The following is a 143743-nucleotide window of genomic DNA, read 5'->3' as shown; positions in this document are numbered from 1 at the left end:
ACAAGGGGGGCACCCAAAAAGAGCCATTTTACAAGACACCCGTTATCTTGGAATAAAATAAGGTCCTGGGATTTGGCTGGGCGTGACACAAAATAAAAACCCAAACCATCAACAATCGAGTTGTATTGGATTTACCAGTCATCTTTATGATCTGACAGCAAATCACCATGGTTTTTAGCAAAGCTTTGTTTAAGCTAAAGGTATGTTTAGACAGCCGACAAAGCAAAATCCAAGAATGGAGAAAAGTTCAAGGATTAAGATAAAACCTGATGATTAAGGAGCTGGAGGCTAAAACATAGAAAGAATGGTTGCTGGAAATGGGCATGTCTAGTTGAATGAAAAGAAGGACTAGCAGTGGCATAACAGTGATTCAATATCTAAGGGGCTGCCACAAAAGAAGAGGGAGTCGAGCTGTTCTCCAAAGCACCTGAAGGCAGGTAAAGAAGCGACGGATGGAAAACCAAACAAGGAGAGAAGCAACCTAGAAATAAGGAGAAATGTCTTGACAGTTGGAACAATTAATCAGTGGAACAACTTGCCTTCAGAAATTGTGAATGCTCCAACACTGGAAGTTTTTAAGAAGAGATTGGATAACCATTTGTCCGAAATGGGATAGGTAAAGGTTTCCCTCACACTTGCGTGCTGGTCATTTCTGGCTCTAGGGGGCGGTGCTTATCTCCGTTACAAAGCCAAAGAGCCAGCGCTGTCCAAAGACATCTCGGTGGTCATGTGGCCGGCAGGACTAAATGCTGATAAGGCACGCAGAATGCTGTTGCCTTCCCACCAAAGTGGTCCCTATTTTTCTACTTGCTTTTTTACATGCTTTAGAACTGCTAGGTTGGCAGAAGCTGGGACAAGGAACGGGAGCTCATTCCATGACGCGGCACTAGGGATTCGAACCGCCGAACTGCCGACCTTTCCGATCAACAAGCTCAGTGTCTTAGCCACTGAGCCACCGTGTCCCTTAAGCAGGGGATTGCACTTGAAGAACTCCAAGGTCCCTTCCAACTCTGTTATTCTATTCTAAACCTAAAAGAGAACGAAAGGAGCTTTAACAGCTGAACTGTGCAGTCCTGCCTGTGCCCACATGCACACACATAACTCTGGTTTAGTGGGTTTATTAATATTCCCACGCAACTCGCCTCACCCAAAACTGGGAATTGTCCCAATTAAATCCAGCTACAAGCAGACCAGTTCTAGTCCACAGAGCAATGGCCAGTGAGTCCACGAGGCACTTGAAAGTTTCCCGATCAAAATAAATCCACCGGGCAAAATTCAATCCACAATACAAGAAGGTTCATAAAGCAAGAAAAACCCAGAGTTCACAAGACACGACCCAAGTCAAGATGCAGTGTCAATCTAATGCAAGGCAAGAATCACTACGAACAGAAAACACAGCTAGGAAAGGAACGTGTTATTCCTAGCATCACTTCCATCAGCCTGCTGTGCTAAACAGCCAGTTTCAATGCAGCCCATCAAGAAAGGCAGGTAATCTGGCTGATCTTCTCTGCCCCTGTGTCAGTCTGTGCTCCATTCAAAATCCAAGAAAGAAATACTTAGATTGCAATGTCCTACCTGTCAATGAATACTTCAGCTTCAACCATAACAACACAAGAGCACACAATAGATACAAACTCAAAGTAAACCGCACCAAACTTGATTGCAGGAAATACGACTTCAGCAATAGAGTGGTCAATGTCTGGAATACTCTACCCGACTCTGTAGTTTCTTCCCAAACCCCAAAAACTTTAACCTTAGACTGTCTACTATTGACCTCACCCCTTTCCTAAGAGGTCTGTAGGGGCGTGCATAAGCGCACCAACGTGCCTACCGTCCCTGTCCTATTGTTTCTCTTTTATTTTTCTTATATGTACCCATTTCATGTATTCACAACTATGTATACACTTATACTTATTATCTTGTAAACAATTGGCAAATAAAATAAATAAATAAATAAATAAATAGATTAGAGAAAAGAATTCTTTTACTGAAAATGAAATGGTAGCTTCAGGTAAAATTCTGAATCTGAGAAATTAGGCGCGCAGATCACATATACAAAGTGATGGAATTGTTCCCACCCCCCCAAAGTTCAAATGATTCTTCCAATTAAAAGTTCTGGATATGATCATGTGGACATCTTCAGGTGGTGATGAGGCCTCTGTCTGTTGACCTTGGCATATTTTGATAAAGATTTGCAGCTGCACAGAGAAAAGAAAGCTAAAGGAGAAATAGAAACCTAAAACAGGAATTTACACTCGCCCCCCACTCCTCATTTACACAACATAAGAATGTAACACCTCCAGCTCTCTTTCCAGACAATTCCCCCCTCCTCCCCCCATTACTTATGGCAGCCAAAAGATGCAAAGCAGTAGCAGAAGATCTTGAAGGCTGACACCCTGCCTTTTCTTTGCCCTACGTGTTCTTGGATCGGGGCAGAAGGCAGTTCTTCTTCCTCATCGCTGGCTGCCTCCAGCTGCATGCTTGTCCCACCTGGAGCCTTTGGGCTGTCCTGCTGCAGCTGTGTTTGAGCCAAATCCCTCTCGGATGGCTGCTTGGATCCATTGGCCAACTCCCCTCCCAGATGTGCCTGGAACTGGTTCATCCTCCTCAGAGCTGATATCTGGAGAGGCATCTGGAGAAGTTCCCGAAATTGAAAAAGCGACTTGGCTATTTTAATGGATGTTTGTAGGCTGCCAATCTGGGGGAGTCCTGAACATCCTACTGAAGTATTTCTCCCCCCACCCCACAGTAAAGATAGTCCTCGATTTACAATGATTTGTTTAGTGACCATTCAAAGTTAGAACGGCACTGAAAATAAAATGATGGTCCTCCAACTTGCTACCATTACAGCGTTCCCAAAATAATGGGGTCAGAATTTGGGGGTTTGACAACTGGCAGGAACCTATGGCAGTTGCAGCATCCTGGAGACATGTGAACGCCACGTGTGACCTTCCCAGCTGGCTTCTGACAACCATGACAAAACAGAAGTCATAAACCCAGGCACAACTCGCTTAACAATTGCCTTGTTTAGCCATGGAAATTCAGGTCCCAACTGGCCGTAAGTCGAGGACTGGCTCTGTCCATGAGCAAAACCAGGAGGAATGGAGACTTTTTGAGAAGATGGGCCTTGGCATGGCAAGGCAACCCTCATCACCCATCACCTCCACCATGGCACTGTGTTCTGACCCAAGCCTTGTTCAAATTAAACAAACACAAACGCAAAACTTTTTTTAATGCGATGCTAGGAATTCAGTGCATTCCCAGCCAAGAGACATTTAAATCTAATTGTCTGATATCAAAAGCAAGCCCTTTCAAGGTTGCAAAAGGCTGCCAAGAACAGAAGACTAATTACTGATTAAATATCCACTGATAGAAATTTCAAAGACAAACCGGAGTAAGCAGGGCTTCAATGAGGACCATAAGTGTAAAGAACTTCATTGCTTCCTGCAAAGAACACATTCCCGAGGGCTGATTTTTATCCCTTATGGGAGGAGCCATCGCCTTCCAGCCTCACTCCCGAGTTGCCCTTGCTGCTTCAGCTGCTCTTTCCTTCGAACAACCCTGCATGCACGCGCACTGGGCACAGGCTCCCCAGGGTCCTCTGCATCACTGCTGCCAGCCCCCACACGCTCCGAAGGCAGCACCCTACTCTCCAATAGTTCTGGCCCATCCCTGCATCACATGCAGGCCCCTCATCTGAGTCCTCGCTCTCTGAGACCTCAGCCATCCACACCTGCTGCTGGCGAACCACAACACACCTTTGGTTCTAAATTGTGCCATCCTGCCCAGCACCAAAGACAGAATCCCTTTCTGAAACCAAACCAAGCAATTCTGTTCCTCCATCATCGTTGCTCTTTGGTTTCTCATCCAAACGGTTGGATGCCAGATGCTTGTTAAATGTCTGCAATGGATCCTGTGGGACCATGTCCCTTTTTTTTTTTTAATGTACCGCTTCTTAGTTAGGATGGGTCAAACTACACAACGATCCGTACGAAGAACAAACAGGAGGTAACAGATTTTTCCATGTTTTACTGCGTGGAAATTACAGCGGAACGGCCAAGAAAATCATTTGTGGAGGGACACAGACGAGAGGTTGGGGAAAAGAAGACACCAAAGCGATGTCATCTCCATTCTTTTCGATCACATCTCTGCTCGGAGAGAGGAGAAGGCATTCACCTGAGTTGCCAGAAAGCCACAAAGGAGACCCTGAAGAAAACATAATAATGAGGAGCACCACTCAGGATTAAAGGGGATATTTTGTTCCATGTTGGGTGGAGTGTTCGCCCTGTAGGGCCCAGTGATGTTCTCCTCTGTCATCTGGATGATGGTCACTCAAGAGGATGGGCTTATTCTTCATCACCCCAGACCCCAAAAAGCCGATTAAAATGATCAGAAGAAGGTTCTGAATGGACATCGGGGAGGAAATTTTCAACTGGCTGCCACATGAAATGAGGATCTGTTCTCTCTTGAGGTCTACAAGCTGGTTGGCCATCCATGCTTGGTTTGCATGTTTTGTTTGGATGTTTTTAAGTTTTCCATGTTCCAAGACTAACACAGGAAGAACCCGCAAAGTATATGTGTGTGTTTTGTGTATGTGTGTGTGTAATTAGTCCAAATCAATCAACGCACTGAAAGTTGTAGACTGATTTATCCTTGCTGATAATCCAAGGATCACGAAACAAGGATGATTGTCACCAAAAGGAGGAAGAGGAGGAGAAGGAGGAAGAAGAGGAAGGGGGAGGAGGAGGAAGGGAGGAAGAGGATGAGGAAGAAGAAGAAGAAGAGGAAGGGAAAAGAGGAGCTTAAAAATAAAATGAGCGTACCATATATATAATCTGTTTTCTTCTTTAAATGATTTGCCGAAATCTGATCAGATTTTTTTTACAATTTTCCCTATATGTTTGGTGTAAGCATACTAAAGCAGAGTAGTGTGGTGGCCTAGAGGTGGAGCTCGCGCCTCGCAATCAGGAGGCTGTGAGTTCGATCCTAGGTAGAGGTAGATATTTCTCTCTTTGGGCACGCCGAGATTATATCTGCTGAATATGACTCCTCATTGGCAACAGGAAGGGCATCTGGTCAGTAAAACGCTCAGCGCCATTCAGTTGCCCAGACTCCATCCTGCAATGGCATCGTTAAAAGCCGATGAAACACACTAAAGCAAATTCAGACCTTTGCAATGATATTACTTGGTTCAAGGTTAGTTTGCTGCAACTGGAAATGTTCAAGATGAAAAAGAAGATATGTAATTCTCAAAGAAATGTAAGCTTTCAGTTCTATTCAATTCTATGCAAGAAGTCCTTGATTACAACAATTTCTTTATGGACAATTTGAAGTTACAAGTGACTTACGACTGTTTTTCACCATTGCAACATCTCCGTGGTCACGCGATCAAAATTTAGATGCTTGGCAACTGACTCGTATTTATGATGGCTGCCATGTCTTTTTTGACCTTCTTGACAAGCAAAATCAATGGGGAAACCCGGTTCACTTAATAACCGTGTTACTAATTTAACAACATCCCTGTTACTAACTTAATAACTGCAGGGATTCACTTATTTTGAGGCAAGAAAGTTTGCAGAATTCACTTAATTGTCTCCCTTAGCAACAGAAATGTTGGGCTCAACTGTGGTCGTAAGTCGAGGACTATCTGCATCATCCATCCAAGGAAGTATCTCATGAATATAATGGAGATTTTTCTTTGCCAAAATTGATCTTGCATTTCCAGCAAGTGAAATTTCTAAAAAAAACTCGCTATCTTAATTTTTGAGTAACGGTAAAGATTCGAGGCCGTGATGGAATTCTCTGTGAAATGAGACAAAATGTTTTCTGATCTATTCCTTTACCTTTTAATTTCTCCCAATGTTTGTGGAGCTGTTGCTTCTTCATTATCACTTAATGAAGCCCGTAAATATAGTTCTATCAAAATCAGGGAAAGGTCAAACTCTTATCCTTCAATGATTAAAATATCTCTCTGAATAATATTGATCCAAAGTGACAACCTGAGGGGTCAAGCGAGTTTTCTATGTTTTGGCCTCTTATTCTCTCCAATATCTTATTTTTTTCTCCCTCCACCTGAAATCTTATTTAACATGTTTTGTCATGCTGAAAATCAACTTGGCGTCAAAGGTTAAGTAGGAAAGCGCATTTACACATTGTTATAAGAACAATATTTCTTTCTTGAGGAATGAGAGCTGGGGAAAAATAAACTAGTTTCTTCTCTCCCTTTTAGAATTTTCCTTATTTATATATATATATGGATGCCTCTTTTTAATCAGGCAAACAAGAATTTCACCCGAAAACAGCGAGCAATAAATCTTTACAGACTACCAGTCTCTGGGTTTGCAGTTGTGAAGTCAAGCAAGCCATGCGATGCCAATCAATGGAGAAAATTGAGTCAAATCAGAGTCAATTGAGGTTAGGTTCTTGACTTGGGGAAAGTTGGATGGGTTGACTTGCTTTGCTTTGCTGAATGGGGAAATTTTAAAAAAAAGTTGCATCCGGTCCATTTGGCTTGATTTTTCTGAATAGTTGAATCAATTCTAACCTAGCCGAGTCTATTAGGTTTGATTTCCCAAGCATTTAAAGCCAGTTCAATTCAGGCATTCAATCAAATGAGCTTCGGGCATTTTGAAACTATAGGCAGACCTCGAGTTACGACCAAAATGGAGCCCCAGAATTTGGGTTGCTAAGGGAGACATTTCGTTGAGATGAATTTTACAACCTTTCTTGCAAGAGTTGTTAAGTGAATCACTGCAGTTGTTAAGTTGGTAACATAGTTGTTAAGTGTTGTGGTTCGCCGGCAGCCTGTGCAGACGGCAGCAGAATCGGACAGTGGGGAAGAACGGGGACCAGTCAGGGAGTCTGGAGAGGACTTGGATGAGGGTCTGTGTCCGATGCAGAGATGGGGCCAGGACCATCTGGGTGCTAACTCTGGAGCCTCTGGAGTCTGGCAACAGCGAGGCAGAGGAACAAGGGGAGCCTGTTTCCAGTGCGCGTGTGCACAGAGCTGCTAGAAGGCGAGAGCAGCTGAAGCAGAAGGGGTGACTCAGGAGTAAGGCTGGGAGGTGATTGGCCCTCCCCTAAGGTATAAAGGAGGTGCAAAGGTAGAGAAAACTTTGCAGGAAGCAAAGTTGTTCATTCTGTTCAGATTCAACCTTGAAGCTCTGTGTGGACTTTGTACTTCGGTTGGTTTTTTTATAGTTAATTTGGCACTTTAGTAGTTGGCAGCACTTCAAAGGAGAGAAAGGTGGGTGCTTATCTCGAGGGACTGTTTGGGACTCATTACAGGCTGGGAATGAATTCCTAGCGCTGAAATAAAACAAGGTTTGTTTTAACTAAGCGTGTGCTTAATTATGGTCTCGGGAAGCCTTGGTCAGAACATTCAGTGAATCTGGCTTTCCCCAGTGACTTGCTTGTCCGAAGGTTGCAAAAGGAGATCACATGGCCAACCGTCATAAATACGAGACAGTTGCCAAGCCTCTGAATTTTGATCACGTGAGCTCAGGGATGGTGCAACGGTCATAAATGTGAAAAAATTGTCATAAGTCACTTTTTTCAGCCCAGTTGTAACGGTCACTAAATGAATTGGCATAAGTCGAGGACTACCTGTACACAACCTTAGAGGGAGTTTGGAAAGATAGTTGGGTTTTAACTTATTTAATCCCTGTTTGTTTTAATATTTAACGTTTCAGTGCTTTGCTACATTTAGCGCTTATTACGTTGCAAGCTGTCTAGAGTTTCTTGTGGCTGCCCAATGATGCCAAACTGATGAGGCATTTAACCCCATCCTCTGCTCATCTCCTACAACCATGACTTCATGGCCCTGCTGTGGTCCAGGAGGCTGCAAGACCTGGCCTTTGACTGGCTGGCGCATGACTTGTAATAGGAATTGAAAATCTGAGACTTTTCACAACAGGAAAAAGCTTTTGGAGCCGTGTGACTTATTTCGCCCCCTCTTCTCTCTTACTCAGCAAGCGGGGGTGGAAAAACAAGCAGGTTAGTTCAGAATCAGCTGTATAAAGAGAGGCATAGAATCAGGATAATGTGAAGTACTAGTACCACTTTATGAAACCCTGGTAAGGCCACACCTGGAATAACTGCAGCCAGTTTGGGTCACCATACTATAAGAAAGACGTTGGGGGGGGGGGAATCAGAGAACAGCAACTAAGGCCTGGAGACTAAAACATGAAGAACAGCTACAGGATTTGGGGTCTGGCCAGTCTAAAGAAAAGAAGAATTAGGGGTGACATGATAGCAGGATTCCAGTATTGGAGGGGCTGCCACAAAGAGGAGGGGGTCAAATTATTCTCCAAAGCACCTGAAGGCAGGACAAGAAACAATGGTTGGAAATTAACAAAGAAAGAAGCAACCTGGAATTAAGGAGAAACTCCCTAACAGTGAGGACAATTAACCAGTGGAACAGAACTTGGCTTCAGAAATCGTGGGCGCTCCAACACTGGATGTTTTTAAGAAGAGTCTAAACAGTCACTTATCTGAAATGGGACAGGTTCTCCTGTTTGAGCAGGGGGCTGGACTAGAAGACCTCCAGGGTTCCTTCCAGATTCTATTCTATCTCTAAGCTTCCAAACTTTTCTTAATGGGATAGGATAGGACAGGATAGGAGATTGTGTGTGTGTGTGTATGTGTGTGTGTGTATAAATATATATATATATACACACATCTATACATATATATACATATGCACTCTCTCTCCCTCTGTATATATGTATGTATGTATATGTATACGTGTATACACACACACACATATGTAGATATATACACAGATATATACACACAGATGTGTATATGTGTCTGTGTATCTATTAATCACAGTCCATTTTGAATGCAAGAAAAGAAGTCTTGAGAAGAAGAATAAAAAGAAATCAACTCGTGTCTCTAAACTCGAAACCGGAATGGTCTTCCACCTTGCCCCTACACCAAGTTCTTTCTTGCCCCCTCCTCACCACCTGTGTCCAGAAAGAAGAAGTTGGCCACCTGGGCTTCCTTCCATCTGAGATACTTCCTTCAAAGCATCTCCGTCAGGATCTGACTCAGATAGGGGTTGACAGCCGATGGAGGATTTGCATCATTTATTTAATCACTGTCTTTCCTTACCATTGTGAAAGGTTATTGTGTTTAAATTATAGGGTAAGTTTCCAGATTTACACACGATGTGGTGGGAAGAGAGAATGAGTAAATACGCAATGGCAGAACCACCCCTTTTTATTATCAATTAAGCCTAAATAGGAACGAAATCAGATTTGGGTTTTGTCATAACCCCATCTGCTGTTTTGGCACGGGCTTCTCTCCAAGTCACCACTCAAAAGCTCAAAACGCAGCCCAAAGGAAAGGTTGGGTGCCGGATACAAGCATCGTGAGAGGCCTTTCATGACAAGTTGATCATTACGATATATCATTGCAAGAGCTAGAGTGGGATTCAATGCATATGAGGCACTGAAAATGACTTTCCTAAATTTCCATGTAAACAAAGAGTTGGCTCCCACCCCCTCCTTAAAATACACTGACTGTATTAGAACAGCACTTTTTAAAAAAATGAAACAGCATATGGGATAGTCCCACAATTTGGACTATCCTAAGGAGAAGAGGGCACTGACTTATTCTCCAAAGCATCTGAAGGCAGGACAAGAAGTAATGGGTGGAAGGTCATTAAAGAGAGATCCAGCCTAGAACCCACAAGACGTTTCCTGACAGTAAGAACAATTAATCAATGGAATGACTTCCCTCCAGAAGTTGTGGGTGCTCCATCTCTGATGGTTTTTAAGAAGAGATTGGACAACCATTTGTCTGAAATGGGATGAGGTCTCCTGCTTGAGCAAGGAATTGGACAAGAAGACCTTCAGTAGTTGTGGGTGCTCCATCAATGGAGGTTTCTAAGAAGAGAGTGGACCGCTATTTGTCTGGAATGGTATAGCGTATCTCTGCTTGGCCAGGGGCTTGGTCTAGAACAGGGGTCCCCAACCACTGGGCCCCAGACTGGTACCGGTCCGTGGATCATTTTGTACCAGGCCGCAAAGAATGAATAATCGTGAAACTGGGCGCCGCCATCTTGTTTCGACGGCGCTTGAGAAAGTGCTTCCGGGTGAGCTTGTCGGTCGTCGGTTGGAAAGCGGCATTTGGGTGCTGAAGGAATCCTCGCGCCTTAGTTTCATTGAAGGGGGGGCGGCTTCGAATGAAGAGCCGTCCCGATGGCGGTGGAGTCTCGTGTTACTCAGGAGGAAATTAAGAAAGAGCCCGAAAAGTCTTTCCGGTTTGTCGGCTTCGCGAGCGGCAGGATTTGCGAAGCTGCGCGATCCCTGCCGCGCTAGCCGTTTTGGGGCTCCCACCCACACGGGTACGGAGCTAGGCCACTGCAGGGGCAGCTGAAGGTAGGGGGATCCGGAGAAGGGACTGGGGTGTTGCAGACCCCTCCCTGGCCGGCAGAACCCCTTTTCCCAGGACGGTGCAGCGGCGAACCGTAATGGTCGCCACAAAGAAGCTGGCAGCCGGGTAAGAATGCGCAGGAGGAAGTGGAGAAAGTGATTGAGAGGAGAAAGTTTTTCTTGGCTCCTAGGACTCTAAGACATATTTAATAAAATTCCTGAAAAGTATGACTTTCTGAATAATACCTGCCAGAAGAGGAAAAAAGCGGCTGTTTGAAGGTGCTGAAAGGATAGCTTTCCCTCTTTTCCTACGGAATAAATAACTGGATATTAAGAAACCTATTTTTTAGGTGGAAATTGGTTTTAAGCGATGAGTGGGAAGAGAGAGGATTAAAAGAAAATATTTGTATGCTAAGACTTTGTTGGAGCAGATGCCTTAAGGATTTGAAGACTAGAATATATTGTAATAAGATTTTAAACAGATTTGGACTTTCTTTCTCTTTGATTGATATTACCCCAGAAGGAGAAAGTGAGAACTCTGCCTTGGTTTGGACTGATTGATAACTTTGGGATTGTTTTATCTTTTTTATTTTCTTTTGAATATTCTGGTTGTTGTAAGAAGAAAGAAGGAGAAAAGAAAAGAAAAGATTTATAATGGCTCTTTCTGTTGAGGAACTAAGAAAAGAATATGAACAAGCAAAAAAAATGGTAAAGATGGTGTGGAAGAAGCTTTCCTTTTCTTAGAAATGGCGCTTATTAATTATCAACAAACATTACAACAGATGAAGACAGCAGAGGAACAAGAAAGAAAGGAAGGAGCCATCTTTAATGAATCTCAGAATTTGATCCAGAAAGAAGGAAGAGAGAAAGAAAAGAAAAGAAGAGAAAAGAAGAAAACTAAAGGATTTAAGGACTTAAGATCTAAAAAACATTTAAGAAAGGGAAAAATAAAGTGCAAAACCAATATGATGATAGTAAACAAAGGGGAAAAGGAATACGACAGAGAAGGGAAGCCGGTAAGGCAGAGGCTAGAAGAAGGGGGTAGAAAGGTTTGTTGGGAGAAGAAAGAAAGGAAAAGGTGGAGAAAAGCTACAATGTTTTGAAATTAAATGGAAAAAAGGAATTTTTATGGATAATGGATAAAGTATAATTTAAAAAAAAAAAAAGATTTTGCAAGGTACATAAGATGAGATGGTAGTATTGTAATGGTTTAAGAGTTGATAAGAGATTAAAATGTTAAAATGTTTAAAAATGATTGGCTTTAAAACTTAATAATAGGAGAGGTTTAGAATATTGTTTTAATTAAAGAGTTTAATAAAATTATGGTATTGATGTTATTATAAAATTTTTATTATAGTATTTTTTTAATATTTGGATTTATTGTTTAATTATGCACTTAATTGTGTTGGATGTATTAGTTAGATAGAATGTACCAAGCAAAATCTGATTGGGTGTTAGATATTATTTTAAAGATTAATTTGATTAACTTAGGGGGAGATAGAAAGGCATCATACTCTGATTAATGATTTCAGGAGAAACTGATTTTCTTTTTTTTCATAAAGAATGAGACAAAGGGATGATAAAAATGGACAAAGATACAAATATAATGATTCAAACTAAGATGATTAATTAAGGTAGAATTAAGAAGTGTGAAATATGTGGAGAAGTTAATATAGAAGGTTTAGAATGGTAAATAAAATAAGTAATGATATGTAAGATGAGCATGAATATAATTGAAGTCCATGAAGAGAGAGACACCTGGGTCCAAGTTACTTTCCAAAAAGATTTTTTTTATGTTTTGTGTGTTGTGTGTATATGTCTTTTTGGGGAGAGAATTAGTAAAAACTTGTAGAAATATAGAATGAGAATAATGGTAACTAAGTCAGAAAGAAACAGATGAAATAATAATAATGATATTGAATAAGAGTAAAGAGAAGTAAAGAGAAATTGAATAAGAGGTTTTGGTATGTTATATGGAAATGGTTTAAAACAGAATCATAATTTATCTGACTTGTTAAATTTACAATGGAAAAGGTTTAAACATGTAATGAATAATGATAATTTGTGTGTTTTAAAAATTAATAAAACTTGTTTTAAAAAAAAAAAAGAAAGAGCCCGAAAAGACCATCGACCGCGAGAAGGTACAAAGGAGGAGTTGAAGGTGGCAGGGAGAAGCGGGGGATGACTGGCTGGCCGGTCGCTCGGCTCGCCTTGCCTTGGTCGTGCGTGCTGATGCTGGTACCGGTCCGTGGATCATTTTGTACCGGGCCGTGGTACAAAAAAGGTTGGGGACCACTGGTCTAGAAGACCTTCAAGGTCATTTCCAAGTCTGTTAGGGTAAAGCAGATAGCAATCACAATTAGATGGGCTGCTTCTCTTTTATTAAAAGCTATATTAGCAGACTCTTGCCCCTCTGAAAGTACAATTCTCCCCTAGTCCCTTTTACATTCCAGGACACTGGAGAGAGTCCCTTCTGAGTCTTTTCTCCACCCATAATGCAGCTGTGGGCTAGGCTGACTCTTATCTGACTTCCCACCCCTTTGGCAGCGGCTCTTCCACCGTCTCCCAAGGTCTTTTCCACATACCATTACAAGGACGAACGGTGGAACATTCCAACTACTGGGAACTGCTCCTAATTTAATTCTGGCAGGGCTGGCAAAGCAACTCAAAGACATTTGGTGGAGTTAAAATAAATCAGTGTTCCCAGCATCTTTCTGATGTCACTCATGTAGTCAATTACGCCAACCGGAAGAGCACTTAAATTGATGCTTTCGAAGAGAAAAAAAAAGAAAATGGCTCCTGAAGCACCCCTGGTGTGACACGTTTGGCCCCCAGAGGGTTCTCTTAGCTGAACTCCCTCCAGGTGACCAAGGGCACCTGTCAATTAAATTGGTCAGCAGCTTGTCACCCTGCTGTGCATGGTTTTTGTCCTTCATATATATTTTTTTCTCCCTCATCAAGAACAAAAAAATGGCGAAAAGCTCATTCAAGACCCATAATGAGAAAGGCAGCAGTTCAGCAATTGCTTTTTCTTTTCTTTCTTTTTTCTTTTGCAAAGGGCAACATTTCACAGGCCTAGGAAGGAGGGGACTCTACTTTCCAAGGCTGTGTATGGTAATTTCTTCCAAATGAGTGATTGAGAGCAAAGAGATCTAGCTTTCCTCTGGCTTTAGGTGTCCTTTCCAGGTGCTTCTAGCTGCCATTTTTGCAAAGGAAAATGAGAACCATCTTCTTATGCGGAGAACTCTTGGCGAAGCCACGCTTTTGTTAACACTTCTTCTCTCTAAGGACTGGAGCACCTCTAAATCTCTAGCTGCTGCTGAACTGATGCTTCCAACATAACTAGACGTCCTGGCCAATAACAAAGATTATTGGGACTTGTAGGCCTCGTAGGAAGAGACTATTTGTAGCTCAGGGGTCCGTGGTGCTCTTTGAGCCTGGTGCTTTTCTTGAAGATGTTTCATGATCTGACTAGGTAACATCATCAGTGCTAGAAGGGAGTGGTGTTTGTGTGGAGGGGGAGGAGGAGAAGGACTGTAGGGACCTTGGTGCTTCAGTACTAGAAGAGCTTGGCGATTTTCTTGAAGACATTTCATGAACCAACTAGGTAAATCATTAGTGTTAGAAGGGAGTGGGGTTTTTAGGGAGCAGGAGGAGAGCGGGAGCAGGATAGGGGTGTGTGCGATCTGTTATCAAGATGGGAGGAAGGAATGAAGGAAGAGGAAGAGGAGGAGGAGGAGGAGAATGAAAGAAAAAGATAGATTAGATAGATAGATAGATAGATAGATAGATAGATAGATAGATAGATAGATAGATAGATAGATGATATAGATGATTGATAGATTAGATAGATGGAAGGATGGATGGACGGATAGATGATTGGATGGATGGATGTTGGGTTACACAGATCAGTTCCTCATGCAACATTTGGGAAACAAGTATGTTTATTGCAGGAAATGGAATTATGGGGGTTGAAGATTTAGAGGAAGACGATGTGCAAATTTTAATTGTCTATATGGACCCCTTCTAGGGACAGCAGCTTCCTTGGAGATGCCCCCTCTTGGCTACCTAATGCTATCTCATCTAGCATTAGCCTTGGAAAAATTATAATAACATTCTTTAGCTTCTTTGTAGGTTGTCATGCAAGGAAAAACCATGACATTCTTTTTTTCATGGTAGAATAATGGTTCCGCTAGAAGAGGATATATAGACAACCCAGAGCTGAATTGTGATGTCCTTGGTGCTCCCTGAGCATGGCTCTGTTCAGCCAAGCTCAGAGAGCACCAAGGATGCCACAGAATAACAGCTGCAAGCTCCAAAGAACTAAACATCGTATGAACGTTAAGAAAGACTTCCTTTATTAAAAATCAAGTCCTGAGAGAGTGGGTGGACTTCTTTTCAGCAGTTGTATTTGAGCAAAAGGGTGGGTAACCATCTCCCAGAGCGGCTTTCCTTTGAGTTCCTCCAAAGACCTGGGGGGTTGGACTCGATGGCTTCAGGGTCACGTTCCAAATCTTGGTATAGCTCCCTTGTGTGGTCTTTTTAGAAAGTGGACTCTATTCTAGAAGAGAATATTTGTAGTTCAGGGTTGAACTGTGAGGTCCTTGGTGCTCTCTGAGCTTGGTGGTTTTCTTGCGGATGTTTCATGACCCAACTAGGGTAACATCATCTGTACTAGAAGATAGTGGAGTTTGCAGGGAGAAGGAGGTGGAGGAGGACTGGGGGGAGGGGTCCTTGGTGCTCTTTGAACTTGGCTGTTTCTTGCAAACGTTTCATGACAAAACTAGATAACATCTTCAGTGATAGAAGGGAGAGGAGGAGGAGGAGGAGGAGGAGGAGGAGGAGGAGGAGGAGGAGGAGGAGGAGGAGGAGGAGGAGGAGGAGGAGGAGTATTGTGTGGTCCTTGGTGTTCTCTGAGCTTGATTGTTTTCTTGAAGACATTTCAGGACCCAGCTAGTCAACATCATCAGGTGTAGAAGGGATGCAATTTCCTCTCTGTTTATGTACAAGTGGTTTGCCCTGTCAAACTCCACTGCCTTCTAGCACTGACAATGTTATCTAGTTGGGTCATGAAACATCTGCAAGAAAACAACCAAGCTCAGAGAGCATGAAGGACCACACAAAATATTACTTTCCTGTGAGGTCTTCTGCTTTTCTCCAACCAACCCAACATACCTCTGGTGTCCTAGGAAAAAAAAATGAGATCAAATCAAATCAAACCTTTATTGTCAATGCACAACATGTGTATAATGAAATTGAATATACCAGTAGATACGCCAATCTACTGGAGAAGACAAAGTTTCTGTTTCCCAAACCAGCTTGTTCAATTAAATGCATAAAGGGTCCGTTCACATGTTTCTTGGAGACAGGAATAGCTATCATGGCTTGGGAAAAGAGCTGGTTATATCCAGCTGAAAGCTTAACAGTGGGAATGAATGATCAGAAGGCAGCCAGCTGAAAAGGAGCAGCATGGATTTAATGCAACAGATATATATCCAGTATATTGGTAAAAATTGGAAAGTGGAATTGTCCAATGGTTGCGTTGTGTGTTAAGCCTACCAGCAATCTTGGAAAAGAAGTTTTCGAGGGTAGCCTGAGCTTTTCGTGCCCACCTCCAAATGAGATGTCATTTTAAAAATGGCATCGAATTGAAACCAGTGTATAAAGCAAACAGATTTGCAAATGTTGGATGATGCTGAGATTCTTTCTCCATGGCCGGGAAAGCAAAAACAGGTGTTTTTTTCCCCCTTCTTTTTTAATTTGGGGAAGGGACCAAATGGCTTAAAAAAAAAAAAAACCAATTCTACAATATAGATCTGCATCTCATCCCAGTAACAGTCTTGGAGGATTTATGTCTGATAACATAAATACAGTTTTCTGTTCCTCTGTGGAGTTTTGATTTAATCCAGATATTTATCGATTAAATCCATTTCAGTTTTGGAATAAAATGCCAGGGCTTGAGCGAGAGAAAAATATCCCAATTCATCCTTTTAATTATGAAAATACTCAGCTGTTATCAGGTATTATACTGATATTCTTCTCCTTTTTCCCCCCCTCTAGCTAAATGGCTGCTCTAAAACCATCAGGGATTCTAATGGGTGTCCCAAACCATCAGAGATATTTGTCCGGTTGGGATATCATTACCCTATGTCCCCAAATCCAATAGACTGTGGTTTGCTGATTGTCTCTTCTGAGAAAGCTAATTGTCTTCTCCATTTTCTTTTCCCATCTTCCGCACTTCTCTGTGAAGCCGAGAAGAACTGGTATCGAGTGCGAAGGAAACCTGGAAATCTAGGCCATTCGAATGAATATGAAGATTGATTGCATGCAGGGGTGGGCTTCAAAAAATTTCAGCACAGCGTTCTCTGCCCCGTTGCTGGGCGGGCATGGCACAGTGGGCGTGGCCTAGTCGGCCTCCTGCACCACAGCAGGGTTGGGGTGTTTTTGCCCTCCCTGGGCTCCAGAGGTTTTCATCCAGCCTCCAGGAGGGTGAAAATGGCCTCCGCGGACTCTGGAGGCTCTCTGGAACCCAGAAATGGGCCCATTTCCAGCCTTCCCAAACTTCCGGGAGGCCCATTTTTCACCCTCCCTGAGCCTCTGCACACGCCCTGCACTCACCTGCATCCAAAACGGGCCGTGTGGAGACTCCGGGGAGGGGAGGGGAGGGCGGGGCCAGCCAGGAGTGGGATTTGGGGGTTCTCCGAACTGCACAGAATCTTAACCCTGCGAACCCCCAGCATTTCACCCCTGGTTGTATGTTAACATTTTCTACAAGAATCTGGACTCAACAGTTAAAGCAAATAGGCACTAGATAAGTCAAGAGAATTCAAGGCGGGCTGGACTTAGCTTTCGTGTGGTTGTGCAGGGACTCGAGACCGATGACATATTTCACCCCTCCCTCTAGCTCATTCTGGTCATCTTCTACGACTGATTGGTAGAAGTAGAACTGTGTTTGTGTGCATATGTTGAGAGAGTATTTGGCTGATTGGAGGTCAGAAGGTCTTCCGAATGAAGGCGAATGTACATCCTGGGATAATGTTGCAGGATCCAATCTGGGTCGGTCACCGAGACCAGAGGTTTTGTCTTCCGAGCTTTCGGACTTGTGCTGAAGCCCATCCTCAAGGAACATTCTCTCTAGCAGAGTGTGTGCTCTTCTGTCAGGTCTCCTTCTGATAACACCTATGTCTAATTTTACCTTGGGTAGGAAGCAGGTTCTCGTGATCAGATAACTTTTATGCCTCCAGATAGAAATAGCAAATTCCACGTTCGGAGCTATTTGGTTAGCTAGAGTTGGGATAAGATTTTTAGAAGAAAATAGTTGATCGTATCTACTCTGTTTGACAGGGAGTGTGTGGGGGAATGCGGTCTGGATTCCCAGGAGAGAGGGACTGCATTCCAGAGAGCAAAGAGATGGCAAAGTTTAGACAATTTTCCTGGGAGGAAGAGAGTTAAAAACGGCTGCTCCTTAGTAATTCTCAAAGTGTATCTTTAATTATTGCACATGGCACTGGCCATCCACACCATTTCAGCTTGGGATAAAATTGTAGGCATTTACTTTCAAGATAAAAATGAAAATTGGCAAGGATCTCCTATTATTATTATTATTATTATTATTATTATTATTATTATTATTATTATTATTTATTTATTTATTTATTTATTTACACATTAAAATATTGGACACAGTGTGACCATCCTGGCATCATCTTTGCCATACGTACTAAAGTATATGATACATATCTTATATACATTTATACAATTATCCAGTATGTACATTAATATTATCTTCTGTGCTATTAATTTTATATCCATTGTATTGTCCATCATATTAAATTATAATTACCTACATAACCTCAATTATCCATTTTACAAATCCTGATTAGATTTTATTCTGGGTCCCTCCTTTCTGTACCCATCATTGATAGAATTTATTCCATATCTCATGATATTCTGTCTCTCCTTTATTTTTCAATTCCAAAGTCAGTCTATCAATTTCTGCACAAATCAGTATTTTTTTTTTTAATCACGTCACCTTCTATGGGGATTTCTCTATATTTTCATTGTTGAGCAAAAACCATTCTTGCTGCCATAATAATATGTAATATTTGATAGGTCATCTCTTTACTGCTGTATATCTCTCTTTCATAATTCCTAGTAAGAATAGTTCTGGTTTATATTCTTTTTTTTTTTTTTTTGTCCAGTCATCTTTTCCAACCACATCTGAATCTTTCGCCAAAACTTTTGGTTTTTTTTCCTTTCTTACAAGACCACCACATATGATAATATCTGCCTGGTTGATCTCTTTTTCATCCTCCAACAAATACACCAACCTGAGAAATCGAAGTGGATTCCACCTGCTTTCCCTTGGCTTTGTGCTGCACTGCAGGAAAACAGCGGATCAGCCTGGGGGTCGTATCAATTGCCAAGTGATATAATTCCTCGTATGAGAAGGATTATGAACTTAGTTGAAAAAAAAACCACTCTAACACGATGTTGCTAAGCAATGGGTAACTTGTCATGAAATACTCCAAGATAATATTTCTTACAAATGAAATGTGACAGGCAGCATTTCTCAAAACAGGCCTGGAGCGATTTTAAACAAGCACCAACTTTTTATAATTGTGATGATTTTGGCAAGGATCAGATTGGGTGGCAAGGCAAAGCTTTCCACAAATGAGAGAAGAGGATTTGGGACTGGACAAATGAGATGGAACACACCAGGAGGTTTCTGAATGAAGCTCGGAGGGGAATGAGAAGACAAAGCCTGCAGCTTGGGAGCAAAGATACGGTTTGTTTGAAAAGTAGCCAAGATCAGAAGTTACGATCAACGAGCCGAAACTGATGGAAGAGAAGGTTTTTTTTTCCTCTCATCCTCTGGGCGTTGAAAATATTTCAAAAAATGTGGCAATCCCTCCTGAGCTGTGTGAGACACGCATTGAAAGCTGTTGGGGACATGGATAGGTTCCCTCCACAGAAAGAAAGCATGCCTCATTCTGGAGCAATTCACATCTTCATAGCCTTCTTCTTCAATCCCACCCTCCCTTTTTGAATTGAATTGAATCCTTTATTGGCCAAGTGTGATTGGACACACAAGGAATTTGTCTTTGGTGCATATGCTCTCAGTGTACATCAAAAGAAAAGATACATTCGTCAAGAATCATGAGGTACAACACTTAATAGTCATAGGGTACAATAAGCAATCAAATCATACTAGGAAACGGTCAATAAAAATCGTTTGGATACAAGCGACAAAGTCACAGTCATGCAGTCACGAGTGGGAGGGGATGGGTGATAAGGAGTGATGAGAAGATTAATAGTAATAGTAGTGCAGTCTTAGTAAATAGTTAGACAGCGTTGAGGGAATTATTTGTTTAGCAGAGTGATGGCGTTCGGGGGGAAAAACTGTCCTTGTGTCTAGTTGTTCTGGTGTGCAGTGCTCTATAATGTCGTTTTGAGGGTAGGAGTTGAAACAGTTTATGTCCAGGATGTAGATATTTTCACAGCCCTCTTTTTGACTTGTGCAGCATACAGATCAGGTCCTCCATGGAAAGCAGGTTGGTAACAATTGTTTGGGCAATTGGGGGTGTTCTGGCTTGATAAGAGACTTCCCGGGGAAGGAAGAAATAGAAATGGCAAACTTTTGCGAACTTTCCCAATGCTCATTCTGGCACTCCAAACATGATATCCATGGATTTCGTCTTTAATAAGGGTTAGACTCCCTGATTTACCTCGTTTTTGGTTTTTTTTTTAGGTTTCATTTCTTAAAATTGACTGAAATGTGGATTCCTTGGTGCTCTCTTGAGTTTGGCTGTTTTCTTGCGGTGGTTTCATGACCTAACTAGGCAGTGTCCTCATTGTTGAAAGCTGTGGGGTTTGCTCTCTGTTTATATACGGTAGATTCCCTTGGTGTAAGTTGGTGGAGTGTGGGGCCTTTTCCTTGGCAGTTCTTTGATTGGAGCATTGTTTCCTGCTTGTTTGTCTGGTCTCTGCTTATCTGGGCTGCTGGACAGGATGTGTTCTGATTTATATGTGTCAATAAATCAATAGACACATAGAGATAAACCACATTTACACACCGTTCAAAAGAGATAATAAAAAACTCCTCTTTCTCCTCATTATATGATATTCTTCTCTGCTTCTGCTTTTCTCCTTCTCTTCCTCCTCCTTCTATTCTATTCTATTCTATTCTATTCTATTCTATTCTATTCTATTCTATTCTATTCTATTCTTCTTTGCTTCTGCTTCTACTTTTCTCCTTCTCTTCCTTCTCTTCCTTCTCCTCCTCTATTCTATTCTTTTCTGGTTCTGCTTTTCTCCTTCTCCTCCTTCTATTCTTCCTCCTCCTCCTATTCTATTCTATTCTTCTTTGCTTCTGCTTCTCCTTTTCTCCTTCTCTTCCTTCTCCTCCTTCTCCTCCTTCTATTCTTCCTCCTCCTCCTATTCTATTCCTCTGCTTCTGCTTCTCCCTTTCTCCTTCTCTTCCTTCTCCTCCTCCTCCTCCTCCTCCTTCTCTTCCTCCTCCTTCTATTCTATTCTATTCTATTCTATTCTATTCTATTCTATTCTATTCTATTCTATTCTATTCTATTCTATTCTTCTCTCTTTCTCCTCCCTTTTTTTCCTTTCTCCTCTCCTTCTCATTAATATATTAGTCCCTGCTCTTGTTCCTCTTACTCCTTGTCTTCATCTGACAAGTGACAATACCAGCAACTTTGCACATGCGTGCACACACACACACACACACACACACACAGAGAGAGAGACCATAGGCAGCTTTGTTCCTGGCTGTACCTTCAACATGTTTTATTCTAACCATTTTCCCCCTGTCTTCTTATTTAGAGCTGCTCAGATTATATTTTATTTTGCTGTTTGTGGAATATGTTTTATGGTGCTATTCAATGGCTGTGATGTGTCTCCTCTTTTATTGGCAGAGTTGTATTTTAATTTTGCTTTTCTTTAAAACGTGTGAGGCTGCCTTATGCATCGTCATGGCAAGGTGAGAGATAAATACCAAAGTGAATCAATAAAAATAATGTCCTGTTGACTGAGGAATCACACAGGTTTCAGTTAGGGCAATGAAAACGCAAAAGGCAGGGATGGAGAACTCAAGAGCTCAATTTAGCAGGAGGCGGAGCTTTAAGGGAGGAGCAACTTTGCTTCCATATTAAGCTCCACCCCTACCACTACTTTTGCCTAGTGGTAAAGGCACTAGCTAGATGTCAGGAAACAGTGAATTATAGTCCCGCCTTAGGCATGGAAGCCAATTGGGTGACTTTGAGCCAATCACCAGGAGACTGGGAGTTCTAGTCACTCCTTAGGCATGAGAGCCAATTGGGTGACTTTGAGCCAATCACCAGGAGACTGGGAGTTCTAGTTACTCCTTAGGCATGACAGCCAATTGGGTGACTTTGAGCCAATCACCAGGTGACTGGGAGTTCTAGTCACTCCTTAGGCATGGAAGCCAATTGGGTGACTTTGAGCCAATCACCAGGAGACTGGGAGTTCTAGTCACTCCTTAGGCATGAGAGCCAATTGGGTGACTTTGAGCCAATCACCAGGAGACTGGGAGTTCTAGTCACTCCTTAGGCATGAGAGCCAATTGGGTGACTTTGAGCCAATCACCAGGAGACTGGGAGTTCTAGTCACTCCTTAGGCATGAGAGCCAATTGGGTGACTTTGGGCCAATCACCAGGAGACTGGGAGTTCTAGTCACTCCTTAGGCATGAGAGCCAATTGGGTGACTTTGGGCCAATCACCAGGAGACTGGGAGTTCTAGTCACTCCTTAGGCATGAAAGCCAATTGGGTGACTTTGGGCCAATCACCAGGAGACTGGGAGTTCTAGTCACTCCTTAGGCATGGAAGCCAATTGGGTGACTTTGAGCCAATCACCAGGAGACTGGGAGTTCTAGTCACTCCTTAGGCATGAGAGCCAATTGGGTGACTTTGGGCCAATCACCAGGAGACTGGGAGTTCTAGTCACTCCTTAGGCATGAGAGCCAATTGGGTGACTTTGGGCCAATTACCAGGAGAGATAATCCTGCCTTAGGCATAAAGGCCAACTGGGTGCCCTTGGACCAGTCCCTCAGCTCAACCCACCTCACAGGGTTATTGTTGTGAGGGAAAATAGGAGGAGAAAGGTGTGTTGGATAAGTTTCACTCCCTTGAGTTATTTGTGAAAATAATAAAAGGCATGGTATGAATAATAAATAAAAAGATGATCAATCAATTATTAACTGAATCTGTCTGCAGATCCAAGCTTCCCCGTCCTTCATCAAAAGACTCAGAAAGAAATGTTGTTTCTGATTTTGAAATCAAGAAACCCAAAAATAAGACTATTTTTTAATGATTGGCTTGCTCCATTCACTGTCGTATCTCGCTAATGGGATTCAACATCCTCTATCTCCAATCTCCAATACATCCTTCTATAACACAGTTGTCAACTCATAAAACATTCCTATGCCTGTTTTAATAGTTGCCATAAAAAGGGGAGGAAGGAAATCTGGAAGAGCAGTGCAGCAGTTTGAAACCGAGAGTACATTCCAACACTTATCTTTAAAAGATTGTAACTAAACTACCATAGCTTTTGCCCACGGATATATTTAATTGCAGAATGTGAATGATGACACCCAGCCTGTGAAGGTGCTCCGTTGGAGAATCTGATTTATGACACACCCGGGGGGTGGGGGGACAAGGTCACAGGGAACCGTAAATGACGTAGGCCAGAGTTGGCTTCATACAGGGAAGTGCCAATATGTCACCTCTAAGTTGGTTGTCACCTCTTTGAAGTTGGTTGAAGTTTGGCTCAAGAATCATGATTTAATTGGGGCGATTGCTGGAATCCTGACAACAGTCCTTTCAACTGTCTTCCAAGAAGGCTTCACACCCATTTGCACCACTCAGGCGACCATGAGGACACAGATTAACCTCCAAGTGGGCTCAATGACCCTCTAAAAAGGATGCAAATGACCAGCTTATCTGCAAGGAGTATAAATCCTTCCATTCCCCACCATCCAGTCAGAGCTGAAGAAGCTTCTGGGATGAGAAGTGAAATGTCTTCAAAGGAGAAACAAGAAAGACTTGGGGAGGCGGAAACACCTTTGGGACAAACCTGACCTGGATGATGGAGAATCTCTAACGAGAAGGAGAGCGCCCAAAGTCGAGACAGGACCAGGCCCCCTCCGCTGAAGGCAGCCAGACAAGGACTTGCGCTCCTTGGATGCTCGGAGCATCTCCTTGGCCCTCTCCTTGACCCAGCCTAGATCTCGCAGAGTCCCCCTCTCTCCCAACGCTTGTCCTCTGCGGCCCCATCCCACCCCAAGAAACCTCTCCGGGGCACAACCCGCGCCCCGGGCACGCGGAATCCTCCATTCCCCCCGCTCGCTGCTGCGCTGCGTCTTAACGCGCGGGAGGGAGCCCCGCGCCCGAGCCGGGAGCGCGCGTCCCCGCTCGCCAGCGCCCCTCCGGCCCACCCGGCCCGCCACGGAGACGCCTCTTCCTCCTCTCCCCCCGCCGCCGCCCCCGCTCCGCCCTCCTCCTTCGCCGGCTCAGCTGCGCTCCCTTCGCTGACCGGCGGCTGCGACTCGGTGTTGCTGGGTGGCGACTGCGCGCCTCTTTTCTTTCTTTTCTTTCTTTTTCCGGGCAGCTGTCGGGGCGCGACGCTCAGCCCCAGCTGGGTAGGGTGGGCTGGGGGTGGGGGCTTGGGATCGCTCCCCGCCGGGCGCGATCCAGAGCCGGCGACGGATTCCTCGCAACGCCCAAGAAGTCCGCCTCTAGAGACGCTCCAAGGAGCGTCTTTGCTGGTGCTGCTTGCTTGCCTGCCTGCCTGCCTGCCTGCCTGCCTGCCTGACGGGCGCACCGGTTGCGCCAGAAAAGTTGGAACCGACGCCGTTGCCCCCCTCCTCCTCCTCCTCCTCCGGGCACAGCTGAGCCCCCTCCCGCAGGCCTCCCAACCCCTCCCCGTCCTCGTCTTCTGACGGCCCCCGGCTTGAGGTGAGGGGGCTGCTGCTGCTTTCTTCTGCTCTGCTGCTTCTGCTGCGAGGAGAGCGGCTCCCCCGCCCCGGCGACAGTCCCCGCCGCCGCCAGCCCCGGCAAGCGCTGAAGCCGCGGATGTCGCCCTCCGCCTCTGCTTCCCCTTTGCGGATCGCCGGCGGCGCCCGGCGCCCTCCCCAGCCTTCCGCGGCGGCTCCGCGGCTGCAGGCAGCGGCGGCGGCGGGAGACGACTAAAGGGATGTTGGGCAGCTGTTGGTCCCGGCCCTGCGTGCCCCCCCAGGAGATGTTGCTGATGCTGGCCTTTTGCTTGGCGACGCGGCGGACCCTGGCCGCCCCAGCCCTACCGCCGAGGACCTGGCGCGGGGAGTTGTAAGTGGAGCCCTGGGGCTCGTTTCTTTTTGGGGGTGATGGTTTGGGGGTTCGTCTTCTACGCGAAGGCTTGGGGCCAGCGGTGAGAAACCCCTTCATCCGATCACAAGACACCACCACCCCGCCGCCACCAGCATCCCCTGCCTCCTTGGCAGAGGGCGATGGGCGTAGGGACCCCGCTGGGGTTGGCGAGGGTCCCTCCAGTTTGGGGGGGAACAGAGGATTGGGTGTATACCCTTTTGGAGGAAAACAGCTGTTCCATTCCTCCGGTGGCTTCCAGCGGTCAGCAGCTGATCAAGGAGAGCATTTTTCCGTCCCTTTCTGAGATGGGGTGGGGGGGGGGGGGGGGTTGACGGGTGGATCTCCTCCAGGAACGGGAGGGGGGAGAGAAAAAGCTGGTTGGCAGAGCCAGAGGGAGGGCGAGACACCGTTTGCCCTGCGGTTCCTGCATCTCAGCCCGGAGGCATTTTAGCCTGGAGACCAGTCCTAGGTGTGAATTGCCTTCCCGTACCCCTCTCCCCCTTCTGACTCTCGTGTTTCGGGGCACCCCTCGCCCCCAACTTCAGTGCCACTCATTCCACCCGGGAGGCTTCCGATTTCCCTGGGACTCGAAGGGGAAGCCCTGTTGAACGGTCAAGGGAATGACTACTAGCCCCCTGCCCCTGGTAGGGTCTTCTTCTCAGGGCTTGGAGAGAAGGTTGCTCTGGAGCTGCGGTCCTCCTCGCCTGCCCCCACACTCGCCCCTTCCTTTTATCTCAACTTTTCTCAGCGTCCGTCGGGTTGTTCTCCGCCTCCAGGCTGGGAAGGGGGAAATGAAATCCTCCCTCGGTCTTAAACGCGCCCTGCGAATCTTTGGAGTTGGTACTCAAAGGCTTTTCATCACTTTGGCTTATTATCCTCGAGGGCGCTCTCTCGCGCACGCGGAAGGGAACGGCGGCTTTGCTCCTTTTCCCTGCGATCTGGAGAGAGTTCCGTGGGTTTCTTGCCTCCAAACCCTCCGTCTCTCGCCCGGGCCGGGTTACCAAAACAACCGCAACCTTCTCCGGGGGTGGGGGGGAGAGGAGGACACTGTGTGTGTGTTTGTGTGTGTGCAGCTGACGAAATGGCTCGGCCCGCGAAAACAACACGTCGCGTGTTCCTGACACCCGAACGGCTGTTGTGGGACCGGCCTTTCTTTCCCAACCCATTAAACCATGTTGGGTTTATAATTGGAAGCGCTTCCTCTTGATTTGGAGTGGGGTGGGGTGTGGAGTGGGGGGGTTGGGGGGGTAACAAACAAGCATTTGGAGACGCTCCCGCTGTCCTTGTCCGCGGCTGGTTGGAAATGGGGCTCGGTCTTGATGATCAAGTCTGCAGAAAGAGCAGGAAGATCTGTTCTGTTGGTTGAGGAAGGATCGACTGTTGCATTTGCTCCTGCTGGGATTTATGGATTAAGTTGACGTTCTGGAGTGGTAGGCAGAGGTGTATTGTGGTTAGTTGCAAAGTCGTGTCCGACCCATCGCGACCCCCTGGACTACGTTCCTCCAGGCCTTCCTGTCCTCTACCATCTTCTGGAGTCCATTGAAGCTCACACCAACTGCTTCATCCAGCCCCCTCCTTCTCTGCTGTCCCCTTCTTCTTCTTTTGCTCTCCATCGTTCCCAGCATTATGACTCTTCTCCAGCAAGTCCTTCCTTCCTTCTCATGAGGTGGCCAACGTCTTTGAGGTTCATCTTCAGGATCTGGCCTTCTAAAGAGCAGTCAGGGTTGACCTCCATGGACCATGTTCCTCCAGGCCTTCCTGCCCTCTACCACCTTCTGGAGTTAGATTACAGATTACAGATAATCAGAGTTGGAAGAGACCTTGTAGGTCATCTAGTCCAACCCCCCACCCAAGCGGGAGACCCTACACCATTTCTGACAAATGGCAGTCCAATCTCTCCTTGAAAGTCTCAACTGATGGCGCTCCCACAACTTCCGAGGGAAAGCTGTTCCATGGGTTGATTGTTCTCACTGTCAGAAAGTTTCTCCTTGTTTCCAGGTTAAATCTCTCCTTGTTCAGTTTCCATCCATTATTCCTTGTCTGGCCTTCGGGTGCTTTAGAAAAAGAGTCCATTGAAGCTCACACCGATTGCTTCAGGGACCCCCTCCAGCCTCCTCCTTCTCTGTTGTCCTCTTCTTCTTCTTGTGTCCTCAATCGTTCCCAGCATTACGGCTCTTCTCCAGCGAGTCCTTCCTTCTCATCAGGTGGCCAAAATCTTTGAGTTTCATCTTGAGGATCTGGCCTTCTAAAGAGCAGTCAGGGTTGATCTCTAGGACTGACCGGTTGGATCGCCTTGCCGTCCAAGGGACTCGCGGGAGTCTTCTTCAGCACCAGAGTTCAAAGGCCTCCGTTCTTTGGCGCTCAGCCTTCCTTATGGTCCAACTTTCACAGCCATGCATTGCAAGTGGGAAAACCATATAGCCTTGACTCTATGCACTTGTCAGCTTTGGATGCTCCCATGCTGCCACAAGCCTGAGAAAGTGGAAGCATTGAATCTCAATATGGCTTCCAAAGCTGACAAGTGCATAGAGTCAAGGCTATATGGTTTTCCCACTTGCAATGCAAGTTGCTGGAACGCTGACAGCACTTTTGTTGGCACGGGATGTCTCTGCTTTTTAGAACGCTGTCTAGCTTTTCCATAGCTTTCTTCCCTAGGTGCTTTACATACACCTTTTACATCCTGAGAATCTAGAGAGGGTCAAATCCTGATCTTTTAGTAGCTCTTTGAGACTCAGATTACATGGACTCTACAATGGGCAGAACTCCTCCATCTTACCTCCATGTTACTCGATATTTGGCAGGCCCCAGATGAGGGAAAAGACAGTACTTTTCTCCCCAGTGGACCATTTTTGCTCCAAGTATGGTGCTGGAGAGGACTCCTGCGAGTCCCTTGGACTGCAAGGTGATCCAACTGGTCAGTCCTAGAGATCAACCCTGACTGGCCTTTAGAAGGCCAGATCCTGAAGATGAAACTCAAAGATTTTGGCCACCTGATGAGAAGGAAGGACTCACTGGAGAAGAGCCGTAATGGTGGGAACGATGGAGGGCAATAGAAGAAGAAGGGGACAGCAGAGAAGGAGGGGGCCAGATGGAGTCACTGAAGCAGTTGGTGTGACTTAAATGGACTCCAGAAGATGGTAGAGGACAGGAAGGCCTGGAGGAACATGGTCCAGGGGGTCGCAATGGGTTGGACATGACTTCGCAACTAACAACAACAAAGGATGTCTAGAGAGCTTTAATGACCAGTGCAAATTGAGATGTTCTGAAAGTGGAACAAGTCGTGGATTTTGCTGGGCTCAAGGACATAATCATTTGAAGCTATAACTGAGGTCTATGATAAAGATTCCCCAAGGGATTGGACTAATGGAAATAGCCATAATTTTCTCTTATAGGGAATAATTTCAATTCCCAAATAAAACCATGTTCTATCTAGAGGAAAGGAACCGTAACAATGAGGTTGCTTATGGAGCACCCAGCGTCTTAAGATAGCTAAGTTGAGAATGTCTTCTGCTAGTTAGTGAACTGGAATACTATGAGAGGCAAGGAATATATGTGGGCCTCCAGAGGCTCCTAGCATTCTTCAGTGTCTGCTATAGGTTGTTATGCCAGCAACATCTGGAAGACCATGAGTTCTCCAATCTTGGAGCAGATAGCACCAAGCTAAGTAAATTGAGTTCATTTTTTAAAAAAACTTTTAGTTCTTATGAGAACCCATATTGAATGGGGATTGTTCCACAGTTCTACTTAATTTAATACGGGTTGGGAGCATTCCCTAAGGGAAGACTACTCTTAGTGTTCCCTGGAGGTATCTACTTCTGCAGCTGGTACTTTTATCTGGAGAAGAATCCACACTGCTATCATTAAGTGATTCTGTTCTAGTGCTGTGCATTTACTATGCTGCCTCCTCCTCCTCCTCCTCCTCCTCCTCCTCCTCCTCCTCCTCCTCCTCCTGATGTAGATGCGGAAAACTGCTAGTTTGATGCAAATCCAGATGGCTTCACTTGCCTGTTACTCCTCCTCCTCCTCCTCCTCCTCCTCCTCCTCCTCCTCCTCCTCCTCCTCCTCCTCCTCCTCCTCTTCTTCTTCTTCTTCTTCTCTTCTTCTTCTTCTTCTTCTTCTTCTTCTTCTTCTTCTTCTTCTCCTTCTCCTTCTCCTTCTCCTTCTCCTTCTCCTTCTCCTTCTTCTCTTCTTCTCCTTCTCTTCTCCTTCTTCTTCTTCTTCTTCCTTCTTCTCCTCCTTCTCCTCCCTCCTCCTCCTCTCCTCCTCCTCCTCCTCCTCCTCCTCCTCCTCCCCTGAGCCGAAATTTTATTCATGGTGGCTTCGGGTGGGTTGCCCTGCAGATGTAGGGTATGCTGAAAAGCAATTGGTGTACATTACTTCTTTTTTTAAAAAACATAATTGAGACTCATTCATAACTGCTGTTCTTGTCACTGGAAATATTCATGGCTGGGTTGATGGCAAAGAGCTGGTGATAATGTTCAAAGATAAATGGTCATTGGCACTACTGAAAATGCCGGCGTCATTCATTTTGGTGTTACCTCGATGCCTGCTTTATTCTTGAAGGTTGAAGGGTCCTTGGTGCTCTCTGGGTTTGGTGGTTTTCTTGCAGATGTTTCATGACCCAACTAGGTAACATCATCAGTGCTAGAAGGGAGGAGGAGGAGGAGGACTGGGATCCTTGGTGCTCTCTGAGTTGGTTGTTTTCTTGCAGGCATTTCATAACTGAACTAGGTAACATCATCAGTGCACTGATATTGCCTAGTTTGGGTCATGAAACACCTGCAAGAAAAAAGCCAAGATCAGAGAGCACCAAGGACCTCACAATCCTCCTCCTCCTCCTCCTCCTCCTCCTCCTCCTCCTCCTCCTCCTCCTCCTCCTCCTCCTCCTCCTCCTCCCCAAACCCCACTCCTTTCTAGCACTGATGATGTTACCTGGTTTGGGTAATGAAACATTTGCAAGAAAACAAGCAAGCTAAGCGAGCACCAAGCCCCAGCCCTCCTTCTCCTCCTCCTCCACTCTACAAACCCCACTCCCTTCTAGGATTGATGGTCTTACCTAGCTGGGTCACGAAACGTCTGCAAGAAAAGGATCAGAGAACACCCCCTCATTTCAACCCTGAGGTGAGTTTGCTGATGGGAACGAGCCAACCGTCGAGCCGAAAAGTCACATCCTTTTTCCAGAGTCCATCCTTCCATTGTAGTTTTGAAGGCCTTGTCATGGGATCTGTTGGGGTTGTAGTGTTGATCCAACCCAATCCTTTCAACCGTGCCGTTTTTTTGGCCAGGTTTTCGGAAGCTTGGCAGTTAAGGCAAGACTAGAACTCACAGTCTCCTGGCTTCTTAGCCCAGTGCCTTTCATCACTGCGCCAATCTGGGTCCTTGTTTTGATGCCTCCAAGTCAGTTTTGAAGCCTTAGTACGAGGTGAGCAATTTTCCATAGCTTCCTTGGCAGCAATTTTGGAAGCGGTTTGCTCTTGTCGTTCTTCTCTGGGGAGAAAGGGAATTTTAATACCCCATCTCTGGGAGATCTTCAAAACTGGGTCAGCTGAGTTTGGAGGGTTGACTCTCCCTTCTCCAGGAATCAGCTGGGTTAACCTATCACGCTAAGTCTATTCGTCTGTCTGTCTGTCTGTCTGTTCATCCATCCATCCATATTTTTCTATCATTCATCATATAACATCTATCTATCTATCTATCTATCTATCTATCTATGATATCTATCTATCTATGTATCTATCATCTATCTCTGTCTACCTATCTATCTGTCATCCATCATTTGTTTGTCTGTCTATTTATCTATGATATCTATATCTATCTATCATCTGTCTGTCTATCTATCTATCTATTTATCTATCTATCTATCTATCTATCTATCTATCATCTTTTATATTGATCTATCTATTTCTGGGTTAACCTGTTACATCAACCAATCACCATAATTGGGTTTACAACATCTATTAAGGTAAGCACCAAGAAGGCCACAGGATAGCATTGCCAAAGTACAAAGCCAGTATAATTGGTATTGTACTGAGGCTGACTCCCCAGCCCTTAAGAGGGAAAGAAGGAAAGAAAGGAAGGAAGGAAGGAAGGGAAGGAAGGAAGGAAGGAAGGAAGGAAGGAAGGAAGGAAGGAAGGAAGGAAGGAAGGAAAAAGAGAAAGAGAGAAAGAAGGAAGGAAGGCAAAATAGTTGTTGGATGAAAAGCTCTTTTGGAAATGCTATCTTCTAATTAGTGCATTTGGAATTGGGATTGTCTGGGTTCTCTTGGAGCTTGGAAGAGGCTTCTGGAGAGCATTCAGGGAGCTTTTCTGCTCTCCTTGCCTTGCTTACGAAGCAGAGCCAGCTTAGTTTCCAGGTACAGTTTGGCTTTCCTCCGTTTTTATATCATGAAAATGTAAACCTAGCTTTTGCAGCCCCCTAGGGGCCGTTAAAGCCACTTCGGTTGCATAGTATCAAAGCTCTGTGAATTAAAGTGGCCATTCAAGAGGAAGAGGAGCTATAAATGGCTTTCCAACTCTCAGACCTAATCAGGGAAGAAAGGAAGGAAGGAAGGAAGGAAGGAAGGGAGAGGAGGGAGGAGGGAGGAAGGGAGGGGGAAGGGAGGAAGGAAGGAAGGAAGGAAGGAAGGAGGAAGGAAGGAAGGAAGGAAGGAAAAAAGGAGATAGAGGAAGGAAGGAGATGGGGAAGGAAGGTGATGAAGGAAGGAAGGAACGGGAAGGAAGATAAGATAAGGGAAGGAAGGAGAAAAGGAAAGAGGGAAGGAGAAAAGGAAAGAGGGAAGGAAGGAGATGGGGAAGAAAGGTGATGAAGGAAGGAACAGGAAGGAAGGAGATAAGGAAGGAAGGAGATGGGGAAAGGAGATGAAGGAAGGAAGGGGAAAGAAGGAGATAAGGGAGGAGATGAAGGAAGGAAGGGACGGGAAGGAAGGGGAAGCAATGAGATAAAGAAGGAAGGAGATGAGGAAGGAAGGAAAAGGAAAGAAAGAAGGAAGGGAGGGAGGGATCTATGGGTACTTTCCTTCAAATATCTTAAAGCATTTTGCTCCCTACAGTGAGCATGTTTGCCTGCGTGCTATAAAACCGCCTCACCAAAACTGGAGCAGTACAGAATCTCTCCACCGATACCTTTTCCCCTCTGTTTGGGAAACCTGAGCTCTGCAGAATCGGAAAAAGTTCATCGAGAGATAAGCTCTTGTGGAATGTGGCTGCCTGCATGGCAAAAGCAAGCTAGATCAATTTCCTTCTCTGCTCCGATCACTGCAGGATTAAGCGGCTCTCGCCCTACCAATAAAACCTTTTGGATGACCTTTTTTCTTTTAAAGGCTTTGTTTCGGTGAAGTTAACAATAAGGGATAGTAATTGAGTGAAACATCCCAGAAAATTATAAAAGGCATCTTGTGATGGGATGGTGGGAAATTGCCGTATAAGGACCGTGTTCTGTCTCCCAAAGAGAGCCTCCTTAGAATGTGATCTTATAAGGCAAATTGGCAACCTGAGGCCCTGGAGACGGGTGGACTGAAAAAAAGGATGGACCTCAGCATCCATAATCCCACAGCCAGCATACCGGGGGGACTTTGATGATGGGAATTCTGGGTGTTGCAGTCCATCCCTTTTCAAGTTCGTTCATTTCAGAGGCCACAGATGGTTGATTCAAGTTGCTTGAAAGTTTGAGAAACACCAGTGTAAAGAAAATATGGGATGGTTTTGCAGAACTGGAGACTAGAACATACGATGAACAGTTGCAAGAACTGGGCATGGCTTGTCTAGGGATGAGAAGGACCGGGGGACAGGATAGCAGTCTTCCAATATTTGAGGGGGTCAAGCTATTTTCCAAGGCCCCGAAGGCCAGTCAAGGAACAATGGATGGAAATTGACCAAGGAGAGGTTCAAACTGGAACTAAGGAGACATTTTCTGACAGTGGGAATAATTTCAACCTAGAAATAAGGAGGAATTTTCCAACGGTGAGAACAATCAACCCATGGAACAGAAGTTGCCTTCAGAAGTTGTGGGAGCTTCATCACTGGAGGCTTTCAAGAAGAGACTGGACTGCCATCTGTCAGAAATGGTGTAGGGTCTGCTGGGTGGGCGGGGAGTTGGACTAGATGACCTCCAAGGTTCCTCCAATTCTTATTCTGTTCTGTTTAGAAAGAGTACAGAGAAGTGCAACTAGAATAATTAGGGAACTGGAGACTAAAACATACGAAGGACGGTTGCAGAAACTGGGCAGGGCTAGTCTAGGGAAGAGAAGGGGAGACAGGATACCAGTCTTCCAATCTTTGAGGGGCTGCCACAGAGAGGCGGAAGGGGTCAAGCTATTCTCCAAGGCACCTAAAGGCCAGACAAGGAACAATGGATGGAAACTGACCAAGGAGAGATTCAACCTGGAAATAAGGAGAAACTTTCTGACAGGGAGAACAATCAACCCAAGGAACAGAAGTTGCCTTCAGAAGTTGTGGGAGCTTCATCACTGGAAGCTTTCAAGAAGAGACTGGACTGCCTTCTGTCAGAAATGGTGTAGGGTCTTCTGCTTGGGAGGGGGGGTTGGACTAGATGACCTCCAAGGTCCCTTCCAACTCTGTTAATCTATAATCTGTAAAAGCAACTGTGAGCCTTTGATTGGGGAGGGAAGGGGTTTAGGGACGATGTAAACTAGCCCGTTGGAAAAAAAAATGCTACAGGGATGTGTTACAGCTGCACAAATTGTGTTGGCAAAAACAAGCAACCATGCCTTTCTGCCTCTGGGGAGACTTGGAAGGAAGAATGGAATGCGACGTTTAGCATCGCAAACATGTGTGTTGTGCACATCTGCAAATCGGAAACGTTAGTGGGAGGAATGTTTGTTAAAAATGCATGCTGTTTATCCAGGAAGAGAGTCAACCAGCGTTGTCGTCACGGGTTATGGCGTATCTTTGGTGAAATGATGAAGTAGTAGACCCATGAAAAAGTACTAGTAGACCCATGAAAAGGTTTACGTTTGTAATACAGGTATTACAAACAGATATTATTGCCGACTTACAGCTACAATGGAGCCCAGAATTTCTGGGGCTAAATGAGACGTGTGTTAAGTGAGGTTCGCCCCATTTGAAGACCTGACTTCCTGAAGTTGTTAAGTGAATCACTGCATTTGTTATTGTTGTGGCGCGCCGGTGGCTGACGGGGTCAGCAGCAGAGTCGGACAGTAGTAAGGAGGTTGGGGAGGAACCTGAGCCAATCTTGGAGGCTGAGGAGGGCTTGGACAAGGGCTCTGCATTGGAGGCAGAGATGGGACCAGGGCAGGCTGGCATCAGCTGCCTTCAGACTCAGACGGCAGTGAGGCAAGGGAATTTCTGGAACCGGTTCCCAGCCTACGCATGTGTAGGGCTACCAGAAGACAAGAACAACTGAGAAAGCAGGGTCGACTCCGGAGTAAGGCCACACCTTGGAGATGATTGGCCCCTCCCATGGGACATAAAAGAGGAGAGAATGGGATGGGAGCTTTTGCAGGAAGCAATTAGTTCGTCTGGTCGATCCAAGCTTTGAAAAGTTCTGTTTGACTCTGTGTCAAGTTTGGCTTTGCCCTGCATTTGGCGATTAGTTATCTGGGAGCATTCCAAGTGCAATAAGGTGGGTGTTTATAAACATTCCCCTGAAAGACTGTTTGTGAATAGAATAGAATAGAATAGAATAGAATAGAATAGAATAGAATAGAATAGAATAGAATAGAATTCTTTATTGGCCAAGTATGATTGGACGCACAAGGAATTTGTCTTGGTGCAAATGCTCTCAGTGTACATAAAATAAAAGAGACATTCGTCAAGAGTCAAGAGTCAAGAATCATAAGGTACGACACTTAATGATACTCACAGGGTACAATAAGCAATCAAATACTAGGAAGCAGTCAATATAAATCATTTGGATACAAGTGACAAAGTTACAGTCATGCAGTCACAAGTGGGAAGGGATAGGTGATAAGGAGTGATGAGAAGATTAATAGTAATAGTAATGCAGACTTTGTAAATAGTTGGACAGAGTTGAGGGAATTATTTGTTTAGCAGAGTGATGGCGTTCGGGGAAAAACTGTCCTTGTGTCTAGTTGTTCTGGTGTGCAGAGCCCTATAGCGTCGTTTTGAGGGTAGGAATTGAAGCAATTTATGTCCAGGATGTGAGGGGTCCGTAGATATTTTCCCAGCCCTCTTTTTGACTCATGCAATGTACAGGTCCTTCATGGAAGACAGCTTGGTAGCCACTGTTTTTTCCGCAGTCCTAATTATTCTCTGGAGTCTGTGTCTTTGCAGAGCCAAACCAGACAGTTATAGAGGTGCAGTTGACAGACTCATTCATTCCTCTGGAGAACTGGATCAGCAGCTCCTTGGGCAGTTTGAGTTTTCTGAGTTGGCACAGGAAGAAAATTCTTTGTTGTGCTTTTTTTGATGACATTTTTTGATGTTAGGGGTTCGTTTTAGGTCTTGTGATAGACGTAATTCACAGCCATGGAAATAAAAGAGGTTTTGCCGGGACTAAGATTGTGTTTTATGCTTTCTAAGGAAGCCCAGGTCAGAACAGTTATATTAGTAACATGGTTGTTGAGTGAATCTGTCTTCCCCATTGACTTGGCTTGGACCTCGGGATACCACAGCCATCGTAAATACGAGTCAGTTGCCAAGCATCCGAATTTGGATCATGTGACCATGGGGATGCTGCAATGGTCATAAGTGTGAATGAACATGGTCAAAAGTCGCTTTTTTCACTGCCGTCATAACTTTGAACGGTCACTAAATGAACCGTTGTAAGTCGAGGACGAACCTGTATCATTTTTTTTCTCTCCTGGCTCTGTCCCACGTTCTGCTGTCGGATCTATAAAATCTTTCAAAACACTCTCTACAATTGGTGTCTTTTCAAATAGATGGAATTTGCCATTGTTGTGTAAATTTGGCTGCCCTCATAGTGTGGGGAGGCAACGGTTCACCAAAATTATACAGAAACATTTTTTAAAAACAGAAAGAAAGAAAGCAGAGGAGAATAATACCTTGACTAATATAGCCATTACTGAGCCACTGTTTTCTTTCTTTCTTTCTTTCTTTCTTTCTTTCTTTCTTTCTTTCTTTCTTTCTTTCTTTCTTTCTTTCTTTCTTTCTTTCTTTCTTTCTTTCTTTCTTTCTTTTTGCCTTGGGATACCATAGAAATCCCCCCAGTTTCTTTAATAAATAATGCTGTTTGCTATCATTGAGTATTTCTTCCAACTAAGACATTCAGGTCTAACTTAAAATACAGCCTGCAATATAAGCCCGAGGTTTTGCAGCCAAGATTTAATACAAAAGGGAAATAAATCGGGCCAGGTTTCTTACCCGGGAATGGGAGACAAGAAAATTCATTTTGAGGAGTCCTTGGGGCTCTTTTGAGCTTGGTGGTTTTCTTACAGACGTTTCATTGCCCAAACTAGATAACATCATCAGTGCTAGGAGGGAGAGGGGTTTGTGGAGGGGGAGGGGGAGGGGGGGAGGAGGGGGAGGGGGGGGGAGGAGGAGGATGACAACGACGACGATGGAGTCCTTGGTATTCTCTGAGTTTGGTTATTTTCTTTCAGACATTTCATCACCCAACTAGGCAGCATCATCAGTTCCAGAAGAGAGAGGGGCTTGTTTTAGTTTCGTCTATAAAGAGGGAGCAAATCTCACCCCCTTCTGGGCCCTGATGAGGTTACCTGGTTTGGGTAATGAAATGCCTGCAAGAAAACCACCAAGTTGAATCTGGCTTTCCCCGTTGACTTTGCTTGTCCAAAGGTCGCAAAAGGAGGTCACGTGATATAGAACCAGTATGATCCAGTTGCCAAGCCTCTGAATTTTGATCACGCGACCATGGGAATGCTGCAAAGGTTGTAACTCTGACAAACGGCCATAAGTCGCTTTTTCCAATGAACTGTTTTATTTATTTATTTATATTTATTTAGTCCAAGGCTCCACACACTCTAACTCCCAAGATTATGTTATTTTTAAAACAGGGAATCTAATTTCGGTCGTGCAGAGAGCTTGGAGTAGACCTCCAAAGTCTCTTCCGACTCCATTGGAGTTACCTTTTCTTCAAGAGACCTTCCATTGGTTCTTCTAAACCTTTCCTGGCAAAACTGTTTGCTTTTCCAATCCTTTTTTTTTCTTTTTTTTTTTCTTTTGCAAAGTGCAACTTCTTTTTGCCAAGTGCAACTTCCTTCTCAAGATGTCAGCCTCAGCGATCTGTTCTGCTGACTTTAGTGCCTGGCTCAGCTATGCCTTCAAGAGTTGGCAAGGCTTGACAAAAACGTATAAAAACCTATCCCCAAAATGCTGGGAGTGCAAGGACTTACTAGGTACCATTCTATCACACGCGGTGGACGTGTAACCATGCAAGAAAATACTGGAGATTGATACAGACAATGGGTGGAACAAGTGGTGGGAGAGCATAACTCCATTTGAACCAGGATTATTTCTCTTGGGAATAATGACAGAAGGCTATAGGAAAAGGTATTGCATATTTCATGAATTGACAGCGGCGAGAATGATATACGCACAATATTTTGAAGAATGAAATCATACCACCAGAAAGAGAGATAATAAGGAAAATAATGGCTTGTGCAGAATTGGATAGACTAACCTTAGACATGAAAAACGAAGGGGAATCAGAGCATTATGAAACATGGAATGAGTTTTATCAGTGGTTGCAAAAAAGAAGGGAAGGTCGGAACAAAAATAGCCAGGATGAATAAAATCAAAAAGTAAATATTGCATCAATAATCTGAATGTTAATGGTCTAGTAATATTTTTGTATGTATGGCAAATGTAACGCCAAAATAGTTGCACTGTGTTGTATACTAATAGTTGTAAATAATAATTATATACATATACAAATACATATACATACACATATACATACACATACATACATACGTATGTACATACATATATATAAATGTTTTCTTAAGTTTTCGCGGGTACTTACATGTATGGTATTCAGCTTTGTTCGGGTATTTTTCCACGTCATTATAGTTGTGCTTTTAAAGTTGTAGCAACGTTTCAGCAGAATCTCATCTGCCATCATCAGGCTTCTGTATTGTGTTCGACTGTGAGTCAGACGTTGCCAGCCAATCAAGACAAAAAAAGCCACAAAACAGACAGAAGATATTAGAAATACCAATCAAGCAGAACGCAGCAAACTCCAAGACCAATAAACACAGACCAAGACTCCCAACCAATCAGGATGAAGAAAAAACCATTCTGGCACAGCAGTAGGCTAGCCCCAAATTTAAAACAGAAACGGCTGTGAAAGTCTGACTCACAGACGAACACAATACAGAAGCCTGATGATGGCAGATGAGATTCTGCCGAAACGTTGCTACAACTTGAAAAGCACAACTATAATGACGTGGGTAAATACCCGAACAAAGCTGAATACCATACATATATATAAATATATACATATACATACACATACATATGTACATACATACATACATACATACATTATATATATATATATATACATACATACATACACATATATACATATATATATATGCATACATACATACATACATACATACATACATACATAAAGAGTTGGCAAGCGCCCAAGAAGGGCTCCATCCATCCTTCAATCAGACCCATCGGCGAGTTCCGCTCATCTCCACCAATGCATCTTGTGAGGCTTTGCAAAGCTGCAAAGGCTTATGGACAGCTACTTTTCAAAATCCAATCTTTCAAGCGTCTACAACAAGCCAGAGGGTCCTTGTGTTCTTTGCTGGGGGTGGGGGGGAGGGAGGAAGAGGAGACCCTAAAAGACTCTCTTTCTCATTGGCTGAAAAAATATTTGGCAATGGTACCCAGGCCATTCAGCTGATAGGACAGACTGGAATGGTCTATTTGGCAGGGCTGTTTTTTTTTTTTTTTTTTATTGACGTGAGAAAGAAAGTGTTCATTTAGAGGCCACAGCTGGTTGATTAAAGTTGCCTGAAAGTTTGAGAAACACCAGTGTAAAGAAAATACGGGATGGTTTCACAGTACTGGGGACAAAAACATATGAAGAAGGGTTGCAGGAACTGGGCATGGCTAGTCTCGTGAAGGGGGGACAGGATAGCGGTCTTCCAATATTTGAGGGGCTGCCACAGAGAGGAGGAAGGGATCAAGCTATTTTCTAAAGCACCTGAAGGCCAGACAAGAAACAATGGATGGAAACTGATCCAGGAGAGATTCAACTTAGAAATAAGGAGGAATTTTCTGACAGTGAGAGCAATCAACCGATGGAACAGAAGTTGCCTTCGGAAGTTGTGGGAGCTTCATCCCGGACGCTTTCATGAAGAGACTGGACTGCATCTGACAGAAATGGTGTGGGGGTCTCCTGCTTGGGCAAGGGATTGGACTAGATGACCTACAAGGTCCCTTCCCACTCTTTTAATCTGGAATCTGAACGCGGTGTGATCCCCCGCTCCCTTCACCTCAGAACACCTCTTGGGATGATCTCCAAACATGTTTCTCATTGCTTTTCTGGGGATAAAAAGAGAGAATGGGGGGGGGGGGGGAGAAAAAAATAATGAGCTGTCATTTAAGAGGAAAAAAAAGAGAGAGAGAGACATTTGTACTTTTCTTTGAAGTATCTGGCTGGATATCCTTGGATTTCTACGGATAAACACATTTTCCTGCTGAAATCAGCAGGGTCGCCGATCCCACTAGCAACTTAAGAGCGAACCAGGTGGGAACGATGATGGAGAAAGAAAGCATGGATAGAGCAAAACAATCCCTTTTTTTGTCCACAAATTCTCTCATTCTTTCAAATCGCATTAAAAGCAGGCAGATTTCAGAGTTCCTTGGGACGTTTCCCTCCCCATGAGAACACACAGGAGTATAAATGAAGGAAAGGAGGGGTGAATTATTGACTGTTGATGGTTTTTTTTTTTAAGAGGATCCGCTGTGGTTTCCAGATCTAAGAATTGAGCGATTTGGTGTCGGTAGGTAAAAAAAAAGAGAGGAAAGGAACTGAGTCGGCTTGCTTGAGGTTCCTTTCCTTCTCAGTCGAAGCAAAAGATGGCTCTGGGTTCAAGATCTGAGAAGGTCCTCCAGCAAAGCCACTGAGATTTAGATTGTCGTTGTCGCCACTGATATTTTTGCCGCAGACAATACAAGTTGGCCTAAATAGGAGAAGAAATGCTGACATTCCTAGGAAATGACATCTTTCATAACAGATAATAGATTAATAGAGTTGGAAGGGACCTTTTAGGTAATGCGTCCTCCCTCTCGCAGTGCCTGGAGGCTGTTAGGGGCTGGATGGGGAGCAACGGGTTGAAACTAAACCCTTGCAAGACCGAATGGCTCTGGGTTTGGGGTTCATTGGTTCAGGGAGAATTACCAGCTTTAGTGTTGGATGGGGTGGCACTACCCCAAACAGACCCTGTGCATAACCTTGGGGTTTTCCTGGACTCATGACTCCTGTTCGAAGAGCAGGTGGCAGTCGTGGCCAGGAGGGCCTTTGCAAAACTGCGGGTTGTGTACCAGTTACGCCTGTTCCTGGATCCGTGGTCCCTACTCACAGTCACTCATGCCCTGGACACTTCCCATCTTGATTATTGCAACGCGCTCTACATGGAGCTGCCCTCGAAGAGCATCCAGAAGCTCCAGTTGGTGCAAAATGCAGCGGCCCTCGTGGTTTTATGCAGACCCCCAGTGTGCACATGTGTCACGTCTCCTGCAGGAGCTTCATTGGTTGCCGATTGGCTTCTGGGTGCAATTCAAGGTGCTGGTTGTTACCTTTAAAGCCCTTCATGGCTTGGGACCGGGTTATCTGAGAGAATGTCTCTTGACGGTCACATCCACCTGACCCATTAGAGCAAGGAGACAGGGAATGTTGTGGGTCCCGCCCCTGAGGGAGAAACATCTGGTGGGACCCAGAAGAAGGGTCTTCTCCATGATCGCTCCGTCTCTCTGGAACATCATTCCCCCAGAGATTAGAATGGTACCCTCACTAATACTTTTCCAAAAGGCACTGAAGACCCTACTAAGGCTTTATAGAGTGGTATTAGTGCCTCCCTTGACCTTGATTGTATCCCTGTGTTAATGCAACTTAGGATTGCATTGGCTTTTTTTGGCTGCTGCTGCACACAGCTGGCTCATATTTAACTGGTTGTCCATTAAGACTCCAAGATCCCTTCTCACAGTTACTGCTATTGAACCTGGTTTCATCCAGTCTATATCTGTCCTTTTGATTTTTCTTGCCTTTTCTCTACATTGAATTACATTTTGTTAGATAGGGCCCAGTGTTCAAGTCTGTCGAGATCCATCTAGAGATGCCGATGGTATGAATTAGTTCTTAACAATTAAGTCAAAGGTGTTAATGATTGGTTAATGTTTACCAAGAGAAGGAGAATGAGGATAGGCAGATATTCCTCGACGTAGGACCACGAGGGAGCACTACATTTCTGTTGCTCATTTTGTTAAGTGAGTTCTGCCCCATTTTATGAGCTTTCTTGCCACCGTTGTTAAGTGAACTGCAGTAATTGTTGTTAGTAACCTGGTTGTTAAGTGAATCTGGCTTCCCCATTGACTTTGCTTGTCAGAAGTTCGCAAAAGAGCATCACGTAACCGTCATAAAGATGAGTCAATTGCCAAGCATCTGAATTGCGATTATGTGACCATGGCGAGGCCGCCATGGTCGTAAGTGTGCAAAACGGTCATATGTCAATTTTCCAATGCTGTTGTAACACTGAACGGTCACTCAATGAACGGTTGTAAGTCGAGGACTGCCTGTGTATACCTGGAAATTCAAGGTTGATGGCCACATCTCAGCTAAATTAAAGCATGTGGTTTCTTGTCCAGCCAGAGGGAATGAGATATAAACAACCATTTCCAGTTCTGTGATGCTGGGCGAAATCTATGCGATTGGCTATTTAAAAAACTGAAGTTTCTGCCGTGCAAAATTCTACCTGGAGAGCATGATTGATGACTCTTGGCTATGGATGTGTCCCGTTGGAGAATATGAATTATGATACACCCAGAGGGGTGGAGGGAAAACCAGGGTCAAGGGTGACAATGAATGATGTTTCTCAGAGTTGGCTACACCCAGGCAGTGCCGGACATGTTAACTCCCCAAAAATCCTTTTGAAGTTTTGGAAGTTTGGCTCGAGACTCATGATTTAATTGGGGTAACTGCTGGAATCCTGACATCTGTTTTGTTTTACCAAATGATATTCCAAAACCACCAGGACTGATATTTATTCTTTCATTCATGCACCTAATTTATATAGCCACTCATTTCACTAGCAAGCAACTCTGGGCAGCGTACAACAAATATTTTATTTATTAAATGTATATGCATTTATATGCATTTATTTATTACTTTCATTATTTATTCACATTTATTCAATCTATATATTCCATTTGTAGTAAGCCTATATATTTTTTTGGATTTATATTTATTTAGTAAATTTATATTTATATGCTGCCCATCGCACTGTCAAATAACTCTAGACAGCTTACAAGGTAACAGGAGCTAAACGTAGCAAAGCACTGAAACGTTAAAATTTAAATAGGGGTAACTGCCAGAATCCGGACAGTCTTCAATCAATCAGAACAGAGTTGGAAGGGATCTTGGAGGTTTTCTAGTCCAGCCCGCTGCTTAAGCAGGAGATCCTATACCATTTCAGACAAGCGACTGTCCACGATTGAACTTGGATTGAAGAGTCTTGAGGGGCAACATCTATTTTCAGATCGAAAACATATTTCTTTGGGTCTGAGTGGAGTCATAAATCTGACCAAAGAAGGGAAAAAAGCAAATTTGATTTTGCTGTGATTTGTTGCACAAGGCTTCCTGCACTGTTATGTTCGCTGTGGATAGCCAGGCCTGTGCTTGTCTTCTGTGAAGGGCTGTTTCGGAACCTACTTCACCCTTGGACAATAATCTGTTTCACCAGGAAACACAACTCAAAAGGCCAGGCTCTGCTCCCCGATAAGTATATTCTGATGGGTAGTCGCCTTTTGTGGAACCATTAAGGATTACAAAGATCCACACGTAAAGCCATCTGTCTTACACATAAACCTGCCCAAGTTGCTTTTAAGGGTCTTTAAATTGTCTGAAATGCAGGGGTTCTTCTGGTACATTCTCATAATGGAGATGCTTGCTTTGTAGCCACATCGGGGTTTTGATTGTTTCCACGTCTTTGTTCCCTTTGAGGCAAATTAGATTACAGAATGAGGGTTGCCAAGATCACATGAAGTATTAGTAATGTATTCATTTATTATTTATTATTAGTATTAGTGTATGTCTTTGGAAGGCCACACTTGGAATATTGCATCAAGTTTGGGTCACTCGAATATAAAAAAAGATGTTGAGACTCTGGAAAGAGTGCAGAGAAGAGCAACAAAGAGGATTAGGGGGTCTGGAAGCTAAGACATATAAAGAACAGTTGCAAGCATTGGGTATGTTGAGTTTAATGAAAAGAAGGACTAGGGGAGACATGATAGCAGTGTTCCAATATCTAAGAGTTGCCACAAAGAGAGGGTCAACTATTCTCCGAAGCACTTGAAGGCAGGACAAGAAGCAATAGTTGGAAACCAATCAAGGAGAGAGAAACCAACCTAGAACAGAACAGAATAGAATAGAGCTGGAAGGGACCTTGGAGGTCTTCTAGTCCAACCCCCTGCTCTGGCTGGAGAACCTATACCATCTCAGACAAGTGACTGTCCAGTCTCTTCTTAAAAGCCTCCAGTGATGGAGCGCCCACGATTTCTGGAGGCAAGTTGTTCTACTGGTTAATTGTCCTCACTGTTAGGGAGTTTCTCCTTAATTCCAGGTTGCTTCTTTTTTTGTTAATTTCCAACCATTGTTTCTTGTCCTGCCTTCAGGTGCTTTGGAGAACAATTTGACCCCCTCCTCTTTGTGGCAGCCCCTCAAATACTGGAATACTGCTATCATGTCACCCCAATTCTTCTTTACTTTAGACTAGCCAGACCCAAATCCTGCAGCCGTTCTTCATATGGTTTAGTCTCCAGGCCTTTGATCACCTTAGTTGCTCTCCTCTGAACTTGGAGAAATTTGATGAAGGTTTCAACAATCTATCAGAAGTTGTGGGTGCTCCATCACTGAAGGTTTTTAAAGAGATTGGACAGCCATTTGGTATAGGATCTCCTGCTTGAGCAAAGGGGCTGGATTAGAAGACCTCCCAAGGTCCCTTCCACTTCTGCTATTCTATTCTAAGACCAGTGGAGAGAAATTATGGTGTCTGGGATAAACAACCAATTTAACATGATATCTGTGCCACCTGGTAAATCCTTTTGCACCTCCATTGTGCCACATCCTTCTAAATTGATGCAACTTTGGACAATTTCTCATTTTTGCCACTGATGGAAAAACAAATACTAGAACCGTATAAATATTGTTGGTTAAGGGAGGGGGAGATCTGACTGGAGAATGTTGTGAGGGTGTTTTTTTTTTGTGTGTGTGATTTGTGTTTTAAAGAAAGCACTGGAAGCATATTCTCTCGAGGGTGGCCTTTCATTATCGCATCCACATCATGCCTCTGCCATGATCCCTCTTGTTGACGTGGAGACCTGAAATGTTTCATCTCCAGAAATGTGACTTGTAAATCCAAGTTGTTGGCCAAGGGAATGGTAGGTTCTCATATTTTGAGGATTGGTTTGGCTTGGGATGATCTCACAACAGATTTCATTTATCAGCCTAACAGACGTCTTATTGTTCTGCAGATCAAATGGAAGCAGATAAACAGGAATTCTTGTCTGTGGTTGATGAAAAGAGACAGATGTCACCCATTGTGCATCTCTGGCCTCTTTTGATGGGAATTTTGTTATGTATCCAATTGAAATCTGTTCCAGGACAGGTGGTGGCTAGTCTTCCAAGAATCTGATGGTTGAAAAAATATTTCAGTTGCTATGTCGAATTGATTCCAATATCATCCTTCTGTTGCTCTTTGATCAAACGCCCCCCTTGAGAATTCAGCACCTTGATTGCTTGGACAGCTCCTTAGTCTCTTCAAACAGGTGGCTCATACTTCATGGTGGGTGTCAGGAATTTGGCCTCAAGAACCTGTAAGGCAGTGTTTCTCAACCTTGTTGGCTTTCAGAAGTGTGGATGTGATGACCCAGGGCGTGGCATAAAGGCAACACAGTCAGATAATCAATAAAAGTCCCTTTATTAGCTCCAACTTTGCCCCCAATGTCCAAGTTACCTTCTAGCTGGAGAAAAACTCTCCCAGGAACAGCCTTTGACTGCAGAGAATTAAGTCCAAAACATGGTCAGCACAAACTGTAATTTTAAGTCCAATCAAGCCAAACTGAGGTAATTAATTTGGCAGGACAGCAGCAAGAATTCCAGATTTGAAAGCATGGCAAAACTCACACAGTTGGGAAGACGCCAGGAACACAGATAAGCAACAACAACACAAGATAAAGTCATGTTTGCTCCCAGCAGCTGCGCACCAGCCTGTCTTTCTTATAAATTGTCTTCCCAGCTGTGGCTAATGAAGGGAATCAGGGCCCTTTCCTTCCCTATAAGCCACGCAACCCATGTTGTTCTCTTCTCCTTTCCTCCCAGCGTGCCCTAGGATGAAGAGGGGGTGGGCCTGGATCTTCCTCTGAACTCCCTCTCTCTTGTTCTACCTCTTCCCTGCTCTGCCCAGCCGGACTTTGCCCTTCCCCAGTTTCCTCCACAGCCAACAGAGCCACACTCCCTCTCCCTGTCGGCTGTTCATCTTCCTCCTCAGATTCAGACTCTGGCAGGGACATGACAGTGGACTTCAACACCCAAGGAATTCTGGGTGTTGAAGGCCACACTTCTAAAAGCCACCAAGGTTGAGAAACACTGCAGTAGCATTGCTGCATCATCTAGAATTCTTGTTTGTTTCTCGAATTAGCCAGAGAAAAACCAGAAATTTTGCTTGCCAGGGGAGGGAAAGGGTCTGGAGCTGTTGTCATTGTGAGGAACTAGGTTTGGCAACTCCTCCAAAGGAAGTCTCCTTTCGATCAACTTTCTGAAAGAATCTGTCAGCTGTGGGGGACACGAGGAAATCCAGGCAGTTCAAATGAATATAAAGGTTTATTGCAAGCTTAGAATGTGACAAGAAATATGAACCACTTATGGTCAAAGCAAATTGTCAACAGAATTGAAGGTGGGTTGGACTTAGATCTCTTGTGGGCATGAAAGGACTGGAGAATGATGATGCATTTGACCCCTCCCTCGGGCTCAGCCTGGTCAATCAATCAATCAATAGAATAAGAGCTGGAAGGGACCCTCAGGATTCTGGCAGTTACCCCAATTAAATCATAAGTCTCGAACCAAACTTCCAAAACTTCAAAAGGATTTATTGGGAGTTAAAAAGTCCAGCACTGCCTGGGTGTAGCCAACTCTGAGACGCATAATTCACTGTCACCCTTGACTGTGGTTTCCCCCCCATCCCTCTGGGTGTATCATAATTCATATTCTCCAATGGGACACATCCATAGCCAAAAGTCATCAATCATGCTCTCCAGTTAGAATTTTGCCTGGCAGAAACTTCAGTCACCTAGTTACAATCTCTGAAAAAACTATGAACGGAATGCACTTTCGATTTCCAAGCTGCTGCACTGCTGTTTCAAACCCCTTTTACCCCTCTCCCTTTCTGTTGGCAACTCTAAAAAGACCCTAGAAATGTTTTATGAGTTGACATGGACCTTGTAGATCTTCTAGTCCAAACCCCTGCTGAAGCAGGAGACCCTATACCCTTTCAGACTCTTCTTAAAACCTCCAGTGATGAAGCAGCCACAACTTCTGGAGGCAAGCTATTTCATTGGTTGATTTCTCTCACTGTTGGGATTTTTTTTCTCTTTAGTTCTAGGTTGTTCCTCTCCTTGATTAGTTTCCATCCATTGTTTCTTGTCCCGCCTTCTGATGCACTGGAGAATAAGTTGACCCCCCTCTTCTTTGTGGCAGCCTCTCAAATACTGGAATACTGCTATCATTCCTTCTTTTCTAGCCAAACCCAAATCCTGCAACCATTCTTCGTGGTCATCTCCTTACAGAAATCTTTTCTTAATGAGAAGGAGCTGGCAGGACGATGCCAATGAACTGCTGTTGGGATATTGCTGAAGCGGTCTCTCCAGGATGGGAATGGAACAACTGGCCACAGCCAACTTGCTGTGACCAACTCCCCATGGCCAACTGGCCACAGCCAACTCCCTGCAGGACAGTTGAGTAATTCCATTTAATTATTTAAAATAAATAAGAAAACTATTTTAATGTTTGCCATTCCTGTTTCATTCTGCCCCTCCTTTGACATCCTTTCTTTAATGATTCTATTCCACCATTTCTTTGACATCAGCGTAACTCTTGTCCCACAGCGAGTTGGCCATGGCGAATTGTCCTAGACCCCCTCTGGGACTAACCATCATGGTTTCCTAGGCACAGATCACAATTTGCAGGCCATCTTTCTTTTTCCCTCTTCTGATTCTCCAGTGAAAAGGAGGACTCCGAGAATCTGCCGGGGAGAGGATTATGGTGATGGTGGCAGTCTTCAGAGGTGGTATTCAGCAGGTTCTGACCAGTAGTAGAAATTTTGAGTAGCTCAGTGAACCGGGCAATACCACCTCTGACTGGCCCTGCCAACCACATCTATTCCCTGCCTCCCATTGAGTCCCAGCTGATCGGCTGGGTCTCCTTTGGTTGCCCTAAACAGGAGAACGGAGCTGGAAAGCAGGTTAGTGGGGTGGAGAGGGAATGGGATTTTGCAGTGACCTTCCCCCAGGAGTGGGGAGGGAATGGGGATTTTGCAGTATCCTTCCCCTGCCATGCCCACCAAGCCATGTTCACCAAGCCTCACCACACCCACTAAGCCATGCCCACATAACCGGTAGTAAAAAAAAAAAAAAATTCCACTACTAGAAGTCTTAGGATATCAATGAGCGTCTGGAGGCTCCGCAGCAATTATTTGCAAGGATCCCTAGATAACACAGTGGTGCTCTGGAGCATTTCGCCGTTAACGCTGATGATCATCCAGCCTTCATTGAAATGCCAATAAGGGAATCCCAAGGCATTAGTACCAGCATTCGAGGATCATTGGCAGAGTTCCAAGGATGCAACTCAGTCTGGTGTGGCACAGAAATAAAAATTTGTAAGGAGAATTAGGGAAGGGAACTGTCGATAGGGAGAGAGAGAGAGAGATGTCAGAGCTGAAGAAGCTTCTTGGATGAGAAGCGAAACATCTTCAAAGAGAAAACAAAGGAAGTCCGAGTGCCTCTTGGAAAAGCAACTTTGGGACAACCGTGATCTGGAGGACTGAGAATCTCCACAGGCAGAGAAATGAACTTCACAGAAATGTTCAAAGAGCCACTACCGAGGCCAGAGGGGGAGGAGGGCTGAGGCATTCTTTAAATCCGGGAAGCAAGATGGAATTCCAAAGCTGTGGTGGTGTGTGAGAAAGACCTTGGGGTGAAGAGATGTTGCCCAGGGAACAGTCAGATAAGAGAGGGCATGGCTCCCAGCTACATAACAGGCAGAGAAAGAGATACAGATACAGAACAACAGAGTTGGAAGGGACCTTGTAGGTCATCTAGTCCAACAAGCAGGAGACCTTACACCATTTTTGACAGATGGCAGTCCAGTCTCTTCTTGAAAGCCTCCAGGGGTGAAGCTCCCACAATTTCTGAAGGTGAGTCATTCCATTGAATATAGAATAACAGAGTTGGAGGTCATCTAGTCCAACCCGCCCACCCCACCCTAGCAGGAGACCCTACACCGTTTCTGACCGAGGGCAGTCCAGTCTCTTCTTGAAAGCCTCCAGGGATGAAGCTCCCACAACTTCCGAAGGCAACTTCTGTTCCATTGGTTGCTTGTTCCCACTGTCAGAAAATGTCTCCTTAGTTCCAGTTTGAATCTCTCCTTGGTCAGTTTCCATCCATTGTTCCTTGTCTGGCCTTTGGGTGCTTTAGAAAATAGCTTGACCCCCTTCCTCCTCTCTCTGTGGCATCCCCTCAAATATTGGAAGACTGCTATCCTGTCTCCCCTGCTCCTTCTTTTCCCTAAACCAGCCATGCCCAGTTCCTGCAACCGTTCCATTGTAGGTTTTAACCTTCAGTCCCTTAATCCTCCTTGGTTGCTCTTCTCTGTACTCTTTCTAGAACCTCAACATCTTTTTTTATAGTGTGGTGACCACAACTGGACACAGCATTCTAGGTGTGGTCTTTCTAGAGTGGTGTTAGTACCTTGATTGAATTAGTATCTTGATTGAATCCTGCTGTTAATGCAACTTAGGATTGCATTGCTCCTAGAGAACGTTGAGAGAGGCATTCAAGATCCTGTGATCCTCCCCTACAACAAGAAAGCAACATTTCTATAATTCCTCCCGTGTCGCTTTCTCAACCTGGTCTACCTTGAAGGACAAATGTAACATGGTTTGCAAGCCCACCTTTGCATTTAGTAAGCTACGATTTATGGCTTTCTGGTGGTGCAAAGATCAAACAAGTCGTATTCTGTGTGAGCCTATAGGATAAGATAAAACCTTTCGCTTCTCATCTAAGAAGCTTCTTACGTTCAGAATCCTGAATTCCCCACCATTCGGTTAGAAGTGAAGAAGCTGCTTGGATGAGAAGTGAAACATTTTCAAGGAAAATAAACCCAAGAAAATCCAGTTGCCTTTTTGGGGTGGGGGGAAGAAGCACCTTTTGTTCTGACCAAGGCTTCTCGAGACCATAATTAAGCACACGCTTAGTCCAAACAACTCATGTTTTATATCAACGCTGGGAATTATGTTCATTCCCAGCCGGTAATGAGTCCCAAACAGTCCCTCGAGATAAGCACCCACCTTTCTCTCCTTTGAATTGCTGCCAACAACTAAAGTGCCAAATGAACTATAAAAAAAACCAACCAAAGTACAAAGTCCACACAGAGCTTCAAGAATTCATCTGAACAGAGCGAATGACTTTGCTTCCTGCAAAGGTTTCTCTACCTTTGCACTTCCTTTATACCTTAGAGGAGGGGCAATCACCTCCCAGCCTTACTCCTGAGTCTCCCCTTTTGTCTTAGCTGCTCTTGCCTTCTAGCAGCTCTGTGCACACGCACACTGGGGACAGGCTCCCCTGGTTCCTCTGCCTCACTGCTGCCAGACTCTGGGGTCAGCACCCCACTCCCAGATGGTCCTGTCCCCCCATCTCTGCATCGGATGCAGGACCCTCGTCCAAGTCCTTCCTGGACTCCCAGACTGGCCCATGTTTTTCCCCACTGTCCGATTCTGCTGCCCTCTGCACAGGGCTGCCGGCAAACCACAACACCTTTGGGAGAAGCACGAGTTGGATGATTGAGAAACTCCATGGACATTATAGTCATCCCTAACATTTCCACACAGCCTTGACAGAGAGTTGCCAACTCGCTACCTTAGTGACAAGTGGCAAGCTTTCTCGTCCCGTCGGCCTATTATAAGTACATCAACATCCCAACTGATGCTCGTTGGGGGTCACCCTCAGCCGCCCTTTCCGACATGCTCCCACTTTGTTCACAGCGGCGCTGGGGCGTTGCGTGCGTCACCGACCGTGATGAGCCAAGTAAAATAAAATAAAATAAAAGGCTTGTCATAATAAACTTTCCTCTGGCAAGGGCATTTCTTTGGATTCTGCTGCAGTTTCATTGCTGGGTGGGGTTGTCTGCAGCACCTTAAAGCAGAAGGCAACCGATGTTGAACCTCCTCTCTCTTAGCCTGCCACTCCTAAAGGCTGCAACCAGATTCAAGGTTTGCCTTTTTAGGAGGGGGAAACTTACTTCTCATCATATTCATGGGTCGTGCTAAGACAGGGGTGTCGAACTCAAGGCCCCTGGTGGGCTGAATGCAGCCTGCGGGATGCTTAAATCTGGCCCGCAGGGCTGGTCTGGAAATAGCAAAGGATCAGCCTGTGGTGCCTTTAGCAGCCAAAATAGGGTGAGGGGTGAGCTGCGTGAAGCCTCCTATGCCCGGTTTTCAGCCTGGACGACCTCTTGCAGCACTAAGGGACCTTGGAGGTCTTCTAGTCCAACCCCCTGATTAAGCAGGAAAACCTATAGCATTTCAGATAAACAGTTATCCAATCTCTTCTTTAAAACTTCCAGTGTTGGAGCTATTCACAACCTTTGGAGGCAAATTGTTCCACTGATTAATTGTTCTCACTATTTCTTCTTAGTTCCAGGTTGCTTCTTTCCTTGATTAGTTTCCATCCGTTGCTTCTTGTCCTGCCTTCAGGTGCTTTGGAGAATAGAATAGAATAGAATAGAATAGAATAGAATAGAATAGAATAGAATAGAATAGAATAGAAATCAGAGTTGGAAGGGACCTTGGAGGTCTTCTAGTCCAACCCCCTGATTAAGCAGGAAAACCTATAGCATTTCAGATAAATGGTTATCCAATCTCTTCTTTTAAACTTCCAGTGTTGGAGCATTAACAACATCAGTGTTCAACTGGTTCATTGTCTTCACTGTCAGAAAATTCCTCCTTATTTCCAGGTTGAATCTCTCCTTGTTCAGTTTCCATCCATTATTCCTTGTTTGGCCTTCTGGTGCTTTGGAGAATGGCTTGACCCCCTTCCTCCTCTCTGTGGCAGCCCCTCAAATATTGGAACTCTGCTCTCCTGTCTCCCCTGGTCCTTCTCTTCACTCGACTAGCCAGGCCCAGTTCCTGAAACCGTTCATTGTTCCTTATACATTTTAGCCTCCAGTCCCCTTGTCATCTCTGCTTTCTTTCTAGAGTCTCAACCTCTTTTTTTATATATATCAGGGCAACCACCGTGGCGTCTGATAGAGACCAACTGTCATTCAGGGATCCAGGAAAAATCTGGCTTTGTAGCCAAGCTGCTCAATCCAGGGGCTAATTCCACTTTTTATGTTTTTCTGTTATCCTTGGCAGATCACTGCTGCTATTGCCAAATGCTTTCCGACACCCATTTAACCTGCGGTGCTGGCGACAGTGGCAGAGAAATCAGCTAATTAGATAGGATTAGTGTCATTGTCTGGAGGCAGTTTAGGCTATCTATTTCCAACTTCTGGCATATACCAAGCTGCCCGTCTGTGTGTTTTGTGAGTTTGTGTGCGTGTTCCACATCTCGTCTCCATTTTTATTTATTTATTTTTCTCCAAAGCCAACGAGCTGGTAACTCTCTTGGGAAGGGGGGATGGTGTGATTTCCCTCTGGGAATTGGGTTTGGATGACTCTCTTGGCTGTGGATTCTTGGAGGTGTAGTCTATACGTTGGAGGGACATTTGAGGAGAAGAGCCTGATAGAGAATGGAAGAGTGTGGAATAGATCGGGGTACAACCATTAATCTGGAGTTTGTGGCTCCCTGGGAACTTGTACAGGTTGAGCAAACTGCAAATGAACCATCCTATTTGCACCAGGAAGTCCTCGACTTATGATGACCATTGAGCCCAAAATTTATGTTGCTAAGCAAGACATTTGTTAATTGAGTCTTCGCCCATTTTACGACCATTGTTAAGTGAATCCCTGCAGTTGTTAAGTGAGTAACACAGTGGTTAAATGAATCTGGGTGTCAGGATTCCAGCAATCGCTCTAATTAAATAATGATTCTCGAGCCGAACTTCAAATACCTTCAAAAGATTCATTAGAGGCGACATGCTGGCACTGCCCTGTGTGAAGCCAACTTTGGCATACGTAATTCACAGTCCCCTGTAACCCTGTTTCCGTCCTCCCCCCTGGGTGTGTCATAAATCAGATTCTCCAACTGAGCACCTTCACGGGCTAGGTGTCATCATTCATGTTCTCCAATTAAATATATTCATGGACAAAAGCTCTGGTAGTTTAGTTACAATCTTTTAAAGATAAGAGTTGGAATGTACTTTTGCTTTCAAACTGCTGCATTTGCTCTTCCAGATTTCCTTCCTCCCCCCTGTTTTTTTAATGGCAACTACTAAAACAGGCATAGGAATGTTTTATGAGTTGACACTGGCATTCCCCATTGACCTTATATGTCAGAAGGTTGCAAAAGTTGATCACATGACCCAGGACACACACACACACACACTCTATCTATCTATCTATCTATCTATCTATCCATCCATCCATCTATCTATCTATCCATCTATCCATCTACCCATCTACCCATCTACCCATCTACCCATCTATCCATCTATCATCTAGCTATCACCTATCTATCTACCTACTATCTATCTATCTATCTATCTATCTATCTATCTATCTATCTATCCGTCTATCCATCTACCCATCTACCCATCTACCCATCTATCCATCTATCATCTAGCTATCACCTATCTATCTACCTATCTATCTATCTATCTATCTATCCATCCATCCATCTATCCATCTATCCATCTATCCATCTACCCATCTACCCATCTATCCATCTATCCATCTATCATCTAGCTATCACCTCTCTATCTATCTATCTATCTATCTATCTGTCTGTCTGTCTATCTATCCATCCATCCATCCATCATCTAGCTATCACATATCTAGCTATCATCTATCTACCTACCTACCTACCTGCCTACCTACCTACCTACCTATCTATCTATCCATCCATCCATCCATCTGTCAGTTACAAGCATTTGAATTTTGTTCACATGACCTCCGGGAGGTTGTAAGTATGAAAACAGCCGTAAGTCACTTTTTCCCCTGGTGCCGTTGTAGCTTCAAACATTTACTAAATGAACTGTTGTAAGCCGAGGACTTCCTGTATAGGGAAATACTCCCTTTGCTCATCCCCAAAAGTGTTTTTTTTCCAAGAGGCAATTGGACTTTTCAGCTTTTCTTTCTTTGAAGACGTTTCACTTCTCAGCCAAGAAGCTTCTTCAGCTCTGGAGGCTAGACCACCACTTGTCTGAAATATAGGTGTAGGTTCTCCTGCTTGAGCAGGGAGAGGCTGGACTAGTAGACCTCCAAGGTCCCTTCCAGCTCTATTCTAATTCCCTACAGCAAGGCCCAGTTTCCTCTTCAGATGGAGATTTCTGCAAGAAGGGAATGCAAGCGGAGAGAAAATTAAACGAATGACCAGCTTCTAACAGACACAAATCTTTAGGATCTGGCTGTACGTTAATGGATGCTCTCTGTGACATTTTTGGCTCCCGGACGTTTATAATCTTTGGACCGCCCGAGTTTTTTTTTAAGGAACTGCCAAGTGCTGTCATGGCCAGAGCAGATTTGAACGTCTTCCACGAACACATCAGAAGAGAGACTGCTGAAAATAACTCCTCTAAAAAGGCCTTTAGTCCTGTCTTTACTTTCCTCTTTCCCAAGGAAGCCCACTCAATGGTTATTTCAACCCCATCAAGCTGTCATCCCTTTTCCACTTTTTGTCATGATTTAATTCGCTCTCCGCTGCCAGGTGGAAAAGGTTAAGGACGGAAAAATGCATTCTGCCCCGCTACCTCTTTTTATTTCTGCAACGAGGGGACTTTGAAGCTGGGGGTTTGTTTTTTTAATTGCACTTTTTTTCTCTTTACACATCTCAATCATCTTTAACAGTACTGAGGCATCTTTGTTACAAACAGACATTTCCACACATTTCTAATTATTTATATACATTTCTATATCTTCTTCTTATCTCTACAATTCTTCTTCTTCTTATTTGCCAATTTTCCCATACTGCATAACACTCCGAATCTCCTTTGACTTTTAACTCTAGGGTGAGTTTGTCCATTTCCGCACATTCTAAACTCTTTTGGATTACTAGACCTTGTGACAGCACGCTATCCTTTTTCCAGCATTGTGCGAATGCGATCCTCGCTGCCGTAGTTACGTGCAAGGCCATATATTTTATCTTTTTTATTATATTTCCCCTTAATTATTGAAGCTGGGATTTTTAAAAAAAAAAAAAAAAAGAGGCAGGGGCTTTGCCAAAAGGACACACTGATTTTCCTCTCTGTGGGGCTGATAGAAGATTTTTAAAGAAGTCAAATTTGAAAGGGACCTTTTCATGCCTGCTCGTTCCATTACCATCAATCGCGGTCTTGCATAGAGGTGGCTGAGCTCCAAAGGGCTCCCAGACCGCCAGTATGTGAGCTTTGTGGCTGCAAACTGTTTTTAAAAAATATCTTTATTGAACAATTTCTCTCATTTTATAACATAAATTTCATTATTATTTTTTTGCAACCCTTCAGTATAGACATACATATGATTTCCATAGATTTTTGTTATGTATATGTGTATGTGTGTGTGTGTATACACACACACACACACACACACATATACATACACACACACACACACATATATATATATATTCCTTTGTCTATGTTATGTTATTCCACTAAAATATGTATAATATGTATATTTCTTACTCCCAATATTTTTCTTTTCCATTTTGTAATACATATTTTACATTGTTATCCTACTATAATATGTCATATTCTTTATGTATCTTTATATCGACTATTTAACCAATCATACCGTGCATTCCAAACCGAATAATATTCAGTTTCTCCTCTCTCTTTTATTTCCGTTGTCAGTCTATCCATTTCAGTTGCACTCTAGTACTTTCTTTATCACACTTTCCTCAGATGGTATAGTTCCATTTTCCCAATTTTGTCCATAAACTATTCTAGCCGCTGTTATTATGAGTAGCATTAGATATTGTATTTTTTTAAAACCTATTTTCCTGTTATTATGCCTAGTAAGAATATCTCCATTTTAACTTGGTTATTTCCTCTAGCCACTTTCTAACCCTTTTCTTCTTCTTCTTCTTCTTCTTCTTCTTCTTCTTCTTCTTCTTCTTCTTCTCTTCTTCTTCTTCTTTCTTTTTCTTTTTCTTTTCTTCTTCTTCTTCTTCTTCTTCTTCTTCTTCTTCTTCTTCTTCTTCTTCTTCTTCTTATTATTATTATTATTATTATTATTATTATTATTATTATTATTATTATTATTTTGCTACTGGGCATGTCCACCATATATGATAATACGTTCCTTGAGTGTGTTTACATTTCCAACATTCCTGTGAGCTTGTCATGCCCCTGTCGGAATGTGACTCAGAGGAAGATGCCAAACAGCTGACAGGGAGTGGGAGTGTGGCTCTGGTGGCTGTGGAAGAAACTGGGGAAGGGTAAAGTCCAGCTGGGCAGAGCAGGGGTGAGGTAGAACAAGGGAGAGGGAGTTCAGAGGAAGATCCAGGCCCACCCCCTCTTCATCCTAGAGCACGCAAGGAGGAATGGAGAAGGGAGCAACGTGAGTTGCATGGCTTACAGGGGAGGAAAGAGCCCTGATTCCCTTCATTAGCTGTAGCTGGGAACACAGTGTATAAAAAAGGGAAGCTGCGGACAGCAAGTTGTTGGGAGCAAATGTGGTTATCTTGTATTGTGGTGGCTTATCTGTGTTCCTGGCATCTTCCCAACTGTGTGAGTTTTGCCGTGCTTTCAAGTCTGAAATTCCTTCTCCTGCTCTGTCAAGTTAATTACTTCAGCTTGGTTTGTTTGGATTTTAAGTTACAGTTTGTGTGTACCTTGTTTTGGACGAAATTTTCTACAGTTAAAGGCTGTTCCTGGGAGAGTTTTTCTCCAGCCCAAAGATAACCAGGACATTGGGGGCAAAGTTGGAGATAATAAAGGGACTCCGATTGCTTCTCTGACTGTGTTGCCTTTACGCCATGCCCTGGGTCATCACAGAGTTTTGTGGCTGCAAACTTTTGATTTAGCCACACATGCAGGTTTCCTTTTCAAGACAACGCTCTGTGCTTTCCAGCTGTGGTGGTTCGGTTGTCAGCACAAGCCATCCACTCAGCTGTCACCTTCCATCAGATTCGCTCCGTTGGCAAAGACATGCTGGCAGTCAATTTATTTTCTGGAGGGAAGGAAGTTTTGGGAAGTTATGTTTCTGTTGGAAATGCTGATTTGCAGCGGAGGCTTGGCAGGGCCGGGCCTGGCATTGGCTAACGGAACAGCCAGTTGCCAACCTGACACAATGTTGTTAGGCTCAGCTGTGTGTGTGTGTCTCTCTCTCTCTGCACTGCAGCAGCCTTGAGCATCAGTGGGCTTCCAGATTTTGGACCCCATTTTCTCATGACTCGAAGCTGTGCTCTTCTCCTCTAATGAGACCATCAACTAGATTCACATAGCAGCGGGCAAGCACTATTGGGGAGGGGGAAATGAAGACTCAGATGATCATAATGTGGACTCTCGTGTTTGAGGTTCTTACGGCTGATACTGAGATGTCAGCACAAGAGATTCCAGTATTTGAGGGGGTGCCCCAAAGAAGAGGGGGGTCAACCTATCCCCCAAAGTACCTGGAGGCGGGAGAAGAAACAATAGTTGGAAACCAATCAAGGAGAGAAGCAACCTAGAATTAAGGAGAAACATCCTAACAGTGAGGACAATTAACCAGTGGGACAGCTTGCCACCAGAAGTTGTGGGTGCTTCATCACTGGAGGTTTTTAAGAAGAGACTGGACAGCCACTTGTCTGAAATGGTGCAGGGTCTCTTGCTTGAACAGGAGGCTGGACTAGAAGACCTCCAAGGTCCCTTCCAGGTCTTTTCTGATGGATTGAAGATAGCAGAATGATAGATTTGGAAGGGACCTTGGAGGTGATCAGATTAACACACTTGGAAAGGGACCCAAGAGATCATCTAGACCAACTCCCCTGCTCAAGCAGGAGACCCTACACCATTGCTGAGAGATGGCAATCTCTTCTTGAAAGCCTCCAGTGACGAAACTCCCACAACTTCCAAAGGTAACTTCTGTTCCATCGGTTGATTGTTTTCACGGTCAGAAAATAGAATGGAATGGAATGGAATGGAATGGAATGGAATGGAATGGAGTGGAGTGGAGTGGAGTGGAGTGGAGTGGAAGGGAAGGGAAGGAAGGAAGGGAAGGGAAGGGAAGAGAAGAGAAGAGAAGAGAAGAGAAGAAAGAGAAGAGAAGAGAAGAGAAGAGAAGAGAATTCTTTATTGGCCAAGTGTGATTGGGCACACAAGGAATGTGTCTTTGGTGCATAAGCTCTCAGGGTACATAAAGAAAAAAGAAAATATGTTCATCAAGAATCAAAAGTTCTCCATATTTCCAGGTCAAATCTCTCCTTGGTTAGTTTCCATCCTTTATTCCTTGTCTGGCCTTCAGGTGCTTTGGAAAACAGCTTGACTCCCCTCCTCTCTGGGGCAGCCCCTCAAATATTTTAAGACTGCTCTCCTGTCTCCCCTGGTCCTTCTCTTCCCTAGACTAGCCATGCCCAGTGCCTGCAACCATTCAACTAGGTCTTCTAGCCCGACTCCCCGCTCAAGCAGGAGAGACCTTATACCATGCCAGACAAATGGGCAGTCTGTTCTTAAAAACCTCCAATGGTGGAGCACACACAACTTCTGAAGGTCTTCTAATTCAACCCCCTGCCCAATCTCTTCTTCAAAGTCTCCAATGTTGGAGCAATGTCCTTTCCACAAGATCAGGGTTTGCACTGTAAAAGTGAAGGAAGGTGTCATGCCCTTGTTAGAGTCAGACTCTGAGGAAGAGGAGGAACAGCTGACAGAGAGTGGAGGTGTGGCTCCGGAGGTTGTGGAGGAGGCCGGGGAAGCACAGAAGCTGGCTGGGCAGTCAGAGGAAGAACCAGGCCCATCCCCTCTCCATCCTAGGGCACACAGGGAGGAATGGAGAAGGAAACAACTTGGCTTGCGAGAGAGGAAGCGGCCATGATCCTCCTCATTGGTTGCAGCTGGGGAGAATAGTATATAAGAGAGACAGTTAATTATTTACGTTTTGGATTTTGTTGCATTGTATACACTCCGGGTCATCATAGAAGGACTCTTTCAGCCCAGCTTCTGACAAGCAAAGCCAAGGGGGAAAGCCGGATTTACTTAACAACCACATGATTCACTTAATGACTGCAGTGATTCGCTTAACAACAATTTTATGGTCGTACGTCGAGGCTTACCTCGACATGAAGCATGGATTTGGGAACCAATTTTTGGCCTGAAAGTGCAGCAAGCAAGAGATTTCAGGCTGTGGGGAAATTCCTTCCAGATCTAGACAATGAGAACTTCGGATGTTGTTTTTCAAACCCAGAATCGCATTAGCTGTAATACTGAAAATTGCATTGTCTCGAGCACATGTTAGTGTCACATTTCAGGGCTTTAAGAAGATGCTGATTAGATCTGTACCAAGAATCAGTTGTGGGATTTGACTGAAAGGCAACCTGATGGAGTCACCTAATCAAATTAAGTGTCCAAATGCCAGATTGAATTGGATATATCTGAACCGATTTGGTTCAGACTGATTGGAACGCTCTTCTATGGATATTCGCATGCCCTTGTGCTGTTCAGGTTTCAAGTCAATTGCTATTTTAAAAAAAAAGATAGGTGTATGGATACAGAACAGAATAGAATACAGAATAACAGAGTTGGAAGGGACCTTAGAGGTCTTCTAGTCCAACCCCCTATCTAAGCCAGAGACTTTCTTGCAAACCTCCAGTGGTGAAGCCCCCACAATTTCTGGAATTCCAAGCCAGTTCCGCTGATTAATTGTTCTTATTCCAGGACATTTCTCCTTAATTCTACATGGGATCTCTCTTTGATAAGCTTCCATCCAGGGGTGGGCTTCAAATTTTTTGGCAAGGGGCTCTCTGTCCTAATGACTGGGTGGGCGGGCGTGGCTGGGTGGGTGGGGCCAACTCAACGTCGCTTCTAAAAAAAAGGATATATACCAAGAAGTTGTTTATTATTTTGGGCCTTTAAAACTTAAATAAAAGACTGGGTGAAACCAGGCTTAATAGCAATGACCGTGAGAGGGATCTTGGAGTCTTAGTGGAGTTTCTGCTGAGTTACGTGATTTTTATTAGTTGGGAATTAATCCCCTCGGAGGCTATTGGCTATGTTAGGATATAGGATAGCAGTCTTCCAATATTTGAGCAGGTCTGCCCCAAAGAAGAGGGAGTCAAGCTATTCTCCAAAGCACCCGAGGGCAGGACAAGAAAAAATGGATGGAAACTAATCAAGGAGAGAAGCAACCTGGAATTAAGGAGGAATGTTCTGACAGTGAGAACAATTAACCAGTGGAATGACTTGCCTTCAGAAGTTGTAAATGCTCCAACCCTGGAAGTTTTTTAAAAAGACGTTGGATAACCATTTGTCTGAAGTGGTGTAGGGTTTCCTGCCTAAGCAGGGGGTTGGACTAGAAGACCTCCAAGGTCCCTTCCAACTCTGTTCTGTTCTATTCAATTCCATTTCTATTTCTATTTCTATCCTATTTCCATTCTATTCTATTCTATTCTATTCTCCTTCTTTCTTCTATTCTATTCTATTCTATTCTATTCTATTCTATTCTATTCTATTCTATTCTATTTCTATTTCTATTCTATTTCTATTCTATTCTATTCTATTCTCCTTTCTTCCCTTCTATTCTCCTTCCCTTCTATTCTATTCTATTCTATTCTATTCTATTCTATTCTATTCTATTCTATTCTATTCTCCTTCTTTCTTCCCTTCTATTCTCCTTCCCTTCCCTTCCCTTCCCTTCTATTCTATTCTATTCTATTCTATTCTATTCTATTCTATTCTATTCTATTCTATTCTATTTCTATTTCTATTTGTATTTCTATTCTATTCTATTCTCCTTCTTTCTTCCCTTCCCTTCTATTCTATTCTATTTCTATTCTATTCTATTCTATTCTATTCTATTCTATTCTATTCTATTCTATTCTATTCTATTCTATTCTCCTTCTTTCTTCTATTCTATTCTATTCTATTCTATTCTATTCTATTCTATTCTATTCTATTCTATTCTATTCTATTCTATTCTCCTTTTCTTCTATTCTATTCTATTCTATTCTATTCTATTCTATTCTATTCTATTCTATTCTATTCTATTCTATTCTATTCTATTTTGTCTGAGTTCACATCAGGGGGTTTGTCGTGTTTGGGGAGCTGGGTCTCTCTTTGATTTTAAGCCTTAACCTCCTTCCCAGCTTCTAAAAGGATCCACAATTTTAACAGTAAAACCGTCTCCCTTCCCCCCCCCACAAACCTGTTCTGAAAAACAGAGGAGCTCTCTTAGCCACACAGACGCTTAAATCATCTTAATTATGGCACCACTAAGTTTCTTTCTTTCTGCCTGACATTAGAGAATCGTAGGCTGATGTGTGGTGTTTTGTTTTTTTTTTTCCTTGCCGATTTCTGATTTTGCCCTAGGCTTAAAACTCAGCAAAATAGCCTTTAATTAGGGCCTACGCACTTGTGACTTTCCAGTTTGACAAGCAAAGCTGCGTGATGGGAAAGAGTGGCAGGGTGAATACATCACCTGGAGCGAGCCGGCAATTTTATTTTCTCTCGTGGGAGCCGGTGTTACCGAAAAACTACAAATTGTTCATGCGGATTCTAGCAGATAGACTGAATATCATTTTGCAAGATTTTTTTTTTTTTTTTTGGGGGAGGATCAACATGGTTTTTTTTCTAACCTAAAAGGAAACTCAAAGGAGAAATGGTGTAGGGTCTCCTGCTTGGGTGGGGGGGGGTTGGACTAGATGACCTACAAGGTCCCTTCCAATTCTAAGATGATCAAAGGTCTGAAGGCTAAAACATACGATAAATGGTTACAAGTACTCAGCATGGCTAGTCTAGAGACAAGAAGGACCAGGAGAGACAGGATAGCAGTGTTCCAATATATGAGGGGCTGCCCCAGAGAGGAGGAAGGGGTCAAGCTGTTTTCTAAAGGCCAGACAAGGAATAATGGATGGAAACTGATCAAAGAGAGATTCAACCTGGAAATAAGTGAGAGCAACCTGACAGTGAGAGCAATCAACCCATGAAACAGAAGTTGCCTTCGGAAGTTGTGGGAGCTTCATCACTGGAAGCTTTCAAGAAGAGACTGGACTGCCATCGGTCAGAAATGATGCAGGGTCTCCTGCTTAGGCAGGGGGTTGGACTAGATGACCTACAAGGTCCCTTCCAACTCTGTTAATCTGTTAATTCTGTTAAACTCTGTATTATGCTTGTGAGGTCAATCCAGGCTTCTTTCCTTCAGAGGGGCTGAGTTCCAGGCAGAGATATTTTGACTCCAAAAAAAGCTTGAGATTTTCTGGCTATTTGCATTTTAATCAGAAAAAAACAGCCAGCCTTTCCATTAATGGATGAGTTGCTGTAATCAAGTTGCTTAAAAGCTGGGGGTAGCAGGCCATGACTTCAACCCAAAATACACAACCCGTCGAAGTTGCTAAGCTGTGACATGTTTGCACTTGCGCTGGGTGTGGGTCAACTGTGAACTGTAGTTGTTAAGAGATTTCTTTCCTTTCCGCCCCCCCTTCCCATCTGTGTAAATCGCTAGTATTTCTTTTCTTCCATCTGGTAATGCTTGGAGTAGAAACAGGGTAGAGAAAATAGAACTGGGAACAGATTCTCTGTACCATTGGGTGAAAACTGAGGGTCCATCAGTTGCTTCTCTTGTGTTGACTCAACAAAAGCCAGAGTGATGAAGGGTGCCCTGGAGAAAACCTTTTGGTTCCAAGTGACCTAAGAGACCAGTGTTCTTCTGAAAACAACCCCAGATTTTTCACCCCGGTGCAGATGTTTCCTCCTGTAGCAAGCCTGAATCCCATCTGTTGCTGGAAGTAAATTCAGCCAGCCTTGTCTCAAGGGACAGATTGTCCCAGTGTAAGAACAGATTGCCTCATCTCCCTCCAGCTGCATTAAAAAGAGCAGGCTGTCCAACCCAACTGGGGTTGGAAGAAGAGGAGATGCTCAGGAGATGTCTCCATAGACTTCTTAGCTTCCAGAGCCACCTCCTTTAATGGATTTAACAGATTAACCGAGTTGGAAGGTACCTTGTAAGTCATCTAGTCCAAACCCTGGCCCAAGCAGGACAGATGGTAGTCCAATCTCTTGTTGAAAGCCTCCAGTGATGAAGCTCCCCCAACTTCCGAAGGCAACTTCTGTTCCATGGGTTGATTGTTCTTACTATCAAAACATCTCTCCTTATTTCCAGGTTGAATCTCTCCTGGATCAGTTTCCATCCATTATTCTTTGTCTGGCCTTTGGGTACCTTGGAAAATAGCTTGACCCCTTCCTCCTCTCTATGGCAGCTCTTCAAATAGTGTCAATGACTTGCAACTCTCAGATTATAGATTGGGATGCCACTCAATGGCATCAAATAGAAGCTGTGAAAGTCCTGAGTCATCCACAATAAAATAACGTAATAGCAAATCTGACCATGGTAAAAGGATGGAGAGATGGAGACAGTTTGCTCAAAGGAAGGGACCATGGAGACCACATCTAGGAAGGAAGCAAAACAAGAAACACAAAGGGATTGAACATTGTTTCTATTCATTGAGCTTGTTCTTGAAAGGATGGAAGCCAGGGTGGTTAACCTTAAAGAATATGCTAGAAGGAGGTCGGAGTCTCCCTTTAGGTATAGAAGCCAACTGGGTGTCCTTCGGCTGGACACAAGAAGTCCTAAGCTAGAAAGTCAAAAACATTGCTCTACCAACCTTCATTGAGCCAATGGGGAAGGATACTGTTCATTAAGAGCCGTGATGGCACAATGGTTAGAAAGCAGAATTGCAGACTAACTCACTCACTATTCACTGCCAGGAGTTTGATTCTGACCGGCTCAAGGTTGACTCAGCCTTCCATCTTTTCAAATCCAGTCAAAGGAGAACCCAGATTGTTGGGGGAAAGATGCTGGCTCTGTACATCATTTATAGGTAAAGGTTCTCCTCGCAGATACATGTTAGTCGTTTCCGGCTCTAGGGGGCGGTGCTCATCTCCGCTACAAAGCCGAAGAGCCAACACTGTCCGAAGACGTCTCTGTGGTCATGCGACCAGCAGGACTAAATGTCAAAGGTGCACAGAACGCTGTTACCTTCCCACTAAAGGTGGTCCCTATTTTTCTACTTGCATTTTTACGTGAATTCGAACTGCTAGGTTGGCAGAAGCTGGGACAAGTAACAGGAGCTCGCTCCGTTATGCGGTACTAGGGATTCGAACTGCCAACCTCTCTGATCGACAAACTCAGTGTCTTAGCCACTGAGCCACCATGTCCATTTATACCGCATCCATTTTGCCAATCATTTATAGAAGCCTATAAAGCACTATGAAGCCCTATATAAGTCTAAGTGCTGTTACTCTAATATTCAATGAAGAGGTCTACACCTTTGCAATGGTCTGTGGAAAAGGCCTTGGGAGACTGAGTGAAGAGGTACTGCCAAGGGAATAGGCAGATAATGCTTAGCCCTCATATGAATAACAGGTGGAGAAAGAGACTCAGAAGGAACCCTCCCTAGTTTCTCAGGCTGTAAAGGAGATGGTTATGGTACGTAAGAAAGACTTTGGGAGACTGAGCAAAGAGATGCTTCCAAGAGAATGGTCAGATAAGGTACCACTTAGCTCATACCTGGACAATGTGTGAGGCAAGAGGCTCAGAAAAAACCCTCCCTGGTTTCTCAGGCTGTAAAGGAGAAGATGGGAGATCTGTACTTTGAGACCTGCAAGATTCTGTCTGCCAATGTAGCTTTGCAATAAAGTTGAAGTAGCTGATCTGATTATGATTCCAATCAGGTTTACTCAGGAGGCTGACCATCCTACAATGAGGTGACTTGGGTTGAATATATGCATCTAATCTCCATCTCTCTCATACAATTACACATACAAAGTAGTTTTATAATTTAGACGATTCCTTTTAAGTATTTAGATATTTTTTTAGCATTAGATTCATTGTGTTTAGTAGTCCAAACCATTTTATTGACTTCTATTAAGCATCCAGGAATGGGTTTATGCGTTTTAATTTGAATCTTTAATTTGAATTTGAATCTTGTAACCTCCTACAGTAATGGCACAAAACGTAAGTTAGGGACTTCAATAAAACTATGACTAACACAGTCTGCTTCTGAGGAAGGAGTCGTAGCTGAGTAGATCAACGCTTCCTTGTTTGCAAAGTTCCCAAATTGGATCTTCAGGTATCTTCAGGTGGGCTTGGGAAAGTCATTCATTCTAAAATCCTGGAGTATTGTTGACATCAGAAGAAACGAGTGTGGTCTAAATGGGTTTGTGGATCCAATTATGACACAATTTATTTTTCCTAATTTCATCCTACTCCAGAGTAGGTTTTGGTGACCATGGACCCTTCTCAAGGGTCTTCTTCCTGTGCCATATCAATCATTGGATGTTGGCGATCACATTGGCAATCTCAAGGGACAGGCACCCCAAATGGATTGTCGTTTTCCAACCAAACCCCAAATTGATTGTCATTTCCTCATATCTAGAATTAGAACTTGGGAGGCAAGGGAGTCTCCAAATTTCTTATCATCGTTCTCAGGAGACCTGGAAGAAACCAATCCTTAGAAGATGAAGTCTAGGAGACTTCATGGGTTGGAAAACTATCCTTCTTAATGTTTGCGTTGTTTTTTTCCGTGCAAGGAGGGGAAGGCTATCTACAAATGTCTTCATCCAGATGAATCACTGCTGGAACCTGCCAGAAACACTTAAATGTTGAACATGGTGGCAGCTTGCAAGAAGGAATTGCTGGAGAGAGAACGTAGCAGAGCAAACACCGGCCCTCTCAGATGAGGGAGGCAATTAGTCTACGTGATGACCATGTTTCTTAAGGACATGGCTAATTGCACAACTGGGGTGGGGTGAGGAAGAGCCTCCAGATTGAAAAGCAGTTCTTGAACCCTATCAAAAGTGTTCAGAGAAGGCCCTACTGCAGAAGATCTGAAAACGTGGTGTGGTGGAATCTCCAGTTAGACAGGAGGAAGGGGTTAAGAGGAAGGTGTTACCATAAAAGAGGACCTGACCTGGGTTGCTCTCATTGCAGCCCTGGTCAAAAGGGCCCAGCAGAGCAAAGGGCCCTACTACCTGAGGCTTTTCAGAAAACAACAGCTGGATGAAAAACTGCTGGTGATCTTCTACTGCTGCACCATAGAGAGTATCTTAACTTACTGCACCTCTGTATGGTTTGCCAATTGCACAGTGGCAGATAGGACAGCGCTCCAGAGGGTTAACCTCTTTGCCCGGAGGATCATGGGTTGTCCTCTCCCCTCTTTGGAAGAGCTTTATAGCTCCCACTGCCTTAAGAAAGTTCAAAACATCCTCAAAGATCCACCTCATCCTGGGCACCCACTTTTTTTTTTTTTAACTATTACCATCTGGCAGACGGTACACGATAATAATAAAGACAAGGACAAATTGGCTGAAAAAAACAGTTTCTATCCCAGGACAGTAACTCTTTGAATTCTATGTATAGTGCAATATTCATGCAATATCAGGGGTTTTCCTTTCAATGTATAGAATGCGAAGGATGTGTGTTTGTGTTTATTTTCATAGTCATAATGTACACTGAAGATGGTATTGAATTTTGTTGTATGAGGTGCAATGACAATAAAGTAAACTAAACTAAGAGAGGGTCTTAAGAGAAGATTGTACAAGAGTTTAGACCAGGGTGTCCAACCTTGGCAACTTTAAGACTTGTGGACTTCAACTCCCAGAATTCCTCAGCCAGCTTTGCTGGCTGAGGAATTCTGGGAGTTGAAGTCCACAAGTCTTAAAGTTGCCAAGGTTGGACACCCCTGGTTTAGATGCTTGGCACAGCAGAAAGCAGCACAATCCGGACCTCCCTCAGAATCCCCAAAGCCTTATCTGTAGGAGATGACGGGGCTGAGCCCGAGGGAGGGGTCAAACATGTCATTCGTCATGAGTCCCTGTGTGCCCATATGAGTGTCAACTCATAAAACATTCCTATGCCTGTTTTACTAGTTGCCATAAAAAAGGGGGGGAGGAAGGAAATCTGGAAGAGCAAATGCAGCAGTTTGAAAGCGAAAGTACATTCCCACTCCTATCTTTAAAAGACTGTAACTAAACTACCAGAGTTTTTGCCCACGAATATATTTAATTGGAGAACGTGAATGATGACACCCAGCCTGTGAATGTGTTCAATTGGAGAATCTGGTTTGTGAGACTCCCAAGGGGGAGGGGGGAAACAGGGTCACAGGTGACTGTGAATTACGAATACCAGAGTTGGCTTCATACAGGGCAATGCCAGTATGTCGCCTCTAATAAACCCTTTGAAGTTATTTGAAGTTCGGCTCAAGAATCATGATTTAATTAGGGCAATTGTTGGAATCCTGACAAAGAGATCTAAGTCCACCCCACCTCGAATGCCCTCTTATCCCCCCACTCATTTCCCTTGATCGTTAGTAGCTCTGATTTTCTGCAAGCAACGAAATTTCATTTTTAACGTATGCCAGTTAGTGTACATTCAAAGTGATGATAAAGTTAATTCTTAAGTCTTTTGCAGAGCGCTCAAGCTTGCCATAAATCTTTATATTCGTTTGGATTTTCTGAATCTCCCGATTTCCCCATCTGATCTTTCCTAAGGGAATGCCGTCAGTCTGGTGAGATTCTTGTCGTATAGTTAAGTAGCAATAAACTACTGTTTGGGACTCTTTAGGAGTGGGTCCTGGTTGCTTTCATCTGACAGATAGTGATACCGTTTAGAATTATATAGTGCTTTATAGTACTCTCTGGGCAGTTTACAATGTCAGATTTCATATTGCTCCACCTCCTCATTTACCCACCTAGGTTGTCCCTTGTTGGTACTCCCCTTCTGGGCGTTCTACATGTCAGGGTTGGTAGGGGAGGAGGAGCACCCGCTAAGCGTTTGTTAGCATATTGCTCCCAACAAGCTGGATCCTCATTTTACCGACCTCAGAAATAGGGAAGGTTTGAGTCGATCTTGAGTCCTGTGAAAATTGAACTCTAGGCTATGGGCAGAGTTTGCCTGCAATACTGCATTCTAAGCACTGAAACCATGGATGGATGGATGGGAAGGAGGGAGGGAGGGAAGAAGGGAGAAAGGAAGGGAGGGAGGGATGGAGGAATGGAGGGAGGAAAAAAGAAAGAGCAATAGCAATAGCCCTTAGACTTATATACTGCTTCTCAGAGCTTTACGGCCCTCTCTAAGTGGTTTACAGAGTCAGCCTGTTTCCCCCAACAATCTGGATCCTCATTTTACTGACCTAGGAGAGATGGAAGGTTTGAGTCAACCTTCAATCCCGTGAAGATCGAACTCCAGGCTGTGTGCAGAGTTTGCTTGCAATACTGCACTCTAACCACTGTGCCATCAGGACTCAAGCGTGCAAATAGATAACCAATCAGTGCATTGGAGTTAGGATTTGGCTGGCCTGCAGGATCCTGATAGGAGCTGATTTAAGAAGACGCTATGCATGAGAATTCAAGGGCAAAAGGCTATTGTTTGTTCTAACTCTGGTTAGTGACGTTTGGGTGAGTTCTTTGAGAGAAAAAGTCCCGCTTTTATGGCATCTTGTATTTAGGAGAAGACTAGCATAAGGGAGAGAAGTGGCTGACAACTCCCCCCAAATTGGTGCAATTTCAATTAAATAAGACACTGTCAGCTTTTGAGCTAAGCCAGACCAGGAAACCCGAGTTATGAAGAAGACTTGTGCTACTGTTATTATAGGATTACAGTAATCAAATCTCCCAAGTATGAATCTGCCTTCTTGGCCTCCATCATCAAGAGAACAAGGGAAGGTCAAGTCTGAGGCGCTTTTTCAAATTACATTTTCTGCCCTGGACTCAAAGTTTCATTGATCTGGCCGTTGCCTTGATTTCCTGTCTTCCTTTTTCCCCCCCTCCCTCAAGGTTATTCTCACAGCCCATTACAGAATCTGGTCTTTCGACTCAAAACAGGACTCTCTGCTACTTGAGAACAAGACGGTAGATTGCTTCGAGTTTGAATGAAATCTCATGTCAGGGTTCCAGTGAACACACCCAACGGAAGCAAAACTCCAAGGCCAGAGGCTTCCTCAAAGTATAGATTTAGTAGCTGGATCCCCGTGCTTCGTGACAAAACTTTGTGATCGGGCTATGCAGGAGAAATTTGGTTCACAACCGGTTGGTTCAGTGGTGGTCGGTGATTGAAACACATAAGGGAATATCGCTCCCACCATCTTTGAGTCCGGAAGCAGTTCCATAGGTGGAAGGCGTGGACATTTTGGTGAGGTACCGATGTTTGGTACTGTAAGGAGCCCCAGGCCGCTCCTGAGTGGAGGAGTGGAAGGTCTGCTGGTTTGAACTGAGGTAACGGAATGTGAGGCAACTGGCAGTTGGAACAGAGTTCTTTTCAGGTGAGGAGGGGGAGTAGAATTCCTTAGCATCAGAGTGTGTTAATTGCTGTATAAGAAATACTAATGCTCTGGTGGCCATTTTGAAAAATCCTTTCTTAGCGAGCACCTAGAAGCCAAGAGGAACATACGTGCCAAATATCACGTTTGTAGGCTTTACGGTTCTGGAGATTTCGTGATGAGTGAGTGGTACTTGGCTTTTATATATATACTAGCTGGATATCCATGCTTTGCTATGAAACAATGTGATCGGGCTTAGTTTTTTGGGAGGAAAATAAGGAGAAAAAAAATCTGCCTCTGCCTGCCAGTATCCATTGGTATTTACCTGGCTAACGTCCTGTATGTGAGAGAGTTGAGGGCTGTTTGGAAACTAAAGCAGTATTTGTTGTGTGAGCAAGAAGGAGACAGCAAGGAGCCTGGGCGTGGCTTAGCTCAACTGTTCTGTACTAAAGCTGCTTGGTGCTCTGAAACTGAAACTCCTCTCCTCTGCTTGTGTTTTGCATTTAGAAGAGATTTCTTTTCAGAAAGAAATCTGAGGGGAGGGGGAGTAGAACTCCTTAGCATCAGAGCATGTTAATAATAATAATATAGGAAATACTCATGCTTTGATGGTCATTTTGAAAAATCCTTTCTTAGCGAGCACCTAGAAGCCAAGAGGAATATACGTGTGAAATTTCAAGTTTGTAAGCTTTACGGTTCTGGAGATTTTGTGATGATGCGTGAGTGGTATTTCACTTTTATATATATAGATAAGATGAGATGAGATGAGATGAGATAAGATAGGATAGGAGAGGAGAGGAGAGGAGAGGAAAGAAGAGAAGAGAAGAGAAGAGAAGAGAAGAGAAGAGAAGAGAAGAGAAGAGAAGAGAAGAGAAGAGAAGGCATGGCATATGGGCACATCTGGAGAAAACCCGACTCTGAAGGACCTGAGGTTTTCCCCACCCAAATCAAACCCCCAAAGTTCTCCCCTCCCGCCAGGTCACACATTCATCACATGGTCCAACCATGTTGCAGCCACCATCCTAGCTGGCTTTGGTCCATGCCTCTCCAACACCTGGTAGAGCGTCCTTGGTTCCCATGGGAAAGAGTGTTGTTTTGGCTACAGATCCCCCAGCTATCTGTTATGTTCTCACAGCTCCAACCCGCCTTGCTGTGGCAGCCCTGAAGATGCTCCCAAAATGCTTTCAGGGCTGTCAGAGAGCGAACGAGAGAGAGAGAGAGAGAGATTTTAGGAGCCACTTCTCCAGCCCTTCTCCTCTACATTCTCTCTGCCCCCCTAGGTTGATTTGCCCCCTCTGCCCCCTAAAGTTGATTTTCAAATAGTTGAGCAGGAATTTGGGTTTATTAAGCAAATGCCTGGACATCTTGCAGCTGATTTGCGAGGCTGGCTTTGAAACAAGGCAATTAATTGATAAAATAGTTACTGCTAAGCCATTGCTATAGCAACCCTGAGCAACAAGCTGGTGGGATTCACAGAGGCACACCTGTTGTAATTTAGACATCGGGTGTGTGCCAAGTGTGGCATCCTGTCAGTCAGTCTGACAACTCAACAGCTTTATTGGCGAGGTTGCTCAGCCTTGGGATTGTATAGAAAGCGGAGCAGCAAATGGCTTCTCGTGTATGTCTGCCCACATGAGAAGTCAGCAGAGCCATGTCACATGAGTTTCCAATGGACTTTGGGGAATAGAGTTCAACTCCCCGTTGTAGCGTCGACCAACCCAAATAATTGTTGAAGGCCAAGGTCTTCTCCCTTTGGCACTGGAGGAGCTGAGTCTGGTAGCACGAGAAAGAATCCTGCTGTGAACGGTGGCAGGAATCACAGAATAACAGAGTTGGAGGTCTTCTAGCCCAGCTCAAAGAGGAAACCATATTAATCTTCCCATCACTCCTTATCACCCATCCCCTCCCACTTGTGACTGTATGGCTGTAACTTTGTCACTTGTATCCTTACGATTTATACTGACTGTTTTCTAGTATGATTTGATTGCTGATTGGACCCTAGGACTATCATTAAGTGTTGGACCTGATGATTCTTGACTCTTGACGAATGTATCTTTTCTTTTATGTACACCGAGAGCATTTGCACCAAGACAAATTCCTTATGTGTCCAATCACACTTGGCCAATCAAGAATTCTATTCTAATCTATTCTCTGATGCTACTATCTTCATAACGTAACTCCATAATTCACGGAGGCTGTTTCTAGGAAATGAAGTTTGGATGTTCTACCAGTTCCCCCTTACCCTCCAAACCAAGCCAGCACCAAACAAATGGTTCTTCTTAAAAATTTCCAGCTTTGGAGCATTCACAGCTTCTGGAGGCTAGCCTCCCCACTGGTTGATTGCTCTCACTATTTTATTTATTTATTTGATTTGTCAATTGCTTACAAGATAATAGGTATCAGTATAAACATGAGTAAGAATAGAGGAAATAGGTGCGAATAAATGGGGACAATAGGACAGGGACGGGAGGCACGATGGTGCGCTTATGCACGCCCTTTACAGACCTCTCAGGAATGGGGTGAGGTCAATAGTGGATAGTTTGAGGTTAAAGGAGTGGGGCGGTTAGAGGATGTAATAACAGAGTCAGGTAGTGCATTCCAGGCATTGACCACTGTTGCTGAAGTCATACTTTCTGCAATCAAGTTTGGAGCCTCAAACTTGATTGCAGAATCAACTATCAGAATCAACTATCAGAATTATCTATCAGAATTATCTATTATTATTATTATTATTATTATTATTATTATTATTATTATTATTATTATTATTATTATTATTATTATATTGTTGTTATTGTTTTTGCTTAACCTTTGGTGAGATTCACAGCCTTTGGGGCTGATTGATAGCTCAACAGCTCGAATCCTAACCAAGGACCTAGGAACTGTTAAGGTAGCCTCAGGGGATATAAGCTGTTCCAAATAGAGTGGTTTTTTTGTAGAATAAGGATATTCAAGTCTGATAAATTCAGGATTTCCCAATAGCGAGGCAGCCCTTTAGGTATTGCTCCAAGGGCTCCAATTACAATTGGGATAACACATGATTTCTTTTTCCAAAGTCGCTCAACTTCAATTTGTAAGTCCCAATATTTTGTGATTTCTTCTTGCTGCCTGTCTACAATTCATGCATCATCAGGCATTGCAATGTCAATGAACCAAACCTTTTTCAACTATGGTTACGTCAGGTGAGTTGTGGGCCAAGTGCCTGTCCATCTGAATTCTGAAGTCCCATATAATAATAAATAATTATTAAATAATAATAATAATAATAATAATAATAATAATAATAATAATAATAATAATAATAATAATAATAATAATAATAATAATAAAAATTGTTGTTGTTGTTGTTGTTATTATTAGCTATCAGAACTATCAGAATTGCAAAACCAACTATCAGAAACTTCTCCTTAGTCCTAGGTTGCTTCACTCCTTGGTTAGTTTCCACCCATTGCTTCTTGTCCTACTCTCAGGTGCTTTGGAGAATAGCTTGGCTCCCTCTTCTTTCCTCAAATATTGGAATACTGCTACCATATCTCCCCCATCCTTCTTTTCATTAAACTAGACAACACCACTGAGTTGTGAGGGGTCACTAATGGTCTCTGAGCTTGGTGGTTTTCTTGCAGATGTTTCCTTACCCAAATTAGGTAACATTATCAATGCTCGAAGATCTTCACTAGCACTGATTGGTACTACCTAGTTTAGTCAATGAAATGTCTGCAAGGAAACCACTAAGCTCAGAGAGCATTAGGGGACTCGAAGAACGGTTGCAGGAACTCGGCATGGCTAGTCTGATGAAAAGAAGGACTAGAGGAGACATGATAGCAGTCTTCCAGTATTTGAGGGGCTGCCCCAAAGAAGAGGGAGTCAAGCTCTTCTCCAGAGCACCTGCAGGCAGGACAAGAAGCAACAGGTGGAAACTAATCCAGGAGAGAAGCAACTTAGAACTAAGAAATTTCCTGACAGTTAGAACAATTAATCAGTGGAACAACTTGCATCCAGAAGTTGCAAATGCTCTAACACCGGAGGTTTTTAAAAAGATGTTGGATAACCATTTGTCTGAAGTGGTGTAGGGTTTCCTGCCTAAGCAGGGGGTTGGACTAGAAGACCTCTAAGGTCCCTTCCAACTCTGTTATTCTGTTCTATTCAACCCTGAGCTGCAAATATTCTTCTTTATTGAGAGAAAGCTGTTTTTACCCATGCTGGGAGTTCAAATTAATTGAGATAAAATTGTAGGCTTGGAGGCATTGAGATGAAGTTTCCAGGGCTTCAGTTCATTCCAAAATTGCTGTCTTTCCTTTCTTGAGAATGAGGCATCAAGAGTGGGGGATATCATCCTTTGGAGTGAAACCGTTGGCCCGTGAATAGAGAAGAAGAAATCAAAGGACTCACAAAGGAAGAGTCCCTTCCATATGCGTCCTTCTAATTAATGGGCATGGTTCCTAGCTCGGTTGGGGAAATCCTTGCCAGAACACATCCAAGATTGGAAACCTTGCCAAAGTCACAAAAAAGGAACAGGGGTGGAAGGGAGGGAGGCATCCATCCTTGCATTGAGGGTGAAAATGGGGCAAGCATCCTCCACAGGGAATTTGGACCGAAAAATCAAATTGATGGGGAATCATCTGTTGGGTAGAATTTCCTCCTGCTTGCCGTTTTGAAGAAAATAAATAATTGGATGATATTCCTGCTGGAACAAAGTGCTTGTTCTTGCATAAAAAAACAGGGATGAGTCTCACATTCTTTTGTCTAATGAACTGCTCTGTTCCTTGCTTTCTCAGCTATGGCTAAATTTCATTGCATCCTCCTTCTCCAGCTCTCCAAACCCCCAGACATGCGAGAAGCTGGGGAGACATCACAATAAGGAACAGTGGTATAAGGAAACTCCATCCATTATTTCCATCCATTATTCCTTGTCTGCCTTTAGGTATCTTGGAAAACAGCCCCTCGGATATTGGAAGACTGCTCTCCTGTCTCCCCTGGTCCTTCTCTTCACTAGACTAGCCAGGCCAGGTTCCTGCAATCATTCATTGTGTGTTTTAGCCTCCAGTCCCCTAATCATCCTGGTTGCTCTTCTCTGTACTTTTTCTAGAGTCTCAACATCTTTTTTTATAGTGTGGTGACCAAAACTGGATGCAGAATTCCAGGTGTGGTCTCCCTAAGTCTTTAGAGAGTGATATTAGTACCTCCCTTGATCTCGATGGTATCCCTTTGTTAATTCAATTTAGGATTGCATTGGCTTTTTTGGCTGCCTCCACACACTGCTGGCTCATATTTCACTGGTTGTCTACTAAGACTCCAAGATCAGTTACAGTTACTGCTATTAAGCCTGATTTCACCCAGTCTATATGTCTATTTTGGGTTTTTCTTGCCTAAGTGTTAAGATCTTACTTTTCTCTATATTGAATTTTATTTAGTTAAATAGCATGCCTAGGGCATGTTGCAATGGTCATTAAGCATGAGGGCCGGTTGCGAGTCACTTTTCCAGCATCCTTATAACGGTGAACCATGCGGGAGAAATGCCTAGAAAATACAGCCATGTTCTATAAGGCAGCACTGTCTTCATCATCTCCTTCCACTTTGGCAGGGAGTGGTGGTAGACTAGATGACCTACAAGCAGGGGTGGGATTCAATTTTTTTAACAATTGGTTCTGTGGGCGTGGCTTAGTTGGTGTGTGTGGCTTGGTGGTAATGTGACTGGCTGGGCATGGCCAGCTCAACATCACTCACACCGAGGCACACATCTCCTTGGCTGGCCTCATGACTGTGGGGATGCTGCAAGAGTTGTAAGTGTGAAAAATGGTTATGTCACTTTTTTCAATGCCATTGTAACTTTGAACAGTCACTCCACAGAAGCAAAATACCAGCAAAGGAGGGAAAAATAACTCCAGAGAAGTTCCAGAGATGGGAAGTCTAGTCCTGCCAAGAATGTAATAAGGGTTAACGGAGAGGCAGTTTCTGTAAGCAACACCAGAATGTTTCCTTCCTGCCTTCCTTACAGGATTAGGCCAGTAATTTCTTCTAACAACCGGTTCTCCAGACTGCTTAGAATGTTAACAACCGGTTCTAGCAAATAGGTGAAAACTGGTAGAATCCCACCCCTGCCTACAAGGTACCTTCCGACTCTATTAAACTATTAACACTTTAATATAGATTTGAGGGCACACATGGAAGGCCAAAGCAAAGATGGCAAGATACAGAATCTAACAGAATAACAGAATCAGAAAGAAGGGATCTTGGAGGTCTTATAGTCCAACTCCCAGACCCTATTTCATTCTGGGTAAGTGGCTGTCCAATCTCTTCTTTAAAAGCTTCAGTGATGGATCATCCACCACTTCTGGATTCCATTGATTGATTGTTCTAACTGTCAAGAAATTCCTCCTTAGTTCTAGGTTGGGTCTCTCTTTGATGATAACAGAATGACAAAGGTCGAAGGGCCTTAGAGGTCTTCTAGTCCAACCCCCTGCTCAAGCAGGAGACCCTATACTCTTTCAGATGGCTTACCAATCCCTTCTTAAAAACCTCCACTGATGGAGCACCCACAATTTCCGAATACAACTTCTATTCCACTGATTAATTGTCCTCAATGTCAGGTGATTAATTCCAGGTCAAATCTCTCCTGGATCAGTTTCCATCTGTTACTTCTTCTCCTGCCTTCAGATGCTTTGGAGAATAATTTGACCCTGTCTTCTTTGTGTCAGCCCTTCAAATACTGTAGAATGCTACAATAAATGCAGAGGTGAAAATGCTCAGTTAGACACAGATGCTATGTTTAATGGTGCTTGTTGACCTGCAAAGAGGACCGTGCACCTGTGAGAAAATGTGATGATGTTGAAGAAGAAGAAGAAGAAGAAGAAGAAGAAGAAGAAGAAGAAGAAGAAGAAGAAGAAGAAGAAGAAGAAGAAGAAGAAGAAGAAGAAGAAGAAGAAGAAGAAGAGGAGGAGGAGGAGGAGGAGGAGGAGGAGGAGGAGGAGGAGGAGGAGGAGGAGGAGGAGGAGGAGGAGGAGGAGGAGGAGGAGGAGGAGGAGGAGGAGGAGGAAGGAGGAGGAGGAAGGAGGAGGAGGAGGAGGAGGCGGCAACTGTGAATAGTGGCTAAATGGATGGTTTTAAATCAAGGGCTCTCTGTAGCCTCCTTCCAGAAACGCTTCATAAGGATGGCAAATGCATCGATGAGCAACGTCCCGAAGGTTCTGCAATGATTAGCAATACCAACACATTGTAGTTGAGAAAAGCCAATTATTCTCTGCCGGGCTTCAGCCATTGAGAGGGCAACATAAGTTGGCCTGCCAGGGGTGATTTGTCAGGCGGCATCAGGACTGAATTAGGTACCTAATTTCTGTCACCCAGGCATTCACGGTGCAGGGGGATGAATTGCCGCAGTCAGGAAATCTCTTGTCTTGGCTTTTAGGAGATTCTTCTAGCATGACGAAGGAAAGAGATGCCTCTTGGAGGAGCTGAGCGGTTAAAATTGAAAGTGAGAAGAGCAGTCAGTGATGGGGTTGTAAGGTTGGATGGGTAGATGGGTGGACTGACAGACGGGTGGGTGGATGAATTGATGGGTTGATGGATGGGGTGGTCTAGGAAGGAAGGGTGAAAAGTTAAAAGTGGAATTGGTGGAAAAACTTAAACACCCAGCAAGGAAAGCAAGATCATAGGCTAATGTCAACTGCTCCCTTTGAATGATTGTTGCAAATAAGCAGCAGGTGCTAAATGGCCTGCTTTGTATCATCTAAGAAGTCTTTCTTTAGGTGTGATCATAAATCCTTCCTTCCTTCCTTCCTTCCTTCCTTCCTTCCTTCCTTCCTTCCTTCCTTCCTTCCTTCCTTCCTTCCTTGAGAGAGAAGGAGGGAGGGAGAAAGCAAGCAAGGAAGGAAGAGATGGACAGACAGAAAGGAAGGAAACTCTGTGTGTGTGTGTGTGTGTGTGTGTGAGAGAGAGAGAGAGAGAGAGAGAGAGAGAGAGAGGGAGAGAAGAAGGAACACAGTTACCCTCCCTCCTTTCTGTCTATCTCTTTCTTCCTTGCTTCCTCCCTCCCTCTCTTCTCCTCCTTCCTCTCTCTCTGTTTCTCTCCCTCTTCTCTCTCTCTCTCTCATTCTCTTCCTTCCTTCCTCTCATTCCTTCCTTTCTCCCTCCCTCTTACATTGTTCCTTCCTCCCTTTCTTCGTCCTCTCTCCCTCCCTCCCTCCCACTCTCTGTCTCGCAGAGTTTCCCTCCCTTCCTCTTTTCTCTCTTTCTCCCTCCCTTCCTTCCTCTCCTTCCTTTCTTCCTCCCTCCCTCTCTAACTAACTGAAAACCCCATAGTTCAACGTCAGCCAGCAAGAACATTCGTGGGAACTCGCATTTGCATAAATCCCATCTGTTTCCAGGCGGAGCTGATGAATGTTTTTAACTTTTCCTTGGAAAGCTTCCCAAACTTGTTACGGTGCTGGGAAATTGTACCATTTTTCTAAACTCACTAAATAAATAACACATTTCTGCTTTTAGAAGCAACACGCCGCCTCGCCGCGTTTCCCCCTTGCATCATCAACCCCAGGATGATTGAATCAGCAGTGCACACCTGAATGCCAGAGACTTGGGTGGGAACAGGTGGGTGGAAAGGAGGGAGGGAAGGATGGGTACAAGCCAGAAAATGATCTCCCATCGTACCCCAGTTTCCCTCTTGGGGACAGCTAAGATATGAAGCAATCAGACAGTCATGTTTTAACCTGACATTGCTGCCTGACACCAATCATCGCACCGAGAGAGAAGTTAATGGGGGTATTGAACAAATAGAAAGCTTAGATCGATCACAGCCCTACCAGTTCAATAACTTCCTACATCCTGGACATCAGTGAACAAAAACCCATGTTGTCACAGCAATTACTATCTTCTCCAGAGACGAGGATAAGCAGAGGATTAAAAATACAATGACAGTCAAGATGAAAGTGATATTTGGGTTTCTAGAAGGGAGGGAGGGAGGGAGGGAGGGAGGGGAGGGAAGGAAGGAAGGAAGGAAGGAAGGAAGGAAGGAAGGAAGGAAGGAAGGAAGGAAGGAAGGCAAGCAAGCAAGGAAGGAAGGAAGGAAGGAAGAGGGAAGAGCTGACAAGGACATAGAATAACATGCCTGGAATGGACCTTGGATGATTAGGAGACTGGAGACATGATGAACGGTTGCAGGAACTGGGCATGGCCAGTTTAGTGAAGAGAAGGACCAGGGGAGACAGGATAGCCAACATTTGAGGGGTTGCCACAGAGAGGAAGGAGTCAAGCTATTTTCCAAAGCACCCGAAGGCCGGACAAGGAATGGATGGAAACTGACCAAGGAAAGATTCAACCTGGAGATAAGGAGAATATTTTTGACAGTGAGAACAATCAACCAACGGAACAGAAGTTGCCTTCAGAAGTTGTGGGAGCTTCATCACTGGAGGCTTTCAAGAAGAGACTGGACTGCCATCTGTCACAAATAGTGTAGGGTCTCCTGCTTGGGCAGAGGGTTGGACTAGATGACCTACAAGGTTCCTTCCAACTCTGATTAGCTGTTATTTGTTAACCCCCTGACCATAGCAGGAGACCCTATACCATTCTGGACAACATCCAGTCTCTTTTTGAAAGCCTCCAGTGATGGAGCACCCACTAGTCAGGAAATTTCTCCTTAGTTCTAAGTTGCCTCTCTGATGATAACTGAATAACAGAGTTGGAAGGGCCTTGGAGGTCTTCTACTTCACCCCCTTTGTCAAGTAGGAAACCCTATACCATTTCAGACAACTGATTGTCTAATCTCTTCTTTAAAAACTCCAGTGATGGAGAATCCAACAATTTCTGCGGGCAAGCCGTTCCATAAATTAATTATTCTAATTGTCAGGATGTTTCTCCTTAGTTCTGAGTTGGTTCTCTCCTTGATTAATTTCCATCCATTGCTTCTTATCTTGCCTTCTGGGTCTTTGAAAAATGAGTTGACACTCAATTCTCTGTGACAGCCCCTGAAGTACTTTGAAAATATCTATTGTATTATATCTAATCCTTCTCTTTCTCGGACTAGACAGTTTCCTCAAACACTTGGCCTCTAGACCTCTTTAGAAAGCCAACCATGGCTGGATAGAGAGCATGTCCATTCTCTAAAGCAGGGGTGTCAAACTCACTTTCATTGAGGGCTGAATCAGGGTTGTATTTGACCTTGGGGGGGGTGGCCAGGGTGGACATGGTATGGCTCAACAGTACTCATGTCGGAGGCGCCTGTGGTGGCCCAAGTACTCTGCCAGAAAAATAGGCTCCTGAGCTCTGTTTTCAGCTGCCACAGCCTCCTGCAACCCTCTGCCAGAAAAATAGGCTCCCGAGCTCCGTTTTCAGCTGCCACAGCCTCCTGCAACCCTCTGCCAGAAAAATAGGCTCCCGAGTTCTGTTTTCAGCTGCCACAGCCTTCTGCAACCCTCTGCCAGCAAACATAGCCTTCCAAGCTCCATTTTTGGCTTCCACAGCCTCCTGCAACCCTCTGCCAGAAAAATAGGCTCCCGAGCTCCGTTTCAGCTGCCACAGCCTCCTGCAACCTCTGCCAGAAAAATAGGCTCCCGAGTTCTGTTTTCAGCTGCCTGCAACCCTCTGCCAGCAAACATAGCCTTCCAAGCTCCATTTTTGGCTTCCACAGCCTTCTGCAACCTCTGCCAGAAAAATAGGCTCCCGAGCTCTTTCAGCTGCACAGCCTTCTGCAACCCTCTGTCAGCAAAAAGGAACTCGGGAGGGCCACCTGTGGCTTTCCCAAGCTCCGTTTTCAGTGGCAGAGGCATCATGGGATGCCTTTGCTGTTTCCAGGAAGCTCCACAGGCCAGGTCTAAGTACCCCATGGGCTGGATCCAGCCCCCGGGCCTTGAGTTTGACACCCCTGCTCTAAAGGGAACGTTGATGCTACCTTTAGGAGAAGTCAGCAAGGCTTGCTTATTTTAGGAGCAGCTGTCTCTGCCTCCTAAAAGAAGAGTCAATCTCATAGTAATCGACTGTCCGCTGTTTATGGAGCTGAAAATAGCTGCACTGCAGGCACTTCTGCAAGCTGGAATATCTCTCAGAGACAGATGTTTTGAAGAGCAGCACATTTGCATGATGCGAACGCTGAGGCTAGCAAATGGCCTCATCTCCTCTTGGGTGGATGCTGGAAGCTTGCACGGGGAAACCAGCCGCCTCTGAAGTCAGGTTCAGATTTGTCAGTTAAAGAGAAGCTGGTTTCCAGTTGAATAAAGATGCTTTTTCATACCTGGGACCAAGGAGCCAGGTACCTTGGACAGTTCCAAAGGAGCCCTGCTAGCTGGAATTCTTGGCTCACTGTAGGGAGATGTCTCAAGGAGCTAATAAAAGCATCAGGTGGGTTATTAAAGCTTACATTGTAATTAGTTCTGTGCCTTGGATGATCAGATACAATTGTTAAAAGGTTCCTCGCTGGGTTTTGAAACAGCTGATTTTGAAAATCAGCTAGGAAGGAAGGAAGGAAGGAAGGAAGGAAGGAAGGAAGGAAGGAAGAACAGACAGCAAAGTTTGGATGGGAGAGAGTTAAGGCTCCTGTGTAGACGTTCTCAGAGTACATCTTTAGTAATGCATATAATGTAGTTGGTTTAGGTTGGCAAGATTCTGTCTATAGGCGAGAAACAAAGGAAACTGCTTAGACGTAACTGCATGTTGTCTTGGTTTTTTGAGTCTGACCAACAGACGCAAAGAATCAGGACCATTTGTTTAGATTGCAGCATAAATGATTGATTGAAGTCTATACACAAGAACCTAGTCAACTGCTGGTTGGCACTACACTGATGCTAGATAAGAGTCAATGGAATTCAAGGAGGGGGGGTGGACTTGGATCTCTTGTGGCAAAGCAAAGATTCTAAACTGGTGATGCATTCTGCTCCACCCTCCACCCTCCACCCTTCTGCTTACTCTTCTCCTGCACTGACATCAGTCTTGCCAAATTCAAGCAACTACCAGCATCATTAAAGATATATTCTGAGAATTACTAGGGAAGAGACGCTAATATTATCTAAACTCTGTGAAGAAGTTATGTAGCCTGGCAAACATTCGGAAACCAACCCACAAGCTTGGAGAATGAACCTTCACCCCTCATCCTATACCCAAGTTACAGATATTCACCACTGTTGCCAAAGTTCACTGTCTCTTATTTCTCTGGAACGCATTCCCTGGGAATCCAGACTACCTTCTACCATAGGACTCAACCTCTGAGTTTTTAGGAGACTGGAGGCTAAAACATACAAAGAACAAACCTCTCTGGAGGTTTTCAAGAAGAGATTGGGCAGCCATTTGTCCGGCATGATATATGGTTTCCTGCCTGAGCAGAGGAATGGACTAAAAGACCCCCAAGGTCCCTTCCAACTGTGTTATTCTGTTAATCTTATGGGATGATAGTCAAATGCTGACCAGGAGATCTAAAAAGGGAGTGAGGCTCCTTCTTCTGAGAAGCGATCTGAGCTTAGAGTTGCACCATACTCTTCCATCACACGTACGAGATTTCCTAAGCAGGGAAGATAACCAAGGTTGCGGTTGAGTGGCAGCCTGGCTCCAGTTCTAGTCCAATGTTCTGATTGTCACCTGTCTATCCTGTCCGATTCTTTTTCCATCCAGGCTGAATAGGTAGTCATGGCGATGACCGAGGTGCCTGCAAAACTTCCATTAGACGTGCAAATGTTGCTTCTGCATTCTAGTCATTACTATTATGGATGATTAGCAACTCCGTGCAACCGTAAATAGCCTGAAACAGGATCTAAGACAATTTAAGCATGGTGTGAAGGAGCCCTTTTGATTCTTGGTGTGTCTGCAAATCGATCCTTTGTGTTGTCTCAATTTTCCCTCCTTTCTAAGTACGGCATTTTCTCATTTGCTAAAGAACCCCCTTTTGTCCGCTCAGCATGGAGTAGCTATGGCTGGTATTAAGATCTTTCCTTACCCTCCATTGAATTCCCAAATTGATGAGCTGCCAGGTCCGACAAAGTAGAAAATCAAAGATGGAGGCGTGCACTGCACCGTAATCCGAAATGTTTTCTTAGTTGGTTGAGAAAATTAAATGTCAGTCCTGGAACGCATGAAGGTCATTGGATTTTATTACCTAAAGTAATGTACACAGATCTGCCTTGACACGTCCATTTGTTAGGCAGGAACAGGCCATTTAGGGGGAGCTGGGTGTGGATATGTAAATGAGTGAGACCAGATGATAGGATAGGATAGGATAGGATAGGTCAAATCAAGTCAGGATGGGATAGGATAGGTAAAAGTAAAGGTTCCCCTCGCACATACATGCTAGTCATTTCTGGCTCTAGGGGGCGGTGCTCATCTCCATTAAAAAGCTGAAGAGCCAGCGCTGTCCGAAGACGTCTCTGTGGTAATGTGGCTGCCATGACTAAATGTCAAAGGTGCACAGAACGCTGTTACCTTCCCACTAAAGGTGGTTCCTATTTTTCTACTTGCATTTTTACGTGAATTCGAACTGCTAGGTTGGCAGAAGCTGGGACAAGTAATGGGAGCTCACTCTGTTATGCAGCGCTAGGGATTCGAACTGCCAACCTTTCTGATCAACATACTCAGTGTCTTAGCCACTGAGCCGCCACGTCCCTTTTATAGGGTAGGATAGGATAAGATGATAAGATAATAGGATAGGATAGGTCCAATCAAGTCAGGATAGGATAAGATAGGATAGGAAAGGATAGGATAGGAAATGAAAGGGTAAGTCAAGACAAGACAAGATAACCTTTAGTCTCATTTTTTACTGTGGGAATACTGGCCCACATTAAAAATGAAATTCTATTGCCTGCTCTCAAAAAAATATATATATCTAGCCATGCATGTACATAACACACATGTACACCAAGGGTGGTATTCAGCCGGTTCGCACCGGATCGGGTGAACCAGTAGCAAGAATTTGGCGTGGGTCGCCGAACCAGTAGTAAGTTCTGGCTGGCCACGCCCCCCACCCGGTTGCCCTCCTGCCCGACCCGCCTGCCTGCCTGACATTCGCCTAAGGTATTTCTTTCGTTTTTCTCTCTCTCTCCCGACAATCAGCTGTAGATACGATCAGCTGTGCTGGGATTCTGTCAGTCTTGCTGGGACCTCAGCCCCTCCCTCCATTTTTTGCCTTCCAGAGCCCCAGAGGAGCCTTAGGAGAGCAAAAACGCCCCCCAGAGGCTCCTCTGAGGCTAGGAAGCTCCCAAAATGGGTGGGGACTGCAAAAACCCCCCCCCCCCCCCCGCGCAAAAGCCCCCAAACCTTGGCTGGAAGCTTCCAAATGGTGGGATTAAAAGCCACACCCACCTAGTCACATGGCCACGCCCACCAAGCCACGCCCACAAAACCAGTAGTAAAAGTTTTTGAATCCCACCACTGATGTACACATGCCATTACATATATATGTAATATATAGCTCAAGCGTCTCTTAAGTGCCATGTTCTAGATAGAATAAACCATATGATGAATGATTGAGGGAACAAGATCCATTTAGTCTAATGAGGAAAAAGGTTAAGGGTGACATGATAGTAGTCTTTAAATATTTGAGGGTCTGTCACAGAATAGAGGAGGTCAACCTATTCTGCACAGCACCTGAAGACAGGACAAAGAAGCAAAGGATGGAGAGAGATCCATGTCAGGGTTCCGACGATCGCCCTAATTAAATCACGAGCCTCAAGCCAAGTTCAAAAGAATCCCAAAGATTTATTAGGAGCAACATGTCCAGCACTAACCCATATAAAGCCAACTCTGAGACACATAATTTACTATCACCTATGATCCTGTTTGCCCCCACCCTCCCTGGAGGTGTCATAAATCAGATTCTCCAATGAAACACATTCTCCGGGCTGGGTGTCATCAATCACACTCTCCAATGAAGGATTATTGCGGGCATATAATAGTATATGCCTGCAATAATCCAGTAGCCTAGGCTACAATCTTCACAAGATAAGTGTGGAATGTACTCCTGGCCTTCATCTGCCACACTGCTCCTTCATGCCTCCCCCCCCCTTCTTATGGCAACTCGGAAGCAGACATAGGAATGATTTACGAGTTGACAATCCAATCCAGAGCTAAGGAGAGAATTCTTTAATGTGAGAACAATTAACTATTGGAACGGCTTGCCTCCAGAAGCTGTGGATGCTCCATCACTGGAGGTTTTCAAGAAAACATTGGACTTGTCCGGAATGGTATAGTATCTCCTACTTGAGCAGGAGACCTCCAAGGTCCCTTTTGGTTGAGACCTCCAAGGTCCCTTTTGGTTGAGACCTCCAAGGTCCCTTTTAACTCTATTATTCTGTTCTGTTTTTGTTCTGCTTGAGCAGGGGGTTGGACTAGAAAACTTCCTAGATCCCTCCCAACCCTATTATTCTATGTTCTGGATCAGGGGTCTCCAAACTTGACAGCTTTAAGACTGGTGGACTTCAACACCCAGAATTCCTCCTCCAGTCTTGTTAGTTCAGGAATTCTGGGAGTCTTAAACTTGCCAAGTTTGAAGACCCTTGTTCTAGATGAAGCAGGATCAGAAAGACTTTCTGAATCTTCTTTCTTTCTTTCTCCTTCTTTTCATTCCCCGTAGGATTGGCTGACCAAGTTTGGCTACCTGCCCCCACCGGATCCCATCACCGGACAGTTGCAGACCCAAGAAGAGCTCACCAAAGCCATCGTGGTGATGCAACAGTTTGGAGGACTTGAAGCCACCGGCATTCTAGGTCAGTGAAGTACCAGGAATGGGTTGGGAGACATAGTTCCGTTTTCTATTCCAGGTGAAGGTAAAGGCTACCGCTTTGATGGGACAAGTCTCCCTTGGTGGTGGGATTCAAAAAGTTTTACTACCAGTTCTGTGGGCATGGCTTGGTGGGCAGGGGAAGGATACTGCAAAATCCCCCTTCCCTCCCCATCCCTCTAACCTGCTTTCCAGCTCCATTCTCCTGTGCAGGGCAACCAAAGAAGACCCAGCCGATCAGCTGGGACTCGGGAGGCAGAGAAGAGATGGGGGTGGGACCAGTCAGAGGTGGGATTTGCCGGTTCTCTGAACTACTCAAAATTTCCACTACCGGTTCTCCAGAACCAACTGAATACCACCTCTGATTCCTTCCTTTGTTCCTCTCTTCCTTCCCCCTTCCTTCCTCTCCTTCTTCCCCTTTTGTTCCTCTCTTCCTTCCCCCTTCTTCCTCTCCTTCTTCCCCTTTTGTTCCTCTCTTCCTTCCCCCTTCTTCCTCTCCTTCTTCCCTTTTGTTTCTCTCTTCCTTCTCCTTTCGTTCCTGTCTTCCTTCCAGTGGTGGGATTCCATTTTTTTTTTACTACCGGTTCTGTGGCCGTGGCTTGCTGGCCGTGGTGTGGCTTGGCTTGGTGGGCATGGCTTGGTGGGCGTGGCAGGGGAAGGATATACTGCAAAATCCCCATTCCTCCCTACCCCACTAACCTACTTTCCAGCTCCATTCTCCTGTGCAGGGCAACCAAAGGAGACTCAGCCGATCAGCTGGGACTCAATGGGAGGCAGAGAAGAAATGGGGTTGACGGGGCCAGTCAGAGGTGGGATTTGCCGGTTCTCCTGAACTACTCAAAATTTCCATTACTGGTTCTCCAGAACGGGTCAGAACCTGCTGGAATACCATCTCTGGCCTCCCTATATCTTCTGGGAAGAACATTCTGTGCTGGAGAGTTGAAGGATGGGCCATAATTCATGGATGCGTTTTGGGGCTTTCCCGGACCAATCTCAGAAATTGAAGGCTTAAAGCCAGAGATTCAAGGGCACCGTTCTGATAAGATATATTTATGGCAGAACCGCTCTTTGTCAGGAAGAAAACCAGTGACTGCCAACTCTAGGATTGAAGTCCTGCACTCACTAGATTCAAATCCTCCAGCATTTTCTCCACCCTTAGGTTGCAATGGAATGAGAACCATGGGGTTGCACATGTTTCGTTAGCAAACTAGGTAATGCTAGCACTGATGATGTTACCTAATTTGACAATGAAACGTCTGCAAGAAAACCTCCAACTTCAGAGACCACTGAGGACCCTCCTCCTCCTCCTCCTCCCCTCCTCTTCCTCTTCCTCCTCCTCCTCCTCCTCCTCCTCCTCCTCCTCCTCCTCCTCCTCCTCCTCCTCCTCCTCCTCCTCCTCCTCCTTTCTAGCACTGATATTACCTAGTTGGTAATGAAACGTTCAGAAGAAAACTGCCAAACCCAGAGACCACCAAAGATCTCACACTCCTCCTCCTCCTCCTCCCCCCTCTTCCTCTTCCTCTCCACAACTCCCTCCCTTCTAGCACTGATGATGTTACCTATTCGGGTAATGAAATGTCTGCAAGAAAACTGCCAAGTTCAGAGAGCACCGAGGAAAGGAAAACACCCTTATATAAGATCACCCCCGCCCCCTTGCCAGCATGAATGTCAAGAAGTCGTATTGCCCTGCCTGTGAAACTGGCCTGCTTTGCCATCGCCCATGCCATCCTCTGTCCTCATATGGCCTTCTGCTCATTAGAGAGCCCCTCCCTCTTGCAAACAAGGAGGGTGGGGCTGCTGATTGGCTCCTTAAGGACTCCGCAGCCCCTCCCTTCTTTTCTGGCAGCGCTCTTCAAAGCTCTTTGCCCCGGCCTCTAGCAGCCCTTTGCCAGAGCTCTTGTCGCCTTGCTCCTTAATTAAGGAGACGTCATTATTATTATTATTATTATTCTTTTCTTGTCTTTTCCTTTCCCATCTTATTAAATGTTCCAAGTTGCCTGGGAGCCAAACAAAGGAACGGTTGGTTTTCATTTTTATTCTTCTTTTTTTCAAACGCATCCACTCCAAGGGTTGAAGATAGAAAAGGCACGCCACTTCACGTTCAAAATCGATCATGCAGTTTCTTCCTTTGGAAAGGTTAATGGAAAGAACATTTTGCAAAAGTTATTTTTCCCCCCCATTTTGGGGTTGTTGTTTTTTTTTCTTGGGAAAAAAAATCAGTTCTGTTCTTAACATAAGCCCTCTTGAAGTACCGTTCTGGATTGCTTTGCCGTTCTGGATTGCTTTTCTATTTTCTATTTTCTTTCTCGCTGCAGGAAGAGTAAAGGTTTATTTGATTTTTTGGGATTTTAGCTTGTGAGGGCCAGAGGAGGCATAAATGGAGGAAGGAAAATTAGGCAGATTTTCGTCGTCCCCCCTTTTGAAAATCGGGGGGGGGGGAGAGGGATGACTTAACAAAAACTAGAAACTAAAGCATTTGATGAATGGTGAAAGTGTCTACTCTAACAAAGAGAAATACTAGGGGAGACATGATAGTAGCCTTTCAATATTTGAGGGGCTGCCAGAAAAAAAAGAGGGGGACAAAACCAGAGGTGGTATTCAGCAGGTTCTGACCAGGTCTGGAGAACCAGTAGTGGAAATGTTGAGTATTTTGGAGAACCAGCCCAATACCACCTCTGACTGGAGATTTTATAGTATCCTTCCCCTGCTACACCCACTAAGTCATGCCCACAGAACCAGTAGTAAAACAAAATTGAATCCCACCACTGGGGACAACCTATTCTTCAAAGCCCCTGAGGGCAGGGCAGGAGGAAGAAAATAAAAGAGAAATCCAATGTAGAGATAAGGAGAAATTTCCTGACAGTGAGAACAATTAAACACTGGAACCGCTTACTTCCAGAAATGATGGGTGCTCCATCTACAAAATATCTCAAAGGCTTCTACTGTTACTTTAGTATAAGTTTGTTTTTTTAAAACCCCAGGTGGGATATTATGATCGTTGTCTATAAAAATTGTGGACGATCCAATATTCTTTCTGTCAGAGTGTTTGCAGCATAACTACTATTATGAGACAACTCAGGAGCTAAACACAGCACACAGAGTTAGACATTTAACAGTGATTTATATACAACAGTTATATACAGAAATATATGTGGTAGGCAAAATACCTTACAAGCAATCTTTCTTCGTCTTAACTCTACACAGAGAACTCTGCAATGGATACCAGACACAAGGAGAGAGAGAACGCCCTCTAATGGCTGCCTTTATATAAACACCTCTTAAAGGGATAGAACCCATCCCCAGTCTTAAAGGGCAGTACTAATGCTGATTCATCTTCACTGCATCAGCCCTCTATTGCATCAGCTTCACCGCTGGTTGGCTCTTAAATCCCAAGACCTTAACACTTTCTTTGGGGTCTTTTGGGGGGGATCTGTAGATGAAGCCACCTTCAAACTGATGAAGACGCCTCGTTGCTCTTTGCCAGATCTTGCAGAATCAAAGACAAGGAAGAGGCGGAATAGCCAAGGAGTTACCAAGTGGAACAAAAGGAATATATCCTGGAGGTAGGAAATTAAATCATTCACATCATCACTGCTCTTTTGATGAATGACGAAGGAGGCTCTTCTCTCCAATGATAGTATAACCACCTGACTGATGCCTTTTAATGTGTGTTGGATGCAAATGCTCTCAAATTTGGTCTCCGTTATGATTTAAGGTGGCGAGATGTCTTGGTTCCTTCCACCTCCAGACAGAGCTTTGGTTTGCTTGGGGTCCAAACTGAGCGTTCTAGCTTGTTGGGTTGTTTGGTGAGTTTTGTTTGTAGGGTTACAAATCATGATTTGGAGAGGATTGGTCAGCGTTGTGGTTTCAGGAGATGTGCTGGACACATGTTGGATATGTCTAGTTTAATGAAAAGAAGGACCAGGGGTAACATGATAGCAGTCTTCCAATATCTAAGGGGCTTCCAGAAAGAAGAAGGGGGGGGTCAAGCTGTTTTCTGAAGAACCAGAGGGTAGGACAAGAAGAAATGGATGGAAACTAAACAAGGAAAGAAGCAATCTAGAACTAAGAAGAAATTTCATGACAATGAGAACAATTAATCAGTGGAATTTCAAGACCTCCAAGGTCCCTTCCAACTCTTTTATTCTGTTAATCTAACCTGTTCTCCCAAGATGGGTTATGACGCACAAGGTTCAGACCTCACCGGCAAGTTTGAAAGTTTGCCTTTTAACTCAACCCTCTTAAACACCGCTCCCTGGCCACCGAGGTCTTCAGATCTGAACCCGGTTCATGTAGGGAAAAAGATCAATTTGGCCATTGGGCAATGATTTATTCCCTCGCTAGGACTCTTAACATCAACGTGAGCTCTCCCCGGAGAGAACTTTGCGAGATGAAGAAGTGCTTCAGTTGGCGTCTCTCGACCTTAGCAACTCGTCCAAATTCATCCCTGTGGCCAGAGCTCCCTCTACTGCCGCATTGGAGAGTTGGTGAAGAGTTTGCAATGATCATGAATTCAAGAGAGTATAAGAAAGGAAAGCATGGAGGAAGCCTTCTGGAGAAGTCCTCAGGCTGCAGCAGCCCCATCACTGGAGGTCTTCAAGAATAAAATTGGACAGCCATTTGTCCAAGATGCAAGACGGTCTCCTGCCTTAGGGAAAGAATTGGACTAGAAGACCTCCAATCTTAGGAAGCTTCTCCTCCAGTAACATTGCATTGCTAACTAGGGCATACAAAATCTTTGCTAGACCAATACTCAAATATAGCTCAGCTATCTAGAATCCGCACTGTATTCGGACATTAATACAATTGAGTGAGTCCAGAAGTATTTCACAAGAAGAGTCCTCCACTCTTCTGCTTGCAACAGAATACCCTACACCACCAGGCTTGAGATTTTGGGCTTGGATAGCCTAGAACTACGCCGCCTACGGTTGGACCTAAGCGTAGTACACAAAATTATCTGCTACAATATCCTACCAGTCTGTAACAATACAAGAGCACACAACAGATACAAACTCAATGTAAACCACTCCAAACTTGATTGCAGAAAGTACAACTTCAGCAACAGGGGTCAATGCCTAGAATGCACTACCTGACTCTGTTGTTACATCCTTTAACCCCCACTCCTTTCCCCTCAAACTAACTACTATTGACCTCACCCCATTCCTAAGAGGTCTGTAAGGGGCGTGCATAAGCACACAATCGTGCCTACTGTCCCTGTCCTATTGTCCCCATTTATTCGTATCTATTTCCTGTATTCTTACTCATGTTTATATTTATACCTATTATCTTGTAAGCAATTAACAAATCAAATAAATAGAAATAAAAAAAAAGGTGCCTTCCAACCCTAGGATTTGATGCCACTGTGTTCCTGAGCAGCATCCTAGCTTTCAAAAGATCTTGCAGAAGGATCTTCTTCTCCAATCACTGCTCCACAAAGATATGGCTACAGTCACCCAACAATTTCTGGACCAGAACAAAGCATTGGAGGCTTGTTGATCCATACCAGAAAGGGTGTAAACAAGGCAGCGGAGCTGAAGTGAGGATTGCAGAGTTATCAATCAAAATAGAATGGAGAAGCTCTGGGTTCCAGGGTCTTCGATTCTGGAGTTCTTCTCAAGGTTCTACGGAGAAGCTCAACAAGCTTGCCGTGACCCCATTGTGTTGAACCCTTTCAAGTTTGGCAAATAAGCTACTAGCTGCTGCAGAGATTGTTGTGTTGTTGTGGTTGGTTAAGTGAAAATGGAGTAAGGAGTAAGAGGGAGGAGGGTGGGAGGGCCTACTACCTGTTTGTTTCCTCCTCCCCTCCTCCTCTTCCTCCACCTCTTCCTTCTCTTCTTCCTCCCCTCCTCCTCCTTCTCTCTTCCTCCTTCTCTTCCACCTTCTCCCCTCCTCCTCCTCCTCCCATCCTTCTCCTCTCCTCCTTCTCCTCCTCCTCTTCCTTTTCCTCTTCCTCTTCCTCCTCCTTCTCCTTTTCCTCTTCCTCCTCCCCCTCTTCCTCCTCCTCTCCTCCTCCTGTCCTCCTCCCCTTCTTCTCTTCCTCCTTCTCCTCCTCCTCCTTCCTCCTCCTTTTACCATTTTGGGTGTCAAGAACACTACAAGTCCTGGCTCTTGCTTTTCTGGAGGCTTCAACCATCGTTATTTGATGGCGTTGTAGCCCATCTTTGATATATTGTCTCTCCCTCTTCTTCTGGGTCTGCTTACTTTCTTTGTTCCCTGACTTGTCATTTTCCCTGGAGGCATGGACGGAAAGAAGGAGGACACCCCTTGTCTACCTCTCATGAAATTATTTTGAGCCCCCAAGCCGCCATTGCGGAACTGCAAACCTGTACCAGCCATTGCCGCTCCACATTGAGACCTGGTGGGGAGATGAAGCAAAGAAACTTCACCCTCCTTTGCTCACTCCTTCTGAATTATTTCCTCTCCTGCTTTTGATACCCGCCTCGGAATCTGGTCAGACATAAAAAGAGATTAAAAATGCAATCCATGAATAAAGCAGTGCCTGGAGGTAGGTCTTATTTTATGGATGTGGATGTCTGGCCATGTTCAGTGAAGGGTAAGAAGATCTTTGCAGGTGCCAAAGCCGGAAAGGAAAATGCTTTACCTGTATGCAGAGATAATGAGCCGTTGATGGCCTTCTGGGCGTGCAGTGAAGCTTCATTCATTGACACTTTGAACTAATGAATTTCTCCACTTGGCTTTCTGCAAATATCAACGCTGCCAACTCGGAAATGAATTTCTATCCCTTGTGAGGGCCAGATTAAAAGCCACAGGCTTCCCCACCCCCCACCCCCACCCCAAAAATCAGCTGCTTTCCACCCCGGTTTTATCAGGAAGCTACACCAGCAATGTTGGGCAGAAGCGTGGAAGGAAGAGGATTCACATTGCTCCAGTCCTACGGGGCTCTGCTTTGCGTCACACTCCTATACTTTGCTGTCTTTCAGCCTTCATCCTTAAAGGAGCCAGCAGGAAAGAAAAAGGATGGAAGAGAGGAAGGAAGGAAAGGAAGGAAAGGAAGGAAAGAAAGGAAGGAAGGAAGGAAGGAAGGAAGGAAGGAAGGAAGGAAGGAAGGAAGGAAGGAAGGAAGGAAGGAAGGAAGGAAGGAAGGAGATGAAAGGAGGGAGGAGGGAGGGAGGGAGGGGAGAAGGGAAAGGAAGGAAGGAAGGAAGGAAGGAAGGAAGGAAGGAAGGAAGGAGATGAAAGGAGGGAGGGAGGGAGGGGGAGGGAAAGGAAGGAAGGAAGGAAGGAAGGAAGGAAGGAAGGAAGGAAGGAAGGAAGGAAGGAAGGAAGGAAGGAGATGAAAGGAGGGAGGGAGGGAGAAGGAGAAAGGAAAGGAAAGGAAAGGAAAGGAAAGGAAAGGAAAGGGGGAAATGAAATGAAAGGAAAGATGGAGCGAGGAAGGAAGGAAGGAAGGAGATGAAAGGAGGGAGGGAGGAGGAGAAGGGAAAGGAAAGGAAAAGAAAGGAGGAAAGGAAAGGAAAGGAAAGGAAAGATGAAGGGAGAGAGAGAGGAAGGAAGAAAGGAAGGTTGATGGATTTCCAAAAAAGAAAAAAAAATGCAGTTACTCCATAAAGCTAAGCTCATAATGCTGTATTATCTGCGAAGAGAGGGTGATTGGTTTTTCCAGTGGTTTATGGCAACTGTTGAGAGTTGAGCTTTGCTCACAAAAACAAATCACTTTTTCAATAAATCATTTTACCAGCGTGCTCTGGGAGGCAGGGAATAAAACACCAGCTCTGGACAGATTGTTAAAAAACTGTGAAGCTCCCCACTTCTACGGACAGTACTTGAGTCGGGCCAGCTCTCGATAAGCAGGTCCATGTTTTTTGCTGTACGAGAGGCTCTTTGCGGAAATGCGGCACATGATGTATAGGCTGCTTTATCAATGGCGACAGATGCATAGCTTTAAACAAATGAATTAAAATTTACTTTATTGATCAGCTCGGCTTTCTTTAACTAGCCATCGTGCTTCATTTTTAAATAATTGGCTGGTTTTATTGCTTTTTTTTTTTTTTAAAGAACTTAACGGAGTTAAATAAGCACAGTGGCCTTACTCCAGGGAGTCCTCTACTTGCCATCGTTGATCCACAAATTTCCATGGATAAGTGAGACATTTGTCAAGTGAGTTATGCCCCATATAACCACCTTTCTTGCCCCAGTTGTTAAGTGAATCATAGGCAGTTGATAAGTTACTAACCCGACCGTTCAGTGAATCTAACTTCGCCATTGAGTTTGCTTGTCAGTAGGTCGCAAAAGGGGATCACTCATCCCCGGGATACGACAATGGTCATAAATATGAAGCAGTTGCCAAGCCTCTGAATTTTGATCACATGAGCATGGGGATGCTGCAAAGGTCGTAACTCTGCAAAACGGTCATAAGTCACTTTGTTCAGTGCCCTTGACATTTTAACCCGTCACTTAAATGAACTTGTTTTGGCCAAGGCTTCCTGAGACTGTAATTAAGCACATGCTTAGTCAAAATAACTCTTGTTTTATTTCATTGCTGGGAATTATGTTCATTCCCAGCCGGTAATGAGTCCCAAAAAATCCCTCGAGATAAGCACCCACCTTTCTCTCCTTTGAATTGCTGCCAACAACTAAAGTGCCATATTAACTGTAAAAAACCATCCGAAGTACAAAGTCCACACAGAGCTTCAAGGTTTAATCTGAACAGAACGAATGACTTTGCTTCCTGCAAAGGTTTCTCTACCTTTGCACTTCCTTTATACCTTAGGGGAGGGGCAATCACCTCCCAGCTTTGCTCCCGAGTCACCTCTTTTTCCCAGCTGCTCTTTCCTTCTAGCAACTCTGCGCACACACGCACTGGGAACAGGCTCCCCTTGTTCCTCTGCCTCACTGCTGCCAGACTCCAGAGCCTCCAGAGTCAGCACCCCACCCCAGATGGCCCTGGCCCCATCTCTGCATTGGATGCAGGACCCTCATCCGAATCCTCTTCAGACTCCCTGACTGGTCCCCATTCTTCCCCACTGTCCAATTCCGCTGCTGTCTGCACAGGCTGCCGATGAACCACAACAGAACTGTTGTAAGTCAAGGACTACCTGTCCTCTAGGTTCTCAACATTCTTAGCTAAGGTTTGTTTTTGCTTTTTTCAAATTTGCTGGTTGCAGGACCACAAGCTAAGAAAGACAGAGATATATCATGGTGGTGGAAAGAAGGATTGTAAGACGGGTGATTTTTTTTCAAGGGGCAACTGGACTTTCTGGTTTTTTCCTTGAAGATGTTTGGCTTCTCATCCACGAAGCTTCTTCAGCTCTGACTGGATGGTGGAGGATGGAAGGATTTATACTGCTTGCAGACAGCTGGTCATCTGCATTCTTTAAGAGAGTCATTGAGGCCACTTGGAGGTTTATCTGTGTCCTCAGGGCCACCCGAGTGGGTGTGGAGCCTTCTTGGAACTGCTAAAAGGATTGTGTTGTAGACTGGAGAGAGATGATGTCATATCCCTCCTCCTCTGTTGAGCGAAGGCTGTTCAGTTTTAACATAGATGGCCTCTTTGACCCCTCTTTCAACCCATTTGCATTACTGATGACACAGATAAACCTCCAAATGGCCTCAACGACCCTCTAAAAGGATGCAAACGACCAGCTATCTGCAAGAAGTATAAATCCTTCCATTCCCCACCATCCAGTCAGAGCTGAAGAAGCTTCTTGGAAGAGAAGCGAAACGTCTTCAAAGAAAAAACAAGAAAATCCAGTTGCCTCTTGGGGGGAAAAAAAGCAACTTTGGGACAACCGTCGCCATTTGAAAGAAGGATGCATTATTGATCCTCGTTCTTCTCTTTCAGGGTTCGAACGTTCCCCAAAGAATCCCACCTGGGCCACGACACGGTTCGTGCCCTGATGTACTACGCTTTGAAGGTGTGGAGTGACATCACACCCCTCAATTTCCACGAAGTGGCTGGTAACAATGCGGACATCCAGATTGACTTCTCCAAAACCGATCACAATGATGACTACCCCTTTGATGGCCCCGGGGGCACGGTAGCCCATGCTTTCTTCCCAGGAGAACATTATACTGCTGGAGACACCCACTTTGATGACGACGAATATTGGACCTTCCGGTCATCAGGTATGTGGGGCAGGAGAAGGACCAAAGACCAACCTCAAGGACCAAAGAGTTTGAAACCATGTAATGAATATGTTCTGACCAAGGTTTCTGAGTCCGTAATTACGCACACGTTTATTTTAAAAACAAGTCTTGTTTTATTGCAAAGCTGGGAATTATTTTCATTCCCAGCTGGTAATGAATCTCAAATAGTCCCTCAAGAGAAACACCCACCTTTTTTTTCTGTGAAGTGCTGCCAATAACAGAAGTGTCAAATGAACTAGAAAGAAAACCAACTGAAGTACAAAGAGCTTCAAGAATGAATCTGAACCGAACTAACGACTTTGCTTCCTGCAAAGGTTTCGTCATCTTTGCCTGTCCTTTATCCCTTATGGGAGGGGCAATCACCTGCCAGCCTTACTCCCGAGTTGCCCATTTTGTTTCATTTGCTCTCTCCTTCTGACAGCTCTGTGCACACACGCACTGGGAACAGGCTCCCCCGGTTCCTCTGCCCTGTTGCTGCCAGACTCCAGAGGCTCCGGTGTCAGCACCCCACTTCCCAGATGGCCCTGGCCCCATCTCTACATCGGACGCAGGACCTTTGTCTGAGTCCTCTCCAGACTTCCAGACTGGTCCCCATTCTTTCCCATTGTCCAATTCTGCTGCCGTCTGCACAGGCTGCCAGCGAACCACAACAGAATGATTGAGGGAACTTAGGCATGTCTAGTCTGATGAAGAGAAGAACTAGGGGTGACATGATGCCTGTCTTCCACTACTCGAGGGGCTGTCACAGAGAAGAAGAGGTTGACTTGTTCTCCAAAGTCATCTGAAGCCAGGACAAGAAGTAATAGATGGAAACCTAGGAGAGAGCCAACCCAGAAGTAAGAAGGAATTTCCTGACATTGAGAACAATTAATCGGTGGAACGCCTTGTCTTCAGAACTTGAAGGGGGCTCCATCTCTGGAGGCTTTCAAGAAAAGATTGGATAGCTATTTGTCCAGAATGGTTTAGTATCTCTTACTTGAGCAGGGGATTGGGCTAGAAGGCCTTCAGGGTCCCTTCCAACCCTATGATTCTACGTTCATCTACCATTCTAATTTGTAAAGGATGGTTTTGCATGCCTTTACCAGCATCCATGCTAAGAAGGCGGGAATGAAAAAGGAAGAATAAGTCCAAAACAAGATAGGTCAAAGGTATCCAACCATGGAGACACAACAGGATAGAAAAAAGGTCTAGATGTTGCATCATCAATATCTAGACCACCGAGGTGAACTAGAGTTGCAGAAGAGTTGGCTCAATCATTGGGGTTGAATTTAAGAAGAATCAAATCGAGTAGAGTAGAGTAGAATAGAATAGAATAGAATAGAATAGAATAGAATAGAATAGAATAGAATAGAATAGAATAACAGTTGGAAGGACCTTGGAGGTCTTCTAGTCCAACCCCCTGTTTAGGCAGGAAACCCTACACCAGGGGTCCCTGGTCCACCGGTCCGCGGACCGTACCCGGTCCGTGGAACAAGTCCTACCACGGGCGCTGGCTTGCTGAGCGCGCCGCCATCTTGTTTTGATGAAAAAGTGCTTCCGGTGAGCTTTTCCGGTGAAAGCTCACCGGAAGCACTTTTCATCAAAAAAAGATGGCGGCGCCTGGGCGCTGGTGAGGCTTTTCCGGAGTAGAAAGCCATTTCTACCCGGAAAAGCTCACTCGAAGCGCTAAGGCACCGCCATTTTTTGATGAAAGTGCTCCGGTGAGCTCACCGGAAGCACTTTTCATCAAAAGATGGCGGCGCCCAGCTGATGTCGGTACCAGGCCGCGCCATAAAAAGGTTGGGGATACCGGGCCACGAGCGTAAAAAAAAGGTTGGGGATCACTGCCCTACACCATTTCAGACAAATGGTTCTCCAATCTCTTCTTTAAAACTTTCAGTATTGGAGCATCCACAACTTCTGGAGGCAAGTCGTTCCACTGGCTAATTGTTCTCACTGTCAGGAAATTCCTCCTTAGTTCCAGGTTGCTTCTCTCCTTGATTAGCTTCCATCCTTTGCTTCTTCTCCTGCCAACCGATGCTTTGGAGAAGAGCTTGACTCCCTCTTCTTTGGGGCAACCCCTGAGTTATTGGGAGACTGCTCCCATGTCACCCCTAGTCCTTCTTATCATCAGACTAGACATACCCAATTCCAGCAACCATTCTTTATATGTTATACCAAAAAAAATGCTTAGTTTTTGAGGAGGAAAATAAGGGGGAAAATTCTGCTTCTGCCTACCTGCATCCATTGGTATTCATCTGGCCAACATCCTGTCAGTGTGTGAGAGAGTTGAGGGCTGTTTGGAAACTGAAGCAGTATTTGCTGTGTGAGCAAGGAGACAGCAAGAAGCTCAACTGTTCTATATTAAAGCTGGTTGCTGCTCTGTAACTGAAACTGAAACTCCTCTGCTTGTTTGGAAGAGATTTCTTTTCAGGCGGGAAGGGGGAGTAGAACTCCTTAGCATCAGAGTGTGTTAATAATAATAATATGGGAAATATTAATGCTCTGATGGTCATTTCAAAAAATCCTTTCTTAGCAAGCACCTAGAAGCCACAAGGAACAGAGGTGCCAAATTGCAAGTTTGTAGGCTTTACGGTTCTGGAGATTTTGTGATGATGCGTGAGTGGTATTTTGCTTTTAGATAAATAGATGATAGATAGATAGATAGATAGATAGATAGATAGATAGATAGATAGATAGATAGATAGATAGAGACGATGAAGATAGATAGATAGATAAATAGATAGATATATAGATATATTAGATAGATAGATAGATAGATAGATAGATGATAGATGAGACGATAGAAGATAGATAGATAGATAAATAGATGATAGATAGATAGATAGATAGATAGATAGATAGATAGATAGATAGATAGATAGATGGATAGATGGATGGATGGATGGATGGATGGATGGATGGATGGATGGATGGATGGATAGATAGATAGATAGATAGATAGATAGATAGATAGATAGATAGATAGCTAGATGATGGATGGATGGATGGATGGATGGATGGATGGATAGATAGAAGATGTAGATAGCTAGATAGATAGATAGATAGATGAAGGATTTTCTGCTCAAGGAGGATAAGGATTTTAGGATAGATAGATAGACAGACAGATAGATGGATGGATGGATGGACAAGAACATAAGGGAAAGATAGAAGCTCCTTGTTTATGCATTGGTCTACATGGGTCTTCCCTCTTAATTTCAGATACCGACGGAATGGATCTGTTTGCTGTGGCAGTCCATGAATTTGGCCACGCCATCGGCTTAACCCACATCTCTGCCACCGAATCAATCATGAGGCCGTACTACCAGGGACCGGTCGGTGACCCCCTGAAATATGATTTGCCGTATGAAGACAAAGTCCGGATTTGGCAGTTGTATGGTGAATGTCAAACCCCTCTCAGCTAATTGGAGAAGGGCGCCTGTTTTATTATTTTTTTAAAAAAAACTAAAAGGCCATTACAGGTAGTCCTTGACTTACAACAGTTCGTCCGAAGGCCGTTTGAAGTTACAACAGCACTGAAAAGAGGGACTTATGCCCTGTTTTCATACGTACCAACCATTGTGGCATCCCCATGATCATGCGATCAAAATTTGGATGCTTGGAAACTGGCATGTACTTATGACAGTTTGCAGGGTCCTGGGGTGTCCCCTTTTGTAGCCCTCAGACAAGCAAAGTCAATGGGGAAGGCAGATTTGCTTCACAAGCATGTGGCTAACGTAGCAACCACAGTGATTCACTTAGCAATTATGGCGAGAAAGACCCTGAAATAGGGCAAAATTAACTGTCTCGCCTAGCAACAGAAATTTGGAGCTCCTTTGCGGTCATAAGTCGAGGACTACCTGCATTGGTGGTAATCCAGAGCTATAGTTCTTGTGGATCTTTCTCCCACCCACTCTACGTAAAAGTGAGAATTGCAGTATCCAACTCTTTAATGTTTTTAATGACAGTGTTGGGATTCTGGCAGTTTCCCCCAATTAAATCACGAGTCTTGAGCCAAACTTCCAAAACTTCAAGAGGATTTATTGGGAGTTAACATGTCCAGCACTGCCTGGGTGGAGCCAACTCTGAGACACATCATTCATTATTACTGTGATGACCCAGGGTGAGATACAAAAGCAACAAAGTCACAGAAACAGGTGAAGTCCCTTTAATTCCTTCAACTTGGCTTCAAAGGTCCAAATATCATTGACTGGAGAAAAAACGCCCCCACAAACAGTTGCGAAAAGGAAGAACTTCCGTTCAAACTCAAAATACTTATAAATTAAAAAAAAAAAACCACAAACCACACTGAATCAATTATCCTGCCCACACACTTTTATCTTTCTTGGTGACGTCAATCTACCTCATATTAACTGGACCCTAAACGAATGTACAACTGAACCCATACATGCAACGTTCTACAATGCTGTAACAAATCTAGGACTGGAACAACTAGTAACCAACATTACTGGACTTAACTGCCTCGATCTCATCTTCTGCAATAGTTTGAACTCAATTTACGGAATACAAATTTCCAACAGCGACCACAACATGATTGACTTTTGTATCAACATACGTCTGCACAAAAATCATCACAACAATGTGATCCCCAATTATAACTTCAAAAAAGGCAACTATGCTTTTATAGACGATGATTTCTCATCCCTTGATTGGCAATCTCTATTCACTGGATGCAATACTGTTGAAGACCATTACAACATATTTTTATTTGAAGTCAAAAGAGTCATCTAACTATATGTACCAATAACAACTCTCAAGACCAGAAAAAAACAGATTACCCATAACAATAAGGAAACTTCAATAAATAAAAAAAGATCACTTTGGCGGAAAAAAGAAATCTGGTCACGTTGCCAACTTGAGCCGATACAAAAATGTATGCCACCAGATAAAGACTGAATGCACCAATTATCACATTAAACAAGAGGAAAACCTTCTTCGCACCAATTCCACCCACGCTTTCTACAACTTTGTAAACAACAAACTAAAAGACTCAAGATCCATCCCACCCCTGAAAGGACCTAATGGTAAAGACTGCAATGACGACACCATTGAAGTCAACCTCTTTAACACATTCTTTGGCTCAGTATTTATTCTGCCTGTCCTGTACTGTACAAAGGCAGATAGATAAACTCCACAAAGTGAATCAGGGGGCTGTGAGTTCGATCCTAGGTAGAGGCAGTTATTTCTCTCTCTGGGCACATGAGAATATACCTGCTGAATATAACTTCATATCAGCAACGTGAAAGGCACCTGGCCAGTAAACACTTCAACTCCATTCAGTTGCCCAGAGTCCACCCCGCAAGGGATTATGGGGTGGTTAAAAGACGATCTTAGAAGATGCTATCTCTGGAAACATTGGCTTGTATGATCTGCTTGATGTCCACTTTGCTTTAACCTCATCCTTGTTTTTCCTCTGCAGGAGTCAGAGAATCCGTGTCTCCGACAGCTAAACCTGAAATATCGAAAGCAGATGACCATCCCATCCTGCCAGATTTCCCTGAGAATCGCTCCACTGTCCCGTAAGCTAAAATTGTACATCCCCATTTCTTTGGGAAGGAATAGAAACTGAAAGGACCGTTGGATTAGGATCGGGTGAGAATTTGGGTTGCACATGAACAGAATAGATGTTCTGCCATCCCAGCTCCAGATATCCTCTCTCAGAAAGTATTTGAGTACTTCTATCAGAGATTATTTTTGGTGGGGGTTTTTTTTTGTTTTTTGGTCTTCTAATGACCCGTAATTCCTTGCATCAGGGTGGAGTTGGGGCAACTGAATGGAGCTGAGTGTTTACTGGCCGGATGCCCTTCCTGTCACCAGTGCAGAGGTTTTTTTTCCCAGCAGATATATTCTCAGTGTGCCCAGAGAGAGAAATATCTACCGCTACCTAGGATCGAACTCACAGCCTCCCAGTTGTGAGGCAAGAGCTCCACCTCTAGGCCACTGCACCACTCTTGACTTCTATGAGAGAGGAAGGCCTTTAAAATAGGGAAGATGCATAGCAGCCATCCTCCATCAGATGCCTTCAGAAGTAGTGGAGTTTATGGGATTGGAGACCAAATTCTGGAGAGGAAGCATCTAAGATAGATTGGTGGATGAGGTCATGGTGTCCTAAATCCCCATTTTGGAAAGATCGGGAATCCACTTTTAAACACTAATGGGACCATGAGGATATGACCATGCATTTCAAACACAGTCTTTGTTTGAACCTGGTTCTCTGTGAGAGATCTAACATGTACCCAATATTTGATGAACATCCCCTTGGAGTCCAAGGTTCCTTGCGATTTTTCACCACCATTCCTCAAAACGGAGTTTGCCTCCTTCGTCCCATATTTTTTGGGGAAAGACTTGGCCAATATCAAAAGAGAGGGCTTGCTGATCAGAAGGCAAAAGTGGTCACCCTTCCGAGAAGATCCAAAGAAGCTAACTGTCAGGGCTCGAACAAATCTACCCCCATTCAAATAATAAGTCTCTAACCGCATCTCTCAAGAGTAAACAAAATTGATTTATTAGGAGTGGCCATGTTGGCGTTAGCTGGGTGCAGCCAACACTAAAATACATCATTCATTTCCCCCTTGACCCTGGTCTTCCCCCCACCCCCTGGATGTATATTCTCCAATGGGACACATCCATAGCCAAGAGTCATCAATCATGCTCTCCAGGAATACTCTTGCCCGCCGACAGCTTTGGGCTGCCAAAGCGATTATCTGAGGCATTTGAGGAATGCTCTGCTTTCACCCTTTCTGCTAGCAACTAAAAGACCAAAGGAGTATTTTTTAGTTGACACTAAACTTCCACCCTGAGCCACGAAGAGAGCTAGCAATTCCGTGGCTCAGTCTGTTTCAAAGATGACATTTATCCTGGAGAAGAAGAAAAAATAACAATTATAACCCTTCTTGCAAATGGCCAATCTCTCGTGTCCCATTTTCACAATCCCCAGTGATGAAGAGACGTTAATGCTATCTTCTTCAAAGTCATTTTATTTTGTTTTTTTTTGCAAGAAGCGACATGCAAGCTACGGCTTCCAAGCCCGCTCAGTTGCACCCAATTTCTCTCCTCTCGGCAGATGTAATTTTGTGATAACTTTGGATGAAATTGAGTAAATTCAAGCTGAAGAATTTTGCTTTATTTTATTTTTTTTTAACGCCGGGAAAATAGGTCATTCTCATCCTATACGCTGCCTGGATTTTGCAAACCTGGTTGATAAAAGAGTCCGTCCCAGGATGTTAATTTAAAAACAAAAATAAATGGGAAAATACCCCCAAAAGATTAAATACTTGATTATACATATTATCATGGCAGCGAGAATTGCACTAGCACAAGCTTGGAAAATGGCCACTATACCGACAGATCGTTTAATAATTCGTAAAATGTTTTAAGTGTGCAGAAATGAATAAACTCACTACAGAATTAAGCAATAAGGAAGACTCGGAACATTATTTCATCTGGGATAACGGATATCAATGGATAGATAGTCGGAATATGAAACGTATAGGTTAGAACTATAAAATTTGTATATGTAAAGGATCCATTAGAAATTGTTGAAATGTATGAATATTTGAAATGTATGAATATAGCAAAGACTTGTGTACTTGTGTCAAAGAACGATGGCAAATTGTACAAACTTATTTTCTTTATAGACATATTTGTGTTTTAATATTTTAATCCCAATAAGGGTTATTTTTAAATTAAAAATAAATGAAGGGGGAAGATCTTTAAGGCAGGCAAGCTCAGGTCTCCCCACTGTTCTCCTTGGTGCATTTCCGAATCTCTCCTGCTGAAATTGGCAAGGATTAAAAGAGTTTCATTTTGAGTTTGAGCCAAGTGATTTGGCCGGACGGTGAGTTGATGATTAGCTTTGTTCATTTTACTTTTATTTTTTTAAATCTTCCCCCTTTTTTGCCAAGGTTTAGAAGAGACGTGCCAAACAGATGCAGCACCCATTTTGATGCTGTGGCTCAAATCCGTGGGGAGGTTTTCTTTTTCAGAGGTGAGTTGAGGCCAGAAATACAGGTAGCGTTCGGCTTACAATCCTTCATTTAGTGACCGTTTGAAGTTGCAACGGCAGTGACACAATGGATGGAGGACCGTTTTTCAGACTTAACGACCGTCACAGCATCCCCCGTGGTCACGGGATCAAAATGCAGACGCTCAGCAAATTGACATGTACTGTATTTATGACGTTCGTAGTTTCCTGGGGTCATGTGGTTGCCTTTTGCGAGAAGGTGAGAAGGGGTTGAGCTGTGGGGTCCTTGGTACTTTCTGAGCTTGGTGGTTTTCTTGCAGACGTTTCATGACCCAATTAGGTGACATCATCAGTGCTAGAAGGGAGTGGGGATTGGGAGGAGGAGGAGGAGGAGGAGGAGGAGGAGGAGGAGGAGGACTGTGTGATCCTTGGTGCTCTCTGAGCTTGCTTGTTTTCTTGCAGATGTTTCATGACCCAATTAGGTGACATCATCAGTGCTAGAAGGGAGTGGAGTTTGTGGAATGGAGGATGAGGAAGAAGAGGAGGAAAGGAAGAAGGAAGGAAGGAAGGAAGGAAGGAAGGAAGGAAGGAAGGAAGGAAGGAAGGAAGGAAGGAAGGAAGGAAGGAAGGAAGGAAAGAAGAAAGAAAGAAAGAAAGAAAGAAAGAAAGAAAGAAAGAAAGAAAGAAAGAAAGAAAGAAAGAAAGAAAGAAAGAAAGAAAGAAAGAAAGAAAGGAGGAAGGGAGGGAGGGAGGGAGGGAGGGAGGGAGGGAGGAGGAGGAGTCCTTGATACTCCCTGAGTTTGGTGGTTTCCTTGCAGGCATTTCCTGACCAAAGTAGGTTGTGTCATCAATACTCAAGTAAACCTCGTTCCCTTCTAGCACTGATGATGTTACCTAGTTGGGTCACGAAATGTCTGCAAGAAAACCACCAAGCTCTAGAGAGCACCAAGGACCCCACAGTTTTCCTCCTCCTCCTCCTCCTCCTCCTCCTCCTCCTCCTCCTCCTCCTCCTCCTCCTCCTCCTCCTCCTCCTCTCCTCCACCAATCTTGGAACCCCATTCCCTTCTAGCACTGATGATGTTACCTAGTTGGGTCACGAAACTTCTGCAAGAAAACCACCAAGCTCAGAGAGTATCTGGGACCCAGCCCAGAAATGAGGAATGTCAACCTCTGCTAAGTTCAGTTTCCCACCTTGTCATCATCATTCTTTCCCCCGAATTCCTCCCCTGGTTAATCTCGACCCGTTTTCACCCTTTTAGGGGGATCAAGCAGGCATTTTTCATCTCAGTTTAAGAGCTGCCACGGACAAAACCCGTAAGGCTTTTGGTATGCAAAGCCCGGGCTGTCTCCCATCTCTGCATCACTCAGGCCGTTCCTCCATCCTGTCAAATTAGCTTCTGGAGCGCTTTGAACTTTGAGCTTCTAAAATATCGTTTAGGAGAAGAAGCCACTTAAATCAATGGCATTTCTCCCCAATGGAATGGTGAGCCTTACGCCCCACAGCGTGGTAAAAGCCTCATTTCCCATGCAAAGACGATGCTGATTTAATCGCATAAAAAGTTCTCATCAAGATGCAAAGGGACCACGTTGGATCCCTGGCTTCTTCAATCTTCCCATCTTCCCTCCGATTCCCCTTTTAGCCATTTATAAAAGGATTTATAATTCCCACTTCCTCAGGATGGGATGTTCTTTCCGCATCGATCAATGTCGAATAAAAGCAAAGGAGGAAAGAAGTGCAAAGCGATATGAATTTGTAGAATGGTGGGGGGTTTTTTCTCCCCCCCCCTTTTTAAAACTGAGCTATTCTGCAGATGTTTTGGGTTAGAAGTTCTGCTCTGTTCTCTTCTTTTTTTAAAAAAACTGGGTTTAATGTTCCTCAAGAGTGTAAATGCAATGTCACCAGCTGCTAAAGCTGGAGAAGGCCAATTATCTCCTGAATATGTATTTGAAAGGCGGGGGGAAGGCTACCTTGACTTGCAAAATGTTATAGATAGATAGATAAACAGAGTTGGTTGGAAGGGACCTTTGTAGGTCATCTAGTGACTAGAGAAAGAGGGAGAAAGGCAGAAAGAGAGAGAGAAAAAGAAAGGGGGAGAAAGACAGGGAGGGAAAGAGAAAGAGAAAGAAAGAGAAAGAGGTAGAAAGGGAGAAAGAGGGGGAGGGAAAGAAAGAGAGAGAGAGAGAGAGAGAGAGAGAAAGAGAAAGAGAGAAAGGGAGAAAGGGGGGAAAAGAGAGATGAGAAGTCCAGGTGTTTTGTTTTTTGTGGGAAATGGGTCCAAATGACTTTGAGTATTTAAGGTTGCAGAAATAGGCAGCCAAGCTAAATGCCTGAAGGACCCCATCCGTCAGTGGGAGTCCAGGCACTTCAGCAAGTGGCATGCTGGATTCATATTAGTGGTCCGTGGGATTTAAAATTATGAGTTTGGTGATCCCTGAGGTCCAAAAGGTTGGCGACCCCTGATCTAGTCCAACCCCCCGCCCATGCACGAGACCCTACAGTACATCAGGGGTTGGCAAACTTCAACGCTCAAAGAGCCACAAAGGTCCTAACTGGAAGCCCTTCTGCCCCCCACCCTTCCATTCTGGAGCTGACCAGACTCTATGGCAGTTCCCCCGCCATAGAGTCTCCTCCTAGCGCGGCGTCCTTTTTCCTCTACCTGTCCTAACCAAAAGCCCTATCAATGGTGGAGCCGATCGGCAACAGGGAGCCGCAGCAGAGGGATGAAAGAGCCACATGCGGCTCCAGAGCTGTGGTTTGCCAACCCCTGGCCTATACCATCCCCAACAAATGGCAGTCCAATCTCCCCTTGAAAGCCTCCTGTGATGAAGCTTCTACAACTATGCATGTATTTTTGCTATGATGAAATTTGGGCTAGCAGGCCCTGCCTTTGAGATACCAAAAATTCTTCAAAGATTCATACATGTCCTCCACTGAGCTACGGAAATCTCTACAGCACAGATTTAATCCTTTCTCGCTAGCTTTTTTGGTTTTGTCCAGAATCAGAATAGAGCTGAAAGGGACTTTGGAGGTTTTCTAGTCCAGCCCCTTGCTCCAGCAGGAGACCCTACCCCATTTCAGACCAGTGACTGTCCAGTCTCTTCTTAAAAACCTCCAGTGATGAAGCACCCACAACGTCTGAAGCGAAGCTGTTCCACTGGTTAATTGTCCTCACTCTTAGGAAGTTTCTCCTTAATTCCAAGTTGATTCTCTCTTTGATTGGTTTCCATCCGTTGCTTCTTCTCTTGCCTTTTAGTGCTTTGGAGAATAAATTGACTCCCTCTTCTTTGGGGCAGCCCTTCAAATACTGGAATGCTATTATCATGTCCCTCCTAGTCCTTCTTTTCTCTAGATTAGCCAAACCCAAATCCTGCAACCGTTCTTCATATGTTTTAGTCTCCAGGCCTTTAATCATCTTAGTTGCTCTTCTTTGTATTTTTTCCAAAGTCTCAACGTCTTTTTTGTCATGTGGTGACCAAAACTGGATGCAGTATTCCAGGTGTGGTCTTACCAAGGCTTTATAAAGCACTTTAGCAACCGTAAGATGGATGGACTCCAACTCCCAGAATTCCCTAAGGTCTGGTTTCTCTAGATAAGACCTTATGGTTGCTGGAGCTCAGTGGGTTAGTTTAACCAAAGTTTTAAGCCAATATTTCTCAACCTTGGCAACTTTAGGATAGATGGGCTTCAATTCCCAGAATTCCCCAGCCCTCCATAGCCATTGTAATTGGTTGGGGAATTCTGGGAGTCCACTGATCTTAAAACTTTCCCAGGTTGGACAACCCTGGTCAACTCACTTCTGGAGAGGAGGCAAAATCCAGCAGCGTGTTAATCCTCACTTTTGGTTGCCTTGTGAATAAGTTGTTGTTCCTAACTGGATTTTCTCCATCTAGGCAAGTATTTTTGGCGACTGACTCGCAACAAGCATCTGGTGAGCCTTCAGCCAGCTCAGATCCATCGTTTCTGGAAGGGACTGCCTCTCAACTTGGATAGTGTGGATGCGGTGTATGAGAGGACCCATGACCATAAGATAGTCTTCTTCAAAGGTAGAAAGAAACATTTCCCATGCTTTTCATTTGTGACTCTCCTTTCCCCCAAATGTTTGGTTTCCCCACTGTGTTGAAAAATTTGTTTCATTCCTTACTGGAGATTCATATTGGAGGTAGTTTTCATTATCTTAATGCCATGTGAGTTGATGCCATCTGTCATGTCCCCGTGGGGGTCTAGATCTATGGGGGAAGATGAGCTGGAACAAGAGCCAACAGAGATCGAGGGGGTTGGCTCCATAAGCCTTGGAGGAAATTGGGGAAGGGCAGAGTCAGTCCGGGCAAGGCTTTTCCCGATCCTAGAGCAAGGAGGGAAGAGAGGAGGTGAGAACAAGGCAGACTGAGCCAGCTACTTGGGAGGAGAGCGCCCCACCCACTCCTTCACAAGGCACAGCTGGGGACTGAGATCTAAGGAGGTAGCAGCGGGAGAGGTATTTGTCAGGAACAAGCATTGAATCTGTGGAGCCTCATGTGCACTTGCCAAAGTGTGTTCTGTCTTGTGGGCTTGTCCGGTTTGCCTACTTCACGGAACTTCTGGGTCTGGTTACTGTTTGGCTAACCTTGCTAATTGGACTTCTTGCCTTGGTTACTCTTTGGTTAACCTGGCTTATTGGACTGATGTTCCTGGTTACTGTGTAGCTAATCTTGCTTACTGGACTACTCGCAGCCAGAGGCTGTTGAAGGTGCATGTGAGAGCTTTGCTCCAGAACTTATAGTAAACATGGGGACATTTGGGGGCACAGTTGGAGCAATAAAGGAGAGTTCATCCTGTTCTCTGGTTGTGTTGCTTTTGTGCCATGCACCAGGTCGCCCCCACCGTCCTAGACTTAGGCCATTCTGGTCCAGGTTGGCTGAAAGGAGGGAGAAGTGGTTGCTTACCTGCCTCTTTCTTCTCCCCAGGAGACCGCTATTGGGTGTTCAAAGACAATAACGTTGAAGAAGGTTACCCTCGGCCCATCTCGGATTTTGGCTTGCCCCTAGGAGGCATCGATGCAGCCTTTTCCTGGGCTCAGAATGACAGGACCTATTTCTTCAAAGACAATCTCTACTGGTGCTATGATGACCACCAGCAGAGAATGGATGCAGGTTATCCTTTAGAAAGCACGCTGTGGAAAGGCATTCCCAGCCAGCTGGATGACGCCACGCACTGGTCAGATGGTGAGTTTGGATGTTCAGAGAGCTTCTTTTGAGACCAGCTTTGCTGGAAGTAAGGAGAACACTTGGAATATCTCCCAATTAGGCCAGAACACCAATATACATATAGATGGTCCTTGACTTATGTCCACAGTTGGGATCAGAATTTCCATTGCTAAGCAAGGAAGTTGTTAAGTGAGTCGTGCCAAATTTAAGACCTTTTTGTCACTGTTGTTAAACAAATCACTATAGTTGTTAAGTGATCACACAGCCGTTTCAGCTTCATTGTTGTTTACCTACAGACAGAATCTTGCCAAACTAAAGCAACTATCTGCAATAACTATATATATATATATATATACTACTAGGGAGGGTTTGACTTTGCTTTCCTCCTGCCCTCCAGATATTCCAAGCTCTGCTGCTTCTCACCCCTCTGGGAAAGAACCCCTCCCCTGGGACTCCAGACTACATTCCACCACATTTATTTCTGTAAGCTGCCCATATTCAGAGTGAGCAAATTGGGTGGCCAGAAAAAAACTCTTAAGCAATAAAATAAATATATCTCTGCCACATCATAACTCTCCTTTAAGCCTTCAATGCCAAGATGCAATTCTTTCTCTCTCTCTGAGGAGTCCCTGGTGTTGTTTTCTTGCAGATGTTTCATTACCCAACTAGGTAACATCATCAGTGCTAGAAAGGAGTGTGGTTTACAAAGAGAGGAGGACTTTGGGTCCTTGTTGCTGTCTGAGCTTGGTTGCTTTCTTGCAGATGTTTCATTGCCCAACTAGGTAACATCATCAGTGCTCAAAGGAAATGGGGTTTGCTCTTGATTTATATTCTAATGGTTTGCCCTGTCAATGTTGGTGGGAGTGGTTTTAGAGATTCTTTGGCTGGGCTGCTTACTGCTAGTTCCTTGATCAGGGTCTTGTTTACTTCTTGATTGTTGCTCTGATAGTAATCTTGGAGTTAATCTATGCTCATCTGGGTCCTGATATTATCTCCTGTGCACAATATGTACATATTATTTATGTGTCTGGAGGATCTATGACAATTCACCAGAGCCAACTTGTCACAGCCAACTCACCATGGCCAACTCGCTGCGGGACAACAGTTTCACTGATATCAAAGAAATTGTGGAATAGAATAATTAAAGCAAGGATGCCAAAGGAGGGACAGAATACAGTGTGAATGACAAAAAATAAAATATTTTTTTATTTAAGTAGCTCAATGGAATTGTTAAATTCTCCTGCAGCGAGTTGTCTCATGGCGAACTGGCTGTGGCGAGTTGTCTTGAGGTGAGTTGGCCATGGCGAGTTGACCATGATGAGTTGGTTGTGGCGAGTTGTCCCGTTCCATGCCTGGCCACAAACTTTTTGTCAGCTTTGGAAGCCATATTAGCCCCAGAGGCTTCCATGCTGCCACATTCTTGAGCCTGGGAAACTGGGAGGGGGGAATTTCTTGGAGTGTATGTGGTTAGACACAGTAGCATTCTTTCTCTAAGTCAAGGGCATGTTATTTCTGCACCTGGTTGAGAGGACCTCTCAAGTTGGCATGGATGGAGATTGGGGCATGTGATGCAATGATGGGTGCAGGGGGTGGATTTTTGATTTTTTTTACTTATTGCAAGGAAACCCAGAACTTTCAGATTCGGGATTTCCTCGATGTGCCAGTTTACTACTCTAATAAAAAGAACCTTGGAGACAATGCCTGTCTCGGAGTTATTGGTTGGAGTGTCAAGCCCGAAATTGGTATATGCATAGCCATTTTATTTAGCCTTATTAGGCTAAAGGAATATATATTCCTTTTCTTTCTTTCTCTTTGCTGGTTATGGGGGGAAAGGTTTCTGGCTTGCCACATTCCTAAGGTGGAAGGAGTGGAGATAGAGAGAGATGTTTAGGCTAGGAGGTGTTTCTTCCCGTGGGAACGAAAGCTGACCTTGCTGAGACCTGGAGGTGGAGATTGATGACACCAGGCAACGTTGATTTACTTTTATTGGAGAATGTGACATTTAGGGGTTGTTTCTAACTTCCAATATTATGTGGTGTAATACCGGGTTGTGTCAGATCCGGAATTACAATAAACTTTGCCAATTTGATGTTATTCTAAACAAAAGAAATTATTATGGAAGACGGACTTTGCCGTTTTCCTTTTGAATAGATTTCATCACTTGGAAACCTGCACCGAATTGAGGTTTTCTGGGATGCTGACACTTTCTTTTTCTTTCTTTCTTTCTTTCTTTCTTTCTTTCTTTCTTTCTTTCTTTCTTTCTTTCTTTCTTTCTTTCTTTCTTTCTTTCTTTCTTTCTTTCTTTTCTTTTCTCTCTCTCTCTCTCTCTCTCTCTTTCTTTCTTTCTTTCTTTCTTTCTTTCTTTCTTTCTTTCTCTCTCTCTCTCTCTCTCTCTTTCTTTCTTTCTTTCTTTCTTTCTTTCTTTCTTTCTTTCTTTCTCTCTCTCTCTCTCTCTCTCTCTTTCTCTCTCTCTCTCTCTTCTTTCTTTCTCTCTCTCTCTCTCTCTTTCTTTCTTTCTTTCTTTCTTTCTTTCTCTCTTCTTCCAGGGGCCACCTACTTTTTCAAGGGCAAGGAGTATTGGAAAGTTTCGGACAGCAACCTGGAGGCCGAGTCAGGCTATCCCCGCTCCATTGCAAAAGACTGGCTGGTGTGCAGCGACATGCAAGCCGATGCACCAGAACCAGCCGAGCGCTCCAGGACCGGAGGGCGTTCCAAGCAGGGGTATCACGATGAAAGCCGCTCAGAAAGCGAAGTCTGCTCCTGTACCTCGTCTTCCTCCGACCTCCGAGCCTGCCCCTCTCTCAGACTCTGCGGCGGCCTGGTCTTGGTCCCTCTTTGGACAGCGGTGTTGGTGCACGGACCTCTATGACCGATGGAGTCGCTTTGGATTGCAGCATATTTCCGGGGTGCAAATGGACACTGGGTTGGCCTCCCCCGTCGCAGTGGCGTTCAGGAAACCGACATCTAACATTCCTAGCAATGCGATGTGGAATTAAGTTTCAAATTCTCCATGAGAAGCAAAAGAGCATTTTTTTTAAATTATCACCACGATTCTTATTGTTGTTCTGGTTTCCTTCGGTTGGCTGGAGATGGGTTTAATGGTTCCCGTTTTATTTTTATAATTTAACTTGCTTTCACCGCCAGACTTTGCAGGTTTCTCACTCCCCACGGTCTCCTCTTTTCCCCAGCACACAAACCACAGATCATATTGTGTGCTGTTCCCCCAGCATACAAACCTACGAATAAAAGTTTTGGACCTGCCACCTAGTCCTATCCATTCCCATGGGGTTTATTTGCTCTCTTTGGCTTGGGGGGATTTGAAATAGATTCCACACACACCCCTTCATCTCCTGGCAAACAAAAAAATGGAAAAAGGAAAAAAAAACACACCCCAACCAATAGATGAATTGCTGGTCAAGGTGGAAGAACCTCTGAGAATTTAGTCCCCAGGGAATGTGGGGGGGGGAATTGTAGGGTGTGATTACAGTTAGTCTTTGGCTTACAACCACAGTTGGGTCCAAAAGGCCCGTTGTGAAGCAAGGCCCTTGCTGTGCGAGTTTTGTCCCATTTTACAATATGTTTCTGCTGTTGTTGTTAAGTGGACTAGGTGAATCTGCCTTCTTCCATTGACTTTGGCTTGTCGGGTGTTGGCTAGGAAAGGGAATCAGGACACTGCAACTGTCATAAGTGCATGCCAGTTGCCAAGTATCTAAATTTCGATCAGAATAGAATAGAATAGAATAGAATAGAATAACAGTACATTAGAATAGAAGAGAGTAGAAGAGATGAGAGGAGAAAAGAGGAGAGGAAAGAAGAGAAGAGAAGAGAAGAGAAGGGAAGAGAAGAGAAGAAAAGAAAAGAAAAGAAAAGAAAAGAAAAGAAAAGAAAAGAAAAGAAAAGAAAAGAAAAGAAAAGAAAAGAAAAGAAAAGAAAAGAGAGAATGGAATAGAGTAGAGTAGAGTAGAGTAGAATAGAATAGAATAGAATAGAATAGAATAGAATAGAATAGAATAGAATAGAATAGAATAGAATGGCTAAGACGCTGAGCTTGTCGATCAGAAGGGTTGGCAGTTCGGCAGTTTGAATCCCTAGCACTGCGTAATGGAGGGAGCTCCAGTTTCTTGTCCCAGCTTCTGCCAACCTAGCAGTTCAAAAGCATGTAAAAATGCAAGTAGAAAAATAGGCACCACTTTGGTGGGAAGGTCACAGCGTTCCGTGCATTTTTGGCGTTTAGTCGTGCCGGCCACATGACCACGGAGATGTCTTTGGATAGGGCTGGCTCTTCGGCTTTGTGACGGAGATGAGCACCCCCCCCCCCCAGAGCCAGAAATGACTAGCAAATATGTGCTAGGGGAACCTTTACCTTTTACCTTACCTTAGAATAGAAGAGAGTAGAAGAGAAGAGAGAATAGGAGAGGAGAGGAGGGGAGAGGAGAGGAGGAGAGAGGAAGAGAGGAGAGGAGAATGGAGTGGAATAGAACACAATAAAAGAGAATAGAATAGAATAATAACTTTATTGTCACTTTGAATGTACACTAATCATCATACATTAAAATGAATTTTCGTCGCATACAGCTCTCAAAGGCTCACCACCTCCAATATACACTACATAATATAACAGAATGAACAAATAAACACAGATAAATACAGAATTAGGCATATAGCCACATATATTATATCCTGTAATCACAGGGAAGCTGCAACAGTCGTAAGTGTGAAAAACGGTCTTAAGTCCCCCTTTTTTCAGCACCTTTGTAACTGCGACCACTAAAGGAATGGTTGTAAGTCAAGGACTACATGTATAGCTAGTCCTCAACTTACAACAATTCGCTCAGTGACTGTTTGCGTTTACAACGGCTCTGAACAAAAGGGACTGAGGGCCGTTTTTCACGCTTACAACCTTTGTAGCATGCCCAGGAACAATGTGGTCCCAAATTCAGATGCTTGGCAACTGACTTGAATTTATGACAATCAGAGTGTCCTGGGGTCATGCAATTCCCTTTTGCATCTTTCTGACAAGTAAAATCCACGGGGAAGCCAGATTCGCTTAACGATTGCGTGACAATGAAAAGTGAGAACAATCAACCAGTGGAACCGCTTGCTCTCAGAAGTTGTGGGAGCTTCATCACCGGAGGCTTTCAAGAAGAGACTGGACTGCCATCGGTCAGAAATGATGGAGTCTCCTGCTTGGGCAGGGGGTTGGACTAGATGACCTACAAGGTCCCTTTCAACTCTGTTAATCTGAATCTATTTAAGATGATCAAAGGCCTGGAGGCTCAAACATACAATGAACAGTTGCAGGAACTGGGCCTGGCTAGTCTAGGGAAGAGAAGGACCAGGGGAGACAGGAGAGCAGGGTTCAAATATCTGAGGGGCTGCCACAGAGAGGAAGAAGGGGGTCAAGCTGTTTTCCAAGGCACCTGAAGGCCAGACAAGGAATCATGGATGGAAACTGAACAAGGAGAGATTCAACCTGGAAATAAGGAGAAACTTTCTGACAGTGAGAGCAATCAACCCATGGAACAGAAGTTGCCTTTGGAAGTTGTGGGAGCTTCATCAGTGGAGGCTTTCAAGAAGAGACTGGACTGCCATCGGTCAGAAATGGTGTTGTAGGGTCTCCTGCTTGGGTGGAGGGTTGGACTAGATGACCTACAAGGTCCCTTCCAACTCTGATTATCTGTTATCTGACTAATTTTAACAACTGCAGTGATTCCCTTAACAACTTGTGGCAAGAAAAGTCGTAAAATGCCGCAAAACCCACGTAACAAACATCTTAATTAGCAACATAAATTATGTTGGGCTCAATTGTGGTTATAAGTCAAGGATGACCTGCATGGCCTAATTATGATTTCAAATGAGGGGAAAAAAAACTCATGCGTTGCCAGATGAGGGCAGCAGAGATTATTAAATTGGCAGAAACGAAGCCAGAAGTTTAGAAACCGAAGTGATTTTTGTAACAAGTGCTCCGCCCAGTATATTTATTTCAATGCTGGGGGTTGCATTGCTCCGAGAAAAAAAAAAACTTTGATTTTTGCATCAAAAGCCTTAAAGGCCGTTGATTTTGTCATTGGGAAAAATTAAACTCCAACTTCAACCAGCTCCAGGAGATTATAAAAACCTGAACCGGCAAATTGCACAAAAAAGTTGGTTTTCGTGTTCTTGAATGCAGGGATGTAATCCTGTGATGTTGTGTTATTTGCAAAGAAAGGTGCTGTGGGGTTTTTCCCAAGGAGAAAACAAAAGAGAGAATGGGAGGTCCAGTTGCGGAGACGGGAGATTTTCTGGAAATTGTGACTTTTGAAAAGAAACGCATCTCGGTTGAAGTCTGCAGAGATTCTCAGTCATCCAAGTTGTGGTTGTCCCAATGGTTCTTTTTCAAGAGGCAACTGGACTTTCTTGTTTTTCTTTTAGAAGACGTTTCACTTCTCATCCAAGAAGCTTCTTCAGCTCTGACTGGATGGTGGGGAATGGAAGGATTTATCTTCTTTGCAGACAGCTGGTCATTTGCATCCTTTTGGAGGGTCGTTGAGGCCCCTTGGGGGTTTATCTGCACCTGGGTGGTGCTCCTGGTTCCTGTAGTCTTCAATTTTTGGACACAGGACACAGATAAACCTCCAAGTGCCTCAACGACCTTCCAAAAGGATGCAAATGACCAGCCGTCTGCAAGGAGTGTAAAATCCTTCCATTCCCTACCATCCAGTCAGAGCTGAAGAAGCTTCTTGGATGAGAAGTGAAACGTCTTCGAAAGAAAAAACAAGAAAGTCCAGTTGACTCCTGAAAAAGCACCTTCTTGGTTGAAGGTTGAAGGTTTGGATTTTCAACACACAACGGAGAAGAAAGCAAGTAGATGGACATCTGTCCACCATCCAGAGTGTAAGTGGAGAAATAGGTTGCTTTGCATGTCACACGCTAAGCTGTGTTTTGCTAATCCTAGGTGTGGAAGAAGCCCTGGTGGATTGGAGTCCTACTTCACTACCCGTGAACCATTTTGATAAAGACTCCTGACCATGTTCATGCAACCTTTAATTTCAGAATCAAATAAGCTGCTCCATAATTTATGTTGAGACTCTGGAAAGAGTGCAGAAAAGAGCAATAAAGGATGATTAACGGGCTGGAAACTAAGACCTATGAAGAAGGATTGCAAGAATTGGGTATATTTAGTGAAAAGAACTCTGGGCGGGCGGGGGGATAGGGTAGTAGTGTTCCAATATTTGAGGGGCTGCCCCAAAGATGATGGGGGCAAACTATTTATCAAAGCATCAAAAAACAAGATGAGAGAATGGATGGAATGCTGCAACCAGTACTACCAAAAAAGATTTTGAGATTTTGGAAATAGTGCAAAGAAGAGCAACGAAGATGATCAAAGGCCTGGAGACCAAACTGTATGAAGAACGGCTGCAGGATTTGGGTCTGGCTACTCTAGAGAAAAGAAGAATTAGGAATGACATGATAACAGTGTTCCAGTATCTGAGGGGCTGCCCCAAAGAAGAGGGAGTCAAGCTATTCTCCAATGCACCAGAGGGCAGGATAAGAAACAATGGATGGAAACTAATCAAGGAGAGAAGCAGCCTTGAATTAAGGAGAAACTCCCTAACAGTGAGGACAATTAACCTGTGGAACATCCTCCCTTCAGAAGTTGTGGGTGCTCCATCACTGGAGGTTTTTAAGAAGAGTCTAGATTCTAGATAGTCACTTAGTATCGGCAGGGATGGGATTTTTAACAACTGGTTCTGTGGGCGTGGCTTAGGTGGTGGGCGTGACTTGGTGGTCATGTGACTGGGTGGTCATGGCTTGGTGGTCATGTGACTGGCTGGGCGTGGCCAACTCAAAATCACTCACATCGAGGCACGCATCTCCTCGCCTGGCCTCTCATGACTGTGGGGATGCTGCAACAGTCGTAAGTGTGAAAAATGGTCATAAGTCACTTTTTTCAGTGCCATTGTAACTTTGAATGGTCACTCCACACAAGCAAAGTACCAGCAAAGGAGGGAAAAATAACTCCAGAGAAGTTCCTGAGACAGGAAGTCTAGTCCTGCCAAGAATGTAATAAGGGTTAACGGAGAGGCAGTTTCTGTAAGCAACACCAGAATGTTTCCTTCCTGCCTTCCTTACAGGATTAGGCCAGTAATTTCTTCTAACAACCGGTTCTCCTAACTGCTTAGAATGTTAACAACCGGTTCTAGAGAATAGGTGCGAACCTGTAGAATCCCACCCCTGAGTATAGGTTCTCCTGCTTGAGTAGGGGGCAGGACTAGAAGACCTTAAAGGTCCCTTCCAGCTTTATTCTATTCTATTCTATTCTATTCTATTCTAATTCTAGGAGAGAATCAACCTAGAACTAATGAGAAATTTCCTAATGATGAGAACAACCAATCAGAGGAATGCCTTACCTTCAGAAGTTGAGGGTGCCCCATCACTGGAGGCTTTCAAGAAGAGACTGGGCAGCTATTTATCTGAAATAGTATAGACAAGGAATTGGATTAGATGACCTTCAAACTCCCTTCCAACTCTGTTATTCTATGTTCTAATTTAGTGCAACCTGCAAGGTTAGGTTGATGCTACCTTCACAGGACAGAAATGGTAGTGTTGGCACCTTTCCTTGGATTCTTGACCCAAAAAAGTTGGATTCTCTCAATTTTGACCCTTCCTAGCTTGGATTCTTGTGAAGTGGAATCTCCTCTCCCTTTTTTTCTTTTTCTTTCTTTCTTTCTTTCTTTCTTTCTTTCTTTCTTTCTTTCTTTCTTTCTTTCTTTCTTTTTCTTTCTTTCTTTCTCTTTTCATTCTTTCCTTCTTTCTTTCTTTCTTTCTTTCTTTCTTTCTTTCTTTCTTTCTTCTTTCTTTCTTTCTTTCTTTCTTTCTTTCTTTCTTTCTTTCTTTCTTTCTTTTTCTTTCTCTCTCTCTCTTTCTTTCCCTGTGTCTTTGATACACGATGAATGCAGACATTAGTTCCACCCGCTGATAAGGATCTTGGCAGTCAACCGTAGGATAATAAAAACAAACTGGAAATTAATGGCTGGCACAGAGACCATTCAATCACCTAGTTTGTTGATATGGACCATTGCCAGCTCAAAAGCTTTGCTGATAGCCAACAAAGTCTACCTGCACAGTAAAATGAGCAATAAAATGTGTTACAACTGGATTTCCTAGGAAATTCCAGGGAGGAAACTGCAAAAATCTCTGGTAGGCATTTGCTGTTGGGTTGGTGCTCAGAATGTTGTCCTTCAACCGCCTTCCTTGTTTCCTATCTGTGAAAGTTATCATGGTTTTTCATTACAGGTTGTCTACAACTTACGACCACAAATTAGGACCAGTATTTTCATGCTAAGCAAAGTGGTTATACCTTAAACCTCACACACACACACACACACATACCTTGTCCCAAAGTTGCTTCTTGTTTTTTCTTTGAAGATGTTTCCCTTCTCATCCAAGAAGCTTCTTCAGCTCTGACTGGATGGAGGGCAATGGAAGGATTTATACTTCTTGGAGACAGCTGGTCATTTGCATCCTTTTTAGAGGGTCGTTGAGGCCACTTGGAGGTTTATCTATGTCCTCAGGGTCACCTGAGTGGTGTCAAAGTTCCCACAGTCTGCAATGTTTCCCTGAAAATCCATTCACACTCCCACACCATTTGAACGGTGTTCATCCCAAAGAGCATGGCTAAAAATCTATGGAGATTTTCAGTCCTCCAGGTGATGGTTGTCCCAAAGGTGCTTTTTCAAGAGGCAACTGGACTTTCTGGTTTTTTCTTTGAAGACATTTCCCTTCTCATCCAAGAAGCTTCTTCAGCTCTGACTGGATGACTGGTGCCTTGGTTATTTTCCTGGAAAACGTCACACTTCTCATCTACGAAGGTGAACTGAATGGAGTGAAGTCAGAACTCAGAAAGCTTCTTGGATGAAAAGCAAAATGTTTTCAAAGAAAAAAATTTTTAAAAAAAAAAGTCCAGTTGCCTTTTGGAAAAGCACCTCCGAGATTCCCTAAACCTGGTTCAGAATTTGGAAAGAGATTTGTGCTGTTCGGTTGTTTTGTAGAAGAAAGGATCTCAGTTTGGTGTTTGATTCAGGAGTGGCGATAGCAGTCTTGGAAACCTACCACGAGACTCCAGAATTGGATTCGAGAAGAAAAGAAAAGACCTGATGGGATTCAGCCAAACAAAAGATATTTGAAAGGAATTGTTCTGACCAAGGCTGATTGAGACACTAACAAACACACATTAGTCCCAAAACCCTTTTTTCTTTATTTCAACAGCTGTGAATTTTAGTCATTCACAGCCCATAATGAGTCTCCAACAGTTTGTAAATAGTCCCATGGAAGTCTGCCAAAGTCCTTCAGGATAAGTCTGATAAGCACACACCTTTATCTTCCTTAAAATGCTGCCAATGACTTAATTTCCAATTAGTTGTACGAGGCTACCCAGAGCCCAAATTCAACACAGAGCTTCCCGTTTCAAACTAACCAGTACGAACAAAGTTGCTTCCTGCAAAGATTCCTGTCCCTTTGCTCCTCCTTTATGTCTAATGGGAGGGCCAATCATCTCCAAGCCTTACTCCTGAGTTGCCCCTTTTGTCTTAGCTATTCTTACCTTCTGGCAGCTCTGCACACATGTGCACTGGGAACAGGCTCCCCTTGTTCCTCTGCCTCGCTGCTGTCAGATTCTGGAGGCTCCGGAGTCAGCACAAAAATTCCCAGATAGCCTTGGCCCCATCTCTGTATCAGACACAGGACCCTCGTCCGAGTCCTCCCCAGACTCCCAGACTGGTCCCTGTTCCTCCCCACTGTCTGACTCTGCTGCCATCTCTGCAGGTTGCCAGTGGACCACAACAGGAACGTCAAGGATTACGGCAAGCGTGAAGCAGCGAACTGACCACTAGAAAAGGAAATTTGTTAACTCAGGGTTTGAATTGTGAAATCCTTGGTGCTCTTTGAGCTGGGTGGTTTTCTACTAGCCCTGATGATGTTACCTAGTTGGGTTATGAAACGTCTGCAAGGAAAACAACCCAGCTCAGAGAGCACCAAGAACTCCCCAGCGGTGAAGTGAGTTCTCCCTATGGACATGATCTCATCCTTACTCTATGAAAAACTTGCTTCCTTTCCTGTATGACGCAGCCGAGCTTCACATGGGTGTTCTCCTTGGTCACGCTGCGGTAACGTGATCTTACCGAGACACTTTTACTAATCAAGTTGTGCGACTCTTTGCAAATCCCAAGACAGGCCAGGGAAAGGGTGCCTGACGTCACAGACCTGGTGTGGAGAACAGCTCTTGGGTTGCCGCCAATGTCATGGGGAGTGACCGAGAGAATTGGCATCTGCCTGGGATCTCCTGCACACCTCTGGATCCCTCCAGAGGAGAACCAGAACAGATGAAGTTTGAAATACGATCCTTAAATTGTTGGCTTCTGGCAGGGCAGCCTCCAACAGCTCTGTTAACATGACCTCGTTTCAAAGGATACCAAAACAGGTTGAGCTACTCTGGAATAATTGCAAGGCAGCGCAGACAAAAATGAGGAGATAATTCTCCTGAGATATGTAGAGTTAAGGAGCTTATCTCTTTCATTCTATAGGATGGCCGGTTTTCAGCTTCACTGCTCAGGCCCCCTTGTAGAATTGGCTGGTGGGCTTGAGCTGGTCTGTGGGGTGGGTCTTGAAGATCTGGTCTGGACTTAGTGGAGAGATCCACAGGCCAGGAGAGTGGAGCAGTTTGTCAAAATACATCCTGAAAGTTCACTCAAATCATTCTGGGATTCATGGTTGTTTGGGCTGTTGCTGTCGCTCAGAGTTGATGTCATTTTGATGTTGGTGGTTGAGATGGACATGAGACCTCACATTTGGGATCTCGGGCGGTCCAAGGGCGATCCCTATAACCATGTGAAAAGAGCCAGGTAAATCTTGAGGTCCATCCTTTCAGATGCATCCTTTGAGATATCCATCAAATCCAAGGTAGAATATGTTGATTTATTTGGACTAGAGTCTCTTTTGCTTCCTTTCAATTAAAATCTACATATCATTTAATACTGGATATAGAGACAATATGCTAAAATTGTTTTCCTTCCTTCCTTCTTTCCATCCAACTATCCTTCTACCCTTCCTCTCTTTCTTTCTTTCTTTCTTTCTTTCTTTCTTTCTTTCTTTCTTTCTTTCTTTCCTTTCTTTCTTTCCTTCTTTCTTTCTCTTTCTTTCTTTCCTTCCTTTCCCTCCTTCCCTCCCCTCCCCTCCCCTCCCCTCCCTCATTTCCTTTTTTCCTTTGTTCCACCCTTCATCTATTCTTTTTCCTCCCTCCCTCCCTTCCCCTTTTTCCTTCCTTCCTCCCTTTCTCTTTTTCTTTCCTCCCTTTCTCTCTCCCTCCCCCTTCCATTCCTCCTTTGTTTTTCCTTCCTTCCTTCCTTCCTTCCTTCCTTCCTTCCTTCCTTCCTTCCTTCCTTCCTTCCTTCCTTCCTTCCCTCCCTCCCTCCCTCCCTCCCTCCCTCCCTCCCCCCTTCCCCCTCTCCCTCCTGTGGTTTCTCATTACTGTACTTATTTTCTTTTTCTTACTTTTCTTTCAAGCTTGTTATTTGTACTTTTGGGGAAAATTAGGCGTTTTGTGCATTTTTTCAAATTTGCTAGGAAATCAGTGTCCCTTTCTAAATTGATATGCACAGCGTTAGGGCAACAGAACAAAACTCTGCCTTTGTACCTCTGATCATGCTATAAGTGAATTTCCAGGTGAAAATGGAAAATTACTGGCTTCAGTTGCAATTCCGGTGCAGTGTGTGTAGTGTATTTATACACACATACGTATGCACAGAAGTCTAAAATTGGCATATTTAAGTCACTGACTGCACTCTCTATACCTATTGTGCACAGATGTGCGATGTGGCTCCTTCCCAGTTCTTTCTACTTGCTTTATATTGTCTGCAACTGCAGGTAGCAAGGACGCCTATGCCTACACCCACCATAGTGATGCAAACTTTTGGAACGACCACTAGGCGGCAGCCACACGCAAACATACTCTGCCTCTCTACTGCCTTCTAGAGGTCATCTGAATTCTTGCAACCCAGATTTGGTTCTCCTACCTATGACCATGGCCTCATCTCACCCAGAAGGCCACACATACTTCTGAGCCCCAGCATGGATGATACCTCATCACAGCATCTCTTGCTAGTGATGTAACTGAGAGCTCAACGCAACCAGGCTGGGCTCCACATCTTAGTTTTGCCTATGAGCAACCAAAGTGTGAATCCACAACACTCCGATGGACTCCCAGGGCTACTTGAGGTCACCAGTTCAGGGAAGGCCCATTTCCCAGGCTGGGGCCAATTCATTAATTTAATGACATAATTAATTCCCAGGATTCTTTGTGAATCAGCTGAGGACTTTTCCTACCTCATCGCTGGAGCTGAAGAGCTCAATGTCCCGTCTTGCTCTTCGACAGCATGGCTCTTGTGACTGGTCAGCAGCTCAACACTAGCATCATCATTATTATTATTAACAATAATATTTATTTGGGCCCTTGGTTTCTTTTGTTGAAAGATCAAACTGGTGGATGATTCACTCCGGTGCTGGAATCAAACTGACTCATTACAGGAAGACAAAAAACGTCAGAAACGTCAGTAACTTCACCAACTATTTCCAGAAATTCAACTTGCAAAGGTGCACTATGAAGTGCGAGTTAAAAACACCCAGCTGGTTGGGAGTGCAATATTCAAAGAGTGAATAGGAAATGCTAGTTTAAATTAGGTGTTTTTCATCCCTGGCAACTGTTAAGATGTGTGGACTTCAACTCCCAGAACTCATGCTGTGGCTGAGGAATTCTGGGAGTTGAAGTCCACACATCTTAAAGTTGGGAAAGTTGAAAAACCTTGCTTTAAAGTTTTTTTCTGCCAAAAAAAAACCGAGATGGATTTGTCTATGGAGCTGGCAAAAACCTGTGCCACTTGTTTTCTTTTTTCTTCTGTGTATCTTCTCTTCCCTTCTATTTCTTCTTCTTTTCTATTTTCTCTTTTCTTCCCCTCCTCTCTTCCCTTCTATTTTCTTTTCTCTCCTCTTCTCCTCTTCTATTTCTTCTTCTCTTCTCCTCTCTTCCATTCTATTTCTTCTTCTCTTCTCTCCTATTTCTTCTTCTTTTCTCCTCTCCCCTCCTCCCTTCTACTTCCTCTTCTCTTCTTCCCTTCTCCTCTCCTATCCTCTCTTTCCTTCTATTTCCTCTCCTCTCCTCTTCTCCGCTCCCCTCCCCTTCTCTTCAAGCCCACCTCCATCTCCACCTCCACCTCCACGCTTTGCTACGTGGTTGGTGCCTATCATCACACACAGAGAATCGCAATTGCAGCCCTAAGCATTTCCTGTTTATCTCTAGTTCAACCAGTAACTTAGCATCCCAACTAAGACAAGGTCATCCTTAGAATATAAGAAGCTGCCACCTAATACACCAATCTGTGTTGTTGTTGTTGTTGTTGTTATTTACACAAAAATGACAGCATACACAGCAAATGAGATAACCATGCTGGCTTTCATATCACAAATCACTAGTCGAACCCTTCCCAAGAGTTTAGGACTGCGTGATGTACCAGCAGATTATGAATGATGTATCGCCTGAAAAGAAATCCCTTCCAAATGCAAAACACAAGCAGAGGAGTTTCAGTTTCACTTTCACTTTCACAGCAGCACCAAGTAGCTTTAGTACAGAACAGTTGAGCTAAGCCACGCCCAGGCTCCTTGCTGTCTCTTTTTTGCTCACACGGCGAACACTCTTTCAGTTTTCAAACAGCCCTCAACTTTCTCACACATTGACAGGACGCTAGCCAGATGAATAGGATGGAAGCTGGTAGGGAGAGGCAGAATTTCCCCCCTCTCCTTATTTTCATCCCCAAAAACTAAGCCTGACCACGTAGTTTCATAACGAAGCACAGATATCGAGGTAGCAATATAATAAAGAGCAGCAGATAGGGAAGCCGGAGGCAGAAGACGGAGCTTCTATGTTTAGTCACTTCCGTGTATAGCGTAAAGTAGCAGCTTTGGGAAAGAGCTGGATGCAAACTTTTCTCCCCGGATGTACCTGCAAGGAAGCCGTCTTCTTTTTCAGAAAAGTTTTGCTTCTGAGCAAAATGAAACTTCTTGGTATGGCTTTCTGCAAGGTGTGCAAAACAACCCAATGGATAGAGCAGCGAGCAGCTTCTTGTGGTGAACCAAGCGGGCATCTCTTCAGCTTCACTCTCGCAGCTCGCTTCCTGTTCCCATCCAGCCTGTGAGGCTTTTACTTTACTTCACAGCCTCCTCATATTTCTCCGGGTAGGTCCCCACCCATCCAGGCTAAGTCGAACCCCATGTCCGGCTGCTCCTTTTTTTTCATAAGCTGGCAACTGTCCCCAGGACAGATGCTGATGTTGGGCCTGTTTGCAGGAGCTTGAGCTGGTAACAGTGGAAGGGCAGAAGAACAATTGTGCAGCTTGGACAGAGATGGACAGAACTGAAGAAGCCAAGGTCCACCAAAAATAAATCAGGGCATGGCAAAAAAAAACCTCAACCATATCACCCCCTTCCTCCAAGAATTAGAGATAGATAGATAGATAGATAGATAGATAGATAGATAGATAGATAGATAGATAGACAGACAGACAGACAGACAGACAGACAGACAGACATAGATAATATAGATGATAGATAGATAGATAGATGGATGGATGGATGGATGGATGGACAGATAGATAGATAGATAGATAGATAGATAGATAGACAGATAGACAGATAGACAGACAGAGGTAGATAGATAGATAGATAGATAGATGATGGATGGATGGATGGATGGATGGATGGATGGATGGATGGATGGATGGATGGATGGATGGACGGACGGACGGACAGACAGACAGACAGACAGACAGACAGACAGACAGACAGACACATAGATAATATAGATGATAGATAGATAGATAGATAGATAGATAGATAGATAGATAGATAGATAGATAGATAGATAGATAGACAGACAGAAAGAGAGAGAGAGAGAGAGATACATAGATAACATAGATGATAAATAGATATAGATAGATTGATATATAGATAGATACATAGATAATTAGATGATAGATAGATAGATAGATAGATAGATAGATAGATAGATAGATAGGCAGGCGTAGATAGATAGATAATTAGATGACATAGATAGATAGATAGATAGATAGATAGATAGATAGATAGATAGATAATTAGATGATAGATAGATAGATAGATAGATAGATAGATAGATAGATAGATAGATAGATAGATAATATAGATGATAGATAGATAGATAGATAGATAGATAGATAGATAGATAATATAGATGATAGATAGATAGATAGATAGATAGATAGATAGATAGATAGAGAGATAGAGAGATGGACAGAGAGATAGATACATAGATAATATAGATGATAGATAGATAGATAGATAGATAGATAGATAGATAGATAGATAGATAGATAGATAGATACATAGATAGATACATAGATACATAGATACATAGATAATATAGATGATAGATAGATAGATAGATAGATAGATAGATAGATAGATAGATAGATAGATAGATACAGATACATAGATACATAGATAATATAGATGATAGATAGATAGATAGATAGATAGATAGATAGATAGATAGATGGATAGATGGATAGATAGATAATATAGATGATAGCTAGATAGATAGATAGATAGATACATAGATAGATAGATACATAGATACATAGATAATATAGATGATAGATAGATAGATAGATAGATAGATAGATAGATAGATAGATAGATAGATAGATAGATAGACAGAGAGATAGATATATAGATATATAGATATATAGATATATAGATGATAGATAGATAGATAGATAGATGATATAAAAGATGGATGCTGGATGGATGGATGATATGATGGATAGACAAGATACATGATATATGTGATTAGATATATAGAAGATAGATCGATAGATCGATAGAGATAAATGAGATCAATATAGAGATATAGAATGATAGATGTGAGATGATAGATGATATACATAGATGATAAATATACATAGATGATAGATAGATAATATAGATAGAACACACAGACAGAGAGAGAGAGAGAAAGAGAGAGACAGAGGGGAGAGGGAGAGAGAGAGAGAGGACAGACAAGATGGATGCTGGATGGATGATATAGATGGATAGACCACATACATGATATATGTGATTATATATGTAGAAGATAGATTGATAGATCGATAGAGATAAACAAGATCAATATAGAGATATAGAATAGAATGATAGAATGAGAGATGATAGACAGACAGACAGACAGATCATAGGGATGATAGATAAGGTAGATAAAATAGATAAGTTGATGAAGGACAGTTAACTTGCAGATGCCTTGGAAAAACATTCCAGAAGAATGGAATGGCAAACTATATTTGGGCCGTTATCATGAGAAGTACATGGACATATGCATTGCTGTGGGGGCACAGTGATTAGAATGCGGGCTAATTCTGCCGACTGCCAGCAGTTCGATCTTCATCGATTCAAGATTGACTCAGCCTTCCGTCCTACTGAGGTCTGTAAAATGAGGACCCAGATTATTCGGGGCAATAGGCTGATATTGTAAACTGCTTAGAGAGGGCTGGAAAGCACTGTGAAGTGGTATATAAGGCTAAATTCTATAGCTATATCGAAGAAACTACAGAGAGATTACCTTGGCTGTACATATTCATTCGGGAAAGATCAACAAGTTCAACAAAATGTTCTTGGGACCCAGAGGGGTTGAGGTCCCCCATGCCATGGAATCAGAAAGCGATCTAACCCAGGCACCATGCTTATAAACCATGTAGATGTGCAGATTCAGCAAGCTGTGGAAGAATCAGTAAACTATGGTCAGGTTTGACAAGAACTTGGTCTTGCTGACTGGAAAATCTGGGAGTGGCCATCAAAGAACATCTGGTGAGTACCAGGTAAGGGCAGAGTGACCACAGGAATTAGCCTAACAAAGGGAAGGATTACTCAGCACCCCTGGTTCAACTTTTTGACGTCTACCCTTCCCAGAATGACTCCAGTGGAATTCTCCCAAACTCATGCACACCCCACTATGTCCTTGCAGCCAGGGTATTGTCCGTGACATCACTAATTTGTTATATAATCAAGCAACTACTTAGCATAATGAGCCCAATCTTGATCATTAAGCAGTGATACATCCAATACTTTCAAAGCTGAAAGGATGACAAAGAGTTGCCACCTCTTTTTATCCAAAATCTGGATTATTTAGGCCAATGTTCTCATGAAGCCAAGTAGGATGTTTAGAGGAAATTGCACAGGTAAATATTGCCCAATGCACAAAGTAAATAGAAGCACATACTTTGTCAAAATTATTCTCCCCCTCCTCTTCCTCTTCTCCTCCTCCCCCTCTTCTTCCTCCTCTTCTTCTTCCTCCTCCTCTTCTTCCTCCTCTTCTCTTCTTCTTCCTCCTCCTCCTCCTCTTCTTCTTCTTCCTCCTCCCCCCTCCCTCCTCTATCTCGTCCTCCTTCTCAAACGATTTATGTTTGACCAATACTTTTGTGTGGATAGTCACACCAGAAAGCAAGAATTCCTCCCTTTTGTTAGGATTGACTTCCATAAGATCTAAGGCCAACCAAGGCCAGACCGAGCGAGCCTGGGACTGGGTGACTCATAGCTTTCTTGGCAGATGACCATGAATCGGTAAAATGGTTCAATGGAGTGTTCTTCCTGACACATACCTATCTCACATCTGACGATAGAGGATGGAATAGCATAGACTGCAAACATCTACCTGTATTGGGCTACCAGTAGATGCAGGGGGACTAGCCACGTGTATTGGACCACAATTCCCATCTAGCATGTACGCTCCTCGTGGTCATTGGAGATGGAAGGATGCAGATGGAAAGCAACGCTCTTACTGAAGGCTTGCTTCTCTGATTCAAGGCACCAGAGATCATGCAACCTTCTCTTGGATGCTGTTGCGGAATGTATGAATCCATAGGGGACAAAAGAAGATCCAGGCTGGAATAATAATTGTTTAACACACTCAACTGTGCATCTGTTTTGGTAATCTGTTGTTTGAGAAAGATTTGGAAATAAAGTTGACCACAGGGTGAAGAAGATTGAGTGGTGGGATTTGGCCTTTAGGAAAGAGAATACAAGTTTGGAGTCCATCAATCATTTTCACATCAGGGAAATCCATCCTTTCTTCCTCCCTCCCTCCCATTTTCCCTCTCCCTTCCTTTTTTCCCTCCCTCCCAGTTTCCTCCCTCCCTCCCTCTCTTCCCTCCCACTCATTGTCCCTTCCTTCCTTCCTCTTCCTTCTTATTTTCCTTCCTTCTCATTTTCCTTCCTCCTTTCCTTTCTTCCCTTCCTCCCTCTCATTTTCCTGCTTCCCTTCCTTCCCATTTTCCTTCCTTCCTTCCTCCTCCTTCTTATTTTCCTTCCCTCCTCCCTCCCATTTTCCTCCCTCCCTCCTTTTCTTCCCTCCCTCCCTCATTGTCCCTCCCTTCCTTCCTTTCCTCCCTCCCTCCCTCCCATTTTCCTCCCTCCCTCCCTCCCTTCCACTGGAGGAAGAGCCACAGGTGGGACACCTGGTTGGTGAAAGGCTTCTCAGCCCACAGGAGAGGAAGGAGTGGGAAGCATTTCAGAAGGAGAGAAATACTTTCAGATTTGCAAGATTCTGTCAATGGACCCTCACAATAAAGACACAGCGAGTTCAGCCTCGTAGGGCTGAAACGTGTTTTATCCCTTCTTTGCAACCTGCTGTTATCAATGGGAACGCGGGGATCAAATCCTGAGCCGTCTGCAAAGGGGCTGGGAATTAACTCCCCTCCCCCCATGAACACTCTCCATCCAAGGCTCACCCTCTGGCCAGGTGACATATGCACCTGTTTTTTGCCTAAAAAACAACAACAGTGGCTTGGCTTTGTGTTTGTTTGTTTGTTTGTAAACAGAGCTTTGCCTGCCTGGGATGGGATGGGAGGCCACAAGGAAAGAGTAGGAAAGGCAGGCACTTCAAAGCTGCCCAGAGGGAGGGAACACGCTACCTTCAGAAGGATAAACAACTGCAGACTTCATTTCAGAATAAGACCAGTGGCAGTTATTAGAACTCAATCCGCCTTGTAGGCGTTTGGGTAAATAATTAAGAGCAGATTATTACAACAGCAGAGGGAACTGCACAGGAATGGCGGTATTAATAAAAGAGCAGGGTGACTAATAATAATAGGGATTATAGCTATAAAAATAAGGCTAATACTTACAAAAAAAACATCACAGCATTCCCTTCCTAAGAATGGGGGGATGTGCAGTAGAAGCACAGAGTTGGGATGAAGTTAAATGTTTTGGTGTTTATAAACAGTTGTGGCTCTTAGGATGATACTGAGAATGTTTTAAGTGAGCTTTCTCCTCCTCCTCCTCCTCCTCCTCCTCCTCCCTTCTCCTTCTCCTCCTCCCTTCTCCTCCTCCTCCTTCCTCCTTTTTCCTCCTTCCCCTCCTCCTCCCTTCTCCTCTTCCTCCTCCCTCCTCCTCCTTCCTCCTCCTCCTCTCCTCCTCCTCCTCCCTTCTCCTTCTCCCTTCTTCTCCTTCCCCTCCTCCCTTCTCCTCTTCCTCCTTCCTTCTCCTTCCTCCTCCTCCTCCTCCTCCTCCTCCCCTCCTCCTCCTCCCTTCTCCTCCTTCCCCTCCTCCTCCTCCCTTCTCCTCCTCCTCCTCCTCCCTCCTCCTCCTCCTCCTCCTCTTCCTCTTCTTCTTCCTCCCCTTCTATTGCTCCTTCTTCTCCCCCTCCCCAGCCCAGCCTCTCCTTCTCGGCTAGCGGGCGCCTGACTCACCCGCGCGTCGGCTGCGCCTTTAAAAGGCCGCCCTCGCCGCCTCCCCGGCTGCTTCGGAGAGGCTGGACTTGGCTGGCTGGCTGCCCTGGGCTCGGCGGCGCCTGCGCTGCCCTTGCGAGCGACCGAGCGAGCGAGCCAGCGACTCCTTGCAAACCCAGCCAAGCCAAAGCCCGGCGGCGGCGGCAGCAGCAAAGCAGCGCAAGCGGCCAGTCGCTCGCCTCCCTCGGACCCCCCACCCTCCTCGCCGCTCTTGTTTGGGTGGGGGCGGACGTCCCCCGTGGCTTCCTCCAGCTCAGCCTCCGCACCCGACGCCCCGGGGGCGCATCTGGCCAGCGGTGGTGGCGCGGCTGCCGGCGGCGGCGGCGGCGGGGTCGCAGCAACGGAGCCTCCTCGCCCGGCATCGCCCCGAAAGGCGACGGCGCTTAAGGTGGCTTGGGCTGGGAAGGAGGCTTGGGGATGTTGGGGGGGGAGAATTGGGGGAGGTTTCCCCACCCCCTTTTGCTTTTATTTGGGGGCAGGGCTTTAACAAAGTGTTCTCCTCCCCCCACCCCCGCTTTGGGGCATCCTGGCTCTTGGGGAGGGGTGGAAACGGGGGGTTAGGATTTTTCCCACCCCCTTTTCCTTTTGTGGACGGGGGGAGACTTTAGATGAGATTAACAGAGTCTCCCCCCCCATTTTGGGGATCCTGTAGGGGGCTTGCCTCTTGAGGCTTGGGAAAGGGGAGGGGTTTGGAGGGGGATTTTCCCACCCCTTCTCCTTTTGTTGGGGGCGGCGGACTTTAATTCCCCCCTCCAGTTTGGGGATCTTGAAGGGGGCTTAGCTCTTAAGGAGGCTTAGGGAGGGGGCGGGCTAGGGATATTTTTACCACCCCCTTTTCCTTGTGTTGGGGGGAGGACTTTAATAAAGTTTCCCCCTCCCCTTTTGTGGGGATCCTGAAGGGGCCTGGCTTTTAAGAAGATTTGGGGAGTGGGACGGGGGGTTAAGAAGAGATTTTCCCACCCTCTTTCTTTTTTTGAGGGGGGAGGACTTTAATAAACTCTCTGCCTCTTCCCCCCATTTTGGGTTTCCTGAAGGGGGCTTGGCTCTTAAGGAGGCTTGGGGTGGGGGGAGATTTTTCCCACCCCCTTTTCTTTTGGGGGAGGGACTTTTAATAAAGTGGTGTTTTTCCCTCCCCTCCCGACACCCTTCACTCTTCTTGGGATCCTGAAGGTGGCCTTGGCGACGGATCGGAGCGGCTCCCGGGGGCGATGAGCGACTCGCGTCCGCCTGGGGGCGTATAAGGTGGGGAGCGAACTTGTCTAGCTGGCCTGGGGGGGCCGAGGGGGTTGGCTTGGTTTTAGGAGCCCCCAACGCTTATTTCCCGGCCCCACAGGGTGGGAGATCGCCAGGGTAGACCCCGATCTCTTTCCAACCAAGGGGGGGGGCATGTGGGCATTAAACTCCCCCCCCTCTCTCTCTCACCTGGGTCACCCAGAGAAAACGTTTACTGTCCTTTTTCAAGTTGCTAGATCGTGTTGAGATTGATTGGGAAGGGAGGGGAAAGGAGCGGCTTTGAAAACCGGCTTCTGTTTTTTTTCTTTTTCTTTTCCTCTTCTGGGAAAGAAAATTTTTTTTAGCCATCTCAACGCTTGGGATTTCCTTTCCCCTCCCCCAACCTGCCCCCCCCTCAAAAAAAAAAAACTCTTCTTCCCAATTTTGTACTTTTTCTTTTTTCTTTTTGGACTTGTTTATTTTGTGCCACCCGCCTTCAGAAACGACATGGAAGCGGTTGGAAAATTTGAATTCAGCAGGAAAGATCTGATCGGGCATGGAGCTTTTGCCGTGGTCTTCAAAGGCAGGCACAAAGAGGTAAAAGAGGATTTTATTTTTATTTATTTTTTAAAAAATCCTGGCCTCAGTTTCAAAAAAAAAAAAAAAAATGGGAGGGATTTTTGGTGATTTTTCTGCTGAGACAAGCGAGGGCATTCTTGATGCCCTGGCTTGTCTCAGCAGAAAAAAACACCAAAACCCTCTTGGAATGACAAATCTCTGATATGAAAAAAGGAGTAATTGAATCCTTGATTCAACCAACTTGATCCGAACAGGGGCAAGTTAAAACTTATAAATCTGTGTTGGCACTTTAGTTAACCTGTTTCCCTCCCCAGTTCCTTCTAAGAAAATCCTCTGACTTTTTTGAGCAATCCCCAAATTTCAAATTAATCCACAAGTATGCCGGGCAAAACATGTCACAGAGTGCCTCTCTAACCATCCCCAAAGATCTGTTAAAAAAAAAAAAACAGCCACCTTTTTTCTCAAGGAACTTTGTAAAAGAGACACAGACTGAATCACTCAGCTGATGCAATTAGGGGAAAGAAATTGAGAATTTGCTTAGGCATAAAACAAACCCAGGCCTTATCTTACTGGCTTGGCAAGGCTTTCCTATCTCAAAAAGCAGCCACAAAGCAAGGAACGACTCTAGTTGTCCTTGAGGATCTATAAATAAATGTATTTTGGGTTTCTATTTAATAGCGTGGTCGCTATGGGAGACTTAAGTATCTCCAGGCAGGAGAACACCTGGAGTGCTTTTAGGCTGGGAGCAGGCCTGCATTTTATGTATTTATAAATTGTTGGTGGGAACATCTCCCAAAGTCTCATGATTATCTTTGGAGGAAGAAAAGTGATAAATGAAGGCAGGGATTTATTGAATAGGAAGGATCTTGGCAAAGAGTTTGCAAAATTAGAATTGCTTCTGTAGCAGGATTGAGCCATTCTTGCTAAAAGCAAACATCTTCAGACTGTCTACTCTATTGTATCCTTTCCTTCATACATTATAATAAAGTAAATGTGCAATTATCTATTTGGGGACTTGAAGAGGGGAGACAGAAGGAAGTTCACATCCTTTGCTTTGTAAGGCTGCATGGAAGTTTGTTGCTAGAAATAAGGCCTTATTTAATTTGGAAGTGGTTTTGTGCTGGAGGAGGTGTTAAGAAGGGAAAGAAATTAAACCAGAGCAGGCAAGTCTGAACTTGTCTTGGCTAAAGACCAGAAAACTGAATAAACTATCATTTTCAGAATCGACTTTTATACTGTTGGCTATTATCCAATTTGTTTGCCCCCTAAACTGCTGACATATGTTATTTATCTGCGTTTGACCCACACGAATCCAGCTTTGTGGGTCTGTTGAAGTGTGTGATGGGAAACTCCTACTCACCGACTCCCTTGATATTCCAACTTTCAGAAACCCGAAGTCGAGGTGGCCATCAAATGCATTAACAAGAAAAACTTGGCCAAATCCCAGACTCTCTTGGGGAAGGAGATCAAGATATTGAAGGTAAAGGGGAAAGTGGCTTTGGAGAGAGCGAACCTTGTCGCCTCAATTGCGAGCTGTGTTTATCTTTCTTGGATACTTATTGTCTCCCCCTCCCACCCCTCTTTTCTTTCTAGGAACTGAAACATGATAACATCGTGGCTCTCTATGACTTCCAGGTAGGGAAGCGTTGACGGTCAAGTCAGTGGGTGAAGCGAAGATGTTGTTCGATTTGCTTTTTATAGGGGATGACAAACTAGGATGAAGATTTGATGAAAGCTCCAGTTAGGTTGACCTCTAAACCCATGGGGCTGGAGGTCTTTAGCTGAAATGGAAGACTTCGTATATAGAATATTAGAATAGGGAATATTCTTTATTGGCCAAGTGTGATTGGACACACAAGGAATCGTTCTCCGGTGCATAAGCTCTCAGCGTACATGCAAACAACCAAGTAATATAATGAGATACCCAGAGGAGAAGGTAGTGGAAAAAATGAGAAGGATAATAGTAATATTGACCTACTATATGGGTAAAATATCTTTAGATGTAAGGCAGTGCTGTGGGAATTAGGTGTTCCGCAGAGTGATCGCATGAGGAAAAAGAAATCTAGTTTTGGCATGCAATGGCAAAAGGCAATCCTTAAAAAGCTTTTATGTATATGTATATGTGTAATATATATATATATGAATATGTATGTATGTGTGTGTGTATATATATATATATCAATATTAATATATAGATATATATGTGAATATATGTATATATATAGCAATCCTTAAAGAGCTGCAGGTTATTTTACAAGAAAGAAAAATGTTTGGCTTAAGAGTGCATTGCTATAATTTGGGGATCTGAGCCATTGGTATTTGTGTGGCCCTTGTCTAAAATCTCATTGCTGGCATTGTTACTGTTGCTGGTTTAACCTGTTTATTATTTCCTTGGGGAAGTTTAGGGCCCTTCATTCAGTTACATTGTGTTTTTTTTTAAACAAACAAAAAAAAAACACCAAAAAATTATGAAGTTATATAGATGAAGGCGGGAACAGGAAGGGCATTTCCTGTTTTGTATTTGTGTTTTGATTGATTTATCTTTTTTGGAGCCTTTTTGGTCAAGTAGAAAACGATGGATCTCGTTGCGACATGTCATGGAGGATCTGGCTTTTGAGCTGTTTTATCTCTCCTTGTTGTGGCAATAACTTCGGTGTGGATGTTTATATCTCTGCGTCTGGGCACATCTCCACCCTCTTCAGGAAACATGCAACAAAAAAAAAAAAGGGCTTGGTTAGTTTCCCAACGAAATTGACCAATGTTGTTTGCCTCTGCAGGGTTTGCAATGCTGTGCAATTAAGTATGTGTGTGTGTGTGTGTGTGTACACAAGTCACTCTGCTTGGGGGTAGAATTGCCTAAATCCCATTTGGAACCCAGATCCCTGGGCCAGTTTTCAATCCCAGGCCTTTGTTTTGGAGATTAACTGCTGCAAGCCGGTGGTTGCGCGAGAGACTGGCTGGCTGGCTTGTTGCAATCGTGCACCCGAGGTTTGTTTGCCTGTCTGGCCCGTCATGTGGTCTCCAGGCCTCCTTGTTTGTTGACATTCTTTTGGCCGGCTCTGGTTGGCCCAGAGCGGCTCCTGCGTCAGGCTTGCAATTTGATGCCTCTGGAACCTTGTGTGGCGTGAGCCGCCTCCGTTGCAAGCGAGGCATGCTGGGAACGGTAGTCTTTGGTTGCAAAGGGGTGGCTTTGGTTGGTAGGGTTTGCGGTTGTGGGGGTTGCAGTTTTGCAATTTGACAACATTTGACCATGCTTTCCTCGCCCCCTCGCCCCCCCTTTTCCTTTCCTCCCTCCCGAATTTCTTCTTGCTTCAAACTGGGTTGGAGAAAACGAGTGGGGGGAAAAGGTTTTGTTTTGCTTTTTTTCAGATTAGTTGATCAGGTGACTTGATAGCAGTCTTCCAAAATTTGAGGGGCTGCCACAAAAAAAAAGGGGGGGGGGTGTCAACCTGTTGCCCAAAGCACCTAAAAGTAAGATGAGAAAATAACAAATGGAAGCTTATCAACCCAGATCCGAAGTAGAAATGGAGAGAAATATTTCCAGGCAGTGAAGACAATTAATCAGTGGAACGATTTGCCTTCCAAAGTTGTGGGTGCTCCATCACTGGAAGCCTTTTTTTAAAGAAGAGACTGGACTGCCATGTGTCCAGAATGGGATAGGGTCTCCTGCTTGAGCAGGGGTTGGACTAGAAGACCTCCAAGGTCCCTTCCAGCTGTTAAAGTCTGTATGCTATCTTCTTTTCTTTTCCCACCCCTAACCCCCAACTTGGAAACCAAGCAGACGCCCTCAAACCTCTTTTCTGAGAACCCTGGAATTAAATAATGCAGGACAAAAACTACGGGACCCGAACGTGGTGTACTGTGTGAGGTTGCCAGCCTGTGTGTTTGATTTGGGTGCTGCAGCGTGCATGGGAAAACACAGCTGTCTGTTCCCTTTGCTGTTGGAAAACAAGACTCTGGAATTTGGACAGTTGGATTGTGTTTTCTGTTATTTGATAGGTGTTTATTTAAAGAGGTGGTTCTCTCAGGCTTTAACTCAAAAGGGCCAAGGATAGTTTTGGAGATTGCATTGCCTTTCAGGTTCACAGTTTAAAAGGCATGGCACGAAAGGAAAAATAAAGAGGAAGGAGAAGGGGGGGGGAAAAAGGAGAATTAAGTAGATATCTGTATCTTCGCAGCTGGAGAAGAACAATTTAACCAGGCCTGTTAAGTGGCTTAACTAAATCAGATGTACCCTAACCCTAACATACACACACCCGGCGCCATGCCTCCAACCCAGAAAGGTTGGAGAACGTTGCTTCCATATAATTATATATAATTAATGTGTAGAAATAATTATATATATATAAGCAAAATACCCCTCATGCATCGTCACAAAATCTCCAGAACCGTAAAGCTTACAAACTTGAAATTTGGCACATAGGTTCCTCTTAGCTTCTAAGTACTCACTAAGAAAGGATTTCACCATCAGAGCAGTAGTATTTCCTATATTATTATTATTAACGTGCTCTGATGCTAAGGAGTTCTACTCCCCCTCCCCACCTGAAAAGAAATCTGTTCCAAATGCAAAACACAAGCAGAGGAGAGGAGGTTCAGTTTCACAAACCGCAACCAGCCTTGGTACAGAACAGCCGCAACCAGCTTTAGTACAGAACAGTTGAGCTAAGCCATGCCTTGCTGTTCCCTTCTTGCTCACACAGCAAATACTGTTTCAGTTTCCAAACAGCCCTCAACTCTTTCACACACTGACAGGGCGATAGCCAGATGAATATACCGATGGATGCTGGTAGGCAGAGGCAGAATTCCCACCCCCTTATTTTCTTCCCCTCAAATTAAGCCCGACCACATAGTTTTATAGCAAAGCACGGATATCCAGCTATAATGTCACCAAGTCAGACTGAACACCAAGTCAGAGTGAATGATTAAAACGGCAACATACAAAGGTTTCCTTCATTTTGTTTTTTTATGATCTTGTGGGGCCATCAGGGCTTGAGGTTGTACAATTCTATGTCCCCCTGCTTGCATTTCCTCAAAACAGGCTTTGCCTCAAAGTGATGGGGAACTAGCCAGTAGCCATGTTCACCGCCTCGCCTCGCCGGTCTAGCTTGGTGTGGTTTCTGAATCCAGCTATTGTGGTGTGTAGACTGTGGTTTAGGGATAAGGGTGATGTATGGATATTGGGTCCTTCAATGTTGCTTGCCTGCAGTTACGTGGGACCTTCTGGTCAAAAGCCCAGATAAATCTCTCTCAACGTGCCCGATTTCCCATTTTAAATGGTTTTTTGTATGAAGATGTCATCAGAAGGGAATCCAACCAGGATGATCTTCTTCTTCTCCTTCCTCCTCCCTCTCCTTCTCCTTCTCCTCCTCCTCCTCCTCCTCCTCCTCCTCCCTCCTCCTCCCTCCTCCTCCTCCTCCTCCTCCTCCTCCTCCTCCTCCTCCTCCTCCTCCTCCTCCTCCTCCTCCTCCTCCTTCTTCTTCTTCTTCTTCTTCTTCTTCTTCTTCTTCCTCCTCCCCTCCCCTCCTCCTCCTCCTCCTTCTTCTCCCTCTTCTTCTCCCTCTTCTCCCTCTTCCTCCTCCTCCTCCATCATATCTGTCATTGGACATTGGGAATCCTGTTGGCAATCCTATTTTAATCAGCAGCCCCGTGAAAAAGTGCTGTTGAGTTTTTTTCAAACCAGTCCCTTAGATTTTGAAGACATGGATGTTCTTCTGCCTGGACCCTACCTTCAATCTTTCCCTGGAGAGGATTAAGTGAAGGACGCCGTATTTTTCCAGGTGTCGCATCCCATGTCCGAAATATTTTAACTTTTACTTTTTTTTTTAATGGTTTTGAACCTGGATATAAAGAAGAAACTTCCTGGACAGTGAATCCATTTAGCCCCCTGGATTTGCAGGTGCTCCATCACTAGAGGTTTTCGAGAAAAAGATCGGTCCACCATTTGTCCGGGATGGTTTGAAGACTCCTAATTGGGCAGAGTAGATGAACTCCCAAGATCCTTCCAGCCCTGTGATTCTACATCCCTCTGCTTGCATTCCCCCTCCCCCCCCCCAAAAAAAAACAGGCCTTGCTTCAAATAACGTCCAGGTATTTTTTATTTTTTTGCAAAAAACTTCCGTGGGAAAAGCCAGTTTTACGCTGTTTTTTTAATTAAAGGAGGATTGTTTTAGCATGGAAAGAAGCGTCCTCTTCAACCTTCTTCTTAAGAAGCCACAGACTTAACAATAACTGATTTTGGAATCAAAGAAAGGAAGCTGGGGTTGATTTTTTTTTTTTAAAGTTAAGTATTGAGTGAGCACTTCCTTAAGTGCGGTTACAAAATCTAGGTAGTGTTGAAAAACGGGATGGAGTGAGCTAATCTCCTGCTTGTCACCTCACGGTGTTTTGTTTTCAGTGGCCAAGGATTGAATGGGTGCCAAATCCGATTAGAAGAGGATATTTCAAAGGAGGTTGGGCAGAATCAGGCCCCTGAAATAGGGGTTGCATGTAGCTATAAAGCCATAGCAGGCTGAGTTTATGCTTCTATCTGTCCTGTGAAGGTGTTTACTAGCCTCTCTTCCAACTTCCTTCCTTCCTCCTGTCTTCCTTTCCTCACTCCCTCACTCCCTCCCTTTTTCTATCTCCTTTTCATTTCTCTGTTCCATTTCCCTTCCCTTCCTTCCTTCCTTCTCATTTCTCTGTCCTTCCCTCCCTCCCTCCCTTCCTTTTCTTTCTTCCTCCCTCCCTTCCTCCCTCCTTTCTTCATTTTTCTAAGTCCTCTTTTCCTCCATTCTTCTCATGTGTCTCCCATTTCCTTCCTTCCTTCCTTCCTATTTCTCTGTCCTTCCTTCCCTCCCTTCCTCTCCACCTCCTTCCTTCCTTCCTACCTCCCTTCATTCATTTTTCTATGCCTTTCTTTCCTCCACTGTTCTCATGTCTCTGTCCCATTTCCTTCCTTTCCTTCTGTCCCCCTTCTGCCTTCTCATTTCTCTGTCCTTTCTTCCTTCCCCCCTTCCCTCTCTACTTCCTTCCCCCATGAAACTCTAAGCGCATCTCCAAAAGCTGTCTCTAAAAAGGGTGACCCACTTAAAACTTTACTTATGCATTATTGAAAGGTATTAATGGGCCTTCATTGCTCAAACTCCCAAAGAGGACGTCTCTGCTGGATGGAGTATTTTTAGAACTTTGTCCTGAAGCTTGCTCTAAAAGGTGGTTTTGCTGCAGCTATGAATTTTTGAACGGCTGGAGGGAAGGAAACATAAAGGCAGCTACGTTAGTTTGGAGTAATCAATATAATTTTTATAAGACTTATATCCCTCCTTTATTATATTTTTATTATAAATAACAGCAAACATACGTAATAGTCTTTTCTCCTTCTATGGTATTTTCCCCTTAGCAACAACCCTGTGAGGAGGGTTGGGCTAAGAGGGACTGGTCCTAAATCACCCAATTCATGGTGATTGTCCCAAAGTCTCCCAGTTGGCTTTGTCTCTAAGGTGGGACTAGAATTCACTGTCTCCTGGTTTCTAGACCAGCACCTTAACCACTACACCAAACTGGCTCTCATGGATATGTGTAGATATATGGCAGCGTCTTAACTTGATGTGCCTTGCTAAGTCATGGTTTGTATAAACATGATTTGTTAAGGTGCCAAGAACTGGTTGTCCATAGCATTAAGCTATAACCCATGCTTTACGAGTGCATTGGGTCTTATAGCACAGAGCCCAACCAAGGAAATTGTTGTGTAGCTAGGAATCTGGAGAAAATCTGCCTTAATGTGGCTGCTTATTTGTAAAAGAATATTGTCTGAAATTTGTTGTAAATTGTGGCATGATTTGCAAGCGGTAAATACCTCAGTCTTGAGCAGGTGTGATGTTTAGCATAACAGGTTTGCACGCTTCTTGCTGAAATATAAACTAGAGCGAAAACAATATATAAGACCCCAACTTTCAGTGACTTTCTCTTTGGGGTTAAAAACTATTTTCTACTCCAGGATTACACAAAGTGAGTTTCTTTGCAATCCTTTGCAATTTTAACAAACTATATCACTGTTTGGTTTGGTGGTAGCAGTACTTCAGATAGAAAGTCCATACAAAGAATGGTAAGGACAGTGGAGAAGATTATAGGACACACTCCCTTTCTGTTATTCAGGAGGCTGCTTATAAGCGCTATGTGCTTAGAGCTCGAAGCATTGTTAGAGACCCCATGCACTTATCCCATGGTCTGTTTCTATTGCTCCCCTCTAGGAGGGAGGTTTCAACGTGTTTCTAGCAGGACTTCCCGATTCTGTAACGGCTTTGTTCTTTATGCCATCCATCTTGTAAACTCTCAGCAATCTTTCCCACCCCCACCATGTATATGTATACATTGGAACTAGACTGTGATGTTTCTCTGTATGTGGGGGAGGGTATATGCATAATGGTTATGCTTTGAGAGCTGAACATAGTGAAGTTTCATTTTAATGTATGCTGATTAGTGTACAATTAAAGTGACAATAAAGTTTTATTCTATATTCTTTTCTCTTCTATATTTTGTACTAATTCTGTTCTGTTCTGTTCTATTTTACTCAGCTCTATTCCAAATTCTGTGCTTATTCTATTCTATTCTATATTCTATATTCTATCTTGTCCTATCCTATCCTATCCTATCCTATCCTACCATTCTATTCTATTCTATATTCTATCCTGTCCTACCATTCAATTCCATTCCATTCCATTCCATTCCATTCCATTCCATTCTATTCTATTCTATTCTATTCTATTCTATTCTATTCTATTCTGTTTATTCTATTCTATTCCATATTCAATTCAATTCAATATCCTATTGTTCTATTCTATATTCTATTCTATATCCTATTATTTTATTCTATATTATATTCTATATTTATATCCTATTCTCTATTTATATTCTATTCTATGCTATATTCAATTCTATATCCTATTATTCTATTCTATATTCTATATTTGATTCTATATCCTATTATTCTATTCTATTGTCATCCTATTATTCTGTTCTATTCTATTGTCATCCTAGTCTATTGTCATCCTATTCCATTCCATTCCATTCCATTTTCATTGCCTATATTCTATTCCTATTCCTATTCTATTCTATTTCTAGAAAGATTGCAAAATCTCCAGATGTTAGGATCCTCAAATCAAAATCGCCCCACGCGGGTGGCACGAGGTCATGATTTAGCCAGGCAGGTAGGCAGCTGGGTGGAGCCGTTTTGTTATTCTAAAAAAAAAAAAAAAAGTAGTGACGATTTGCTGACTCATCCGTCATTCCTTTGCCCCGTCTTCTCCTAAGCTCTCGGCACCTGAGGGTGCATCCGAGTGACACGAGCCACAAAATTGACATCAGCCATTATTCATAGGGCCTGGAGGGTGACTTCATTTACTATTTCTCAAGAATAATTGAGCCGTGGCATGAAGTTTCTTGAAGAGCAAGGTGGATCTTGACTTTACTCACATAATTCCTATTTTGGAAATACAGATAGTCCTCGACTGATATAACAGTTCATTTAGTGACCGTTAGAAGTTTCAACGGTGCTGGAAAAAAGTGACTTACGACCGTTTTTCACATTTCTGACCATCGCAACATCCCCCGTGTTTATGTGAACAAAATTCGGACGGATGCTTGGCAACTGACTCATATTTATGACAATTGGCTTTGTCCCAGGATCACGTGATCCTCTTTTGCGACCTTCTGACAAACAAAGGCAACGGGGGAAGCTGGATTGACCTAACAACCGTGTTGCTAACTGAACAACGGAAGCAATTTGCAAGAAGGGCTGTAAAACGAGGCAAAACTCACTTCTCTCTGGCTTAGCAACAGAAATTTGGGGATCCATTGTGGTCGTAAGTCAAGGACTCCCTGTATTCCTTTCTTCCAAAGTGGCTTTTGAGCTTGACTGAAAAGGATCTGATCAGCCCTTGCATCTTGAAGCAGGGCCCAAGCGGTGAAGGGCAGGTGGGCGTTTGCTCTCAGGATGAAAGGTTCAAGCCTGAAACTTTTCAAAAACAAGAAAAGCCAGTCAGGAATCTGGAATGGAGAATCGGTCTGACCTAAAAATCCAATGATGTTGATAAAAGATGCGGGTTAACGTCGTAGGTCGAAATTCAGTTCTTTGGCTCCAAATCCATTGTAAATCATACTGGATGATGTAATGATGGTTTAGGGGTTTCTTACAGATGAACAGAGTTGGAAGGGACTTTGTAGGTCATCTAGTCCAACCCCCCTTGCCCAAGCAGGAGACCCTACACCATTTCTGAGGGATGGCAGTCCAGTCTCTTCTTGAAAGTCTCAAGTGATGAAGCTCCCACAACTTCTGTTCCATGGGTTGATTGTTTTCCCTGTCAGAAAGTTTCTCCTTATTTCCAGGTTGAATCTCTCCTTGTTCAGTTTCCATCCATTGTTCCTTGTCTGGCCTTCGGGTGCCTTGGAAAACAGCTTGACCCCTTCCTCCTCTCTGTGGCAGCCCCTCAGATATTGGAAGACCGTTATCCTGTCTCCCCTGGTCCTTCTCTTCCCTAGACTAGCCAGGCCCAGTTCCTATAACTGTTCATTGTATGCGTTAGCCTCCAGTCCCTTAATCATCCTAGTTGCTCTTTTCTGCACTCTTTCTAGAGTCTCAACATCTTTTTTTATATTGTGGTATATAGGGTGGTAAACTGTGATTGATGGTTGAGCTTATTATGTGACTGTGACCTGTTGTGTTTGATTCTGCCCCATGTAACTTAGATAAGTGTTTCCCAATCTGGTTAGCTTTGTGATGGGTGGACTTCAACTCCCAGAATTCCTCCCAGGGAAGGTTGCCAATTTTTTTTGGCTCATGTCCCTCCGTTGCACACTCCACCGTAGGAAAAGATGGAGCGAAAGAACGACTTTTTTTGTTTTGTTTGGAACCCAGTTCCTTTCTTCTTACCACCTGGTTCCAGTCCCAATCAGCAGACAACCAGAGCAAATCTGATAAGCTGGTGAAGAGATTTTTATCATTCCAGTATATAGGATGTTGAGTTCTATTCAGCTCAATGTATGTTGCACCTTGGACACTTAATTAGGCAGTTGACTAATCCATGACACACACGTTTTGTGAAGTTTTCTTGGCACGTCCAGTCTGTTTTTCTCAGCAAACGAAGGTCACCCAGACACTGTTCTAAAAATACTGTTCTTTGCTTTGCTTCTCTTAGAAAATTATTTTGGACTGTCTTCTTCCTGACTGTATATGTAAAAAAAATGACTTTGGGAGGGAGTATATTCTTAGCGAAGTTCAATTTTGCTGGGTTTTTTTCCCTTTTTTCTTTGAATAGAACTATTTATGCTAAAAGAGGAAAGGAAGGAGAGAAAGAGGAAAGGCGGTCAGGAAGGAGAGAGGGAAGGAGGAGAAGGGAGGGAGGGTGGAAGGAAAGAAGGAATGAAGGGGAGGCAAGGGAGGGAAAGAAGGAAGGAGGAGGGAGGGAGAAGAGAGGGAGGGAAAAGAAGGTAAGGGAGGGAGGGAGGAAGAGAAGGAAAGGGGAGAGGGAAGGGGAGGAAGGAAAAGGGAGAAGGAAGGGGAGGAAAGAAGGAGAGGGGAGGGAGGAGAAAAAGGGTGGAAGGAACAAAGGAATAAAGAGGGAGCAAGGGAGGGAAGGAAGGAAAGGCGAGGAGGGAGGGAAAGGAAGGGAAGAGGGGAGGAAGGAAAGAAGAGGGAGGAAGAGGTTGAGGGGAGGGGAAGGGAGAAGGGAAGGAAGGAAATGGACGAGGAAGGAAGGGAATAATGTTATGACTTCTTTTCATACCATTTAAATACAGGAGATTGTTTTTGAGGTGAGAGATTGTAGCTGGCCTCCAGGCAACTGCTGTACTAATCTATGTTTGAAGATGGGGGCCTGGCTAGGCAAGATTAGCATAGATCCTTGCCTCTACTTGCCTTTTTCCTGTTATTGATTTATTCCATTGGCCCCTTCGCTGACTGCCTAAACCTGGCCTTAAGGAATAGCAAAATTGCTTCTAGTTTGCTTGCATTTTTTTTTTAATTAAAGAAAGCTTCCTGTTTGCTGCTTCCCAGCTCCTGATCCTGGCAACTAGGAATTTGGATGGATGCAATGATAGACAGTCTAGAGTTTGTAAGTCCTTCAGTAGGAAAACAAGTTGGGTGATTGTTGCGTTGGAGCCCAAGTGGAAGTATACCTGCTTGGTCAGCAAAAATACTACCGGTTATAGGCTGGGCGAATTAATGCCTTCTGGCTTTACACCTTGCATTAGTCTCGGGTGTGGTTGAGTTGGAGCAAGGTGTCTTGTGTAAACTTAACATCTGGAGAGAAGTTTTTCAGATGAATGCCAGAAGGTGGTTGGGTTGTAGTTTGGTGTCTTCCGTGGACCTAGAATCTGGAGAGAAGATTTTTCAGATGAATGCCAGAAGGTGGTTTGATTGTAGCTTGGTGTCTTGCTTGGACCTGGAATCTGGAAAGCAGTGCTTGTCAGATTTGATGGCTACGCTCAACTCGGCACATGAAAGCTCGTTCCGTCGCCATCGAACCGTTTGTGGCTTTGTGCCCTGCAGGCCCACCTCTCATGTTTGGGGCTGGGTTGCACAACGCTGGGACGGTTTGTAAAACCGAAGCCTTGCATGCAAAGGCAGCATTTGAGGACAGCAAAGTGGGAGGACCAGGGAGTACTTACTGGATTACGTGGCCTTGTGAAGGCTGAATTCCTGCAGATTCATAGCCCAAACGTGAATAACCAGGAAGGAGTTTTTAAATGAACGCTTGTGCTGGGACATGTGATTATTCTGGGACTTAAAAACATGGGTGTCCTCTCCTCTTCCTCCTCTTCCTCACCCAGAGCAGCAATGGCTGTAGGCAACTCCTGGTAGTCCTCGACTTAGAACAGTTCATTTAGCGACTGTTGAAACAGTGGTGGGATTCAATTTTTTACTACTGGTCCTGTGGGCGTAGCTTGGTGGATATGGTTTGGTGGGCGTGGCAGGGGAAGGATATACTGCAAAACCCCCATTCCCTCCCCACCCCACTGACCTGCTTTCCAGCTCCGTTCTCCTGTGCAGGGCAACCAAGGGAGACCCAGCTGATCAGCTGGGACTCAATGGGAGGCAGAGAAGAGATGGGGTTGGCGGGGCCAGTCAGAGGTGGGATTTGCCAGTTCTCTGAACTACTCAAAATGTCTGCTACTGATTCTCCAGAACTGGTCAGAACCAGCTGAGTACCACCTCTGGTTCCTTCTCTTTGTTCCTCTCTTCCTTCCCCCTTCCTTCCTCTCCTTCTTCCCCTTTTGTTCCTCTCTTCCTCGCAGTGGTGGGATTCAAATGGACTAATGAAAAAGGAGAAATGTCCCACTGCCAATTAAAATACTGTAACTTCAAAAATCCTTCTTTGTAAATTTATTTGTTTGTTTGTTTGTTTCTTTGTCAAACATGTACAAGATAACAAGTATAAG

The 143743-nt window shown here is 44.3% G+C and overlaps 2 protein-coding genes and 1 long non-coding RNA gene across 8 annotated transcripts in view; 2 read left to right on the top strand and 1 right to left on the bottom strand.

Moving 5' to 3' along the window:
• Nucleotides 1-23918: 23918 nt before the first annotated feature.
• MMP17 (matrix metallopeptidase 17) lies at nucleotides 23919-110966 on the top strand. 3 transcript variants are annotated; one of them, XM_087942959.1, is made up of 10 exons: nucleotides 23919-24738; nucleotides 84305-84437; nucleotides 87888-88014; nucleotides 94254-94537; nucleotides 97760-97936; nucleotides 99978-100077; nucleotides 102463-102545; nucleotides 106413-106565; nucleotides 107466-107723; nucleotides 110252-110966. In XM_087942959.1, exons 2-10 carry the CDS (start codon nucleotides 84398-84400, stop codon nucleotides 110572-110574), a joined length of 1545 nt encoding a protein of 514 aa, XP_087799085.1. In that variant the 5' UTR covers nucleotides 23919-24738; nucleotides 84305-84397; the 3' UTR covers nucleotides 110575-110966. The 3 variants fall into 3 exon arrangements, with proteins under 3 accessions (XP_087799085.1, XP_087799087.1, XP_087799086.1); XM_087942961.1 differs by having other exon boundaries at nucleotides 23955-24738; nucleotides 102469-102545; XM_087942960.1 differs by lacking the exon at nucleotides 23919-24738 and adding an exon at nucleotides 79866-80091.
• LOC148129619 (uncharacterized) lies at nucleotides 110543-122908 on the bottom strand. The gene is made up of 3 exons (XR_015745280.1): nucleotides 122734-122908; nucleotides 116096-116158; nucleotides 110543-110678 (listed from the first exon to the last, which is right to left on the bottom strand). It is a non-coding gene; the product is annotated as an uncharacterized LOC148129619 (long non-coding RNA).
• A 5885-nt stretch (nucleotides 122909-128793) lies between these two features.
• Nucleotides 128794-143743, top strand: part of ULK1 (unc-51 like autophagy activating kinase 1) — an 86319-nt gene continuing 71369 nt past the window's right edge. For 3 of the 4 annotated variants that reach the window (XM_087942951.1, XM_087942950.1, XM_087942948.1), the window contains exons 1-5: nucleotides 128794-128930; nucleotides 129713-129784; nucleotides 130255-130351; nucleotides 131721-131813; nucleotides 131927-131968. In XM_087942951.1, the coding sequence (XP_087799077.1) occupies nucleotides 130262-130351; nucleotides 131721-131813; nucleotides 131927-131968 (225 nt within the window). In that variant the 5' untranslated portion in view covers nucleotides 128794-128930; nucleotides 129713-129784; nucleotides 130255-130261. The remainder of the gene's footprint in view (nucleotides 128931-129712; nucleotides 129785-130254; nucleotides 130352-131720; nucleotides 131814-131926; nucleotides 131969-143743) is intronic. The other variant, XM_087942949.1, reaches the window with a different exon arrangement.

The sequence above is a fragment of the Notechis scutatus genome, chromosome 13 (genome assembly GCF_049901735.1).
Source record: "Notechis scutatus isolate UNSWTSFEM ecotype Mainland chromosome 13, rNotScu1.2, whole genome shotgun sequence".
NCBI lineage: Eukaryota > Metazoa > Chordata > Lepidosauria > Squamata > Elapidae > Notechis > Notechis scutatus.
This window is presented reverse-complemented; position numbering and strand designations above follow the sequence as displayed.

What these genes read in the sequence shown, in the direction of transcription:
- MMP17 (XM_087942959.1), top strand. Translation starts at nt 84,398, where the DNA reads ATGCAACAGTTTGGAGGACTTGAAGCCACCGGCATTCTAG. An exon ending in TGAAGCCACCGGCATTCTAG is followed by an intron (nt 84,438 to 87,887) that starts GTCAGTGAAGTA and finishes GGGGATCTGTAG; the next exon opens with ATGAAGCCACCTTCAAACTG. An exon ending in AAAAGGAATATATCCTGGAG is followed by an intron (nt 88,015 to 94,253) that starts GTAGGAAATTAA and finishes CTTCTCTTTCAG; the next exon opens with GGTTCGAACGTTCCCCAAAG.